Source organism: Lates calcarifer, linkage group LG24 (genome assembly GCF_001640805.2).
Source record: "Lates calcarifer isolate ASB-BC8 linkage group LG24, TLL_Latcal_v3, whole genome shotgun sequence".
Classification (NCBI taxonomy): Eukaryota; Metazoa; Chordata; class Actinopteri; family Centropomidae; genus Lates; species Lates calcarifer.
This window is the reverse complement of record NC_066856.1, coordinates 13735510-13879688: the sequence shown is the minus strand read 5'-3', so window position 1 is coordinate 13879688 and position 144179 is coordinate 13735510. Positions and strand designations below refer to the sequence as shown.

General features: G+C 40.5%; 3 protein-coding genes across 5 annotated transcripts in view; all 3 read left to right on the top strand.

The window, feature by feature from the left end:
• esyt2b (extended synaptotagmin-like protein 2b) overlaps positions 1-12550 on the top strand; it is a 28467-nt gene extending 15917 nt beyond the window's left edge. Inside the window, exons 8-23 of one of the 3 annotated variants that reach the window (XM_018695386.2) lie at positions 120-240; positions 1322-1498; positions 1679-1761; positions 2171-2219; positions 2566-2655; positions 2815-2910; positions 4371-4433; positions 6849-6923; positions 8456-8542; positions 8654-8803; positions 9829-10187; positions 10508-10606; positions 10880-11011; positions 11423-11528; positions 11630-11679; positions 11799-12550. In XM_018695386.2, the coding sequence (XP_018550902.1) occupies positions 120-240; positions 1322-1498; positions 1679-1761; positions 2171-2219; positions 2566-2655; positions 2815-2910; positions 4371-4433; positions 6849-6923; positions 8456-8542; positions 8654-8803; positions 9829-10187; positions 10508-10606; positions 10880-11011; positions 11423-11528; positions 11630-11679; positions 11799-11868 (1807 nt within the window). In that variant the 3' untranslated portion in view covers positions 11869-12550. Of the gene's footprint in view, positions 1-119; positions 241-1321; positions 1499-1678; positions 1762-2170; positions 2220-2565; positions 2656-2814; positions 2911-3628; positions 3731-4370; positions 4434-6848; positions 6924-8455; positions 8543-8653; positions 8804-9828; positions 10188-10507; positions 10607-10879; positions 11012-11422; positions 11529-11629; positions 11680-11798 lie in introns of all 3 variants that reach the window. The other 2 variants (XM_018695385.2, XM_018695387.2) reach the window with 2 other exon arrangements.
• Positions 12551-13437: 887 nt separating this feature from the next.
• On the top strand, positions 13438-23096 carry ncapg2 (non-SMC condensin II complex, subunit G2). Its single transcript, XM_018695373.1, is given in 27 exon segments — positions 13438-13518; positions 13745-13857; positions 14813-14992; positions 15237-15351; positions 15472-15629; positions 15852-15986; positions 16104-16198; positions 16277-16433; positions 16550-16642; positions 16716-16841; positions 16924-17103; positions 17250-17402; positions 17661-17883; positions 18050-18147; positions 18670-18843; positions 18932-19002; positions 19151-19304; positions 19444-19617; positions 19799-19936; positions 20104-20250; positions 21214-21313; positions 21474-21676; positions 21933-22067; positions 22262-22365; positions 22562-22662; positions 22802-22901; positions 23031-23096. Coding segments are annotated over 26 exon segments (3444 nt in total). The 5' UTR covers positions 13438-13518; positions 13745-13779; the 3' UTR covers positions 23083-23096.
• Positions 23097-24508: 1412 nt separating this feature from the next.
• Positions 24509-142809, top strand: ptprn2 (protein tyrosine phosphatase receptor type N2). The gene is made up of 22 exons (XM_018695371.2): positions 24509-24994; positions 38777-38827; positions 45312-45425; positions 53076-53341; positions 56376-56829; positions 56961-57245; positions 57510-57550; positions 58128-58552; positions 61563-61649; positions 67538-67617; positions 94493-94557; positions 116960-117175; positions 119530-119733; positions 124679-124826; positions 125682-125755; positions 129254-129331; positions 132210-132329; positions 133292-133458; positions 135862-135915; positions 136949-137013; positions 139227-139300; positions 141268-142809. The coding sequence occupies exons 1-22, from the start codon at positions 24910-24912 to the stop codon at positions 141337-141339; spliced, it is 3225 nt and encodes a 1074-aa protein (XP_018550887.1). The 5' UTR covers positions 24509-24909; the 3' UTR covers positions 141340-142809.
• The last annotated feature ends 1370 nt before the right edge of the window (positions 142810-144179 follow it).

The following is a 144179-nucleotide window of genomic DNA, read 5'->3' as shown; positions in this document are numbered from 1 at the left end:
ATTAAAAGAGAATATTTATAACCCAAGGGCACCCTTACTGTCTTTTAAATAATTCATTGCTTCATTCTGTTTATCTTCCGCTCCTCACTTCTCTGAACCCCTTCCCCCTCTCCTTGCAGTGGCTTCTCTGACAGTCTGATTCAAGACATTATCTACAGTTATCTGGTTTTACCAAACCGTGTCACCATCCCACTGGTCGGGAACGTGGAACTTGCCCAGCTACGCTTCCCAATGCCAAAGGTACTAATGCAGTTTTAAAATGCTTCCACTTAAAGCAGAGGTTTAGTATTCCTCTTCTGGCCATCTGTGTTCATATGCTCAGCTACTAACCATTGAGGGAACTCAAGGTAAGTAGCTGAAAGTCCTTGATAGTTAAATCTCATAGGTTCTATGTACATTTATTAAAATGGTTTTCTGCAATAAAATAAAATTGTTTTCAGGGTCTTGTAAGTAACTGTCAGCCTTAAAACAAAATGAAACAAAAACTGCAAAAAAAGTATGTCAAGACTTCAAGACTGCTCCCATCTGTATCCGTGGAAACAAGATAAACACTTGAGCATGTTTCAGTGCATTCTGCCACTTTCACTTTAATGTGGAACCACATCAGCTGAATAACTGAATTAATCGACAGCAATTCTGATGGTGAAGTCTGTCAGTGAATCCTTCATGTAATTCATCAAGCAGTAATGGAAAAAAAATAAAGATTTGTTGTATTGTATTTTATGTTATGTTAGAAGTTTATCGAAATCAAATTTAATGTCTTTGTTGGTCTGGACAAAACAAATCTAACTGTTACTATTTCTGACATCTCACAGTTGCTTAATGGAGTAAAGGATCAGATCAACTGAAAAAATGTGTTTATAGTGGCTCTAGACAAATGTATACTTTGTATCTACACAAACTACCTAGCTTTTAGTGGAAGTTCTACAGTTCAGGGAAGTAAAAATAATTACAAGGAAGTTCATAAACTGTGCTGTATTTCAAATTTGCATGCAAACAGATACGATCTGTTATAGTTTATAATGATGCACAACACCTGCTACCATTCAGACTGCATTTGCATTTCTTGTTCAGTGGGTTCCCCTAATTATTAGAGTTAATTTAAATAAGGTCGGTAGAGAATTTAATAAAACATGAATGATAAATAGTTTAACTCTGGTAACAAGCCACAGTTTGCTCTTGCAGTGTCTTATATAGAACTACCCAGTACTGTAGGTAATGTCACATCTTATCAACTCTGACTCCATCATGTCCTCGAAGTGTCAGAGGCTGCTATTTCAGACTTGCTCCCCTTCATGCTGTGCTCTGCATGTCTCCACAGGGTGTCCTGAGGATCCACTTCTTGGAGGCCCAGGATCTGGAAGGGAAGGATAAATTTCTGGGGGGGCTGATCAAGGGCAAGTCTGACCCGTACGGTGTCCTGCAGATTGGCAACCAGCTGTTCCAGAGCAAAACGGTCAAGGAGAGCCTCCATCCCAAGTGGAACGAAGTTTACGAGGTGACAAGTTTGGCTTGTTTGTTGGAGCAGGGGGGTTGGGCATTAACACCATTGCAGTTTGAATTCTACTTGCACTATCATTTGGAGCCTGTTCTTCCAAGTTGCATTAACATAAATCATCTGTCTGTTGGCTCAACATTCCTGTTTGAAGAAACATCAGTATGTTCCTGTGTTTGTCAGGCCCTGGTGTATGAGCACTCAGGTCAACATCTTGAGATTGAGCTGTTTGATGAGGATCCAGACAAGGATGACTTCCTGGGAAGGTGAGTCTCCCTCATTTCCTGCCCTGCTCTCATCTTATCTCACATATTTCACAAGAAACTAGGTCTGACTGATAGTAAGAGCCCGCTTTGTTTGTTTGCCAGATATATATAGACAAGCTAAGGATCTGGTACAGTGTTACATATTACAACTAAAATACAGTGTTGAAACGTGAGGGGGCAGTGTGGAATTTATATGTGCTAGTAGACATCAGTTAAAGTGAAGTAGACATGTTATCCCTCAAGCTCAAGGGCAAAGTCAATGATTTTGCCCCAAGGCTGTAACAATGCACCCTGGCAACACAAGGCAACCAATCGATAACTGGACCCACTCTGTTCAGATTAATAGGTGCATTTTCTCTGTTCACTGTTTGCCATCCCGATTTGAGTAATTATTTGTCATTATTCACAGCCTTATGATCGATATGACTGAGTTGCACAAAGAGCAGAAGGTTGATGAGGTAAGATGCTTCCTATGGCCATTCGTATTGTCTGTTGTACATTACACATATTGGGAAATATGCTTATTCGCTTAGTTAGATGAGAAGATCGTTACCCCTATGCCTATATTTATATGAATATAAAGCCACAGCCAGCACTCAGTTAGCGTAGCATAAAGACTGAAACCAGGGGAAACAGCTAGCCAGGCTCTGTCCAAATAATTGTATTTCCAAAACTGTTAAGTTATTGCCTTATGCACTGTTGTAGCACAGCTCCTAAAGGTTGGTGAAACAGTTTTCAAGCCAGAAATGAATGGTCTGGCTCCCCCAGGAACTTTAACTTTGATGTTTTGTCTCATTATTCCAGTGGTTTGACCTGGAAGAAGCGCCTACTGGGAAACTCCACTTAAAACTGGAGTGGCTATCTCTGCTCTCCATTCCTGAGAAGTTGGACCAGGTACAGAAGTGAAAAAAACTTTTTAAGACCTCTACTACTGGTGCAGGACAGTAGAAGCGTGTCACTGTTAATTCACTTGCTACCGATAATGGTGGTTTGGTACATGTCAGTCACTTTTCTCTGTGGTGACTGCCTGTCCCGTCCTTCCTGTCCAATTAGGTGCTGCGAAGTGTGCGGGCAGACAGAAGCCTGGCTAATGACGGGCTGTCGTCAGCACTGCTGGTGGTCTATCTGGACTCAGCAAAAAACCTGCCAGTAAGATAATACAATGTTCAATTTATTTTGATGTTGGCAATGCTATTATTTTGATGCGGTAGCTTAATGGACATCCTTAGGCACTTGTGCTAAAGTATAGCATCAGGCATGTGTAACTTCTTGCTCTCTTCCCTGAACATACACACCACATTTAGCAACACCCTGAACCAGTTCAGTAAGAAATGCCAGTGTGTTACTCTTATTTAAATAGGGATTGTGGGTCAACGTGCAGCCATGCTCCACTCCCATTTATGTGCCATAATGTTTCACGCTTTGCAACTCTTGGGTGACATCATCAGTTTGCTTTTTATGCTCCATGAACCAAACAACCAGGGCAGGTTGTTACATTTCTGTCCTCATCATCCCTAGCTGCCCTAAACCTGGCCATAAAAGAACAGCTGTGCATTATGGATGTAGCCTATAGTGCCAAATCAACAGGTTTTTTAGCAAGTTATATAATCAAGTCAGAATCTGTCTCATATCAAATTTTTATAGCAGTTGTAACCTTTAAAACCTCTACTTTTCAGTAGCTTAGAGAAACCTTGTGAATTTTTATGTTTGTCTAAAGAAGTTTGAAAAGCTGTCACTGCACCAAAGGTCATAAAACTTACCTATAAAGAATCTGGGGTCCTTCAGTTTAATATCTAAATGGGATTTCAACATTCAGTGCTCTTAACTTTACCATCTTCTCTTTATTCTTTTTTCTTCTTCACCTAAGAGCGTCTTCACAGGCAGTTTAGGCTGTGGAAACTTAAGTGAGAGGAGAGCCTCTGGCCTTGTCTTTTGCGAGACCAATGCCTCAGAGTATAGAACAATATTTGTGAGTCCACGAGAACGTTTGCATCCTGATGGTGTTAGCATTAGTGGTGTGCAGTGGTGTGGATTGGACAGTAATGGGAGTCCTTAAAACACGCATGTGTTAGCTACACGGTTTTACTGCAGTGTCTAACGAAAGTGACTCTGAGTCTCCAATAACCATTAACACGGAGCAGATCCTTCAAAACAGAGGACTCAGCCATGCGAGCAGCGACGTCTGCTTGTTATGCAGATGCACATTCCACTAAATCAGGTGCTTAGTTCAAGGCTGAAATATGAAATACCTACAGTACAAAGAGCTCACCGACAGAGCTCATAATGAGCAGATACAGAAAGCCTGGCACTTGTTAAAGAAGACACCAGTGTGTCAAACTAGCTTCTCTGAGTCTTCCTTGTTGGAAATACCCTCATTATTCTGCCCTCATTATTCTGACCTGTGTTTTCATTGTTAGCGCCCTGCAGTGTCAGTACTGTCATCCCTCACTCTACTTTTTATTTATTGCCCCTTATCATATATGTTTCAGTACATATTTCAACATATTTTCTGGGTTTTTTTTCTTCATGCCTCTTAATCATGCTGAATCACTCCCATCTTATTAACTCTGGGTGTGATTTTCTCCCCCAAATCTCCTTGTGGCTTAAAGAGCAACCTGTCAGATTTCACCTATGACGGGTTGAAGCAAGTCTCAGTCTTTAAGGCCCTGAAGGTAATGTGGGAAAAATGGACTGCATGTACAGATCACGCCCTGTGTTTCATCCGTGTTGGCCCTCAAGTGCACCATCCACCGTCATGTGATTGTGATGATTATGAAAAAAAAAAAACTAAAATGTGCATGAAGATGGATGACTGCATTCTCTTTTATGCCTTGGTTGTGCCGTGCACCTCGTTTGTCTTATTTGTAATGACACATGATTTTCCACACTTCCCAGCTTGTGTGATTGTGCATGCAAAAGTCTAATGTTGAACTCAAATGTTTCTAAAGTGAGAGAACAATTTTCAATCTTCAGTCTTTATGGTTGATTGAAACTGTGGCCACTTTTGCAGCGTTCATATCAAAACAGAGACTGTTCTCCTGACCCGTATCCAACAGTCCTTTACATGTGCTTTCTTTCATTGTTTCATTGTGGTTTTCAACGGCAAACACACAGAGAAACTCAGCTTGTGTTACTAAATGTAGAAGCTGATCATGTCCAACTCATGTGAGAAACTTATGATCAGGAATTCAGGATAAGGAACCCAAACTTGTCAGGCCAGCATTTCTGCATTTTCCAGTGCTTGATAAACTGCCAGATATGTTTGCCCAACAAATATACAGATACAGCAGGCACTGAGTGTGGCATTATGTGAGAAAACTTTACATTAATACAGCTGGGAAGAGGCAGGCAGTAGGAACAATGAATGTTCCTGTATTAGGCCCATTAACCACTATCACAACAACTATGATTGCCTTGTTTAGTAGTCACAACATGAGTAGGTGATATACTGTATTACAAAACAGCTGTTCGTACTAAGCACAGTCTCAGGTTACACAAACTCTTTCTCAGAAATCAACTGCTACATTGTTCTAGTGAGCAGGCAGTCACTTCTTGCTTTTAACACTTCCAGGAAGTTTTAAGCCTCTCATTGTCACACACGGCAGCACTCCCTAAATTCAACATTAAAACTCACTGCAGCATTGTGTGCCAGTTTCGTTTGCCATTACTGGGCAACTGAAGTACAAATACTTCCAGTTTACCCCTAACTAGCTTCATTCTTTTTTATCCCCGGCTGCAGGCTAGGTGACAGACTGAGCTTCTGCCTCTGTTTGTTTCCTCAACAAGAAAATGGAAACCTGCTTTGACTCTGACAACATTTTATAAAATGTGCTGCGGTTTTTCATCAGGGTCTTCTTTTGCCATCACTTCCTATCACAGTAGAGACGTAAGCAACACATGTTAACACATCTCTAAGAAACATTGCATTCTACAGATCTGAATACATCAGTGCACTTGGGATTAGGCAATATTTTCGCGTGTGTGGAAAACAGACAACCTTGCCAGGAAACATTTTCACAGCGTCATTGTTTGCCTTTACACCTTAGTGAAAGGGGCTTCCCTGTTGGTCAGCAGATTCAAAGGTGGATTGGCTGCATTTGACCTATGACCTTTAACCCACAGCTGTGCAAACAATCATGGGTCATGTTTTTCCTATCCTCAGAAATTTGATTTGCTGCTCTAAAATGTAACATACCCCCAACCTGTAACATTCTACAATAATATGACATCTAATACAAACAGAAATAAGAACATGAATACCATATCAGGTTTTTTTGTTTTGTTTTGTTTTGTTTACAAGTCTTTATATATTTTACTCCAAAAGTACAATATTTCACAAAACTCAGACAAGGAAAAACTTAAACAGGGGAACCTCAAACCTCAAGAAGCACCACAGAGCAAGGATTCCTCTTCCTGTACAGACACATGCAAGATAGGTGTCATTTATACCCAGTAGGCATAGGCATCAGTGGTAGAATTACAAGTTAGAGAAACGGAGCACATTAAGTACAAATATATAATATTAATAAAGTGAAACCCAATGCATTTCATTTTTTATGTCAAGTGCCTTATCAGTTCAAGCTGTAGCATATTAAAAAAAGTGTGACTGTGTTAAGCAGCCTGCATATACAATGTGGAGCTTAATTCTAATGTTGGTGAGAAATAGATGTCAAATTTAAGCACTATCCTCAAGTGAAAGGATGAGTTAACAAGAAAGTTAAGACTTTCCCTCCATTGTCATAGCCTCTGGCCTGTAGATATGTAGGGTATTATTATTCTGTAAGGAATACTGAATAATACTTAGCTGTCAGAACTCAGCATGCTAAAATTAGACTGCAGAGGAGACAAAGCTTGGCAGTCTCCTTGGTAGCCTCTCTGCCTGCAGCCCTGCTTGTCAAAACGTATGGTAATGTTCCTTCCCTTTTGAACTACAGACTCTTTCACCATTGTGTATTTGATACAGAGCTCTCAAGAAGCTAATGTTTGAGTTTGGGTGTAATTATGTTGTCCGTTGCTGACGGGTACCCATTGTGTGCCACAGTGAGGGGGGGAATCAGCTAACACGCTTCTCTCTGATTCTTTAACAGTCTGCAAAGAAGAGTAGCAGTGAGCCCAGCCCTTACGTCCAGTTCACTGTTGGACATAAAACACTTGAGAGTAAGGTGGGTCATATAAGTATCCATTAGTATTATTGTATTGTCCCATTTTGTCCTGGCTTTGTACTCCTAAAATGATGTATTGATTCGTGATTTGAGGTTATGACAAGAAGAAGAAGAAAAATTTAACTTGTGCTGGTGATTTTCCCTCCAATGTTACGATATTTTAAGTTGCTAAAAGCATCTAGACAAACAAAGAATGAATACAGTTGTTACTTTTCCCTGACTATATCTCACATTCTTGCACACACTGACATATCGAAGCATAAACAACACATCTCCCTCTTTACCTGTCTCTCTCTGGAGTGTTCTGTTACAGAGTACTTCCCTCTGACTGTGGAATTAAGAGAGAGATGAACTGAAAATTGTTGTACAAGAAAAAAAGATGAGGAATTATAACCACCGACCAATATACCATTAAGTGTTGGCTAAAGCGCTTCTAGGCTGACATTAAGTGTGTTTACCAGTAATTTCTCATGAGAAATTTCCATATAGGGTTCAAGAGGGAAATTATTCAGGAGGAAGAAAGACATAAGTGGACCAAGTTCTTGTTGATGCTAAAGTTTTAGGTCACAGAGAGTAATTGGTAAAGTTTGCATAAACTTAAGCCTTGTGTTTTTCTGACCTCTGCTTTACTTCATCCTTGTTTGGAGTCCACTGCTGTATGTGTAACAATATATTAACAATAACTGCTAAATCAACAAATCAATTATTTCTGTTCTCACCTTACTAAAATCCATTATGTAGAAAAGTAATTCACAGACAGAGATGTAGTTATGTATGGCATGTTTGGGGTCAGTTAATCCCTAGAGAGCTCTATCTTAAAAAATATTATTATATATATAACTATTTGAAAGGTAGTCTTGCATAACAACTACTATCAACACCAATCACTGGTATAGAGCTTATTAAAGTCCATTGTACTAAACCTAATTGTTGTTTAAAACAGTACATAAAGTCATCATATTTAAAAGCTCTGCGCGTCCGCAAAGGTGTTTTCACTTCTCTGGCTGATTAGACCTCTGCACAGGTTTGAGTTGGATGGGGCTAGACTGGTAATTAAATGATGTCATCAAACTTAAAGTCTGTATGTGCCCCCTCACAATCGTGAGAAGAAGTCTAATCAAGCAGAATCAGGTCAACACACCTGTGAATGTGGTTGTAAAGCATTTGGCCATAGTCAACAACTCAAAGACACACTTAAATTAGTAGATTATAAAAATTAACAGCGCTAATTAGAGGTTTTAAACAACATTATTGTATAAAGTAGAACTATAAGAATGAAAATGAATAAAGTGAAAATACAATTTAAAAAAAGAATGAAAATACATGCTCTATGTAAGGCGTGCAGGAATAACAGCGTGGATTTTTTTTTTTAGTTGCATGCCCCCAGTAGAGAGTACTCTCCAAAGTACAGCACTTAATAATGATTGATAGTACCACTGACAGATTTCTCCAGATGAATTGTGTTTTAATTAGCTGCTCTCGAATGTCTTTTAATGATCAACCAACAAATGACAACCTGTCTGCCCATAAAGATCCGATACAAGACCAAGGAGCCTCTGTGGGAAGACTGTTTCTCATTCCTTGTTCACAATCCCAGGAGGCAGGAGCTTGAAGTAGAGGTAATGCTGCACAGTGACACAGGATAACATGTCTTTTTTTATAAGTGCATGGATCCAAATAGTGGGAAGAGCTGACTTGTCTTAAAGCAGATCTTCTTTCTTAATGCACAGGTAAAAGATGACAAGCACAAATGCACTCTGGGGAACTTGACGGTGCCTTTGAGCAGCCTGTTGGTGGAGGAGGAAATGACGCTGACTCAGTGTTTTCCTCTCAAGAACTCTGGGCCCAGCTCCACCATCAAACTTAAAATGGCCCTGAGGGTAAACATCCACTGCTTCACTTCTCACTGGTCCACTGTGCATTAGTGATGTGAGGGTTATCCATTTCAGGCTGTGGAAACCAGAGCAGATGTTCCACTTATTCAATGTTGAAGGCAAAAAAATCAACATCCTCTCATAGTAGTTGTCCTAGTATTATGAATTAGTCAATCAACAGGAACTACTTCGATAATTTTTTAAGTGGAAATGCTGATTCAGGCCTCTAAAACACTATCCTCCAAACTCTTCACAGGCAGAGTATTACTCATATTTCAGCAAGTGGTGAAATCCAGGGCTTGACCTACAGTACCTGTCATACCTAATTCAGTTGCTCAGCCATGATTAGACAATCACTTTTGGATGGTGAGGGGTTCAGCTGACACTTGATTGCTTTGTTGTATTGCTTTGAAAAGGTAAAATTGTTGGCTTTTAAAGCAGATGTATACAGTCCAACTCATTCATAACATTCACTCATTTCATTAAGGTACCTTTGCCATTACATAAAATGATCATGCTACCATTTACTTTCCTTTTTTTAGTTTCAGTTATTGTCAATCTATAAAAGACAAAAACCAGGCTACTGCAGCTGGTGGATTGCATTGCCCCTCATGACACTAGAACTAAGTGCATTATCTTGTATTGAATCACAACTGATCAAATTTAAGAAAACGAATGCAGCTGCATCCCAATATTGTCGTGCTCTGAAATAGCCTTCCTGTATTGGAACACAACCTGTCAGACAGATAAGGATTCATAACACGCATTCTCAAAAGGAAATGGTTTTAAAGACTTGGAGAACCATCTTAGACAGATAGATAGCGCTATAAAGAAAGATCTGGCTGAGGTGCTTTAAAAACGTCCTTGAAAATACCTGACATTTTTTATGCGAGCAGTATTGAGAAGACTTTATGCAAAAGGGTTAGTCTTAAGGATTAGTTTAACAAATCAGAGGATTGTTTGGTTTGCTCTTTTATGTAAAAGGTCTTTGTTATTTTCCAGTAACATCCTCCTGCCTTGTCTTTCTTTAGATCCTGTCTCTCGAGAAGCAGGTATCCTCAGACCAGCCCTCCTCTGTCCAGGTCAGGAAATCCAGCGCGCCGCAGCCGACTGTGGCCCCCTCCTCCCAGAGACGGTCGGCGTCAGACTCTCCGCTGCTTCCTCCGCCCACGCCTCCTCCGCCTATAGACGCTTCCACCCTCACCCTCCAGCACAGGGACGGCGAGCCGTACTCGGCCAGCCCTCTCCGCAGCACCTCCAACCTGAGCACTTGCATGTCCAGCTCTCAGAAACATCTGCCACATAAGGAGTCAACGCCCAGCCTGGCCTCAGATATCTCCCTGCCCTTCGCCACTTTGGAGCTTCAGCAAAGGCTTCGTCAGCTGCAGAAGTAAATGGCAGAAGTGATATATTGTTTTTAGGACACCAGCTGTTCCTGTCCCTGCTGATATATTGCTCCATATTTCTTAATTTCCGACTTTTCCTCCCCTCATTTCAACAATCTTGTTTTTTTCACTTCATTTGAATTCTGCAGTTTCCTCTGATAGACTGTCATCTTGATTTGTTTCGAATATGTATCGTTATGAATATTTAATCTTACCTACCTGTCAAGCTACCTGTCTATCCCTGCACACATTAATGCGCACATGTGCTGTATATAAATTTGGCTACGATGTCTAGAAGCGACACTGACTGACTCTGTGTTTATAGTGGCTCGGCCCCCAGCCAGTACCCCCTGGGTGAGGTCCAGCTGACTGTCCGACACAGCTCCCAGAGGAACAAACTCATTGTGGTGGTGCACGCCTGCCGGTGAGGTCCACAACTGCCATCAGACACTGAATTTAAATGTTCTTACTGTGAATGATACTGGTTTGAAGGACTTTTTTTTAGTTCTGCCCTTGTTTTTTGGCTCAAGTCTCAGTCGTTAATTGCAGTTTATGGGCAGAGACTCTTCAGTATGCAGACCGTCTTGTCTCTATGTGGAAATAAACAATACATATACGAATGAATAGGCACAGTTAACCTGAACAACATGTGCCTGGCAACATGTGAGTGAAACAATTTTGTCCTGTGTGTCCTCAGTAACTTGATCGCCTTCACCAAAGACGGCTCAGATCCCTTCATCCGCCTCTATTTGCTGCCTGACAAGAGTCGGACGGGGAGGAGGAAGACCAGCACAATGAAGAGGACCCTTAACCCTGTTTATGATCAAACGTGGGTTTAGAGACTAACACTAGCTTAATATGCCTGTCAGTTGTGTATTTGCAATTCAAAAATAATTCATTAGCATTACGATCTGTGCTGTTGTTGTTGGACTTGCTGGTGTCTTAAAGACTTTCTTGAACCCTCCAAGTCTTCAGACAGAAAGAGTACAAGCTACATTTACACCAAAAGCACATAAAAGTTTTAATTGTGCAAAATTTTTTGTCATTTCATTTTCCAGCATGACAACTGTTTGCTGAGTAATAAATATTTCATAAAAGTGTGTAATGATTCCAGCAAATTTGGCACAATGACAGTTAATCAAATTACCAATTTTTCTAATTAACAATTTTAATTTGAGTCATTATTTCATGATAGACTGGGGTCATGAAATGTGCGTGTACCTTGTGTGTGTGTCTGTAGGTTTGAGTTTAGTGTATCGATTGTGGAACTCCATAGGAGAACTCTGGATGTAGCGGTGAAGAACGGAGGGAGCATCCTGTCCAAACACAAAGGGCTCTTAGGAAAGGTAAGTCCTGCCTGTTGTTATGAGTATTTTCTAGCAGCAGAGCTGGTCTCAGGTTCTCAGAAAACTAATTTTCCTTCTAACTTGTCTGTTCAAAATTTCAGGTGCTGGTAGATTTAAGTGGGGAGGATATATCAAGAGGATGGACACAGTGGTAAACTTGTATTTTATCTTTGCCCTGCACAACATTGACTGATTTCCTCAGGCAATAAATAGCCTATATTAGTGCCTTAATATATAATTAAAATATAATTTGATTGTTTTCTCCTGCAGGTATGATTTGACTGAAGATGGATTGTCATCTCAAGGCATCACAAGTATTCAAGACCCCCTCCTCACATAGTGAAACCACATCACTGCTGTAATATAGTGATCTTGTTGACCTAAGGGCACATCATTTTGTTGTTTTTGTGAACATTTTTCATATAGTTTACAGAAGTTATTTCAGCATGTATGTAAGTTTTTCAAACATTTCCTATTATTATTTCATTAATGATCATGATCGGAAGATATTTTAACATATTGTAATGACACACACTAACTGCCTTGTCTCTGTTTTCAGTGTTTTATGTAAATATCAAATTGTTAATACGTAGTTAGAAGAATTTGCAGGGGTTTTCATGGCATTATATTTCCTTAAAGGGAATGATGTTGAAATCTGTCAAAACTGTTATTGGTTTCTTTCCAGTTTGTTAAAATGTGACGAATTCTGTTTTTGTCGTGTGAGAAAACTCTTACCAAAGGAACAGATACAATCACAGAAGTAGGCTTAAGTAGCAGTCTTGACTTTGATATTTTTTTGTCATGCAGTGTTATTTGATTGTTTACCTCTTATTGTTCTTTATGCTTGATTACAAACATGGAATGCATATATGCAAAGAAAACAATGATTGCTCTGTGTATTTTAAGAGGATTTTGTGCAATATTGGTTGTTCTGAACATTGTCTCAGATACTGAAAACCTGCAGGCATTTTAGGGCTATGAACAAGTGCTGTATAATATGAATAAAGGATACTTGAATAAGGCTTTGATTGTTGTTCAAACCAAATGTGAGTTGAACAAATTGAAAAATATGAACAGAGACAACAATTATTGCATTTTATGAGCAGGGCTGCCAGAATTAAGATGGCTCAGCTATGTCATAGGCTTGTACATGTTTTGCCATGCAGTTATAACTGTGTGTTGGAGCTTTTAAATATTTTTCTTGTTATCTTTCCTGTGCCTTAAGAAACCCACTATGTAATTTTTTGTTTATTATTTTGAATGATATGATGCCTCATGGCTTTTGAAAAATAAATGGTTTCTCTTCTGAAAATTGTCTTGCTTGTGTCCAGCAATGAACATGAAAAATAATTTCCATTATATATATTAGATGCAAATATGATACAGTTGTGAGCAAGCATACATTAAATTATAAAATAAATCAACAAATAATCTTCAAATGTTAATGCACTGTCACTTTTTCATGAGCTTAAACTGACTTTTAACTGACTTAGTGGGGTGCCCAAACTTTTGCACATGCCACAATTAGTTTATTTTTTTTCTCTATTAACTAACTTTATGAAATACAAAGTAACAGTGCATAAAAGGCTTATTTTTGTGGTAGGAGTTGTATTTGCTGAACTATTGCACATTATGTGTGGGTTGTTGGTGTGGTGCTGAAGTGCCCTTGAGCAAAACACTGAATTCGACCTTACAGCATTATTTCCCTTGAGGACTGGTCCTGTAGAATAAATAAAATCACGTGTACAACTAAAACGCCATTGTAGAGACTAAGGACTCCGGTACAGAATCTTTTCTGTAAAATTACATAGAACATATAAAGTGTTTTGTCGCCATCAAGTGTCAGAAGAAGCGAACTACACCTAAACGTCTGCTTCAAAAAAAATGACGCACGACGTCATGACGTATGGAATCGACTTTATCCAAATTTGCGCGGGTTTAGTGTTGTTATGGGAGGCTGTCGCTGACTCAAGAAACTAGGAATAAAAAGGTAACAAATGAAGTTATCGGCACATATTTTATACGTTCATAATTATAAGTCACACTTGTGCCACTAACAACAGACAGAGAGGGATTAACGTTCACTAATAACACGTTAAACACTAACGACAACCGAACTGCCATATTTGTATTGGTATTGCTGTTACAGTAACGTCAGCTATGTAATCATGAATGGTATAGGTAATAATTAACGTGACTTTGTGTTTTCTTCGCAGGTTTATCGGAAATATTCACGTCGAAACCTGAAAACATGTCGAAGCGAGAGGCATTTTTAGAAGCCGCTCGTAAAGAAAACGTGGAGGACTTCCTTCATTTTGTCCAGCTTCACGTAAGTAAACATAAGATACAGCAAGTTTATATATTAAATAGGTAGCTATATAGTTGATTGCATTTTAGGAGATCTTGCGTTTAAACTTAGTTCTTGAGAAATTCAAGAGCACCACTCGACTTAAGTATTCAGACTCTTTACTATGACTGTTGTCATTTAGCTCAGGTGTCCACCATTTTACTTTGATTGGAGTCCACCTGTAGTAAATTGAGTTGATTGGACATGATTTGGAAAGGCACACACCTGTCTGTATAAGGTCTCACAGCTAACGACGCATATCAGAGTAAAAGGAACCCTCTGCAGAGCTCAGAGACAAGACTGTGTCGAGGCATAGGTCTGTGGAAGGCTACAAAATGTTTTCTGGGGAACTGAATGTTCCCAAGAGCTCAGTGGCCTCCATAGTTCTTAAATGGAAGAAGTTTGGAACAACCATGACTCCTGGAACAACCTAGAGCTGACTGCCCTGCCAAACTAAGCAATCATGGAGAAGGGCCTCGGTAAGAAAGGTGACCAAGGATGGGAGAAACTCCCAGGAGGACAACCTTCACTGCGTCACTCCCCTGATCTGGGCTTAGTGGCACAGTGGCCAGATGGAAATGTCTCCCCAAAGTTTGAAAAAAAAGCACCCAAAGGATTCTGAGAAAGGAGAAACAAGATTCTCTCATTTAATGAAACCAAGTTTGAACTTTTTGACTTCAATTCTAAGTTTAAGGGGTCATGCCTGGTTTCCTTAAGAGTTGGTTGTCATGCTGCAAGGACAATACATTTTCTAACTTTGCAAAAAAAATCTGAACCTCTGTTTTTGCTTTGTCATTAAAAAAAAATGTTTAAGCTGCAACAAAACAATATGTCTAAAGAAAAAAAAGAAGGGGTATGAATACTTCCTAAATGCACTGTGTATGTGCTATATGTCTCACGTTGTTTCTGTCCTCCTCCTGTCTGTATTGTTGAGCAGAGGGACAAAGCTGACCCCTTTGATGTGGAGGAGGTGGTGCAGGAGATGCCCAGAGACCAGAGGGAGGCTCTGTGGGGAAGACTTGCCTTGCTCCTCCAGGACGTCCTGCAGCAGCTACCTCCGGAGCGCTGGGAGGAGGCCAGAGAGGAGGGCATGGAGGTGGAGTCAGCTGCTGACCCTGTGAGTTTAGTCAGTCAGTTCATGTGGTATTGTAGCATAAGCTTTAAGGCATCACACCTACTTCCATGGGTTTCTTTTATTTCCATATTTATTTGGTGTAGCCGGTTTTTTGCACTACCTCATTGATTTTTCTTTTCTGATTGTTTTGTGATTTTGATGCCATAGGATTTGATATGCAGACTATTCATGAACCACAAGTCACATATAACCTCTACTTGCATTTCTGTGAACATTTCTCTATCAGAAACATGTCATGGCTGTTGTGGATGGTGTGACACTGGTGGCTTTAGTGTCTCTAAAGGTTTTACAAGATGGTGACACCTACCATATCCTTCTGGAAATTGCCCACGAGCTTCACGGTGGGTGTTCTTGCTCGTTTTTCTCTCTGCAGCCTGCTGCTCTCCATTTTAAAATGACAGATATGCTTCTGCCCTGCATGAAATTAGTCTCTGATTTTTCTCTGTGTCTTCCCCCGTCAGCTGTTCTGGTGTCGCTGCCTGTCTCAGAGGCACCTCTGCAGCTCCACATCCACACGCTGTGTGAGGCCTGGTGGAAGAAGGGGCTGGACGAGAAAGAAAAGTTTGGGCGCACTGCTTTTCTCATCTCTTTGCAGAAGAGCTTCATTTTGAAGAAACCAGTTAGTATATGAACTCAGTTGTATCTCACATCAATTCAGTTCTATTTTCTAATACAGTACTAAGTGTTTTCCATAACATTAGAAGCAATATCCTCTCATAAATCTTCCACAAGCATCTGGTAAGCACTAATAGCTTAAAAAGAACTTATGGGCACATGGGTATTTGGGGCCTGACATCATTTATGCATAAATAATGATTTCTCATCTTATGTCTGTTGTCAGGGTGTTGAGATCCAAAGACTCTGGAGTCTCCATGATGTGCTTTTGAGTCTGGACTACACATCAGAAGACAACAAGCAGATAATCGACTTGTTGCTTCAGTGTTTTCACCGTCCTATTTACATTAGAAATGATGATGTGAGTAGAGTGATATTTAGCTGCTGTATGTGTTTGCACGAGTCTTTGTCTCTTTTTTTCTCATTATTGCAGCTTTTTCTTTGAGCTGTCAGCCTGATGATGTGTATGTTGTTGCAGGGAAAGCGATTCCTGGTGTTTCTTTTCAGCTGGAACATCAACTTCATCTGGCTTATTCATGGCACCATCAAAAACCAGCTGGAGTTTTATAGCAAGTAAGGAGCCAGTTTTACTCTGTTTGACAGAAGTTAATTTTTTCTTCAGGTTAATACCTGTTAACTTGTTTTGTTCAGGACCATGACAACTCATATTACGGAGGTCTACTTCAGAGCATGGAAGAAGGCTAGTGGAGATTCCCTGGAGCAGATTGAGAGCTCATGCATTCAGGATTTTATGCAGTGTGCCATTTTCCTTCATAGGGCATCTCCTGTCCATGCCAAAGTCCGACAGGTAGACTTATCATCCAGCTAATTTATTTACAGTCATTATTTGCATAATATGATGTGTGTGTGTGTGTGTGTGTGTGTGTGTGTTTTAATTTTTGATCTCCTTGGTCATGTTTGCAGATTGTGAGCTACTTCCACACAAGGAAGGGCTGTCACAAAGTGGACAAGATGCTCTGTAATCTCTACAGGCCCATTCTCTGGAAAGCTTTAAGTGTATGCAAACAGATTTTGAAAATCATTCATAATGGTATTTTATTCTAGTCTAACACGTTTCTGATTTTCTTAGGCTTCTAACTTTGAGGTACGTGCGAATGCCACTTTGCTTTTCACTGATGCCTTTCCAGTCAATGACCCGGATCAGAACAATGAGAATATAGATGCAAGCATTCAAAAGCAGCTGGACACAGCGATGGTGAGAACCATTCAAATCACTCAACTGATTTCTGTTGTCAAGTTTGTGAAGCTAAAACCGCTGCCTGTCATGACATCCTCAGGGCCTTCTCGAAGACCCTCACCCCACCGTGCGCTCCAATGCCACTCTAGGAGTCTGTAAGATCCTGGCTAAGTGCTGGGAGCTTCTCCCTCCCATGATTATCACAGACTTCCTGAAGAAGCTGGTGATGGAGCTGGCGGCCGACACCAGCTCCCCTGATGTCCGCTGTTCAGTCTTCAAGGTAGGAAATACAAGTTCTTGTCCAAATGTTTTGTGATTCCAAATTAAAGGAGATTATTGCCACTACAGACAGAATTAGCACAACTGGTGCTATTGGCAGCAAACAGGATGTTTAATGACTTGTGGTTTGTGTAATGCCTTCCCCAGTGTCTGACTATCGTGCTGGACAACGCTCTCAGCCATCCACTGCTAGAAAAACTGCTGCCCACTCTCAAGTACAGCCTTCACGACAACTCGGAGAAAGTCCGCATAGCTTTCCTTGACATGCTTATCAAGGTCAAAGCAGTACGTGCTGCCAAGGTACGGCATGTGCAGGGTTTCTTTTTGCTTGACACGTCATTTAAAACATCACCAAGCATCACGATGCAACATATGTGCAAAGGTGTTAAAAAAGTATTTTATCTGTAATGAAGATATATTTAAAGGTGTGGAGAAATTCCAGCTGTAATTCAGCAAAATTACAGTGAGACATGATTCAGAGACAAGATGCTTGCTAATGCCAGGTGTAAAAGGAGACTGCTTTTTCCGTTGTTTATTCTCCTTTGTACCACTCTCCAGTTCTGGGACGTGTGCAACATGGACCACCTGCTGGCCCGCCTAGCTATCGATTCCCATTCAGTCTCCAAGCGCATTGTCGATCTGCTCTTCAAGTCCTTCTTCCCTGTCAACGAGTCAGAGAGGGAGTGGTGCTGTCGGTGCATCACCCTCATGCAGATGAATCCTACAGCTGCCAGGAAATTCTATCAGCATGCATACAAACACACAGCCCCAACTAACATAAGTAAGTGCTGTGTGTAGGTCACTGAAACACAACTTGTTTTCTATCCACAGAAATGTCTAAACCCTTATTAAAAACTAGCCAGAATTATTTGACACATTGCATTTGTAAGCACAGATATTGTTTGTCATCTGTAATTAAATCTCTTTTGTCCTTTCTTCTTTTCCAGTAAAGCTGATGTTGGCCATTCGCCGTGTTCTGAACAGCTGTATCCAGACTGACTGCGACCTGACTGAGATTAATGATAGCAACAAGGAGAACAGCGCGGTAAGAGATGCTTATACTAAAAAACAGAAGATAATTCTGAACTCCACAAACTAAACTTTGAGAAGTACACCTGTAAACTCAAAGTCATTCTAATACAACTCTTCTACCTTTACAATGGCAATACACTGACATTGTCAAAAGTATTAATTAACTGCATTTTAATATGACGTAAGATGCAGTCCAGTACAACATCACCATGAACTACAACCTCTCACTGGCCCTTATGAAAATTGATAAGGTGGAATATGTGGCAGAGCTGTTTTATGGTGCACTTAGTGTACCTAATAAAGTGGTCAAGGTCATCTAATTTCAACCAAGTATTTTCATTATTTAGTAATCTGCAGTTATTTTCTAAATTCATCACTTAATCCTCACACTGCTTGTTTTATCAAACCAATACTCCAAAGCCCAAAGATATCCATAAAAATGAGAGAAATGCAGCCTTCATGAGGCAGGATGTTAAAGTATGTGTGTACTGTGTGTCTGAGTTTATGGAAATCCAATCTAGATTTGTCATCTCAGCAGGCTGAACCTGTTATGTTGGGGAAAGATGTGGCTGTTGTGTCCGGTCTGCTGGAGGTCGTGGTCATCCTGTGGAGAAGTGTCGAAAAGGCCCTGAAACAAAACGAAGAGGCCCACAAGTACACTGTCGCCAAGTTTGGAAATGTCATGTCCAAGTATTTCCAAACCTTTGAGGTACATCAGCTGCACTGTGTTGTAGTATTTGTATTTTTCCTATGAACAAGTATTACAATAAGACTTTTTTTTGTTTTTTTTTTTTCAGGATGAGCGATGCACTGTACCTCTCATACAGCTGGCCTCATTTCTACCCCCAGCTGCAGTTCCAACATTCAGGTGAGCAGTAAAGCACCTTCTTGTCTCTCTGTCTCACTGTCACTCGATGTTGACATCTTATGTGATGTTTTACAGCCATTCTGCTTTTCTCTTTTACTGACCTCATCCTGTCTAACATGTCTCTCTCACCCTCCATTCTCATTCCCAGCTGTGGCGTTCTGTCCCGGTTGAGGAGGATGGACCCAGGAGTTGTGCCAACACAGTACAGCCAGCTGTTAGACTGCCTCTGTAGCTGGGGCCAGGCTGCTGACATCCTCGACCTCGTCACCGACTGGCTCACTGAAGCTCTGCCCAAGCAAGGGGTCAGTCAGTTCAACGTCAAATTAAATGCTTGATTAATTTGTTGGGTTTCTGAGATTTTCATGAAAAGAAAGAGAGGCTCAGTTCAGACACGTCTCTTATTTTACTCTTTTGTGAAAGTCATCTTTCTGCCAACTTCAGGACAAGGCTAACTCCAGTCGAAAGGTGCGTATCATGGAGACAGTGGAGGCCAAACCAGACCTGGCACTGGCCTACCTGGACTACCTGTTCAGCCACACCTCAACGCAAGAGAAAGTCCTGGCACTTGGTCAGAGACCTCTGAAGCAGCTCCACACAGTTCTAGGAAACTGGAAGGTATGTTGGATTTCATTCAACATTATTACACTTCAACAGACCTGGAGTCATTTCTTTTTAATAGTGTACCCTTTGAGTCCATGCATTCCTGCTTAAATACCATACATACACACTGTTTCTTAAATAGCTCCTCAATGAAGCTCCTCAGATATGTGATTTAGTGTGGTATTTCTCTCAACAGTCCGTGCTGTACACTCATCTTAGCTCCACTACAGAAGATCCTAACAGTCCCAGTTTGGACACTGCACTCAAAGCCTTTGTGTTCCATGGCTGTCTTGGTGCACATCTGCAACACTAATGTGAGTTTCTGACGTTTCATGCATTACGTTTTCCTTTATTCTTTGGATAGGCATTGGCACATATCCTGAACTGATGTATTGGAATCTGTATCAGGAGAGGAAAAAGTTGTATCAGTTCATCCTTGCCTTGAATTACAAAAGGAAGTTAAAGAGAAAAAGAAAATGAAATCTTGTTCTTCTTTCCAAGGCCTCGGAGGGTCGTGACTACCTGCTCTCCCTGGAGCATATGGCAGCTTGGGTCGCTGAGAGGGTGTTGCCCTTCCTGGTTAAACGCAGCAACGATGGTGGGGAGGATTCAGAGAAGTCGCTGCCACTGGCCGCAGAGATAACTGAGGTGAGCTTTACTGTTACTTATGTAAAAGCCAGCTCATGTGCTGGGATCTCTCTTTTTAAGTAGAGTTTAAACTGGAAAACATCCACCAAGAGTTGATTAAGCCCCAACAAATATATGCTGGGCATATCCTCAGTATCTATTGAGTCTTGCCAGACTACAACTAGCGAGGCTACATTGACAAACACCAGCATTTCATTTGTGCATATAGGGAAAATGTGTGGTTTTTGCAGTTTTCTGGTGCCTGTTCATACGAAACATAACGGTGAAACTGAGCTGAAGCTTGTGAGGGATGTGGATGGCTGGATGGATGGATGGATGGATGGTTGCTTGGTTGTGAGTGTCCTGTTGGAGTGCATCTGTATTTTCCTAAAATATTTTATTATTAATATATTATTTTAAGATCATCTGTGCGAATCGTAAAGTCAATCCAACCAAGATCATTTCTCTGCAGGCAAGTCCAGGCTTTTGGCAAATTACATCTTGTCTCCTTGTTCATAAATTGCCAGTTTAGATTTTTGTCTTACCCGTTTACTTCCCCAATACAGAGCCTGTACTGATGCTATAGATGAAAATACAGGGTTATGTTGTTATCCAGAACATTAAGCTTTGTGGCTTTTTGCCTCCTGCTCCCAGGACTTTCAGTTCTGCTCGGTAAATTTAGACTCCTCTGCTCTAGTCACACACACTCTGTACATGCCTCCTCCTGTGCGTACTGCCATACTAAAATGGGTTTATTTCCTTATTTGCACCATTATTCTCAGCCTGTCAACACAAGGCTGCTGCGCTGAAATATTGAAAATAACCCTGTGAGTGTTTCAGTGCCCTTCTTCTTCATGTAGTGGTGGGGGTTGTAGGCAGCTCCTACAGGCCACCAGCTACCAAAAGAAACAAACATTATACTCAAATATTGCTCCCATAAGTGTGAACGTTTTTCTTCATCGTGACCGTGATGCGTTTTACCAGAGCTTCTTGACAGTGTGCCGAGATGTTTTGCTCGTGGGTTTGGGCGACGAAACGTTCAAGGGTCAAATCCTACACCTGTGCTCGCTCATCCTCCTCTCAGGTGAGTGTTTCAAATGTCTGTTGAAGTGATTTACAAAGCAATGGAGCTGCTATACTGTGTTTATTGAAGAGAATAATAGAAGCTAGAGTTAATTTGCATAATAATTGTTTACACAAATAAACATCTTTTACATAAAGTATTTTCCTTTGTTTTTTTTCAGAGACAGGCTACCTCTGCATTCCTGCAGTGCTGCCAATTTTGAAGGAGGTGGCAGATAGTTATGTACCAGACGACAACAACCAGGTTCAGGAAAATCAGGAGGATGCAACCACTGTCATTCTTGGTGTAGTGGCCAACATCTTTCAAAAGATTATAGAGCTCTTAGCTCGCCGCCTTAGGAAGGAACCAGAGGACGGAAAACGGGTACACTGCGATTTGTTGCTGTGATATTTCTCCATCTTTGTATTTATTAGGTACACTTTTTGTTTTACATGAACCTTGCTTATTCCTTCCTTAATCTCTGATGGCTGTAACACTGGCTATTTTCCTAGTAGTTGTTAGTACAACAGGAACACAGCTCCTAATAACAGACTGTCAGTCTGTGCAGGAGTCAGATTTCCAGCACTGTACAACTTGTTCAATCAAAGTGATTTCCTGTGTGTCTCTGCTCTGTCTGGAGCTGTGTCAGTCAGCTGTGCCTGCTCTGTCAGACTTCCTCCAAGTGGCACAAACCTGGGACAGAGCACCTCTCAGCGGGGTCTTCTCTACTGTTTTTGCTGTCATCATCGTGGAGAATAGACATTTGCTCCAGAAGGTATGAACTGGCAGAGCATGGTAGCAATGAAAAGATGTTGTCATTTTTACTGAAGTCTTAGACGAAGGGCCTGATTTACTGAGTGTATTCCCAAGCAATTTAAGTAAGGGAATGATTTATGAGGACACTCAAGTGGTAACTGTGGATTGGCTTGAAATATTAGTGTGTCAGCTGCTGTGCTTGTATTTTTAAAGATTACCCATCCTGAAGGGGTGATGACCCCAGAGTCAGTGGAAGATATGCCTCCTCTGTCCAACATCCTGCTGTCTGTTGTCCTCAAGTCACCGTCTGTTAGCAGGTAAACATCCTCTGTCCCTTTTCTCCACCTCGGACCTGACTGAACACACCTTCATCTTTTCTGATGTTTTTAACAGGTCAACCTTATTCTTCTGTTTAGTTTGACACATTTATTTTTGTTTTATGAATTCAAGACCTAAACATAATGAATATATAGGAGTTTAAAAGCATTATTTGTTGATTTGGACTTCCCTCAGGGCATTTTTGACAGAGGTCTGCTCATCTCTGGACTCTGAGGCCATCAGCAGTCTGAGTGAACTGGCTGCTGTTCTGCACGTCTTGTCTGTCATCAAACACAGTGAGTATTCATCATGATAGCTTAAGCAGCTTTTATTGATGAGCAGGATAACTCAAATATTCATATCAAGCATTTTTTTCTTTCTGCCGATAAGGATGTATTGCAGTCTGTCAAACGTCAAACATTTTTTGTTCAATAGTGGGGCAATCTAAAGCAGGCTTGAAGAGCGCAGCCACATCTGTACACCAGCAGCTTTACAAACATGCAGTCACATCTGCAGACAGCAGAGACATCCAGAGGTAAGAGGAGGGAAATCAGATGGTTCATATGTTTTCTTTATATAATCTGTTGATAAATAGATAAGACCGTTAATTGATTGTTAGCGTTTGAGCTGTAATAGCTAAGCTTCTTATACTTTTCCCCAACAGGGTTATTTTTGAATCCTCTGTGAAGACCTTGAATGAAATTCTGGATTTATAAGCTCCCTTCTTTTTTCTTTTTCTTTTCTTTTTTTAAAAAAAAAAAGGGGGGGGGGGGGGCAATGTCATAGAAGAGGGAAGGAAGTATAATATCTGCTCTGCTTCTGGCATTAAACTCTTACTGTTGCTGGCAGAAAAAACATGATAAACATGATAAATATTTCAACTTCATTGACTTGGATTTCAAAAAATATGGTTTGGATTGAAATCTAAAGCTGAGAACAAGTGCTGGTCTGTTACCATATTCTCCAGACTGGCTCCATGTCCCTCATCTTTATTTATTTCTTGATGGCACACATTACTCAAGTCTTGTCTCTCAGATGTGCATTGATGGTGTTAACTAACATTGACAAATTTCTACAAGAATAACAAATAACTCTTAGTTTGAGTGGCATGCTTTTTTTTTTCTTTTTTTTTTTTTTAAAAGGTTTGTTCTCCACAGCTCTGTGGTCCACGTATATTTTTAAAACAGTATATAAAATGCGTATATTTTTCTCATGCTTCAGTATCTGTGTTTATATATTTGTTGGTCTGTCTGCATTGTAGGTTGTAGTGTGCAGCTAATAAGAATAAAACAAACTGTATCAATCAACATAAACTTGATGTTTATTTCTCTCTCAGATGTTTTTCTTGCCTGTACAGCAGTTTGCCAAGTAATAACCCCGATGCAAACAAGCTATAAATCATCCTCTCACTTCTCTTCAGTTTTAGAGGAGAGTGGTGCCATTTTAAGAATTCACAGTGTTTTGTTTTGCTTTAGTCAATATGTGTTTGTGCACCCCAGGGTCACAGATTCAAAGGTTTTATCTGATTTCTAGCTTCAAGAAAAAGTATTTCAAGTTCACTTATCTCCCAAACCTGGGATGCAGAAATGACTTTACAAATTAATTCTTCATTCACTTCCTGAAATCTATTTGTAGATTGGCTGATATTCTTTTAAATAGTCCTTTGAGTGAGTATTTCTTCTTCTCTTTCTCCTGTGCTTCAGTAAATGTACTTTGTTACTTTCTACCACTGCATTTAATGTATGTAATATTCCTATAATGCAATTGTATGCTGTGACATGTTCTCTGTCCTTTTTATTTTACACTATTCAGTCAAACTTGACTTTCTTTTTTCTTTGTTTTTTCTTCCATGGCTTTTCCAGGGTTGCCTTCACTACATTTAACCAGTTGATTGTGTAATGTGCAGCCCTTTATGTTTTTGTCTTTGTCAGACATATCACAGCATAAAATTACATGTATACAGTGAAATTTTATTCTATACTTTTTCTATAATGGCAATTTAATCGTGAGATATCGTCATGTGTTCCTCGTAAATCTAAATTTGAACAATATATATATATATATATTTTCCGGTCATGTTAACGAGCTGAATCAATGATGATCTTTCTTTTTATTTATTTATTTTTCTAATTTTCTGTATTGCCTGCGTGGCTTCCGGGCTCTAATCACTCAGTACTCCTGTGCCTTCTTCCTCCTCATGCATCCATCCTTCCATCCATCTTTCATCCATCCATCCGTCCAAGGCGCTGTTGCATGCTGCACGCATCATCCCTCCTTACCATGTGTGTTTGACGTCAGAAACTTAGGAGGGGCTCCTCCGTGGAGCTGGTTGCTGTTTGTGGTGCTGAAACAACGCCTGTATTGTGTTGCCATTTAGCGAGATTTTTTTTTCTGCCTCTGCGTTTCTTCCCGTCTCTTTCTTTCCTCTCAAAGCATGCCTCTTTAGTCCGAGTGTGAGCAGCTCACAGCTGAGTCGGCGTCAAACATGTTGTTTTAGCGGAGGTGTGCGATGGATTAGTAGTACTGTATTAGGCGGGAGCGGTATGGATTCACTGTGGTGTCCCATCCTCTTCGCTGCATTGGCTGTCAGCCTCTGCTCCTCACCTGCCCTCGGTGACAGAAAATTTGGTAAGCAACTGTTCCTCAACTTGTTTTTTATCATGTCTTGTTTGTTAAATCTGTGTTAAATCTTTTTAGTGTCTGTGGTGCTAATTTCTCACCTGCCTGTCTCGGCTCGGTCGGGGCGTTGATGCAAACATTTGCTCTCTTTTTAAAAGTTAAGCAAATGTCCCCGTCGAGCAAGATCTTGTAGTATTTGCAGGTGCATATCACCTTCGTTTTGCAATTGCTAAAACTTGTGTTTGTGCCTTGATGCTGCAGATTGGGGGAAATCTGAAGATCCAGCAGGAAAAGTTACATAATCTGTCAGGCCCAATGCACAAAATGTTTACTGAGTACTGACTAATACTTGTATCGTAACCAATGCTCTTTCTTAACTGCTATTCTCATAAAAAATATACAATTACACTTAACACTGTAGGACAAAAATGTTAAGTTTTGCATCCAATAATGGGTTTTACACTCATTGTCACACAACTACAATAATACACAAAATTTCATATGACTTTAATGCTTTCAGTGCCCATAAAATTACTCATCACATACCCTTAAGGAGCATGCAATTTTAAATCCAGTTAAATATTTAATAATATCCTATGCCTCCCCAGGAAAAGGACATCTTTCATACAGCCCTGTTTCATTTTCAGACTTGGCCAGGCTATATTTTCATTACCCTTGATTCGTTCTTCCAGCCCCAGCCTCAGACACTACACTGCAATTTAAAAAAAAAAAAAAAAAAAAGTATGGCCCATGTCCAAACCCTGACATATTAGAGAGGCCATTGAGGTAATTGTGTCCTTTTGATAGAATAGATAGAGATTAAAGGATTCATTTTACCGCTTCAGTCGTGTGCTAGTTGTGAGAAGAACCTCCTCGGTTACCACCTCCAATTTACACTTCTAATCGCACTTGCTTATCCAGGATCAGCAGTCAGAACACATGACAGCATAAACTTTATAATGAGCGAGAGGCAAATATAGGTCTCAGGCTGGCACTCAAGCTCTGTGATGATTCATACAGGCACCAAGCTGCATCATATTCTTTATATTTAGAAGAAGAGGGTGTCCGTTCTTTTTGCATCATGCGTAATATGCACTCGCACACCATCCAGCATACAGTTTCTTTTAATATATGTACAAATAACCTTTGCTCATGTAGGGTATTCACAATATAATAAGCCTAGAACTTGTCATTTTTCTTCATGGGGTTTTTCTTCCTGCAAGTTGGCTAATTTATGTCTAGAATACTTGTGAATGAGGCAGTACTTATTCCCCAAGTGCATTTCTCTCATTGAATTCTCAGCATGTTTTTCTGTGTGTGTGGAAGAGGTCTCCGTTGTCAGAGTGTGGCTGGGAGTTAGAGATGGTTATTGTTTTTAATGAGTCCCGCTGAGGATTACGCTGTGTTACTGGAAAGCTTTGGATCAAGGTGTGCTGGAGTGATGTAGCGGATATATATAATAAACACAGCGCATATATAGTGTGTGGGTGGGTTGGAGTGTTTTGTGTGGGAGAGACGGAGATAGCGTGCCGTGTGTGGGTGTGTACGTTCTGTGTGTCTGAGAGCACATGAAAGCCAGACTGGGGAAAAATAAGTCTGCAGCTGCATGCTCTAATTATGAAATTAAGTGTTGTAAAATTTAAACAGTGGTGTGAATTTGGCCTCATGCATAAGAATAAGAACATCTGAACTTTTTGAATGCATAGTGCCTGAAAAAATTATCTCTGTAGATATTTTTGAAGTGCTTAATGCACTTCAACAGTGGCCCAAACCTAGTATGAGTTCACAAAATTTGACTTGTTATGCATAACCTCTTGCGTAAGTGTAAATCAGTGGTAATATGCATGCAGAGAGCAAAAATAGAGATAATATATGTATGAAGGATTCATGTAGCCTTCTAGAGGCAGTTCAACATCTGTTACTCTCTTACAAAGCCAAACATACTTACAGTTGTACATATGTGATCAAAATTGTGTTAATACCTGAATCTGACTTTGGCATTAGTTTTACTATATTAAAATGGCATTTAATTTTGCCATATAAAGGTCTGTTTTTTGTTAAACTTGTATAAACAGTCCGACAACTAGGCAGCTAATGTTAAAAAAGGGGAGATATACTGTGTCAAAAGTAAGCTATCAGGGGAGAGACTAGCATTAGCTAAAACTAAAAGTTAACCATCTTATTTTTGTCTGGCTGTAATCTGTAACCAAAATCTTTGTAATTCTGTTTGTCATTCTGGTAAATGAGTAAGTTTTTTTTATGAGAGCTGAGAGACATATTTTACAGGTAGATAATTCATCTTCCTTCTGCATGTTTTGAAAATTATAAGGCAGCATGTGGTATCTGCATTTTAGGTATTTATGCCAATGACTACTTACTTATGTACATTTAAATCACATTTACATTTAAATGTATTATAATATGGATTCAGTTATTATTGATTGTAATATACTGTGCATGTTGTTAGAAGGCATAGAGAAACTAGCAAACCAGAGATACATTTAATCTCTGTAACTGTGAACTATAAATAATCAAAATAAGTTTATTCTCTTTAAAAAAATGTTCACATGGACAAGAAAGGTGAAGGAGAACATTTGATATGTTTTCCCTTGAAGATGGTGCACAGGCAGAGTTCAATAGCTGCATCTTTTACATCTTAATCAGCCTGAACAGACTGAAAATGACACATTACAAGTTTTTATCTGTTGCACACTGAGCTACCAGCCTGAACAAACTACAAACAATTTCTCTCAATTTTACTGCTTCTATACCTGTAATACTTTCTGTCTTTATAGAGCAGTATAGTATAGGTCCATATCTGCCTCACATGGTTGAGATTCACTCTAACTCTTAGAGGATGACATAAACAGCAGTAAAATATTAAAACATGCTGTTTGCTCACCTTGGTCCTACCCTGACGTCTGTGCAGTCTAAGAGGATGCTCTGGTCTTCCAAAGAACAGCAGAGGTCATGGACAGGTTAATGTACTTTTCCAGTGCTTTCCTGCTGTGGTGACTCACTATAACCAGTCCAGTGCCTTCAAGTGAAGCGTAATTCAAAAGCATGCCTGAGAATTAGCCAAAGGGTAGTATTTCTGCTGGTTTGACAAACTGTACAACAGTTACACATTAATTATGTCATGAAGTACACCCTGGAAGGCTGTGTAGTGTTTCTCGACTTATAAAAGACAAAAAAAAGGATGTAATTAAATTGAGAATTGGCTTCTATTTCTCCACATGAAATTCAGACATCTTAGTTAAGCTTTGTTGTTAGAGTGCAGGGAGGTTAATGCCCTGTTTACACAAAGTTAGAAACAGCACCATTTGAATAATGAATTTACTGACTACTGAGGAAAGTGTTGCCAATGGAAAATTTGCAGAAATTGATTTTGCTGCGCATTAACACTCTAGCGCTTTGCAATCAGTGTTTCTATCAGACCTGTTGTTAAAATTCAGTTCAGCGTCTCTATTCTGTTTGCAGAGGTTTGGTTGTGTGCTGAATCCCAATAACAACCAGTGAAAATCCCATAGTTTGCTAACTAGACTGGCAGCCATTCTCCCTCTGCAAGGTCATGTTTTGTTAGCAAGATAAATGTACTTTCAGCAAGTTTGTTAAAGTGATACTGAATCAATTAAAACAGAAATCCCAGTGAAGTAAAATGCACGTTATGAAAAGCTTTAAAGATTTAATAAATAACGATTCCAGTTCTTACCAAGGTGTTGGCGTGATTCTAATAATTAATTCACAAATCTAGTGGAAACACAGAGATCAGACTGCATGAAAAAAATTCAGGCATCACACCATATTGATTGTTTTTATCACAAAAGCCTTGTGTATTATTTGTAACAGGCTTTAAGGGATTCTGCCTTAGCTCCCCTAAACCCACTTTATCAAAACCTCTCTCTTTTACATCCAAATTAAGGAGAGTTACAGCATGTATCGATGGATTGAGATATGTGACAGGGTCGCTTATCTCCAATACGTACAGTACATGTAAACATTGCCCTCTAAGGCTGTGCTGCTCGGTCTTTTCATTATGGCTGGCTATCAGCAGCCATCGCCTAATATACCCAGACAAGCTAGATTTGATTCATAGGCTGCTGAGCTCTATCTATTTTGCCACAGGCCTCTGTCATACCATAGATATCAGGACTGAGTGGTGATATCAGATATCTTATAGTGGTTATAAATCATCTGAGAGGATTGAAATGTGTGGCGATATGAGGATAGATATTTTACAACCGTGTGGATTAAGAACTTGGTATAAATCCACGTGAGAATAGACATGCTGTAGCGGTGGAAGAGGTTTGTTTTCATCCTATATGTTTGTGTTGTCTTACTATTTCCTCAGTTGCTAGGACACTCTCTGCTTCTCTCAGGGGACCAGTTATTTCTATGTGGTTTATGCTGGGACAAAGCTTCCTATAGGTACTTACTCACAGAAAACAATGTCCTACATGGTGCTAAAAAGATTTTTTGTAAACTACAAGAAGTTTAAACTAATGTATGTGAAAGAATGGAAACCTAAGAGGTAACAGCAACTCTAATATTTAAAATCCAAGCTATATAAATAAAGACAAATCATAAGTAGTCTTTTGATCAGTGCCATAATAACAGCATAGTGTTTGGAGAATAAAAGTGGACTACAGCCATGCCAGAAGCCCTGTCTAAACACATAATATGCCCATTCAAACCCCACATCAATATGCTTTAATACCAACACAAGTAACTAATTCTTCATTTTATAAAGGTGCAAACATTTCTGAATAATGAAAACTTCATTTCTAAAACTCTGCCTGAATGCCCTCTGAAACCAAATCATAATTAATGTAAAAACTGATCCTTGTATAAAAACTAATAGGACCGCCAAAACGAATATTAACCCTGCCATGATGTGTCTCACGGTCTCAGTAAAGGTCGCAGTGTGTTTTTCTTATCTCTCAGGACGTCTGAGTCATCTTGACTAAACTGGTAAAGGGTCAGTTTGAAGCAGCTAGCATCGGCCTTCAGCCCAGATTTAATTGACACTTTGGATTTGAAGCCTTTCTAGAATTCACTAAAGGCTCTGACTCATCCAATAAACGGGAAAGTATTTATTGGATGAGATTTTATTGTGCAGTGTATCCCCTCTGAGCACATGGCTGCACAGGATGGTTAGATGAGCATTTGGTGTGTTATTTGCAAAGCCTGCTTTTTCCAAATTAATAATCTCAACAGCTGCAGCATTCAGTGTTAGGGTAATTGATCTAACATTAAGATTTTCAGCTATCATCTGTTGTTGAATGTAATATATGCCTATTGATTCTTTCTGATAAACAGCATACAGAGTAATAAACAACCTCCTCTCAGCTGCATTGAGCCAACATACAGCTGCTACAGCGTTGTTTATTGTCGACTGATAAGCTATTCAAGTGTTGCTGTATTTCCTAGCGCTTGAGAAAAATTGGATTTTTGAGTTTTTAGTTAATTTCTAAGTTGCAGCCTTCAAAGTTTAAGCGCTGATTTTGTGCAAAGACGACACAAAGCAGGCTGTATATTCCTGGCTTGGGATGTCGCCACGGCTGGTGTGTGATAACAGACAAAGTGCAATGTTTCTTTGTGACTCAACAGATGCTCGGAGGAGTGTGTTGGCTTCGAGTGGTTATTGAGACAAGGGAGTGGGGAATGAAGGGGGCGGGCTGCGCTTCTGTGTCTTTCCCCGACAAATGTCAGTGGCTCTTGAGAGGAAGGAAGTCAGAATTGTGTCAAACAGACGTGTTGAGGCAATCCATCTCGTTAAGTCTCTCGTTCTGCTTCAGTTCAAGGTGAACCTCAGATATTCTGGGTCAAGGAGGAAGGGTGCCACCAGAGATGCGAGGAAGGTTATGATACATTTTTCTGGGGGAGGACTTGCTTTGGGCTGCTTTTACACTCTAATGTAGAATTAAATTACATTTCAAGAGGCTTTTTACCCCTTAGAGACATGTCAGCAGTGAACAGTTTTCCCACTTGCACATCTTACACATAACAGAATGTGCTCCTTATGCTTTCTCACCTCGCCATATACCTGAGCCTCACGCCCTTGTGACACAGAGTGTGAAAACATCCTTGGGTATTAAAAGGATTGAACAGCCCTGTTATACCTTTTCGCAACTGTTTCATTCAGTTCAGATTAAATGGTGTTGGTAAAGGGGTCAGTGTGAAGGTCACCTCTGTGTTGTAGAGCCAAGATTTATAATGAGGACAATAACACTGTAATGAGGATTCTGAAGGCTGCAAGTTCAGCACAGGAATTAATCTATACCATCTCAGCTGTGATTAAAGCAGTAATGTGTCTGCTTCGTCTTAGGGTGATGCTGATTAATACTCCAGACCATTTCTCAGTGCAGCAAGGAAACAAAATGACTGCTGGGGGAGAGGAGGTGAGGCAAAAGAGAGATGCTGAAAATCTCACGGGGGAGGTGTTTTCCTATTTTTGTGACTAATTGATATGACTGCTGTCATCTGTGAAGTGCATTAGTGACACTTTTTCACCAAATTTGGCTCAGATCCACCAAAAGCTGTTCAGTGTACAGCACTCCACATCCTGCTCTAATGAAACAGGACATTTTGAGCATAATTCAAAAACTACCGGTGTGATTGGCCGGCAATAGTGCTGCACCCCTGCTCCGTCCAGTATTATTGTTTCTGTTGCAACATTGCTTTTGGGAAACCGCTTAGAATGACTTATGGCTTTATGAAACGATGGGTTAATGAAACTCCAAATGAATATTTTGTTGCTCTGTGTCTGCTGGATGAATAAATAGGCAACTGTATGCTAACACAGTGCTGTGCTTACTGCTAGCTCCACTGCCCCTGAAGTGGCCAGCAAATTAATTGATGCATTGATAAAGTGAAATCTCTAACAAATGAGGTACTGTATCTAAAGATTAACGTGGTACCAGTTAGTGTGAGGACAGAGATTTAATCAGCTGGGAGGGAAGGTGTTCACACATAAAATTGTGGATGACATGATTGGTAGTAGTCACCCATTAATTCAAAAATCTGTACTATATAAAAAAACAGCTGTGACAGTGAAAAAGCCAAAACTGACAGGCTTGTTATGGAAAGACCTGTGGATTCTCCTCAAGCCACAAAAGGTGCTTTTCCTTTAGCAATGAGAAGTGGTCTGAGTACAGCTCAGTTAAAGTGGGTCTCCGAATGTCCCTCTGTCTGCATTAACGCAACCAGTTTTGCTCTGAGCTCTAAAATTACCAAACACGCTCAAGAATGACAACAAGAATGTTATTTCACCTGCATTTGCGTGTCCACTGGCGTTACATCTGCATGAGAGTGTAGCCCGAACACTGCAGTGTTGTCATGACCTGCACTTTAAATGAGGTTCAACCGGCACTCATAAGAGTTAAACCTTTTACTGCATCTGGAGGACTAGAGATTTCCCTTGGGGCCAGATTGTGTTGGTTCACTTTGAGCTCCTCAGCACATGAGAAGGAGGACGCTTAGCTGTTTGACTTGCTCTGGTTCTGCACTTCAACACCCAATCACACCTCAGAAGAGGGGAGAAAATCAAATGTCTGAATCATTCAGCGCAGGTCAGGGAAAAGGTCAAGCCGGCCTATTTCTGGGTCCTCTGTTGCCGCAGTGACGCTGCCATCTTTAATTCATGGCCGTTGTCTGGGCTGTCGCCTGGAGCTGGCAGCTGAGTGACTGAGAGTGACCTGCCTACCTAGGAATTCTGAGAGAAATTCTCTGGAAAGCTAGTGAAAAATGTGTTTGGTTACACTCCTCTGCATGTCAGGTGGTTTCACATCAGGTTCCCTCTTCAATCAAAGTGACCTCAAAGCACCCTGACTTCCTGCCTCTAGCTCCTACTAATTATTCATGTTGTTAAGTAACTTTAGATTTATTCATTGATGCATTACTTTTGCTTCAAAGGAAAAGTTTAGCATATAATTGCCGCCGTATAACTGAGAAAATCCTCAAGAAATGTAATAAAAAATGATAACATTAAATGAAAACATATCTGTACATTAGCCTAGCTTAGCACAAATGCTGAAAACAGATGGAAACCGTTAGCCTGGTTATTATTAAGATGCAAAATCTCTCTACCAGCACCTCTAAAGTTTACTCCGTACTAAAAACCTACAACATTTTATTATTCATACAAAAACGTAAGTGTAAAATTGACAATTTGTGCTTTTGTTACGTTTGGACAGAGCCAGGCTAGCTGTTTCCCCCTTTTCCAGTCTTTATGCTAAGCTAAGCTAAGCAGCTGCTAACCATAGCTTCATATTTTACAGACAAATGTAAGAGTGGTATCTTCTCTCACCTAACTCTTGGCAAGAAAGAGAGTAAGCATATTTCTCAAAATGACTAACTTTTCCTGTAGGCACAAATTTGACATTTTTCCATAAATAATAATAAAATAGAAGCCTCCGCAGTAGTGTCGCCCATGGTATTTTTGTGGAAATTAATCACTCGCAGTGTGATTCACCCCAGGAAAATTGGTTTCCTCATGAAATGTAGGCGCACAAAATGCCACAGTCTTATTTAAACATCTGTTATAACAGTGTCCTGTCATGTTAAGATGAAAAGTGCATGGGGAACGTATGAAAATGTCGAGGATAATGATAAACTAACCATAGCTGAACTACTGACATGTGACGTGCAGCTTTTGACAAGAACAGACCTTTTGGAGCAGTGAAAAGCTTGGAGCCGTCTTTAATTTTAGCAGGAGAGCGCCTTAATGACACAAGCTGTTTGAGTCTGTGGACATGGTGTCAAGCTGATGCTAATTTGCTTGCAGGTGATGTTCTTCTCTGCTGTCCCTGCTCCAGCCACGCTCCCTTTTCAATTCACTTGCACTTTTATTGCTGTTGTCACCCCCTGCACTGTTATAAAATGGGTTTTTTGGCTGGCAGTACAGGTGTGTGTGTGTGTGTGAGTGAGCGAGAGAGTAAAAATGAGTCAGGTGTCCTTGGTTGCAGCTTATAATTATAATAAAAGATATGTTGGTGGCCCCAGAGAGTGAATGAAATATGTCCTAAACTGCAGCAGGCTCTGGGAGTGGCTGTCCTCGCTGCCAGACTCCCAGCATCCTCCTTGGCCCCTCAGACATCACAGATGGTATCCCGGCACTGGCCAACCACCTGTGAGGGAAAGCAAACGATCAAGTCTCTGACTTGTTCAGCCTTGGGTTTAGCCTCATCAGGACATTTTTAATGTTCCAGGCAAGGTCAGCCAATCACGGCCAAATGTTTCAGACAGTCTTAAGCAGTTCCTACACTCCTAAATCTCCTCTGAGATGTGTAATGAAAGGCTTGATAATGTACAGGTGGAGATTATCTGAGAGATTATGGTTATATTATTTTCTAATGAGACACTCTCAGTCATTCTTATGTAATTGCTTTCCCTTAAATGACCTTAAATGAGCATTTCCCCTTAAAAACACTCCTCTCTGATTTCACGCCCCCGAGGGGAGACACCCATGCTGTTATGTCCCTGACACGCTGCTTAGTTGAGGTTTTAGCTGAAGGTGAATTGTTTTTGGGTGTGCGTGTGCCTGTGTATGTGCTGCCCCTTGCTTACTTATCCAGTGGGTGCACTTGCTGCCCTCAATAGCCATTAGTTGTAATAAGGCATGCAGGGGGCATCATGGGAAAGTGTTTCTCTGCTACAGAGGTGTGGATTGTGGCTTCAGAGAGGTTTAGGCCACAGGTAATTGACCAAGGTTCATTTCTCTGCATGCTAACATTAGCTTGTGTAGGAGGTTTCAGGCAAAACCTGCATAGTGCCCTGCATGTAATTAGTACAGACTGATGAGACTAAATTCTCTAAGATCTATAGGACAGTATTACACTGTAATCTCCTACAGTATTATTACTATTATGTAGTCTCCTGAGAATACAGGCCGCTAACTACCACTGTATCATGTTAAAAACTGTGAACTGACTCACAGCATTCACTGACCTTCTGGATTCTCCCTGCATACTGTATTTGTGAATTAGGTCACACAGTGCCTATTTTGGGAGGGAAAGCTACTGCATATTCAGAGCACCTGTAGTTCACTCACACCTAGTGCTGCTGCTAATGACTATTTTCATTATTGGTTAATCTGACATTTATTTTTATGACAATCATAATTACCCAGAACCCAGTTTGACATCTCAAAAGCTCTTGTTTTGTTTGACCAGTTTTTAAAATATTATATTACATATTCCAAATTTCACAAATCAATCTGACAATTTGTACACCGGGCAAAAATACACAGCATTTATTATTATTTCAATACATCCCACAGAGACTTGACTGACAGATCCATTGATGAGCCACTGTAATTGATCTGTGGTGAGGTTGGCATGGCAACAGAGCGTCGTCACTCAAAAGCAAGTGTAGCACTTTTTTGGAAAGGTCATTTTGTTTGTAAAATTATCTTGTATGCCTAGAATTACAAGAGACAGTGGCTATTCTTTGTCAGGGTGCTTCATTAAGATATAGCCTAGACACTTTTTTTCCTCAGCCACAACGAGTCTAGCATCGTTTTTTTTTTTTTTTTTTCCTGCCTGAGGTAATCAGCAGCATCCACTGTGATTGCATTTTAATTAAAAGGCGCCATTTTAATCATCTCTGGCATGATGTCGGAGAAAGGGGATGTGGCGTTATCAATCCTATGTTCCTGCCTATCACACGTGCACATGCACACAGTCACACACACACACACCCATACACACACACACACACACATACACACGGTGTCTGACTAACTATGCTTGTGTGGATGCTTCATTAAATGGAAGGTCGTAATTAATATTGAGAGCTGACAAGGCCTCCCAGAGAACTCAATGAATTAAGCAGGGAAGTGATGAAGAGGTAAATTTAAATGGACTGACACTAATTGTGGAGCGATGAGATGCATGGTCAAGAGGGACTTCTAACTTCAAGTGACTACTCTGTATAAGTTTGGTCTAATATATATATATATTTAGCCTTCTTCAAGCTGTACGTGAAATAAGCATGGATTTAATACAGAACAGGCTTAACAGGCACAGGTACCTAAGCTGGAGACAGATAGATGAATGCGACATTCACTCTAGTCATAACTCTGTTTTGAAGGAAATATCTGGCTCTTTAACTGCTAAATGCTCCACTATGTTCATCAGTTTTTTTGCACTGGTGAGAGTCACAAAACCAAACCAAACCAAAACAATGAGCTTAAAGATGCTAAAATAATCCATAGAGCTGAAGGGCACTGCAGAGTTGAGTGATAATTCTGTGGGTTTGTGGCAATGATTGACCCCTATTATGTTAAACTCATAAACTCATTTCATCCATTGTTAAAATAAAAATATTCATTAGAGCAACTTTAAGGTTTCGTAAAGCAGCTTAAATGTGTGCTATAAGAGTTGATGGAGTGTCCTATAGTATTTTCTGTTACATCTGTAGAGAGTGTGAGTGTGGAGCTGCCGTGGAGGGAAACTCAGGAAAAGTTTTAGATGCAGAATTATGAAGTCTGAAGGTGCAGATACTTGCAGATGTAGCTGAAAAAGACAAAAAATGGAATATGGTGCGTAGATAGGTGTAGCCCATAATATGTCCATTAAAATGAGGGATGAACAGCTATACAACGAGTTGTTAGAAAAGCCATTTGTGGTCTTGGTTTTTGAGCAGTAAGTTGTTTCAGTTCAGTTCAGGACATTCTGCCTTTTAGTTTTGTTCTAGAGAGCTGAACGACCTTCCAGCTCAGTGATGATGCCTCACTCTACATCATTAGACAGCCATTTCGCTGACATATTGTAGCCATTACCTCCAAAAGGTGTAATTTCATGAAAAGTGCCCTGTACTTCTAAACAAAATGGCTGCATATTGTGTCTGTATAATCAGGGTCCAATGCAGATTAGCCTTTAATAATTGCAACAGAATAATGATGCAAATGTCAAACTTGAAAAGAAACTTGAGACAAGTGATGCCTGAGAAGTTTCTGTCTCGTTCACACTTGTCCTGATTATCTGTCCTTTCTGTGTGAATTGATTAACAGACTTCTAACACCTATCTCTCCTCATTATTAAAGAAGCCTGACAGAGGCCTCTCCTCCTACTCAGCCTGTTCTTTATTCACGGTCACGAGCTGCTCATTGCTGTCCATCGAGGCCAGTGGGCCAAGAGGGTGCATCCAATTCCGTCACTGCTTCTGATGAGCAAAGGGAGGGAAATAACAAAGATAAAAGACTTGAAGAAAGAGGGCTGAGGCTTGGCCTAGTTGTTTACAGATTGTCTCTGTGTTGCCAGCACTGCAAACGCCACAAACTCCCTAGTATGAAACTGTCAAGAACTTACTGCGCAAACCCAAATGGTATGTTCTAAGTGGCTTATATCTTGGCTGAAGGTCTTTGTTATTGTGTGGGCTCGTTTTGACCCTGAATGTGCCGTTACATTCAGCTAACAAGACAGGAGGAGTTTTTACCCCACAGACTGTTTTTTTTTTTTTTTCTCAACTCTGTCTTTTCCTGGAAATGTGTAAATGTGGAGGATCACCTGCGCAGATCGGCATTGAGAACAATCGGTTCTCTACTCCCACGTGTGAAATATGAACACAGGGAACAGCTACCCATAATGCTCCTGCCATCTGTTCATTTATTAGTCTGGAACACCCAGCCCTAGTCCAAGCGTTAAAGTTCATTAATATTCATACAACATTCATTTATGGAAACGTTGCCCATGGAGTTGGGCTATTAGTGTCAGAGACAGGATAGGAGAAGTCACACTAATTGATGATTGATGGCTCTGCCATTAGCAGCAAGGCCCACAGCCAGAGTTAATGCAGTACTAAGCTGTACTTTTATAGAGCTGTGACATATTTAGAAATTGTGACACTGGGTTAATTTTGTAATGTAGTTTAGTACATTTTCTGTACATTCAAACGTGTATGCTTATAGTCTCCATTTATATCCAATAATGGCTTTCTTTACTGCCATTGTATCCCGTGGTGATTTAAGGCTGCAGCTAATTTCATTATCGATTAGAAGAGCAGTTTGATATTTTGGGAAATACCCTCATTTGTTTTCTTGCTAAGAGTTACATAAGAAGATCAATCCCACTCTCATAGCTGTCTGTTAATAATGAAGCCACAGCCAGCAGAAAGACAGCTTAGTTTAGCATGAAGAAGGGGAAACAGCTAACCTGGCTCTGTCAGAGGGTAACACAACCACAAAGCCATTTTCACTCATAAGTTTTTGTACAGCTAAAACAAACAAGTTCTAATGTGTTAATAAAGCCAGGCTAGCTAACAGCAACTAGCAGATTACCACCGAACTGTAGTGCCACATTTACTGCACAGAATGGTATCAGTCATCTCATTTCACTGCCGTCAAGGAAGCAAATAAACAGACTTATTATTTATTCAATCAATGTATTGTTTAGACCAGAAAATGTCCAGAAATGGTGAAAAATGCCCATTGCCATCTTCCAGCGCCCAGGGTAACATATTGAAAATGCTTGTTTTCAACCAACAATCAAACTCAAAGATTTTCGTCTATAATGATATAAAATGAAGAAAAGCAGCAAATTCTCACATTTGAAAACATGGACGAGAGAAGTTCTTTCATTTTTGCTCAATAAATGACTTAAATGTTCAACTGACTAATTTTCAGTTGAATTGATTTATTGTTTCAGCTCTATATGAAATAATACAAAACAGATTTATTTGCAGAACAGTCAGGGTACTTAAATGACTTCTGTGTTTTTTTTTTCTTCATTTAAAACCATTGTTAAACTTCTATGTGAAGAGGTGTTTATTACTTTTTCTCTTCTATTGTAGGTTGTCTGTTTGAAGACGAGCTCTGTACTCCGTATGAGTTCTGCGTCAATGGTAAGTCAGACTCAGAGGGTCATATACGCCCACCACACCTCATTATATTTTACTGTACGTCATCTCTGTGGTATCAACCATCCTCAACCCAACGCAGGTCTAAAGCTGTCCTGGCTATTTTTAATCATTCATAGATAGATAGTGACTTGAGAGCTTGTTGTTTCAGCTCAGTTTAGACATATGAGTCATGTTGAAGCAAAGTTATAAAACATCTGGGAGTCAGGCTGCAAAAGTGAAACACAGAACTGTATAAACAAACAATAGTGGCCTCATTTTATCCATCTAACCAACTACAGCGCTTTTGATGAATACCAAGAGGATGTTTTCCTTGTTTATGCCAAGATTTCCCCAAACCGCAAATGGTCACAACCTAATCTAAAAACCATCTTAGTTACGGGAGATGGATGTGTCTGTGTCAGTGGTTGCCATGACAACGTGTCACCTGATGAATGGAGGGGGAAATGTCGAGGCTTTTCACAGCGTGGCATTCAGCCGAATCACATGACGGGCTTTAATTTTGAAGAGGACTGATAGCATGTCGATATCGAGGATCATCTTCGCGACACAAGCCATCGTGAAAGGTTAACGTATTCTTCCATAGCAGAGGGTTCTGACACAGAAAGCAGTGGTTCGGGATACACTCTTATATGTGTGCAGGGGATCTACATCTATCCCAGTGCGTGTTTGCTTTTGTCCTCATGGGGATAATGATTAAATACCTGCGCTTTGAGGTTGTTTGTTTTATTTGACTCAGTTTTGCTCTCTTTATTTATTTTCTGCAGATTCATCTTAAAATCAATTTCATAAACACAATGAAGCCGACAAAGAGAACACTCACTCGTTGGCAGACAAAAGTATTCCATGCAAAACACGATGTGACCTATAGGAGACAGCACAGACTAACACACAGAACAAGCATTGAAAAAAACAAAGACAGGTGCCACTTTGAATATTGATATGGTGAAAAGAGGAGCACTAGCTTTTGTGTCTGTGTTGCCTGGTCCCTTATTGTATGGATACATATTTATTCTTATGTTAACCTGTTTATTAATCTAAATTCCTGTCTTACAACTTTTTTCATACAGTGCTAAAGCCAATTGATCAGGGACGCAGCTAACAATTATTTTCATTATTGAGTAATCTGGTAATTGCTGTCTCAACTTGTTGACTAATTGTCTGTCTATAAGATGACAGAAAATGCTGAGTAATTATTACAGTTTCCCGTGGTGCAATCTGACACCCACAGATTTAGATTTTGTTTATTTTTTCTAAACCAATATCCAAACTGGAGAAGGCAGTGCAGAAGACAAATATAAAAAAAACTGACTTTAATTACACAGACTGCATTTATATTGAGGGGAGCTGTGTGTAGCCTAATAGAAAGATACTGCTGACGCCTCGACAGAAAAATACCCAGAGGCAGAGGGTCGTGGTGGAGGGTTCATATTACGTTACATTATACTATCGCACAGATTTGAGATGCCTCTTCTCCCATAGCTTTTCATCTTTTCATTGTCTCTCTTATTATTTTTTTTTATCACTCTTTGGCCCAAGGAGCAGCACTCATAATGTCCCCTTTAACTGAAATGTAATTACAGGCACTATGCTCACTGAAGACAAATATATACAGGCAAAAAAGACTTATGTTGGTTTAATGTTGTACCTAATATGCAAGTAATGAGACATTATTTAGCTGCTTTATAACCCTCTGCCCACACTCAGTCTTCACTCCGTCACTCTCCATTGGCCTCTCGATGAGCAGCAGCCACCACACAGACGGGGGATGAGTGGGAGTAACTAGGTCTGCCACTTCAACCCTTCTCGTGGTCCCCGAAGGTGTAACCTGGTTTATTCTGGGCTGGGCCAACTGTGCTCCTCTTCACCCTGCTGCTGTTGCCATGCAAAGTGGCTGAGGGGAGGGAAGGGTTGTGAGAAGGAGCTGCTCTCTCTCTGTGGTGTCAATCAACACCCTTTTATATACGGTTACAGTGGATATGAGAAGTGTTGACCTCCCTTGGCTTTTTGATGCTTAAGCTTTCTCATACACAGTTGGTGGATTTTCGATGTCACACAGAAGTACGCTTCTTATTTTTAAATGATGACTGGCGATTTTGTTTGCAGAAACAGAGAAGACATGGAAATAAAGCAGCATTGTTAGTATATTGCAGAGAAGAGCTAGTTTAATAGTACAGTGTGTAAACAAAATATAGGTTAAATGTTTTTTGTTGTAACATAATGCTTGGATACCAAGCAACACCATGGTTATATTTTTATACTCTAATGTTTGTATTTCATACAGTATGCTCAGAGAAAAGGATCCAACACATATTTGGCTGGAGATGGTTGAGTGTAAACTTCCCCAAACCAAATAAAGAGCACAATGGAGGTGCTAACGTTACCCTGAACGTCTAATATACTAGATTTTGAATGGATGTCCCAAGTAATTCAACCCATAAATTAATATAGTTAGCTAAAGACGTGCTTGCTCGTACTATAGCCCCATGCACATCACTTTGGCATGACAAACCTGCTGCAACTGATTGTATTATAAATACACCTGTGATGTCCAAGTTTTTTTTAGTCAGTTTTGTGGCATAGCTGACCTTGAAAGAAAAATGAGGTCACTGACCATCCCTTTATGTACAGTTAAGTCAGTCATTAAGAAATGACAATTAAAAGTGGAAACTTCCAAGAGGTGAAAATTCTTTACAGGGTAAAAGCAGCAGCTGATTAGAGTCTATCTTTAGAAAATGTTCCTTCAATATGTTGCAGTTCTTCTCAGATGTCATTGTGTCATTGATTAAGTAGGTCAATTACTATCCTCCGTATATCATTTGATCTTATGCTGTCATGCTTCATTTTGGAACCAACCCTTCAAATCTTTACTTCCATCTTCAGGGGAATACTTTCCCTGAAGTTGTTCTAAAAGGATATGTGATTAACCTGAGACTGGAAATGCATTTTAATTTGATGCAATTCTCTAGAGTCTGTGGCTTACTGGTATGATAAGCTAAGCTAAAGTACAGCAGATGAGTGCTACATGTTTCCCTGAGGGCACCGGTCGGCTCCTATTAAACACTTAACCAATGGTGTTTCATCGATTGGTGGTTATCTTGCCTCCACTTGGGCCAATATTGTCTGAAACGTCTGCACTGTATTTTAGATTTAAACGATTTAGGTGATGCTTCTATTGATTGCAACCTGCAATGAGTGCAACTGCAGCATAAACACTAAGTAACCACTATAAAATCTTTAATCCTAAACAATCTGCATGGGCCAGAAAGAGAGCATTAAGGCTATAGGTGCAAGTCTCAGAATAATCAAGATCAGAAACAGTTTTAAGGCTAAAGAATTGTACAAAAAGTTTAACAAAAGACTCAAGCTCTTTGGGGACAAATATGTGGAAATGTAATGGGAGAAGTAAACAGATATGTTAATAAAAATAAAAATAAAAATGTAATAATAGAACTAATTTATATTCTGCAGCTAAATTCAATTGGCAATATGTTTGATGTAGCTCTGAGAGTCTTGTTTATCTTTATTAATATTTGTATTTACATGTCGTGTGCAGTGTGCGTACGAATGTAATTATCATTTCAAAGCCACAATTGTCAAATAAAATAGCTCTGAATAATTTGTAAACACTTCATTAAACATATCCTGATCACTTTAGCTTTTGTTTTCTACTCTTCTCTTTATTAGCAGTCTACATCTGGCCAGTCTCAGTGCATTGAATTGGGCCCATTCATTTTCATGAATTGAGTTGCGCAGCTAATACACCTGTTCCAATACGTCTTAATTTGTCTCCTGGGTCCATCCTCCCCTCCTCCTGACATACAGTCTTTTCAACATGCTTTGCTGACTGCCAGCTTTAGTGTTTGCTCCTGTTATCCCAGAGCATTAGCTTTCACAGTTTAAATAGCTTTAGCAGCAGCTGGGTGTCGCTCTGTCTGTCACAGTGGGAGGAGAGACGGTGTTGGGGTTTCAGAGCTCTTTACCTTTTTTTTTTTTTTTTTTTTCCTTTGGCTGAAAATCTTCCTCTTTATTTCTGTCAACATGCATCTTATCCAGACATGGCTGCTCTTTTGTGAGAATGCCACAGACTTTGTTTATGGTTGTGCATCTGAGAACTGATTGATTGATTCTGTGGCCATTTTTCTGTGTTGTGGATTACATTGATCAAGGTTCATTTGCATTGCAGTTGCCTTTTGTTCATCACAGTGACAACATTAGTCTTGTCTTGCAGGGAGGCACAAATTGATGTATTGTCAGCTTAATATTCCCTTAAACCTGACAGATGATCAGTAGAAAATCATTACTCTGCTTGACAGACTTTGCTTCATTCCTGAATAGCCTTGAAGGTATTAGACCTACATAGATCTCTAACACTAATGCTGTCTGTTAACACCTGACATATTTCTGGAAAAGCTCCTAGGTATTTTGACTGCATTGCATCTCTCTCTTATTTTCAGATTTGGACAACCCTCTGTGCACCAAACACACGCTGCGCTCCTCCAAGCCTGAAATTAAAATATTGTTTCTAGCTGTCAAAAACAGGGGGAAAAAAATAGTGTTTCATAAAAACTGTCGACTACAATGAACCATCATTGCTTGTTTTGATAACCTCAATATTGCAAATACACAGTATAAAATGACAGAACAGTACTTTGTGATTCATCATGCATGTGGCCCTGAATGGTTCAGCATCACCTCGATAAATCACTCAACTGTTGTGTTCGCCAAACAAGGATTTCTTTGTTGTAAAATACCTCTGACTTCTATTTTTAATGCACTAAATCCCTCTGTGTGTGTCTGTGTGTCTGGTTGCTATCGGGAATGTCCCTGACAACGGGGAAGGAAGTAACATGTTTAATAGTGGCGATTGCCATGGAAACCAATGAGGGATGCAGCACATCAAACATTTAACAGTTTCCAGTCACTTGTTATGTCACCAGCCTCCCTTCGTTTCTTACATAATATCTGTTGTTAGCGCCTAACTGGGAAAAATAAATGATACCAGAGGTCCTTCTAGAAAATGAAACCTTATTTTGTCATCTTATTAACCATGTCACCTGTTATAATATCATTAGAAAAGATGAGGCGTTGGCGAGGAGTAACTAGACAGCTGACATCTTGTGATTCAGAAATGTCTGTGATGATCTGTGCGTCTGTAGGTGGGAAGCTTTACTCCGCGCTGCTTGAGATCTCAAAATAACTCCCTAGTGTTGTGCTGTGTCGTCTATGCTAATTTGCCACCTCCCATGGGTTTTTTCCCGTACAGAGCTGTCATTTAACGGGTCACAGGCAAAAAGGGGGAGGGAGCCAGGAAAACACCCGCTTCTCGTTTAGAATAAGAATTCAATTTAGATCCCCGTCTGACATCACATTATTATCTTTGTAATTATCAGTCACTGAATTTTACACCCAACATGGCACTGTAATTATAATTTTTTTACTCAAAGATGAAAAATGACTCTCAGTGATGTTTAAATGGATGAAATTATAAAAGTGAAGATTTCCCTTTTTCACCTTTTGATATAGAGGTCAGGCTTGACTCCTCTCTGAGACATGAGCGGACATAAATCTTTGGATTTGCACTCATCTATTCTTCTGTCCTCTGTGTAAAAATGGCATTGGAGGAGAAAACTGAAAATTGCAGCATATAATGGACATCGGTGTTTGTGTGCTCTGCATTGTCCGTCATGTCAGCGAGCATCAATCGGACCATTGATGTTTGCTGTCATTGTCCGACATCTTGGGGCTAATTAATGGGATGCTGTGGCGTATGACAAAGTGTTGATTCGCATCATTAGATCCCATCTAATCGCAGTGGCATTCTCACACATACGCTCGCACAGTGGTATGCATGGCTGCACACGCACAGAGGAAATAGCTCCGATCAGATCTGCGGGACTCATCCCCAGAGATCATCTCTGAGGTGGACTCTCATTTTGTGAGTTTAGCCAACAAGATGCATGGATTTATCTCTCCAGCTGAGAGAAGGTGACAACACAGGTCATTTATATTCCAGGCGTTACATCTGCACACTGCTTTCTGACCCCTGAGCCTCAGCATCCTTCAGAGGTCTAGACCAGCCACTGAATTATGGGGCTGATGGGGACTCTGTGGCGTGGGTTGCCTAGCAACCTGTATTGAGTGAGGCGGGAGGCCTGCTGATAGGGAGATTACCAGGGTCCCTGATAAAGTCCTTCCTGCCATGAACGGCTGCTTATCGTGGTGCTGTCAGAGGAAAAATGTCAGCTATTAGCTCCCCCAAAACAGGAAGTTCGAGGTAAAGAGACACTGCAGGTGCCACACACAATTACAGCATTTCATCTGGATAGGTAGACCTCATTTTTCATCACCAGGACAACAGAAATGTGCTGGAAAAAAAATGTTTTGTGCCTGTTTCTCACTTTAAGCTATCAACAACACATCCCCTGCGAACCTGTTTTCACCATTCTCCTCTTTTCTTTTTCTGTAGATGGAGTGTTTGGAAGGTGCCAGGAGTTGGCCGGCGCAGACCTGCACACATACGATATTTCTTCCTCTGCTCTGCAACGCCTCAGGATCCTCCTACAGAAACTGGCTCACAGAGGTACATACTGCCTGTTTGCCCGTCCGTCTTTGTCCGAGTGTCTTTCTCTTTCTGTTCGGCAGCCTTTATCAGTCATGTACAGGGCTTACAGCAAATGCTTGTCGACTGCCATTGTGTGAAGCAAGCCAAATAAGCCAAGCTGTCTCTTTGGCTAGCATAGCACAACGCCACCGAGCTAGAGAACAGGTCATTTGACTCATATTGGGCCATTGTTTTGCCATCATCGCCTAACTCCAGCAGCCAATCTAATTGGCTTGTATGCCGGTTGGACATTTAGAGCTAATTTTGTGGATGAGCAACTGTGAGGTGTGCAGCATAATCATATCAGACAGTCAGACAGTCTCTCCTACTCAATCAATGGCAGCAGTTAATGTGCATGTTATAATGGGTTACACCTTTAAGGGGGTGGTGCATCTACAAAAAACATGTTGTTATAACAGATGAACAGAACTATGCAGCTATATAGTCTCATCAGTTTATTTCATCAATTATGTCGTGACTTGTACTGTCTGTGGTGAATAGAGCCTTCTCATGCTGATGGTTGCTACAGTGTGAACAACAGATAGAAATGACTAGAGCCTCCAGGCAGCCTGCTGTTATGGACTCATTAGCTGTAACTGCTAAACAAATGGCTCTGTCTTGCCTGTTGTCTAAACCAGAATTTTAGGCACTTTTGGGGAGGTATCTTCCATCCAACAACAACAGTTCAGTAAAGAAAGTAGCTTGAATATCATGCATGTTGGACTATATAACACAGGCGGTAGCACTTTTTTATGGGCTGGTAATTTCTGAATAATTTTCTTCCTGGAAAGAAATATATAATTTGGTACTAAGTATGGGTGAAATAATGCAGACAGAGCATGTAGTTTTCTAATTAATTCATTCCAATTAATTGCTTGTGTAACCCTAGAAAGTATGTGCACATAAGGTGAGCTGAAGATGCAGAAATGGGAAACATGTCTGCAACTGAACATATATTGAAAGCTTCTAATGAAAAATAAATAATGGATGGATGTTTACTTGGGATTAAATGAAGCAGTTCTTTCAAGGGAATTCTCCTCAGTCAACCATGTCTTGTAAACTCAATGAAGTAAATCCTAACTGAAAGAACAGTCTATACAGTGTTTTCCTTAATTAGCACCAATTACATACAGTAGTTATTTCCAGTCGTCCTAGGAAATTATTAGGAAATGTGTAGGGACTTATGGACTGGAAAAATGTGTTACCAAGTAAATGTAAGAAAATTATGTTTGGTTTCTTTTTCCCTGTCTATTTTTACTCCATTTATTTAGCAGCATGTAACTGCAGTTATGACCCACCAGGGGGCAGTAGACACCTTTAACACAGACCGTGACCACAAACATCAGCCCTCCAAACATAATTGGCTTTGCAGGCCACTCTGAGCTTAATATCTTTTAACAAGCGTGAACCAGTGTTGAAAATCATTAAGAGTAAGCAGTCGGCCAGAGGAAATCAAAAAAAAAGAGGGGAAAAAAATGCGGTGATGAATATTAAGCCAGGCGAGACCACACATTTATTCTAATTACTGCTTAGAAATAAACAAATGAGAGTGAGGAGGATGAGAAGAGATCCGGTGTGTAATTTTTTTCCTGCTACATTTTAAGAGGTATTAAATCCTTTAGATGCTTCTCATCATGAGACTTGTTCCCTGACCTTGTGTTTTTAGACACCCGTTTACAGACACCGCAGACATGACATCATCACTTTGAATCATTTCCCCATTTTCTGTCTTGTAGAATCACATCCACAGACACAGAGCGTTATCTTCGGGTGATTCCACAGTGCGGTGTTAATGCTTGGTGGCACGTTATTCTTATCAGCTCAACAGCTATTGAAGTGTCATCTTTGAGACATGGGAGACCCTTCTTTTTTTTGAGGCCAGACAGGGTTATTGAGACCATTGTACTGTAACCTAAATTGAAGAGATGAAGGGGAGGAAAAAACGGGGAGGAACATCAATGGAATCGATTTACAATCCTCTTTATCTTGCATCAGAGACGCAGGTAGAAATCACACAATCTCTGCTCACTGCACAACACCAATGTCATTCAGATCAATAGAAATTGACCCTTGTACAAAAGGGCTTGGGTTGTCTGGACGTGTCCCCATTGGCAGAGCACATTGTCTGGTATTAAGTTTTCACCACAATACCTTTTGAATGCAAGGCACTGTCATCCAGCTATAAATGACTTTTATATTACACAGCACCCAAAGCCAAGCAACTTTAGTATTCACTGTGTGCAGCCACAGTGTGTCTGCACATTTCATAGCCAGGCTGCTGTCATATTGCTTTGGAATCATTATGGCTCTGCTAAATGTGTGTGACTGTTTGTGCAGACTGTAACTGTATGGAGGTACACACAGGAGCGAACTCGGTAACTGCAGTGAATTAATTTAATGTACAATGTATTAAAATGATGGAGCATTTAATTGACCGCTCTCTAAACCCCTCCCCCAAACACTGATTGTCCAATGACAGCTTAGCAACTGTAACTAGGCACATTAGGTCTGTCAATCTTACTCCACATGTTGAAGCAGTGTGCACTGGGTTTTGGTACAAGCAATACTTTACAGAGTTTGGAGGGTGTTTTTTTTTTTTTTTTTAACCATCTGCAGTAACTAAGAACACACCTGCAAAACAGCAAGGAATGACTTTAACTGGGTCTTTATTTGCTGTAATATAGCTATAATATAATACTACCTACAATAGTAACCTAGCTTTATTGTTTCCAAAGGCAAGGTACATGTCTTTAACTTAGCTAGCTACAATATTTTGTGGCGTTACATCAATGGTTGATGTTACCTGTTCAAGACCAGGACATCCATCCTGTAGGAGTTAAGATGCTACTATATCACAGTTTTAAAGTAACAAGCGACTCTGTCTGGCTCTTTACTTGATCTCAGGAAGTTAACACTCAAGCAGCTTCAGCCAAACATGCGTTAGAAAGCGCTACGTATGCCCAACTCATCAATTATTTCTGATCCTAAAATCCTTTTCTCTTGTAAAAGTGGAACATGCTGTTTGAACATAAGAACATTCAGCATGAATCCAACCACTGTGTTGCCTGTACCAAGCATTTTTCTACAGTAGTTTCAATCCAAGGGTTTTGTCAGAATGAACAGTATTAAAGTCAGTGTTGCCACATTGGGAAGTCTTACACCCAGTTGGGCTACTTTTTATTTAATTTGGTGGGCAAAAATTGTTGCACTGGGCTCCTTTTTGTAATATTTAGGTGAGTTCCACCAAGGAAAAGTTAGGCTATATTCCAATAACTTGGCATCTCTATTTCAACTTTTTTGATTGAGACTGAGAGGGCACGGAGTCCTGAAGGTTCAGCTCGACACACAATACCTTATAACTAATGACCATCAACACCAAATGCAATTTTAGTATTACAACTAAGCTGACACTTTTTTTTGCTTATTTCAATTATTATTTTGTCATAGCTCTGGGAAAAAGCCGTGACTATCTTCATGTTAGTGGACAAAATCGATATTTGCCAGCTAGAAATGAGGAGCCTGCTTTTGTTAACATATGTGTGAAAATGCAAGAAAGATGAACATTAATTCCTGTTGTTCGAGCTGGTTTATGTCATGTATGTACTGTATGCTGTCAAGCTTGTAACATCAGAAAGAATCATGTCAAACTGCAACAATGGCGTTGTTGATACACCACGTTAAACTACAGTAACCTGCAGTCGATTGACCTCCTGACCCTGCGCAGAGCAGCAGATACTCTCATGGTACAGACAAGTCAAGTAAGATGATGCATTGTGACATTTGCATTAGCTCCATTGACAGGAATTGTCGGTCCATAAATCGTCAGTGACCATAAACTGACATCATGTCACTCCAGTGCTACTGAAACCACATGTTACTCATGGTCGTATTCACTTCCTGCACACATGTTTTCTTTGACAGACAAGCAGCATAAACTATTGTTGTTGTTCCTCATATCCTGCTCTGTCTGTTCCTTGACAACCTTGCTAGATGGTACAGGAGAGAACAGATATACTGACACACGAACATGCCGTGTGAAAGCCTGAGTTGGTATGAGGAAAACAAGAGCTTTTATTGAATTGTACAGTTTGAGTCCAGGTCTGTGAAGGGAGCATTTAAAAAAAAAAAAAAAAAAAAAAAAAAAAACCTGCTGTGTATTTCCTCCAGTAAACACACAGACAGATAATCCTTTGTGTCCTCGTAGATTGTTTTGCAGTAATAGCAATATGAAAATACTCCAGTAGAGGTGGTCACTGACATGGTAATGCATAGTAGCCTGGCCCTGGACGACCTTCACGGCACTCAACAGAGAAAATAATAACATCCCCTTAAACCTCACTGACCCGCTGGGTGGGGTCAGTCATTACAAACTCATGCTGTGCAGCTGCACATTACACATAACTTTATTTCAACTTCTGGTGGAGCTCAGAAAGTTTCCAAAGATGCTGCATATGTTTAGCTGAATTTTGATAATGCACAAACTATCTAGAATATTTCCATTTTAAGAAATGGCGCAGCCATAAAAACATGGAGGTTTTTTTGGTTTAACGTTTTTGGTTTTAGGTTTTAAAGTTTAATCATTGTATAGCCAGAACATGATTATTCAAGGAGGTGGAATAGAAGGATTCTTCTTACCATAAAGCTACTTAAAGGCTAAAAAAAACTGTTTGTTAAAAGGATACCAACTCTGCTTACAGAAAAAGAAATGGCACTTAAAAAAATGTATTCATATTTTTGGTTATTTCACACTATTCCACTGTTGATTTAATTTATGTGTCATATTCGGATTGACACATTTCATTTTGACTAATTAGACAGAACTTGCTGCTAAATTATTCACGCTCTCTCCCACTAATGCCTTTAAAATCAGTTGGTGGACAGAAGTAAAGGAAAGGGGAAAATCTGCATTTCAAAAACACCAGATGAAACAACAAGACATGTAGACAGGATCCCATCTAATAGGCTTTGAATATTTAGGAGGCCCCCTCTCTCTCTGCCTCTCTCTGTGTAACACAGAAAACAGACAGCAGGCCAACAGAAATATCTTGCTTGTTTGAAAGCTGTTGCGTTAATGGCAAGGCGTTAATTAACTGAGGCATTTGCCTGAGACGGCATGTTATCCTTAACTGGCAAAAAAGAGCGGCAGCACTTGGTGATGGAACCTGCTCTTTCTCTGGACTTACAGATGAATTTGCATGACATTTAGCTCCTCAGTGCCAGGATAATCAGCTGAGAGGTTGATTGAGAGGAATCCGACCGTAAAGGCCCCGCCACTTTTCTTCCTGACTTTTTCCTTCACAAAATGGGCTCATTTTGATTCTGTAATTTGCGCCGGCATACCTTTTCCCTCAAGTGTCCCCGTCACAGACTCACAAAACATGGTATGTATGGAAATGAGTGCATCCCCCAGGAGACAGAGGGGATAGAGGTGTCACAGTCATTGAAGCTGCCCTCATCCTGTTGTGGCGCCATCACATGTTTACGCTGAACCCATTTAACCAGATGCAGTTAACCACAGGTGCACATATGGATCCTTCAGGTCTGAGTCCTGACCTGCTTTCCCCCATCACGACTGATGATAGCGTAAATGATCATTGCCACACTAATATATAGCAAATATTCACCACATCGGGTAAGCTATGGGTAGTTAACTGTCATTGTTGTACGGATGGATGGCTGAGCTGCGTTCCAGAACAGTGACAACATACGCTGCTTTGTGCTCCATTCAGCGCTGCCAAGATTGACTGGAGGCATCTGTAGTAGCTGCTCTGCATTGCTCAGATCCTCATCTGGTGCTTATGAATATCTATGAGAATACCCAGTGTCTATGGGTGAGAAACCAGGCTAATGAAGACATTCTGTGGTGTTGATACTCTCATTTTTTCGTATATTCCTACACAGGCTGTTAGTTTATTGTTATTAAATATGTCCACATCATTAAGAGTAGCATTGTTTCTTAAGATGTGTTTGGTAAGAGGTTAGGTATGTGGCAGCTAAGATTCTGAGCCTTCGCCACAACATAATTACTTCTTTCTCATTAAAAAATGCTTCTGCAGAATGGAAGTGTCATCAGTGAACATCTTGGCTCCTTAAAAAAAAAAAAAAAAGTATAATATCTTTGGTATTTCTATGCTCTTTGCCGATGGAATGTTGTGCCTCTTGGCTCACTGGGAATGGGGCCATGTTTTGGGTATCTTTTTTGCTTGGGTAGCTCCATCTGGTCCTGGCACCATCGCGCTTTGCCCCTGCCCAGGAGTTCTGCATCCCAACTATGTGTTGGCAATTAGCAGAGATGTTGGCAAGGCGTCAGGCTGCAGTGTGACATTCTCCCCGGGCTTGTTGACTGGCTGTGCTGTGTGTGTGTGTGTGTGTGTGTGTGCGCGGGCGTGCGTGCGTACATGTCTCTGTATACATGTGTCTGTACATGTGTGCATGTGTAGTCATGGCTTCCTTTTTGTGTGTCGCAATTGAAGACCTCCTCTACTCTACCATTCTGATTCATCCTTGCTGTTTTATTTTGTACTGTTCGTTTCCCTTTTAATGCTGAGAGAACTACAGCATAAACAATTACCTCAAAGAAGAGAAAACAAATACATTCTCCATTTCCAGCCTTACTGCACCCAAGAATCATTTCTAGCAGTGTTTTCAATCTGGTAGATGAGAAATTGCTTGCCATTTCTTCTTTTCCCACTTAATTTTTTATCAATATTTTTAAGATAAACCAGTGTTTCGACATGGACAGCCTATATTTTTGCAGGAACAGGGTATTTCAGTGATGTATGTTACATTTTATGAGAAGATATACAATACATAATACATTTCCCCCAGTATTTTACATGCCTACATTATAGTTTTAAGTAAAGGTCAATATCTCCTTAGGTCTTATCTGTACACATTTGGCTTAAGGACTGAATCAATTCAAAGGTGATTATCAATTAGTGGATCAGCAGAAAAATAATTGTCACAACTTTGATAATTGAATAATCATATGAATCATTTTAAGAAGGAAAAATGCTGAACATTCTCTGGCTGCATCAGCATGGACACTGAGAGCATATACTGGGCATTTTTCACAATTTTCTTCATCATGTGCTGTTTATCCAGGATTTTGCCCAGATCATATAACACAGGAGCAATCAGGTTCTATTCCATATATTTATATATATCCCTTATTGCTTTAGCAGTCTTTTGCCAAAATAAAAAATTTAAGGGAAAAGCCCAGAAAATATGACAATGGTTAGCCATTTTTAACTGCTTTGCCTCCAGCAGAACTCCTCTATATAAATTTCAATTTTAGTCACAAAATATTGTATTATTTTTTGCCAGGACCATGAGATGGTAGTCTTATTCTGGCTTTCTCCTATATTATTCAAATTATCCTCACTTATCTCCAGGCTCTGTTCTCTCTCCCATTTCCTTTTGACATGGACAGTGGAATAGTTTTTGGAGTTTTGTAGTCTATTGTATGTCTTCAATCTTATGTGCATCAGCGGATATGTAAACTAAATGAAGTTCACTATCCTCTGCTTGTTTCATGTCTTCACTAAAATAATTTCTAACCTCTACATATCTGAAGAAATCTTTTCTTAAAGGTCATGTAGAGTTTTAATCTGACCACTTTCTTTCCAGGTTTGACATGGCAGGACGACATCACTCAGCAGGTCATCTCTAGAGAGCTCTCCAAACTGAAGAATGTCCCCCTCCGCCATCAAGCCACACCTCCAAGCCCCCCTGACCACCTCACCGCCTTCACCAGCTCCAGAGACAGGAAGCTAAGGCCTGCGCAGGCAGAACTGAGCAGAAACCTTCAGCAGTACCTGACAGGGCTGGGCTTCCTGACGCATGCTGAGGTAGATGGACAACCAGGAGTCCAACGAGAGGGAGCCAGAGTTCAGGTAAGAGTCCTGCACGATGTAGACTTGTAGCAGCTGCTGACATTGGACAGGTGTGAGAAGTATATAAAAAAATCATGCAGAGTATTCAGTGAAGAATTTTAAAGAGAGTGAATCAACTCTTCACAAGGAACACTACTCAGCCTGTGAAAACAGTTGTATGAGGTCTTAGGCTCTGGAAGAAGTCCTCTAAAGTTTAATAAAATAACCCTGTTGATATTATCAGACGTATCTAAACCTAGGCATGAGATTTTTTATCAAAGAGCCTTCTACAAACTATGTAGTTTAAAAGACACGGCAGTCTGTACTAGAGAGACGATGAAGTCAAGATATCTCAGCCTCTGCTGCTTCAGTTTTGACCATTTCAAAAATCTCTCTCTGTCAGGGCGAAACACATTAAATTGTTGGAATATCCTCTAAAGAAACTCACTGTATTTTCTTGTCATAATCTAACTGCTAAGCTAGAGTTACACAGTAGCATCTACAGCATAAGTAAACAAACAATAAAAAAACACATTTTCCTCAGCTAAATTATGGAAGGGCCTCTTCCTATTCCTTTTGAAAAAGGGTCAGTATCTGTCTTTTGCTGGAGTTGCCCTCTCATCCCTGCTTTGCTTTTGTTTCTCGCTTTCTGTCTTTCCCCCCTCTCCCACTGAGCAGGGACCCTTTTACACAAAGATCTTCCATCACCTCTTTACATTATTCAATCCTCATATTTAGGGTGGAACCCCAGCTTTGTGTGAAATGTGCTCGGCATCCTTCATAGACGAGCTGTGTCCTGCTGTTGTGTCAGTGCAGCCATAATGCAAAGTTGAAGAGTTCAGGACCTTCTTTATTGATGAGATGAGGTCCTTTGTTGTGTAGTGTGATGGAAAAAGGCAAAGATGGTTAGCATGAATGGCAGAGCACCCCCGTCTCGCTGTGCTAATGCCATTATGGCCTCTCAGTATGCCGGGCTTGGAAAGACTGACATTTTCTCTATATACATTTGAAGGACAGAAAATGGCACCAAGGGTGATAGCTAGTATTAGTGCAGCAGTGACATGGATAATAATGCTGCTCAGTGGATCAGATACACTGTATGCTCAATTGAAGCGTGGGTTCTTATGATTCTGAGAGGAAGATTTCTCTTCTACAGATAGAAGAAAGGACAAAATCACATATTTTGGTGCCAACTACAACGCCAAATGGTTAAAAGGCCTCTAAATACCTGTGTACCAGTGCATTGTATTGTGAATACATAATTCATGGTGTGTCAAATAGAAACTCATACGGCTAACTTTGAAATCAGATGACTCATAATTTTTTCTTTTTAGATAAGGGATTGCTGCTACTTTTCTGACAGAGTGGATATGCTTTTAAAGTTTGTTGTGTGTTGTGGAAATGCATGAAATTACTCTTTTGAGTGACACTATCTCATCTATGATTTCCATAATGCAATTTCCAAGGGCAGTTGTCTTTGATCTAGAATCCCTATTCATATCCTGTCCTGTCTAGTCGAGCCCAGGTTGCTTCTCTTTTTATACTAAAGCCTGTCACAACAATGCTGACCCAGTACAACCCGTTTAATGTTCTCACGGGTGGAAAAAAAAACCTCTTGCAGAGCTGAAGTGAGGTTGAATATTTATCATATGAATGTTGTCACTTCAGCTTTGCTGAAATGAACAAAACAAAACTAAAAGTCTATAGCCGTACTAGCTGCTCTGTGAGGCCGTACTTAGTAGCACACCAGTGCTTTGAGCTAAATGCTAATGTCAGAAGGCTAACATTTTCAGAGTGACAATGTAACATACTAATGTTTAGAAGGTACTCTATAATGTTTACCATATTTGCTATTTAGCATTCATCATGAAATGCAGCAGAGGCTGACAGGAATGTCATTAGATTTGCAGGTATATTTACAACATGAGTGTCCCTTTATGGCACGGTGGTGCAGTGCTTAGCACTGTCGCCTCACAGCAAGATGGTTCTGGGTTCAAGCCCCGCTTTGGGCCCGGGGCTTTTCTGTGTGGAGTTCGCATGTTCTCCCTGTGCCTGCATGGGTTCTCTCCGATTACTCCGGCTTCTTCCCACAGTCCAAAGACACGCAGCTTAGGTTAACCCGTACAGGGTGTACCCTGCCTCTCACCCAGTGACAGCTGGGATAGGTTCCAGCCCCCTGCAACCCTTAACGGATAAGCGGTATAGATAATGGATGAATGTCCCTTAGTGTCCCTGACACTAGGGCTGCTGATTATTTTCATCTATTAAGGTTGGGGTTAGAAAATAAATAAGCCTGATACAATTTCCTAAAGCCTAAAATTATGTCATGAAATTGCTTATTTTGTCTGACTACACCTCCAGAATTGAAAAACATTCAGTTTGCTATGACATAAGACAAAGTAAAACAGCAACAGATTTGCCCAGTATTTTTCTGTCAACTCAATAATCAATCAACTAGTCATAGATTGTGTCAATCCATTTAGGTGCTTAGGTGTTTCACTAGATAAGTGAAATATTGACCAGAGGAATAGTCAGGGGATCACCAAAGTCAATAGGGTACATCTTCAGATGGCCATAAATGTCGCTACAAAATTTCTGGACTCTGCTTTGTGATTGGACTCTCACTGTCCAATCACATTCAGGTGCAAAAACAGGATCAAAATGGGAACTTTTAGTGTTAGTTTCGTTTAGTTTAGTTTTTACTGCTTTCTGCTTTGTATCTCTACACAGATGTGCACAAAAGCACTTATTTTTTCACAGTGTCTTTGTGTGACCTCAGCACTGATATCAGATTTTAGTCACACAGTCTCTTTTTTTCTACAAGTGCAAATCTTTTCCGCACATGTACAGACTTGAATTTCTCATGTGGATTTATTTTACATAGGTTCACCTAAAAAAAAAAGAAAAAAAAAAAAAAAAAAAGAAAGAAATCTTTTTGGCCCTCAGTTGAACCCAGACCATTGCTATCTGTAGCGTGGCTGCTAGCATGGCTAAAAAATAATGTTGGCATATTAACAATGCTCTAACTATGCTAAATGGGTGTGTTTTGTTACAGAATGAAGACATCAAGTCTGATGGTCATTCAGAGCCCAGTCGGCCAAAACCCCAGCAGGGCTGGAAGGAAACCACTATCTACAGCCTTCAGAAAGGAGCTGGCCAACCTCCTGTTACCAAAGTCTTTACCAAGAGTGGAGAGGGCAGGCACCCCAAGCTCAGTACAACATACTCCAACCGAGACCCAGGAAGGAGCAAGCTGCTTTCCAGCCATCTGGAGCAGCTTCTTGCTGAGGCACCAGGCACTCAGCAGGGCGTCCCAGGTGGAGAGGCTTCCTGGCCCAAAGGGAAGCTCCACTACCTTAGCTACGTCCGGCCAGCTCCAAGCGAACATGCAAAGCTCCAGTCTCAGGTGGCTTTTGGCTCCAAATCTCAGAGGCCTAATCTAGACAGACTGCTGTTCAAGGCCGGTTCAAACCGACTGACTGCCAAAGAACCTCTCAGTGTCATGGATGGTAAGATTAACTTCAATAGCTTGTTACAAATATTTTGCACTTTGGCTTTTATATTTATTGTGTTTTTCTTTCAGCACATTTAAATGCATGTTTTCATCATGGGTTGTCATTCTTCTTTGTTCCCTGTCTAGAGCGATTCATCCAAAATGTGGTGAACCAGCTGGGGAGCCACAGCATCAACATGGACGCTTTAATGGGCAAAGACCTAGACCACCTGGCTCAGGTCATAACAGGAGCTCTGCAGGAGGTGGATGAGGAGCAGCCCGTGGCTGGGCCCCAGCCGCTGCTAGAAGCTGCTGACCCCAAGGGGGACAGGGAGCCACTGGCAGCCACACAACTGAATCAAGACCAGGACCTGAAATCAGACAAAGGGCAGGAGCCAAACCAGAAAGACACACTGAGTATGAAACAGCAAGGTGGGTGTGTGAAAGAGGAAAAAACGCTGGCAACACTGAAATTAGTGTTAATGTGTTTATTTTCTGTCCTAGATATAAGACTATGAGGCATTGTAATTTATAAATGTCTTCGTAATGCTTTGTTTATATAATCCTCATAGATAATGCTGCCAAATGTATTTTTGAGTCTTTCATTTTGAGTCATAAATGTTTTTTCTTTGCTAAATACAAAAGAGAACTTCAGTTTTCACACAATCTGCTCACATACGTTGTGTTTGTTTCCAGGCCAACAAATAGACGGTGCAGACAAAGAGCCTGTTGACAAGGTGAATTTAAAATTACTCTGTTCAACCAACAAATTGGTTTCTCAGGGAGTGAGACATGTCCAAACTTACACTTTATTCACTTTTGAATGATACTTCAAATAAGGATGATTTCAAAGTTGTGCAGACGAGCATTTACTTTTAAATTCTTAAAACTTGATAGCAAAGTCACACCTGGAGAATTCCTTGATGGTTATCTAACCTCAATATTTTCATTAAATGGTACTTAAAACATGAGATGAATTAAAACAATTTAGTTTGATGCCATGAATTTTTGTTGAACTTTTAGGAAAAGTTAAACAATAAATTAAAAAAATAAAGCTACTTAATGCACCCTTCAATAATTTGTAAGGAATAAGGATGTCATTAGACCTTGAACCACCACTCAGTGAATGCAACACAAACTCATACTTTTTTAATCATTGACATTTCTAATAGAATTCTAGTCTCTATTCACGGCATCAATTCATTATCCTCAGAATTTAATAAACTCCTTCAAGAGGGAACTAAAGGTGATGTAGGTAAAATGAAATTGAAAATTTCTTAAGTATTCTAAAGAGAAATCTTTGATTCAACACAGCATGCAGCCTTCTTCTCCAAGCTGCTGGACTACCTCAACCTGGAACCCTTCGGTGACGCCCCAGAGGTCAACAGCGGGCAACCGGCTCCCCTCCAGAAAATGGTCGGACTGGAGAGTGTCCAGAGCCGGACCACGCAGGGCCAAGCTCCCGTACCCCACCGCTGGGAGGAGAAGGTCGGGGCCGAGCCCGTGAAGGAGGGCTCCACTCTGCGGTTAATTGGCGGTGCCGAGGGCCCCGACACACAGGTGGACTCTGAGATTGAGAAGTGGATGCAGGGGATTCAGGCCCCAGCGGGGAAGAAGCAGCTGGAGGAGCCAGAGAAGAAGGACATGAGAGTCAAAACTCAGCTGGTCCATGTGGGGGTGAAGGAGTTCTCCAGCAGAGGGAAGGACAGACACTTTGGCTACATTATCACCGGCTCAGAGTGAGTATGATTCACATTATGACTATCATTCTATTATTCTATATTGATATTACATTATAAAATTGTGATATTGAGAATCAGTGTCATTTTTTAACACCAAGAAAGTTCACACATAGTATCTCTTGCAATGATTCAGATTGTAGTATCATTTCTAAATCCTAATATTCAGAATCAATATCAAGAAAGTTCACATGCATGGGAACATAATTACAAACTGTAGTTTATGAAAAATTAGATTAGAAATTAAGGAATTAGACAATTCACATCCCATTATTTATCTACTACAAACAATACATCTAAAATAATATTGTCATCTGTTACATATGGGGTGGTTAGCAGTTTGAACTGACTATTTGCATTTGAATTCATTTAATTTAGATGAATTAAGAGGGGTTACACTATTAGTCTTGAATTTTCTGATGCCTTTTATTCTGATGTTTATGCATTTTATTCTATTATTGTTTGTGTTTTGTGTCGTTTTGTCTGTGTTTTCCGTTGAGCTGTGTGTATTTGTATAGATGCTGATCTAGGGATGTTGCAGAGTAGCTTAGGCTATAGATGCTATGTGTTTAAAGCTATAAATATTTATAGAAAAATAGAGAGAGACATTATAGATGAGACTCTTACATCTGTGAACTGTATTCATGTTAAGTGTAGTTCTGTTCTATACTGTTGTGGTTTTCAGTACATTAGTCTACTGTATGTCAACTACCTTGGTTACCTTAGTCATTGTACTCAAAAACCTACAGTATATGCAAAAAGCATCACCAACAACCTTGTAAAAGCCACTCATTCTTAAGTGCTTATTATCAACTGACTTCATAGTGTAGTTCATAGCTGTTTCATATTGTAGTTTATTGCTCCTCTCACCAGTTCTGAGCCACACTGTTGGCCCTGTTTCAGTGCGCTCATTTTACATACCTTAATACCAAGCGTATGTCTGCTTTGTTCAGTTACTTAACTGCCTTTAAGAGACGCAATTTCTGTCAAAACCTCCCACATATTCACATCTTTATGGAAAAGGATACAGTAGTTTGAAATCCTTAGCGTGTGCTGTACCTGATTACAATAGCAGGGATGATAAATCCCTCAGTGTGTGGGTATTACTGCGCTGTATTACAGCTTTAATGATGGTACTTTGTCAGGAAGGGTAGCCAAGTTCTCTCTCTCTCTTTCTCTTTCTCTTTCTCTTTCTCTCCTTCTCACTAACCTCTCACTCAGCTCGGGCTCAGCAAAGATAAGTTCCTATCGACTGTGTCTTCGCCCCTGGCCCTCTCTCAAATCCCTTTATGGCGTTATCAAGTCCGGTGTCAGTAGGTTGTCCTTCACCTGTTCAAGAGACGTAGTCTCATAAAGCCCTGATGGGTACAATCTTCGTAACTTTATTGCCACACATATAGGAACGCAGATTAAGACGTAAACACACAATATAGGCGGGTATGTGCCAGGGGAAAGAAACAGGTCACCTTCTGAGTGAAATATCTTCACGTCCTCCTCTACGTCTATCCCCAGCCCACCTAGCAGACACCTATAGTTGGCCTATAGAGCAGCAGACCTCATGATTGCACGGTTGTTATCCCCAGCTGCTTCGCACCCTGCAGTGAGGCTACGCAAACCTGCTTATCTGACAGCTCCTGACATTGTGGTGGTGGTAGTGGTGGTGGTGGTGAGGGGGAGTTTGGGGAATAGGGGGGAAGGTGGGATGGTGTGTGTATCTGTGTGTGTGTGTGTGTGGAGAGAGGAAGTCGAAAAGGTATGGATAGAAGAGAAAGAGACAGAGAGAAACCCAAGGGGAAAAGTGCTAGCATCAACAACCAAGTCACTCCTGGTGCTCTCCAGTTGCTAGAATTACCGCAGAGGGATGCAAACGTGTCTGGAATTGCTTCGGTGAATCTTTAACTTTCAAAACCCCTCAAAAAGTGGAGGAAAAAAAAGAACCACCCACTCTCTCAAAGGTGGAGTGAATCAGCCACTCATGCACAGCACACTGTTATGTGTTCTGTTAGAGGAAAGCAATTGTGATGTGGTGTCAACTGCAAGATATCTCAGCAAAATGTTTTACATGAATATGTCTAATAATTGTAAAAAGATGTCTCTCTTTTTAAATCAAGAGGATGCTGAGTCCCAGTTCGTCTCACATTTCCCTGCCATGGAGTGGCAACAATGCTCGAACAATGTCTCATTATGATCCATGACTTTTTGGTACATGTCACCTTGCAGTCACTTGGTAGTCTCAGTGGTTTCAGGTTAAGCTGTCAGCAATAAAGTAGCTTTCTGTGTGTGTTTGTGTGTATGCCCTTCTCATTTCCTCCATCCAGCGCGTTGGCCTGCAGATTGCCTTTGTTTGGTCTATTTCCTTGGCGATTTACTCTCTGAGTGAGAGAGCAGCCGCGGACTGAGCTGAGATGAGGCATGGCTTTATCAGACCACCATTACACTTCACCTCCATTCCATTTGCACCTTATTATTCTCATCTCACCGTGAGGGCGCGTGCGTCGCCGTTGTGTTTGTGCACCCGGTGTTATCATGTTTTACTTTGAGCGTGCGCGTGCAAGGGAGAAAGAAAGTGAATGTAGGTGAAGAAAAAGAAAGATGAGAGAAGGAAAGGGGGAGAAAGGCGCGTCCATATGATACAGCCATTACACCTCATGCAGGTTCCATTTGCACCTTATTGTTTGTCTCATTGCTGGAAAAAAGCAGGTGATTTACCAAGCCTGAAGAGGCAGCTGATCCCTTTTCCCTTGGCACGGCGCTTTGTGTGTTTGTTTGTGTTTGTGCGTGCCTGTGTGTCTGTCTGCGGGTGTGTACATGTGTGCAGTGCAGTACATCCATTCAGACAACCGTAGCTTTTGCTTGTGTGCAATGACCCATTTGTGGGTATGAATTGTGGCAGTATCTCCCTAAAAAAAAAAAAAAAAAAATCATTTTAACGCCTGAATGACTGCATGTATCTTGAATGGGTACGTACCTCCAAACGTGATGCCCAGCTGTCTGTGTGTTTCTCCCCCAGCTCCCTTACCACTGACCAAGGCCTGGACCTCATGGAGCGACTGACGCAGAAGCTGAACCTCCACGCCGCAGACCTCACCCAGCTCTCGTATGTACAAACAAACATCCTGTACACACCCGCACTGTCACAAATAATGATCTGCCTTGCAGTTTACAACCTATGCATTGTATATACAATAATTGGCCACATGTAAAGCATTTGAAACAGTTTTGTTTTGCACTTTTGAGCTCAGGGAAACAGAGTGAAGGTTGTCCAGACACTGCAAGGACTGTTTGTGTGAAAATGCTGTGCCACACTGCCAGAGACTGTAGGCGTTTGTTGTTTTTCTGACCTTTTGGAGTGTTTGACTTCTTGCAGGGAGAGAAATCAGGCCTAATTACCTCCAGACACAGACTGATGTCTCCATTGTATTCAAAACACTCCCTCACCACTATTGTCACTGTACGCCTTCTCAAAAAGAGAGCAGTCAAGCCATCAAACGACTCTCAGTTAAAGGCGAAGAGAAGAGAGGAAGAGAGAGAGGAGGAAGCGGCAGTGGATAGCAAGCTGGAAATAGAGAAAGCAGTCCAGCAGGAGGCGGTTAATATATTAATGAGCGGACGAACTGTCCTTGAACCCAGACTGGTTTGTGCTTGTACCATGGTTCTGCTGTACATTTGGTGTCAGACCATGTAGGAGGCAGAGGAGATATGTTCGCCTAAGATCTGACAAGCCTTTCAAGATGCTGCTGCAGGAGAAGTGAAGTCTGGGTGGTTCAGAAACACCCGCAGCATATGAACACCAAAGCCGGTGCACTGCAGTCTGCGGCTGCACTGCAACTGTAGATACAGACTGTTCTGGCTTGGATAATAGCTACTGAGAGGGAAAACTGTCAGACAGTGTTCTGTAGCCACTGTTCAACATTAGAAAATACGCTCACTGACCTCAAAATAAATGCAGCCAAGGAGACGTTCTGATCTCCATCTTTAAATACAACCTCCACATTTAGTTTTGATGAGCAAGAACACCAGGATATGTCATCACGCTGGCTCTGATTGAGTTAATCTTGTTATTACACCTGTCATTTCATATCGCTCAGACTCAACTGATGCACATAATGATTAATCTCACTATTTGGATGCTGATGAATAGCCAGTGACATTATTGCACTGTACAGTGATGTGGTGGTAGTAGTATTCAGATCCTGTACTCGTACTAGTAAAAGTAGAAACAGTGTGTAGTGTGCAGTGTAATATTACTTAATTACAAGTGCAATTAATACAAGTCCAACAAATACTTACTCGCAAAATATAGTAAGAGTTCTATCTGATGTAATGCATAACAGTGGGACACAGTTCATTATATTGTGATCACAAAACACTCCAGATCAACCATGTTGCCCAGCCTTATTAATACAGTTTTGCATAGACAATTTGTGTCAAAATTAGTCCAACTGGGAGTCACAGCTCAGTTAAATGTTAACACACAGATGTGATGTGTGTTTTTAATTTAAGTGAGACTCACGCTTCTCAAAGATGTCTTTATCTCAGATGTCCTTGATGAATGAACATCAATAAATCTGCAAAAAGATCAAAGAATATGATTCTCTCTCTAACACCAGAACTTGCCTGAGAATCATCAAGTTTTAAAGTTTTCCGCAGTGTCAAAGTATTCTAGTGACAGTTGTGTGTACATTCATGGATACAATACAAACAGGACCTGCTAATAGCTACTTTTAATGGTGCCAATTTGCCAGAAGGTGGGGTCCACACTGTCAGACTTTGAAAACCCCTGCATTAATCTGTTAGCAGCATTTGAATGTTGTAGCTGGTTAAGGTGCAGTAATTTATTTCTATATTGCTGTGTATCATATTTTAGAAGCAGATGCATTTGTCTGTAAAATCTGAATCTGGCCACTATAGAGATCAAATAAATGTGGTTTATATGTACTTAGTGTTTTTTCCCACTGCCGTATGTATGCTTGTCACAGTGCATTAAAGCTGTTAAGCCAGTGTAAAAGCCACAGACAGATGCCTCAAATAAAGCTTCCACACTGTATTACACCTCATATTGATAACAGTATTCTATACAGAAGACAAATACAGAAAATGTCCTCTTTGTCAGGCTTGTTTATCCCCGTTCTCTTTCCTTTTACAAAGTAATGAAAGTGCATTCATGTAGAAATAGCCCAGACGGAGAATGTGACGCAAGCCCATTGTGCCTCTTGCTGTGCGGCCACGGCAGGTGAGTGTTTGAAAGCCTCTGTCTGAATATGAGTCGGCTTGAGTACGAGAGCTGGGTCAGAGCACACCGCCCTGCTTCGGGGGCCGCTCTGTCTCTCACTCGCTCTGATGGGCCCTGATAGGAAGACGGGGGAAGAGATACTGAAATATGACAACAGACAGACAGAAGAATTTCAGACGGAGGGTATGAGAGGAGGAGGCTGAGGGTTTCGATGCTGTTGAGATTTTCAGATGCTGAGAACAATTATGTTCGAGCTTGCATCTACAGTAATCAGCACAAAATATTCCCTTTTCAAAAAAGATCTGAAATTGTAGTTCTGGATGATGATGGGCTGGGGGATAATATGCGCCTTTTTCAGATGACGTAAGTGTTTTACTTGTCAGAAGCACTAGGGGGAGTGGGACACACACTCACAAGTCTGTCCTCACACATAGTCTGTGCAGGCGCACACACACACGCACACACGCCCCCTGCCAATATCCCGCCAACCAGACTCCACATACACACTCATCATGTCCCACCAGCAGAGCTAATATGAAGTCCAAGCTTACACATCCGATAACACAGGAGGCAGTGTGAAGTCCTCCAGATAACTTATCTATCTTAACTTCATCTCCCAACTGTGACAGTGTTTTTCCCCCCTCGTATATATTAATAGGGTTTGTGTAGCTTGGAAAAAAAAAGAAAAAAATCACGTCAGTTCAATTTGAGATGCATCAAGATCTCTGGCAGAGCACCTTCGGCCAGGGAGAATGGAGGCAGGGGTAAAGATTGTGGAAATATTGACATTTACGAGAGCAAACAGAGCCCAGGTGAAGGCATTAGAGAAGGACATATTTCTTTCAGAGCCGTGTGCGTGTGTGTGTGTATTTCTGTGTGATCATGTTCACAAATGCACCGGTGCATGGTCGGGTCCGTCTGTCTGGTAGTATTGGCTCATATATTGCTCCTGGCCGAGCGAGTGTCACCGCCTCTGTAGCAGACTGACTGATGGCAAGTGGGTCTGGGTCACGGCATTCTGGCAGTCTGATGAATCTCTGTCTTCGTCATACAGTGTGGCAGGAAGTACACTAAAAATGTATGTACACTTTCCAGGACATAACAGTCAGACATGATGATGTACTGAAATGGTTTGATGATTTACAGCTGGTGGAGAGTCGGAGCAAGTAGACATCTCAACTCAATGTCATATGTTCAGAGTCACCTTTACTGCGCACCATGAAGAAATTATTGACTGGTATTACCCCTTGTCCAAACATATCTTTGTCACTGTGTCCATCGTATACAAGTATGAAATTTTCATACTGTCTAGCAGCCTTTGGTTTCCATTCATTTTCCATACTGTGTGAAAATCAAGAATCATCAATCAATCTATGCTTAAAGGAATACTCTGACATTTTGGGAATGTGCTACTTTATTGCTGAGAGTCAAAAGAAAAGATTGACACCACTCTCACGTCTCAAAACACATGCTAATTATTAAGCAACAGCCAGCAGATGGTTAGCTTAGCTTACCATAAAGACTGGAAACAAAGGGAAATGGCTGTCTACCTGCACAGGCTTTTGTATCTAAATGAATGGAAATCAGTGGCTGTTCAGAATAGCTGGAAAATCATGTCTGCCAGTTAAGTAAGATTATGTCAACCTGTTTCAAATTTGTTTGAAGAATTCCCTGCAAATGAATGTCAGCATTTTTGACAAAGGAATCAAGAAAAATGACACTTGATTCTACAAATTGTTCTGACAAGCGGATTTGTTAGAGACATGTTGAACTGTTCCCACCTCAATAAGAGATTTTTCACATGTTTTCAGAAAATGAGACATTTGGGACTGAATAAAAAGACTAAAAGTACTTGATGAAATGCAGATTTTCACAGTGTGGATCTCACTGCTCAGTTCTGGCATTTTAAAATTCTCACCGGATTTGTATTTCCCCAGAACTTGGAGGAGTGATGTATCTCACTCCAGCATTGATCATTTGTTCGCTCGTGCCATGTGTTCATCATCAGTGTTTCATTACATCTCTGATTTCTTTTTAGTTTTGACAGAATTTGAGGAAAGTGATCTCACTGCTGCATTCCAGTGTTAGGAATTACCCTGATTGGCCCATTGGGGAACTATAATTACAGCTCAAAACAAGGTGCCATATTTGTTACTGATTGGCCCAGACGGGGTCTTCATCACTCATGGGGGATGACATGCTTATTGTTGCCCTGATCACTGAACCACATTGCTCCCCAGACTATGAAGACACTCTTAGTTATTAAAAATTCTCTCTTTTGAGGTTCTTATAGATTTTGTTTTCATTTGTGATTACAAGAGGTAACAGTAGACATGAGTAACTTCAGTATACCCTGTTTTTTCCTGACCACTGCTGGGAGTTCTTAGAGAGTCTGCTGGGGTTGTCTGATTTTATTTCATGGCCAACCTCGGGGACCTTAAACATTTATCCTGCTCCAGGGAGAGAAGTCTGATGCTGACTCCTGACCAGACACAGGAGAGTATAGGCACAGAGAGTACAGGCAGGTTACTGTAGGTGAAAAGAAAATAAGGTTCTCAGCTGATGGTTGTACTTTACTCTTTGGTCAAAATCAGAATCCCTAATCATTCACATCTCTGTCAGAAAAGTGACATCTGACACTTAACTGTGTCTCTTCTCATTATTCACACATTTTATTTAAGCTTTGTGTCAAGCTCCTCATTTAGTGTAGAGTTAACCTTAATACACCTTAAAGCAGTATTTTAACATTTTTTAGACGATCTGCTTTCTTGCTGAGGGTTGGATGTGAAGATGGATAACAGTCCTATATCTGTTGATAAATATAAGGATACAGCTAGCAGCCTATTAGCTGTTAGCTAAAACTGGGAACAGGGGGAAACACCTAGCCCATAGCTTCCTATTTTCCATACATGCGTGCAAGTGGAATTAATCTTCTTATCTAACCCTTGGGCATTAACAGATGAGCGTATCTCTAAATAATTCTTTTATTTACTTTTTTTTAAAAACTTTTTTTTATTTACTCTAACCCTGTCTCCTAGAAATTATGTTTATATACTACTAATTTGCAACAGCAATAATGCAACCAGAATATATTTTCTACTACAATAGTGAGATAATGTTATTTTGCAGGTTGCAGAAATGTTGATACTAAACTCAGTAAAATGTTTGTTTTCCGCCAAAACATCGAAACTTGCAGAATAATATCCACTTGTAGTGACTATAGCATTATAAACATTTGTATGGTTATGTTTATAAAGTCGCAACACTTGGTTAAGGTTCAGAAAAGATAAAGAGGAGGTTCACAGTGATTTAACCAAAACCATAATCTTTCCCTAACCTTAAACAAAAGTGCTTTTGTCGTCTACCATCCACTGCAGCCTCTTCCTTCCAACTCCACTGCTATTAATAAATGTAGAGCTTCATTCATTCAAAAGGAGACATTGCCTCTGAACGTAACCCAGCCAGCAATTACGTTGCCACCACAAAGTAACTGGGGAATCATGAGTTACATGCAACTTTAGTGACTGCACTACTTATTTTGCTTATGATTTTTATTTTTACCTTATTACATTTGGAAAAATACAACAGTTTGTTATTTTGCTCATCGTCACATCAGCACATTCTTGCTTCTGCTGATTTGATGCACAGCAGGACTGTAAAGCTAAAACCTAAAAGGAGCTATAAAATGCTGATAACTAGACAGTTAAATGCAACTGCTCATTTTGTTTCCTCTTTGCTGTTTTTTCCTACAGTGTCCTGGGGCCTGCGTTGACTTTCAGAGTCGGCACCAACTCCAGGAACGTGACCACTGCGGATCTGGTTCAAGCTGCAGGTAAGAGCTCTGTGTATTTTTTTCTTATCACACACAATGATCGTGTTGACAACCTTCATCGTGATTCATCTCATTTTTACAAGCCAGACCATTCTGTCACTGTCTGTGCTTCGGTAAATGAGAACACAGATTAGTCTCTCCAGATACAGTAGATAGGCTGGTGTTCATCTTGTTCAGACAAACCCCTGTCCCAAAGAAGATTATCAACACTGTGCGATGACAGACGACCATCAATTACTGAGATGATGAGCCTAGTGTGCACACTTCTCCTGTACACACACACACTTATATACAGTACACAGGACGGTTTATTTGGTCCTCTATTATGTCCAACAGGCTGACAGGTTGAAACAGGTTTGCACCAGCCAGTCCGTTAGAGTGTATGCTCCTCAGTGTGTGTGTATGTGTGTGTGCCTGCATGTATGCACTTGTTTGATGTAGACTGATGGAGAGCTGTCACCCACAGAAAGGAGGTTGTCAGTATGCACTGCCTCAGCTCTCCTGTTCATTGTCTGCGCTCGGATCAGCCAGACGTTGGCGTCAGTGTGTGTTGGATGTGTGTCGCTGTCCTTGCTTTGGTCGGAAATGACTTTGAGAAGCACAGCAATACTCCCAACAGTCAATATCATCCAATATCACCCCACTGGAATCAACATGGTGGTGTTGTTATTGGCTGAAATGTGTCGCCACATTTTTCTTTTTTTTTTTTTTGCCACCAACTCGTTTCCTATTAGGGATGTGCCGGATGATGGCTGATGATACAGATTTGCCGCAAGAAAAGGTTGGGCCCGGGGTTGCGCTTTGGTCTGGTGGTTTTGAAGTTGAGTTTGTGCTGGTGTGTGAGTTTTTGGGCATGTGTGTATTCGCTGGATTACTGTGTGTATCTATACTTATCCCTCACTGTCATGACACTTCAAAATAATCAAATCAGCAAAACTGCAGCCACTTTATACATGAGGTGTAATAATTACACTGTATCATATCTGTTCTTTTCCATCCCCTTTTCTACTTCTTCATCCTCTTTTTTTCCTCCTCCTCTGTTGTATGACTGACTTTGATGAGGTGGCGTGTGGCGAGAGCTAATGACAGGCGTGAGAAGGGCTGAAATGTCAGACCAAATGTTAAGTCAACATGATCATCGGCCTGACCCGTGTTGATGAATTATGAATACAGCCCACCTGAATAGTGATTTGCGAAAGCAGACAGAAGGAGCTTATCAAACTACTTAAGTCTTGGCTAAATCATTGGTTTATCCCAACTCAGCTCTGCGATGTGTAAAAAATGTCAAAATGGCGCTTGGAGATAGCGAGAGTGGTTAAATCCTCCGTCTTTAGTGCTTCATGTGTGCCCCCACTGACCTTAGATCAAATCCTGCCAGAGCTTTATCCCCTGTGACCCCCTCCTACCTTGTTGCTCCCCTCTATTTCCACCACAGTGTGAAGGGAAGTGGACTTCCCACTCGCCTCCTGATATTAAAAATAATAGGAAGTGAATGTAGAAACTGTCCTTTTTAGTGTATCAAATCCTTTTCTAGCTCTATTCCAGCTCCAAAATATGCATGCTTGACATTGAATTCAATACGATAAGGCAATGGTATGGTGATTTCAAAGTGGTTACCAGGTTGTGGAGCAACAGCATGCTTTAAGTGGAATCTGAAAATCAAACTGACACCCACATGCAGTGGCCACCTGGGTAATCCTGGCTGACCTTTGCCTTATGTGTGACTGTGCATAAATGACGTGGCCTCCTAATGAACTCATCAAAACCCCTGCTGTATTCTGTGCTCAGCCTGCTGCTGAGAGCCTGCACAGCATGCTTTATGGCAGTCATGAAAGTAGGAGACCAAAAAGTGTAGAACGCCATGGAAAATTTAGTAAACGTATTATTCTTTCTAACTGATGAATAACCATTAAAACAGATATAATCAGTCATTTATCATCAACGTGCAAATGCACAGTGAACCACGTTCTAAATATACTCATGTTCTGCTTCATACATTCATCATTCATATAAGTTAGGGTTGCGACTAATAATTATATTCTTTTTAGAATATTTTATTCAAAATATCAAAAAATAGTAAAAGCGTCAGTCACAGTTTTCCAGAGCCCAAGATGACATTTCAAATGAATTTTTTGTCCAACCAGTAGTCCAAAACCCGAAGATATTCATTTTACAGTCATATAAAACAGATGGAATAATAAATCCTAACATTTGAGAAGCTGAAAGTAATAAATGTTCCCAACGTTTGCTTTATAAAGTGGCTGAAATGGTTAATTGATCCCCAAAATCATATGTTTACTGTTAGGGCTGTACTTAATGACTACTGAATTTTCATAATGGCATAAGCTATCAATTATGTTTTTGATTAAACGATAAAGTGTAAAAAACAAAAAGTGAAAAATTCCTTTTGCAACTTCTGTGAGATGGAGACATTTTCACATCTTGTTTTATCCGACCAACAGCCAGAAACCCCCAAATATTCAATTTAAAGTCATTAAAAACCACAGACAAACAGCAAAGCTTCACATTTGAGAAGCTGGTAGTAACAAATGCTAAGAATTTTTGCTTAAATGACTGGAACAGTTAAATCAATAATCAAAACAGGAGTCTTAATTTTCCTGTTGTGCTGAAACTGTTGTTGTGGTTTGGGATGTTGTATAATTTCTGTTAGGGCTGCAACTAACAATTACAATATTTTCATTACCGACTAATCTGCCAGTCAATTATCATGTTAAATGATAAGATTTTTAGTTTGCAAAAGTACTATCCCACACAAAATTTCAAAATGTAGTGATTAAGGTGAGAGAGCCTAAGTCTTCAGATGTTTTGTCTGAACAACAGCTCAAAACTGAAAAGTTTAACTTGATATAAAACATAGCAAAGCCACAAATCTTTGCATTTGAGAAGTAGGAAATGTTTAGTAATTATGCGTAACACGTGTCTCAAACAATTAATCAGTTGCCAGAAATGTAGTGGAGAAATGCTCTTGTCGGCCAATCACCACTTGGAATATGGTACATTTACTGTAAATAGTTGTGGTTAGTTTTTATATTTTATGCTACATGTGCTGTACATACAGATCTAACAATATATGAAGCCTTTACTGGTGTTACCTTGACTGTACTCTGCAGAGTCTGAACAAGGTTAATATGGCTCTGCTACATTCTGCTGTCCATCTATCTGCCCATCAGTTCTATTTGATGTGTTCAATGCTCCATTGAAAAGAATAGACAAAGAGACTCGGTTGAAAGGCATGGACAGTATAGAGGAGATTTGATAACTCCTTGAAAAGCATCTTTTGGGCAGCAGGTTCTTAGCGGCTGTGCGGTGAAAGGCCTGCTGGGAGGTCTGACTGTATTAGTGGAGGTAGAAGCTCTTGTGTTCTGCTCAACTGGAAAACGGCAGGACAAAGACCCACACTGCCTAATCCCTGCTCGGCTGCAAAACAAAAGGGAAAGCTGCTGCTTTATCAAAACTACAAGGCATTCTGTGTGTCCATGTTTGTGCGTGCGTGTGTGGATGTGTGCGTGCGTGTGATTTTTTTTCTTTTTTTTTTCTTTTTATTCTTTTTTTTTTTTTTTTTTTTTTTTTTTTTGCAGCTGTGGTGTTCATACTGTGCCAAGAAAATGATTTATTCAATATTTGATGAAGTGGCAGCCAAGCTGTTAAAACCAATGTTGAAATGTGTTGTTTAGAACTCTACTTTTTTTGCCTTCTTGCTTCCTCTCCATCTCAATGTGATTTCTAAACATGTAAATCACCTTCAGTTGGGGGAAATTGGATCTGCCAGAATTGCTTTTGCTCACTGTAAAGCAGCATTTTGTAGCCGATGATGGATTTGATCCACTCCCTGCTTGCACTTACATGTTTGTGCACTTCACAGCGAGTGGGTGGATTTATGTGTAGGAAGGGTGTTTTTCTATAATTATGTCCTGTCATTATATTTTCAGTTGATGCTATAGATGTGTTTTGATGGATTATCTTACAGATTAGTGGCACATTTGTGTTCTTCTCCTTATTTTTGAACTCCATCTTAAATGTATTTCATTGGTGAAAAGGTGACACCTGGTGACTCGGCCACTGTCTACCAACTGTGGTCAAGGATGTCCAGGTCAAACACCAGGGTGCATGAGTGGATATATGTGTGTTAAGAGAGGCTGGTAGGTGGTGGGTGGGAGCTGGATGAGGACACTCCTATTGTCTTGGCTGTCACGGCTGGGTGACCCCGGAGCCCCTCGGAGGCCCCAAAGGCCCCAGAGGCCAGGACACAGCAATGAGTCCGCGGGCCCCCAGGCCGTGAGAACCCCAGCTCTGGTCAATGAACGCTGGGAGCCTGGGGACCCTGGGAGCAACTGGCTGGGCCATCTGGAGCAGAGAGCAGAGACCCTGACACACGGCTGTCACCCGAGGGAGACACGCAGAGACATGGACGTAGACAATGTCTGCCCCCATGTTTCTGCCTCTGCCCCTGTCTATCTGTCTCTCTCTCTCCCTCTCTCTCTCTCTCTCTCACACACACACACACACACATACACATACACTTTCACCCACATGTAAGTGACAGCAGAAAGGAGATCAGGGGAGAGAGAGGAGGAGTATTTTGGAGAGAGAGAGACAACAAGTGTGTTTACATCCACTAATAATGTTTTTATTAACTGCAAAACTGCAGAAATTCAAATTCAATTCAAAATACAGCAAAAAAGTTTTAAATGTGGCCAAGATGGGGTATTGATAAAACCAACGCCTGCCTTAGCCACTAATCACAAGGTTGGCAGTCTGATCCCCGAGCTCCTTGTCCACATGTCAAAATGTCCTTGGGCAAGACATTGAATCCAAATTGCTCCCGATAGTCAAGCTAGCACCTTGCATGGTAGCTCGCTGCCATTAAATGGGTGAATGAACGGCAAATTCTCTGTGGATAAAGTCATTGGCTTTTTCTTACGACTTGTTGCAGCCTCTTCTTCTGTGATGGTTTAAGGGCTTCCGACTGGAGAATTAGCGCCACCAACTGTTTATCTAAATGCACCCACCTCCTAATACTCACAGTATTGGAGGATTAAATCTTTTGCGTATTTTCTAGAAATTAAGTTAAAATTAGTGGAATATTTGGATTGAAACAGAAGAGTTTTGCCTTAAAGCCAAGAAGAGAGACTTTTATACTTTGTGGGCAGATGTGAAATGTACTCCACCCACACAATGTCTATTGTTTTGTTCTAAAAGCATAAGAGAGCCAGCCTAAATATAACTGGGTTGCTTTTCTCTTACTTCCATCTTTCTCTGTCTGCCTGATTCTTTCTGTCTGTCTATTCTCTTCTCTGTGGGAAGGCCTGGTACTCTGTCTGATCTGCTTGCAGGCGCACACAAACACACACACACTCTCTCTCTTTCACACACACCCTTGCAGACAACTCTAAAGTGAAAACACGGTAGCTGTGGCTGCATAATGGTGCTAGCTACCATTTGAGTGGTGAGTGGTAGTCTTTTCCAGCTGAGCAGATTAGCATAGATCTCCCACGCAGACAGAGTTGACCTTCACTCTGGCAAACACTTGTCAAAATGCCAACGATAATTACCTGTTCTCTTTGCAAACAGCACAATGGTTTATCCACCTGCATCTCAGGCATGGAGGACGAATCTGTAGTGCTATAGCTGCCTGTTTTCGGACATACGCTGTTTGTAAAGGTAATGTAAGCCGTGGGGATTCCTACGCGACACAGGTGTGTGTCTGCTTTCTGCTTGATATTGTAATATTTACTGTTCAGAAGTTAGCAAGCCGCCAGAGGCTAAAGAAATAAGTGTGAATTAAATTTTCTGAATGTTGCCACTGCTTTCAGCACACTCGTGTCCAGACACAACGTTCATATGCCTGAAATGAAATTTGTTTTGTCAGCATGGGTTTTGAATGATCAAGAAATATGTCAAGAAAACTTGTTTTTTTTTTTTTTCTTTTTTCTTTTCTTTTTTAATACAACAGAGCTTGGTGGCGTCTGTGTCAGATGCCCGATTGTCTGTGTGTCCATGCCTTAACATCTGTATCAATGAGCGTAGAGGTCAGAAAACAACCCAATTCCTCTCTCCCTCTCCCCCTCGTCCTCCCTCTTTCCCTCTCTCCCTGGGCACTCTCCTCTCTCCTCCTCATCACTGACTGCCCTCTCTGGTTGAGTGCTTGAATGTGCTCAGTTCGGTGATCAAAGTCTTCCTCAGTCTCTTCTCCTCCATTGCCCCTGGCTCTGTGTATGTGTGTAAGTGTGTGAGAAAGTGTGTGTGTGTGTGTGTGCGCCATCCAGCTACAAGCCCAGCTCTCAGTCATCTAAACAGTCAGTCTCACTATCTTCTTTCAGTCTCAGTAGTACCCTGCCAGGGTCTCTTGCATCATCTTCCCGTCTGCTAGAGGGCACACACACCCCCATATATGTATATATGTATGTGTGCATGCACACACAACATAAACGCACAGTGATGCTTATTGGATATGACACATCTCACTTTTCTGTCTTCCTTAACGTTTATGCATTGTTGAGCTCAGAAACTTCCTCTGTCTGTAGCAATAGGTAAATTTATTTGTGCAGACACGCACACATGCGTGCATTTGTGTGTGTGCATGTGTGTTTGCTTGCTGCAGGCTGCTAGATAACCAGAGCTGCATGAGTCACACACTAAACTGCTAAATATTTTGCTTTTGTTTTGGTGGAAACTTTTCATCTCCACCAGGGTGTCAGATGTCTTTTCAATTCCAAGGTCACAATGCTTCGTCCTCATTTTTTGTAAACTTGTCCTGTCTCCTCTGCTGCCTCCAGGAGGAGAAAATATCTCAAATTGTCAAAGACAGCCATTAAAAATGCTCTAACAGAGCATTCTGTCTGGAAATCAGTCTAAAACATCTAGTTTTATCCTTGTCCCTGGCCCTGGAGTGTGAGCTTTCATCAGCCACTGACTCTTTGTGCTCATCTCACAGAAGAGAGGTGTCATGTGGAAACGTTTTCTATTGTGTTGAGGAGCCAAGAATGTTCCAACCGATGAATTGGGCTGTGTCTTACGCTCCTCTTTATCCTGTTTATCCTTGTCAGTTCGTGCTCTTTCCCCGCTCTTGCTCTCTCTCCATGCTCTCCTGCTCTTCGTTATTCCTCTCTCCTTTGCTTCAGTATTATGCCTGCACCTCAGTGCAGGGTCAGGGCTGCACTGCTCCTGTAAACATATTTACTGTGTCAACATTGCTGTTGCAAAGCAGCTGAATACAGTAACAGGTGCCTGTCAACAGCCGGCCAGATCTCTAGTGCATTAAAGGATCTTTGCTGTAGACGAGGATTAGTGTCGCCTGGCATTGTTTGTTTGCTAATTCCATCTCCAAGGTATTTGCGGAAAATAGGCATGAATAATTGAAAGCGATTTCTAGTGGACGAAACGAAGCTATCAGCGAATGGAGGGAGATTAATGAGTAGGGGGTGAAACACAACGCAAATTGGAACAACGGAGCAACCTTTCTCAGACACCCGGAGAGACCCTGAGTTCGTAAACAAAAATTGAATATGCATTGTTTCGTTGGAGGAAGAAAAAACATTGAAATGAGAAAGACATGGATCAAGAAAGGAATGCAGCAATATGTTTAAATGTGAAGAGTGTCAAAGCATGATGTTGAGGTATTATGGTACTTTCTCAGTCGTGAGCATTTTTAAATTGAATCAACATATTGTTTGTCCTGAAATGTGTTTTGATAAAAATCCAACTCTCTGACAAGATTATGAATTCACTCATGTGGGTGTCTAAACTCCTGGTCCAAACCCATAAGTAGCACTTTGCATCTGTAAGAGCTTGTGCTTGTTCTTAAAGGAAAATGACAGCAAAACTAAATGTAAAAGCTTGCTTTTATAAGTTTTTAACAACCTGACACCATCATACTTCTACGACATCATCAGTCCATATACACCTATACTCAGTGTGTGATATCTAGATAAAGGCTGTTAACCTGTCCCCGTAGTTACAAAAATGTGATATGGTGGCAAAGATTTTTCTCATCAAGGACTTTGTTGCCACTTTTCCATTTTTCTTTCTGTTATGGCATTCTTTAATCATCTTGGGTGATCCGATGAGAACCATCACTAAGTAGTATAACCTATATTAGCATCATCCTCAGCTGAAGTAGTTCAAATGTTAACAGTGTTAGCATACAAACACAGTAAATTGAGGTGGTTGCTGTGGTAAACATACATTCATGCCTGCTAAACATTGGCATCTTAGCATGCTAATGTTAGCATTTAGCACCAAGTACAACTAACTAGAATTACTTCATCACAATAGATATAGATATTGATATATAAATTGATTTATGGATATCATATAAATTACATGTGCCCTAATAGAGGATTTTATCCATATTATATGTACTTCCCCGCTTAGAGTTTATTTTGCCTTGATTCCTGAGAGGATAATTTTCGGCCCAGTAGTTTCTCTGCAGATTTGAAGTCATGAGTGAACATGAAAAGATAATGAGTATATTTGTATTTCTTTTGATACAAACAGTTACTGTTTTCAGAAAATTATCATTATGCGATACCAAATTTCATAATTGATCCTCTCTGGATTTGTGCCAGAGGGTTGGTGATGCAATTTTTATCTGACCGAGGACTTTGCTATGATCTAATTTCCAGCTGAGCCTGGCAGGACGGCTGGCGACGACACATTTTCTCACACATGGTGGTGAACTTAATAACACAATGGCTCACTAGCTTCATGGTTTATGAACTGACAAAACGGCACATTTAGCCACAGAGTTGTAATGATGATTAGCTATCTCTGAGACAGTCACACATCAGAGTTTTCTCTGTACTGAATCCCAGAGCCCTGTTTTTGCAGGCCCTGTTTTTTGTGACTTTTGTGTTTTGTATTCTCTTAGAGTTTTTGTTGCTATTCCACAAGCTGCAGGAGCTGAAGGAACGCAATCTCTTGTATACTTGTTCAATGCTGTGGGTTTAAGCACTATGTTGGGCAGAAAATCCCACTTCCTCTTCAGTCCTACCACTACCAGCTCTCTCTCTCTTTCCCCTTTTGCTTCATCCTGACCCCTCATCTCTATATTCCCCCGTCCCTTCATCTTCCATCCATGTACCCACAGTCAACACTACTCCAAGTGAGAGACCACGTGCTGATGGTCCTCATGGTGCGAATAGCAGGTACTCGTACACCATGTTTGTTGTCTGCAAACAGCCACTGTATGTAAATGAGCTTCTCCTCATCTCCTCCTATGAGTCAAAACCCAATAACAATTTGAAGCATTTCCCATAAAATGTGTTAAGGTTTTTGTCTTACAGAGAAGTTTATAACTTCCTGTTTGTTAAGGAATGATGTTGCCCAAAGCAGTAGGAGGCATGATGATGCTGAATTGATGCTGACGCTTTATACTGCCAAAAGTAGTCATCTTAAGTCATTCAGTCTGATAGTCAGCCTTCAAACTAACATAGTAATACATTTTATTGACCATTGGCAGACCATTTGCTGAAGAAAACCACATTTTTCCAATATTGTAATAGTGCAATATAAGGGTAAATAACATGCTTTTAAGTCTTCACAGGCATTCCCTCTTAGTTTTCTATATGTGCAACATTTCATGGGCCATTAAAGGCTGTAACTGTAGAATTTGAAACACTTTTAATTTAATTTCAGGTAACTTTGGTGCATTTTCACTTAGATTGTCTCATTTTTATACCAACAAAACCTTATGCCATCAGAATAATTTGAAAGATGCTGTAATCAAGTACAAAGTCTGAAGTCACAATCACTTCAGGTGCTTTTGTAGTGCTTTAATTAAACTATCACAACCAGGAAAATGCACCTTTCAACTCTCTGACCTCAGCCTGCAGCAGCCTGAATGTGACACAATAAATAATGAAATTAAATGAATAAAAGAAAAGAGTGAGCTGGCTAGTGACCACACAGAACCAAAAGAAAAATATACCAAAGAGGTAACTGGTATTGATCAATAACCTTGCAAAACACTAGAGATGCATTGTAGTCATTCTGTGCAACTAGGCAATAGAATACTTGTTTATCAAGGCATTATGATGGCATTACACTACAAATAAAGATTATTTTCATTAGCAATTAAAAATGAATTCAGTTTAGGTTGTTTGACACAATGATAGAGATAAAGTCCAGGACACTGATACAGGAGTCCATGTGTATATAGATGACATTTTAACACCACCAAATAATAAAATCAACAATAAAATCCCTCCAAATCAAAATCTCATGGAAAGTATATATGTAAAACAACTGCATACAAGTTGAATAAAATTATTTGCTGATTGCCTTGATTAATCATTCAGGCCTTAAAATGTGCCCATCACAGTTTCCTAAAGCCTACCACTGAATTGCTGGTTTTCCTTGAACACAACTTCAGAACCTGAAGAAATTCAGTTTACTATCATACAATACAAAGAAGAGCTGCAAAGCCTGACAGCGGAGAAGCTTGGCTTGAAAAATGACTCGATAGTTACAATAGTTATTTTTGTGTTAATCAACTAACTGATGACTCAACTCATCATTTCAGCCCCACAATGCACATCCTATCCTGACTTTACTGTGTTTGAATCACAACCTCTCTTAGTCTACTAAGTGATGAGCCAGCTGTAAAACATTAAGAACTAAATCAAGAGTGACTAATCTACAGTTGCAAAAACTCTCTATATAGAGGTTAAAAACATAGACTGAAGAGAGATGTTGTTTTGGTTGCATATGGCTGTTAATGGACTAACAGAACTGCGTGTGTGTATCAAAGAGGCAGCAGATGACACTTAAACTGCTTGGATCCACAAAGACCTGGTAGAAAACAAACAGGGATGGCCATACATTAGCGGCGCGATGTAGCCTTTCCTGGTGTGTGTGTATATGTGTGTGTTCCTGTTTGTATTTCCACAGTATATCTCTGTCTGAGCTCATGAGCATGTGTTTGTATGTGTGTGTTTTTTCTCTTAATGGTACATCTGCACTAAATTGGCCCCTGAATACAGTGCGCTCTGCCAGTGGTTTTGTGAGCTACAAGTGTAGAGAAACAAAGGGAGCCAGGGAGCTTCAAAGCGGGTGGGTGACATTTCGGGCTTTCCATCTTCAAAGCACTATTTGCTTTTGTAGTTCCTCTTTGAATATAATTATATATTTTTTTCTAAAGGATTACAGCTGTCTGAAAACATAGTGTAGAATTTGAGGGCCATTTCATAACATTTTCAATAAAGGATGCACAATGAGCCGACTGTTTTTTATGTCATTATTTTAAATATATTTATTCCACTATTATTTGCTATTATGCATAATGTAATACACATTTTGTGCAGCATATAGAACACTGTATCATAGTGTTATCCTTATTGGCAGCTATTGGCAGTGAATTGATCGTTGACCCAATAGAGCCCCTCGGTGAGTGTCTCCAGATGGGAGAGACGTCAAATCCACCCTGTCCCTTCATTTTCATTCACCTCTCTTCCTCTTCTCTTTTTCTTCCACCCCCCTCATCCAAGTGCCTCTCTATAATTCATGTCCAGGTGTAGCACCAGCTTTCTTTGGCACAGGGCTTGAAAGAGAAAAAAAAGACAGATGTTCAATTTTCACTTCCTTTGTGCATCTCTCTATATCTGTTTGTGTGCTCGCAGGCCACTTTTGCCCCCCTTTTACCTGTGATGCAGACTGTGGTGTCCCTGCAGTTCAGCATAAGCAGTAATTAAGGCGAGTCATGGCCGTGACTAACTGCTGGCTCTTGCTTCATGTGGATCTGGATGTTATGGTTTGCATATGGTGTTGTTGTCTTTGAATTTGTGCAGCAACTCACGTGCACAACATTTATTCAGAATTTACTTTAAAAAAAAAAAAAAAACATAACACATAAATAATGTCCAATTTGGTTGTTTTTCTCCCTTGATGTTGGTTTCGAAAAGCCCATTTTTTTCAGTCACGCGGTCATCATGAGAGGCGTGAGAAGCATGAATGCCAAGATGTGCCCACGGCACAGCTGTATTTACATGCAGCTTCTGTGCATCTTGTCATACAAAACTCATGAACCCCCCACTGACTGCAAAGCTGTGGGAGTGAGTGAACTCTGCAGGTGGATATCTATATTGCAAAGACATGTACAGTCTAATGCACAGTTGTGGCCTGGAGAGATCCTGCACTGAACTGAAGATAATGACTTATTTCAGGATGAATGTACAAAGTATTTAGTTGTTATTTTTATCTTTATCAGATGGGACATGTTGCACAATTGTTTTCTAATTTTCTTTCCTCCATTTAATTTTGAAGCACCTATTTAGCATTCATAAGCAGCATGCTGTGTATATATATATATATATAGTATACTAGCTATATACTGATATGATATATGATATATAGCTATATATATATATGGTTACAGCAAGGACTGAATGATTTGATTTGGCTAAAATATCTAAATCAGCGTGACAACAGAGAAAGAGTCACCACTCTCTTCGTCTTTTTGAAAAGCAGAATCATACAGTCTGTTTTTGCCCTGTTGAAACATCTAAATGAAATGATAGTAGTGGCTCTTCTTTCAGTCTTTGGCCTAGTGTTAATAGTACGAACACCTGTCTGCAAAGAGCTTCATTTTAACGTTTGACCAACTCACCCACAAAATTAACGCAAATTAGCTAAAGCTGAGTAAATATGAGGCCATGCTTGTCATATCAGCCCATTTAATACTAACACGCATTCACTAACTAAAGTTCCAACTGCATGCACCTTGTTGAGCCTTTAATTATGTAATTTAAATCATAACTAATGATTTGAAAATTCATACTCATTCATTCAAATTTTAACCTTGATGTGAAAATTATTAATCATTCAACCCTCATTACAACTGTTTATACACCAGTTATGAATGAAGTTATTTTAGAAAAAGAAATCCTTATATCTGCATCCGACTACACTATAATCTGTTAACAATTTATCAGTTGTTGATAAGCTGCTCACAAATGCTAAACCAGGGAGGTTAAAATTAGGTATTTAAATGGCAAAGTACAGTTTACACTGATGATCAAACTGTAGCTCTTCATTTGGAACACCTACTCTGTTGCCAGACAAGAATGTCAATATTAGACTATTCTGTAAAACTACTAATTATATTCAATGACAAAATTCATTTTGTTTTTAAAGTCCCAGCTTTATAAAACACCTAGGTAAGGGCAAAGGCAACTAAAACACTCAGTTGAGCTCAGACCTTGCCACATAAAGAATATCATCCAATATGGATGTAGTTCCTATGCAAAACGTTAATTATTTTATTGAATAAAGGAGAAAATCTTTTTTGTGATTTTCTACCATGATCTCACTCATCACACTGTCTGTCTCTGTGTTTAGATGAGTAGAAGGAAGAGATGAGTGAACAAGCCTGAGGGAACTTCCATCACTTTTAAAAGGAAATCATTAGTAGATGTTGCCATGTAATAGATCTGTATTTTCACAGGAGCTTACTGGATTCAACATGTTATTTTTTTCTGGTTTTTAAACCACTTCCACTTTATCTGCTTCATTTTCAAGGGAATGTCCACAGTGATTTACTTTTGGCAATAAAATACCTGTATTATGCCTGATCTTTTTTTTTTTAAATTTCAAATAGAAAGAAACAGGGAATAATAATTTCTCTATTACCCAAATGTTTCCTATTGGGCACATTTATGTTCGTCTTTCCCATTGTAGGACCCTGGCTGTATCAGCCTGTTCGTGTGTGTATATCTGTGTGTGTGTGTGTGTGTGTGTGTGTGTGTGTGTGAGTGAAACAAGTACCAGAGGGATGCATTTCAAAATAGGTCGTTGCTAATCCCCCTTAAAAATGAACATTCCGTTGCCGTGCACTCAACTGAAAGAAAAAGAAAGTATAGAAGGAAGAAAGAAAGAAAAGACAATGAATTATGGATAAGTTTTAAGAGGGATATTGCTCCCTGGCCTCCTCATGGTTTTTCATTTTTGTTCCTCCTCCCCTCCCTCCCCCTGTCTCTCTCTTTTTCGCGGTGTCCTCTGCCTCCTCTTAAATCGATACGGGCTGACTGTCATGGGTCAGTGGCCTGTATGCATCAGGCTGGACCGCTACACAGGAGCGCTGTGTCTCCCAGGGCTCTCTGTGGAGGTGATAACTCGTTCCTATCTCAAACCTCTCTTTAAGGGACACCCGCTTTCAATTTAACTTCAATATCCACCTCAGATTGACTTGGGATGACACAAAGGAAAGGCATATATATGTATGATCACAATTTCTCTGGGAAGCAAGTGGGCATGCCTAAATACCTGCTGCTATATCTTTGCAAAGATATTGTGGATTATTTTGTATAAAGTCTGCCCTACGAGGATACATTTTAATTGTGCTTCTGCTAACCACCCACCCCCTCAATTAGTTATTGCTATGCCTGTCAAGTTTTTTGTTCTTGCACAGTAGTGTTAAATAATACAGTTTACAAAAATAATAATAATGACAGTTTCATCGTTTGAATCTAGTTAATGTCAGTGGAAATAATCGTAGCTAGCAGATATAGTCACCTGTAGCTAGCCAGCTAGTTAAGCTAACATTATCTTCCTGAGCTGCTTGTAAAAGGCCATTTCTGTCTTACTTTTCAGTGTTTCCAGCTGACTCATTTTAAAACAAGAATCTTGTAAAAGGGGTCTGTGCTATCTTGAATAATGAATTTGATTGGGGTTGCTTAAGCAGGGGTTTTAACATTAACGTGCAAAATGTGGAATTACATACTCCCTGACCTTGGAAGTAACATCCAGTTACTTAGGCCCTAAGCTAGTTTGCTGGACATGCTAATGGCTACAGCTCACATTTGAAATCTGTTCCGTAGTCTACATTTTTGCTCTTGTATTTTTGGTTTTGAATTGGGTAAAATTAAGAAACCGCTATCCTAGCTCTATGGCGACTATTGCTCTTACAAAGTGTGGAGAAATTCAAAGCTTAGCAAAAATCAGTGTAAAATCAGAGACAAAGCAGCAATATATCATGAACAAATTAAGTTAAGGTGGTATTTCTTCTTATCTTTTTAGAGAATATGAACAGTTCTGTTCTTATTTCATATCAGACTGCAGTCTTTTTGTGTATCACAGTGGTGTGTGTGTGTCTAGCCACAGGCTTCCTCACACTCTAAGTCCAATTACCTGTGTTAAGGCCACATCTGAGACGGGGGATTACAGCATATTATTCTAGCACAAACAACAGTCTCTCTGCCCACCAACCTGCAGGCAGCCAGACGCAGGCAACCGAGGAAGGTGTGAGAGGTGTTACATTAGCACCTGGATGTGCGAACAGCAGACTAGTGACCTTTTACCGGTGACTGATACACTACCTGGAAAACTTGTTCGCCTCCTGTAGTTTCTTCCTCTGTCCTCAACTCTTTTCGATATCTTTCCGCCCCTGCGTCTCACTTTTTTTCCCCCTTTTTTAGTCCTCTTTCTTTGTCTGATGTTGATGCTTTTTTTCTGTCTTAAATTGTGTTTTTATTTCATCCTCCGTTTTCTCTCCTGTATCTATTAAAGCACTCTCCACAGAACCATAGCCTGTCTAAATTTTTCTCTCATTTTTTGACAGTTGATACTTTTACCAGAGGATGTTAGTCAAGATGTCGCCTCTTTCCCTTGACTTGTTGTCACCACTTGAAATTTTCTTTGAAAATGATTGTGATGCAAAATACTATATTAAACCTCCTCAAGGCACCTCCTGTTCCCCAGAAAGGCCCTGAAAATATGTCCCCCACTTCGAAACACCTTTACAAAGAGTGATCTGTCACCACAATTCTCAAGCCAGAATTTCATATCCGTCTATCTTTTTTTTTTTTTTTACTATTAGGTTTTTGTCTTCTCTATCATGTAACAGCTACCATGCCTGTACAAATCGCTGTGCCTGAACATCCGCGAGACACACGACTTCCTTCAAGTCACCTGCCAGGGGCTCTAATTAGACTGATAAGCAGTGCAAGTGGAATCAGCTCTTCCTGGTAATCAGCCCCACGGAGCCCAGACAGACGGCTAAATGAGGAGGAGATGAGCCATGCAGCCCAACAGGTGTCCTTAAAAAGACAGGGAGGTGTGCTTATACAGTCTTTTCTTTCCCCTCTCTAACTACTTGAGAGTTCGGTCACAGGAGAGTTTGGTACATATAGAGAAATTCTGCGGTTATTTTGGAAATTAATACTGGGAAAAAAAAGCAGTATGTTGGCACTTCTGCGGTGTATAGATTTAATCATCATGCTGTGAGTCTGAGCGGCTGCCTCACTTTTAAAAGGAATTGTTTGAGAAACTGCAGTAAGATGATTGATTCAGAGTGGGGGGACTTATACAATGGCAAACACACTAGTCAAACTGTGTATTTTGATTTTTGGATTGTATCCCATCCTGAATACATTTCTTGCTTCTCTCTTTGCAGTCGCAGCTGCTCTGCTTTAGACATATAATAATGATTATCACATTTTGTCCTGAAGCTAAATAGTAATAAAAAAGCGCCCAGTGACACATCAGGCAGGCTGAATGCAAAATGATATCAGAACTAATAAAATCTCAGAAGGGAAATGTCATATTTCTCATTTTGACACCTGCGTGAGGCTGTTGTGTTACACTTTCATTTTACACCCACCACTCCCAGCTGTACACAGGAAAGCAACACGGCGAGATTAACACTGCGATCTGAGGAGCAGCCAGGATGCTTCACAGAGACGAGGAGAGGCAGGCAGATAGGACGCGGATCTGGGTTACTTTATCCACTCTCTGAGGGAAGATGTCCTCTGCACTAACTGGTTGGAGGGATTGACTTAAAGGCCAGTGACAGCAAATGTGTTCGCTTTGACATTAACCTCCTCCAGCTGAAAGCATCTTGAAAACCTCAGTAAAAAAAAGAGCCTTGGAAATTTAATCTAGATGCTCAGACAGTACATTAGATGGAACAGGGAGGCTGATAAGGGACAAATCAGAAGCTTTGCAATCAATGCATCTTTCAAGTGGATTTTTATACCGTTGTTCTGATGAATTTATACTCTGTCAGGACCACATTAGCAGCTCAGCATATTGCAGGAATGATTTAGGATCCATTTTGGTTTGTTGTTTTAGATTGTGTTAGAAAATGGTGGCATCCCTCTCTGATTCATACTGACACATCTATTCATTGAGAGTGCACTCTTGTATCTTGAAAAAATAAAGGAGAAAACACACAATCAATTAGCTGACAAAAAGAAAATTAATCAACAACAATCAAGTCATTTCTCAAGCAGAAATGCCAAAACATATTCTGGTTCCAGCTTCTCAGTTGTGAGGATTTGCTGTTTCTCTGTGGCTTTTGTCAAATTTGTTCAGGTTTTGAACATTTTTGGCTTTGTGCTTGGCAGTTATCACTACTATGATATGCTATAGACAAAATGATTTGATGCACCAAGAAAATAATTGGCAAATTTATTGATAATCCATTAGTTGCAATCTGAATTTCAAATATCAACACATTAATGACAGTGGTAGAAATGTAAGAGTTGGTAACACTTTATTTTATGGATCCCTTTTCTTTCCCCATAAAATTCCTTAAAAGTATCATGAATGTAATTGTATAGCTGTAGAGTTACCTAAGAGTTTGCTAATTAAAAAAACAATGATCTGGCATTGCTATGGTTAAAGTTTGGCAAGGTTTATTAATAAAAACATTAAAACAATGCTACTATCATAATTGCTACGGCCACTAGAGGTGAATTGTAACTATAGATCGTAATTGGCTGCTCACACAAACGACCTATGGTCTTGTTTCTTCCAGGACAGCCTTGAACATACTGTATCTGTACATGCTCTCTTTGTTTACTATAGACTGTTTGATGATGATCCTGTTCATATATCAAATCCTGTTGATGACTGTCAGAGTCCAATCCACCCCCCACCCCTGCTTACTCCACCTCGTCTCTCATCCTCTCCCTCATACTCCTGACTTGAGTGATGGCGTTTGTGATTCCTAATGACAGTCGGAACAAATCTACGTTAATGAGGTCACATTGGGTTGCTTCGTCTTTCTGTTTTTTTTTTTTTTTCCCCCATTCTCTGAAATCACCCTTCACAGCTCTGTACAATCACCCCGTTTCTGAGTCTCAGACTCGGACCTGGATCCAAGCTCCAGCGAACCACCATGAAACAGATCAATTCCTTCGTCGGGAAGACCTCCCTGCAGCCAAAATGGACACCCTGTCCTTCTGAGCATGTCTGTTTTTTCCAATATCCAAGGCTTATTATCTCTTGACTCACTGGAGCTCATATCCTGGCCTCATTCTAATGCTGCCTGCTACGTTTCCAAACTCTGCCTTATGGCGGCTTTAGCATATTTATTGATTTATTTGGGTTTTCCAGTGTGTGTATTTGTGGACTTCTTAGCTGTCTCGTCTATGATAATGCATTTATCTATAACAGAAGAGGTATGTGTGCATGCATGCATGAGCACTCACATCCACGTAATGATGTGTGTTTCTCCTGGCTTGAGCAGGATGTCTGCACCAACACATCATTACGATTCGTTCGAGCCATTAGCTTGCAGAGAGTGAATTGTGGATGAAAAGCACAACTGCGTGCGCAGCCTTGTGTGTGTATGTGTGTGTGTGTCTGTGTCTGTGAATATGTACAGTATGTGTACTTGTGAGGTGTGCCCTCCTGTGCGTCAGTGTGCATACTCAGTATGTGTGTGCTCAGCGATGTGGTTAGTAATGTGGAGACCTGCAGGAGACGGTCCTTGGAGAGAGCCTGCAGGATAATTGCTGCCACAGTGACAGGTAGGGCTGCCTCTGTCAAAGTTCCCTCAGTGGGGAAGCAGAGGAAGAGTGTGTGTGTGTGTGCGAAGCTCCGTGTGTCAGCCTCACCATCCCCTCCTCCAATAAGCATTTCCCCAGTAGGCTCCCTTCAGACAGTGGCAGACTTCCAGATGTTTTCATCTTGTATCACACACATATCCAGGGAAAGAAATGCATCTCTTACAGAGAGCAACAATTTTTAATCAATTGGATATAAATTTACCCAAGAAAAGACCTCTGAGTATCATTTAGTATTACACATTGAGTACATTTTAGTTACAAAGTGCTGTAGACTGTGAAGGACCCTGGATGTGTAAAGACTTTTCACTTGTTGGAGTTTCCCTGAAGACTGCAGTAAATGTTTTTTATGCAATGTCTCTCTGACAACAAGGCTGCTGGCTTGTGTTATTGGAAAAGGTTGTCCAAAGACCCAGCAGCATGGCTCTGCAGCATGCTGGACTCCTGATGACCATGATTGTTTCAGATGTGCATTGTTCAACTCATCACTCACGGTAATCTGCAGACCTATCCGTTCTTTCAGAGCGATTGTCACATGTGATTTACATCGCATATGTCACACATCTGCAGATTGTCATCTCTGGAAGGGACCGTAAATGATGTAAACGTGTCCCAGTGAGAACGCAGCGTGACATCAGTGGGGTTTCTCCCACATCTGGAGGTGCCTGCCATCCAAGTCATTTGCCAGCGCTGCTTCTGTTCCCCCCCGATCTCCTGCAGTCCGTGAAGAATTGGTGTCAGCACCTATCAAAGGCAAAATGCCTATTCTACACAGAGTGTCAGAGCAGCCACAATCTATTAATCAACCAGCCAGCAAAGAAACAGATATTATGTGTGTGTCTGTGGCTGTGTTTCTATGCGTTTGTGTGCACATTTGCATCTCCACACGTGCAGCAGAGGCAAAGACTCGTCCAGGTGTATTATTCCGCCATCTTTGAAAAGGGTCTCTAATAAGGCAGGATGCAATTATAAATGTGTCATGTGGGTTCTGTTTGAAAGAGGAAGGGGCCTGTATCATGTTTGATACCAAAGGCCGGGGTAGGGTCTGCAGCGGACACAGGGCGCATGCTGATTGCATGACTACAGCCATTACAGGAGCTGAAACCAGGCAACAGACTTCATTTCCTATCCCCTTATTCCACAGTGTTGTCTTTTAACAGCACCTGTAATGTATCGACAGAAAAACACACATTGACTTCTTAAAGGAAACATTTTACATTTCTGATATTTAGTATTTTGCAGCAGAGTTTAGAGGCTATATTCAGTTAGATAGCAAAGGTTTGTGGTGTGTTGATTTAGGCTGAATAACAGCAGTTGGTTTGTTGGGGAGCACTGTTGGCTTATCCACAGGAAGCGATCGATCAGGGTGAATAAACAGTGAGCCAGCCAGGAGCCCCCGCTGTTAACAGCATGGTCCTACCATGTGACAGACGTGGTGGTATATGATTGGCACTGCTGATTGGACATTAGAGCGTAATGCTGCCATGGGCATCGTCATGTTGGGTTTAGTAGAAAAAAGAAGGCGACTTGTTTCCTGTTCAGTCGAATTATTTGGCTTAATTCAACTCCCTATTTATGTTTTAGGGGTCGAAATGAACTATACTATTATATTAAATTGTGTCTAATCATGTAAGATTTCCAGATAGGCATTATTATGAGCGACCAGTATTAAAGAATGAGTGGATAGGCAGCCATAGTGCCATTGTAGGATATATTAATCAGCGCAGACACGATTATTCAATTGACAGAAAATTAATTAGCCACAATTTTGCTAAGTGATTAATCTTGTTAAGGTCTTTCTTCAAGCAAAAACGTGAGGAATTGTTGCTTTATCCTGTTTTCTATAATTGTGAATTGAATTATGGCTCCGACTAAGAATTATTTTCATTGTTGATTAATGTCAGTTACTTTCTTGATTAATCAATTAATTATTTGGTCTATAAGATATAATAAAATTGTGAAAAATGCCTTTCACAGTTTTCTGAAAACAGAGTTGACATATTTAGACAGCTTCTTTTACTCAACTAACACTCAAAACCTTAAAATTTACTGTTATTATTAATTATTTGTTGTTGTTGTGTACTCTGATAGAGGACTAAGAAAACACAATATTCACATTTTAGAAGGCACAACCTAAAGGCATTTCGCCTTTAAAAATAACTAAAACACATAATCAGTTATCTAACTAATTGCCAGTTGATTAATCATCTAATTGTTTCAGCGTAAACGTGGTGTTTTCGACTATTTGTCAAAAAAACAAGCAATTTGCAGCTTCAGGAAATGTTGAAGGCCATTCTTTTGCTTTTTTTTAAATAAAATTTATATACTGAACAATTAATCAGTTAGATCAAGAAATTGATTTAATTGAAACATAATCCAAAGATTAATCACAAATGAAATTAATTGTTAGTCCAATTCTGCTTCGGCTCTCCTCCACCTTGTCCCTCTGTTTCATCTGTGGGTTTTCTCAGAGATGCAGGTCCTTTGATTTGGTGTCTTGATTTCTACAAGTCAAGGAGCAGAATAACAATTGATGCGCATGAACAAGAAGAGACAGAGGAGAGAGTCAGGTTGTGGGATTGTCTGAGGGGGAAAATGTGTGTGTGTTCAAATATATATTAAGTTATTTACAGGATGTTTATTCTTACAGTAAAAATAAGAGCTCATGTGAAAGTCATTCTATATTAGTGTGTCTGTGTCTCTTGTAGAATATCCTTCCTATGATGAATTTCCTAGAATCTATACTGGAAGTGGAAAAACAAGAAGATGAAAAAATAATCCTCATAAAAGCACAAACAATATCGGTGGGCTGATTTACATTTTGATAAGTATCAGTGAGCAGAAGTCAGATGTAAAGGGTCACATACATGTTATATATCATACATATAATGAATATGCTGCCACTCTGAAGTCAGCGCTGTGGCTCTTTGCACACGGAGCTATGAGGGAATATTATTGTTTTTGTTTCCCACCTAGGATTTTGACTGAAAAATGAGTTGCTGTGCATCTTATCTGTCTGGAGGATCAGGTGCATCTCCCTCTCTTTTCCTCCCCCTCTTTCCCTCTCTCCCTCCTCCTCCCTCCACTCTGATAGGTAGAGACAGCCATCATATGTGCGAGGGGAAAGTGATGGGCGGAATGGCAGCTTTAATATCAGAGCGATTGCCAGCTGATAAGGCTAACGGCTGTGGAGAGGCGTGAGCGTCAACCCTCCTCCGCAATAAACACTTTCATTTTGTTTGGTTGGAGTGACGGATGGAGAGATGGAAGTGGTGAATAGACGACTTGAGGAGCAGGGGAGGGAGGGGGGAGATAGATGGAATGGATGTGGATGTTATTCAATATTAACAGATCAATCAGAGGGTGGTGAAATATGTATTTTGTCAACTATATACCCCTGTTAGGCCAAAGAGGAAACATTACGATCATGTGACTGCAGTGGCTGCTGTGCCGTGTTGAAATACAAAATACTTACAGCCTACAGTGGGTGATTTGTCTCCCGACACTGAATTTATATTGCTTCTAACAATAACAACCCTGTCGTATATCAGAAAAATGAATATATATATTCATGACTTTAAGCTCTGATGACTTTATGATAATCATTTCTGAATTGCTATTAGAATCTATGATGAGGAGTGCACAATTGCTTCAGTTTGCAGCATATGGCGGAGAAAAGCAACATTTTAATCAAATTATATCTCGCCACAAGATAATTTGTGTTCAGCGCATATGCTACAGAGCAATTTAAAGGTCACATAAAATCAAGCTTAAATGTGTGTTTTCCTCTATATTTTCACTCATTAGCGTGCGTGTCAATGATGTTTTGAATCACTCTGTAGATTGATGATTGAAATGGCCTTTTCCTCCTCCTCAGTAAGTCCTTGATGAGTTTTTGAAGTGTTCCTCAGTTCTTCCTGTTCACTTGCTTGAATTTTCTGATACTAGACAGAGACAAGGTGATCACGGTTTAAATCAAAGCACATTCATTTGTGCACAAGTTTGGCAACCTTTGGCAACAGACAGTAGTCTAGCTGAAAAACTACAAGTGGAGGCTGAAATTTTATTTTATCCTTAAGATTTCAGTCCCAATTGATTTGGACACACCTGTGGTTACTGGTGGTTGTAATAAGTGCAGTTCAATAATACAGCAAACATCAATTTGTGCATCTTTTTACAGTGCAGCCAAACAAATTCACATATTTGTAACAAACATGAGTAGCTGAGTGAGTAGGGCACATCATCATCATAGACCCATTTTTGATGAAAGGTCATGGTCAGTGTGGCATTTCCTGTGACTGTTTCACAATAAAGGCCACCCCATGTTAGTTGGATGCTTTTAATGTAAAGTAGCTGCAGTAGGAAATGTTTTAATCATCAGTAGTACAGGGCTGATGCTGTATTTGGAGAGTGAATGGTAAATGCTGAAGCTGATATCCATGACAAACAAAAACACCGGATCGCTTGCATTCATCGTTTCCTATGAATCCCCTAAGTGTAGATAGGAATTTTGAATCAAGTGTGGGAATAATGGACTTCTCCACTTACATCAAAAGCTACTATACAATGATAAATATTGAATGGATGAATGAATACATTGGCTACTGCTATAGAATTCAGTGGTCTCAAAAATGGGATTTTCTTTCATGAAAATCTTAAGGATTATAATTACTAATACTTTACTGAGGCTATTGTTTTCAATAATGATGTTTCTGGTCTAATTGTAATTGTATTGTAAACGAGTGACATTATTGTCCAGCTTAAGACCTTTATTCAGAAAGTACTGGTGATCCACATTCATGAAATATGTACTGAATAGTCCCAGATCAGGCAGTTCTCATTTTTATATTCATCAATAAAACTGTTGGACGTGTATGTAATTTCAATAGAAAGCACATGAAAATGGAGCACTTGTGAGCACATGAAAAAGCATTTTGGCTTTACTGTGCCTTTTTTCTCTCTCTGAACATCAAATGATTTGGCTCAATATGACTCGGAAACCGAAAAGATCAAATGAGCAGCAGGGATCAGATCTCGATATTAGAGATCAGACTAGATAGACTCAGACAATGCCTATTAAAATGGCTGGAGGAGCCTCTCTGAAATGAGACCTGACATCTCTTTTCCACAGTCTGTCAGGAGTATTTGGTGGCTAATTTGAAGCTTACAAAATCTGTGTGTGTCTATGAGAAAAAGAGAAAGAGAGTGAGCTCCAGTGGGAGGTTAATATGAGGGGTGACCAAAAAGAGATGCTGTAGGCTGTTATCTGTACAGTCAGTGACAGAACAAGCAATCCATTGGCTAGATCCTCTCTGCAACCCAGATCTATCCAGTTGCCAGCTAATGAGCTCGGCAAGTACATTGTATTTACATTTAAAGTGGCTGTTGTGGGACTGTCCTGTCCCTCACGCTGATTGGAGAGTCCTCAGCTTTGATTCACAAGTAAACACTGACCTTCAGGCTACTTTGGTTTCACTATAAGATGGTTAATGTCAGCTTGTCTGTCAAACCCAGAGCTCCAGCCACACTGACATGCATGTGTGTTGATTCCAGGCTAATCTTTCGTAGTTTGACTCATGATGTGTTGTGACCCCAGAGGGGTCCTCATTAGGACCAAAACGTTGTGTGACCTTTTAGCAGCTTTGCATCCCCCCACCACCTACGCCCTCACCCAGCTGGGCCCAATTACCTCGCTCATTACCCCCCTCCTAAATAGCACCAGGACTGAGCAGGTACTGTAGCTATCTATGGAGAGGCAATATGTCTGACTAAATACAGGGGTGGCAACATGAAATGAAAATGAGTTTCATCTTGGAGACATGCCAGTTGAAGACTTTTCTCCTCTCACTAATGGCAGAAGATTTTCTTTTTTTCCCCTCTGTCTACATCTTTTATGCAGCACTCTACTTTAGAGACTTTGAATGTATATTTGACCTTTCCAGCCCTCTCGCTGCCTCCCTTATCCTCCTTTTAGCCATCCTTCAGGAACCCCTAACCGACACCTAAAATATAAGATGTCCCCTTTACTGCCATGTTGATGAGATGATAGGATGATCAATGTTTGCAGGATCTTTAATAACCAGAAAGAGAAAAGGCGACAGAAGAAGAGCAAGGGAGATGGATGATTATCCTAAAAGTAGCGTGCTTAATTAGATGGAATGCTGCATACATTGTGGACTGAGTGGAATCATTGGGATAGATTAAAATACTAATTAAACAGGCCCTTGCCGAATTTGGAGTGTGAGGTGGGGTTCAGCTCTTCAGGGTCATTTGCATAGCCTTCATCTGGGGAAATGGGATTTAAAGGACCTGCTCTCTTTCTCTTCTCTCTCTTTAACTCTCACTCTTTTTCCTTTTCCCCATTACCAATCACATTCACATGCTAACAAACTCAATTAAAATTATGCTTCATTTTTTCCTTTCTCTCCATAATTTGGCATAATCTATTAAGGCCCCTTTGATTTTGTTTTTCAATATAAATGTTTCCATCAAAGTGAGGAAGGGGCGTTGAGCACAGAAGGGGAAAAAAGTCGGCAAAATGTGTGATCTTGAACGATGGATATTTAACATTGCCTCACTTTGGTTTGATTTGCATGAGAATATCTTTCGTGAACAAAGCTTTGGAAATAGCATGCCATATTTGATTAGATCAATAGATCTGAGGATCAAACTCTGGTGGTGTATTAATTACTGCAAGAACAAAGGCAGGAGCTCAAGTTATTGTGTGCTGCGAATCTACAAGCACTTCATCTGCTTTCTTGTAATCTTCAGTGGGCCTGTGTCAATGTATGTAAGGATAGCAGTGAATTTTACATTTTGGATTTTATGTTTTTAACCATGGTAGCAGTGAAGCTCTTGAATGGTAGTGCCTGTTCGCTACAGTCCAGACTGATGTGTCTCAACAACAATTAGACAGATAGGAAATTAAATTTTGAACAGAAACTAATGGTTTCTAGAGGAGGAAGCCCTGACTGATGAGTTTTGTATGAAATGTCTTGACAGCTATTGAAATGATTGCTGTGAAATTAGAAACCAAACATTCATTTCCCTCTTAGGATGAACATCAATAACTTTGGTGATCCCCTGACATCATTAGGTCTGTAGTTTGGTATGACCAAATACCTGCAAAGCCGACAGCATCCCATTAGCCGTAGGTGTACTTTGTGATAGTGCTAATTAGCACAATGGCATGCTAACACTGTAAACTAAGTTGGTGAACATTACATCTGCTGAGGCTTCTTTTTTACGTACCTACAGTGGCCACAAAATTAGGTGACACTGTATACGATGTGCACATACATGTCATGACTACAACAGTTGTCGTCCCCTGCAGCACTCACCTAGCAACATCATTTCTGTTGTAGACTCACTGCTCACCACAACCTCCACAGCTGCCATATTTATATTGAGGTAAATATGGCAGCAGCATGGCGTAGTCCCATATTCAGTGAAGGTGGTCAAGGTGGTCCTTCCCACTGTCACTTGTATCAGAAAGTGAATGAAAGAATGTAAACACAGTGGTAGGTATATACTGAAAGCTTGATACAACCTGATTGTGTATAATACACCTGTCTTTACTAGTCTTACAGTGGTGCTGTCAGTCACACTGAACAATACATCAAACCTCCTGTGAAGCACTTGTGTTAAGCATAAATCCAGCTTAAACATCACTGTGTAAACACTGTCATTATGAGCATGTTAACATGCTTAAGTTAGCATTTAGCTCAAAGCACTGCTGTGCCTAAGTACAGACTCACAGAGCGGCTAGCATGGCTGTAGACTCTTACCTATTATAGGCCTGTGACTGCTGTCAGCTAGTAAACTGCTGTCTTTCCCTAAAGATTGTTTTCCTTCTCCTCTTAATGAAGATTTTCTGTCTGTGTGTGTGTGTGTGTGTGTGGGTTGGTCATTTTCTATGACCAGTTTGACATCTGACTCATGCTGTTAAATCCATTGCATCATTCTCAGTTTCACTGACCACTTGTTCTGCCTCAGGAACTGAAAAATCTGCTACCTTGTCATCTGCTGCTCATACTCAACACCTCCTCTGCTTTTGTCTCCCCGTGCAGTCCAACAGAAGCAGCAGCTGGAGAAGGAGACAGGCCTGAAGATAGTGGAGGCTGGAGTTAGTGATGTAAGTTATACTCACTAAAAATATCTGTTATTCAGCTGTGTGTGTAAAAAAAAAAAATAGAGTGAGAGTGGGTGTGCTTGTGATTGTGTGCCTCTTCTGTGTTTGGGCTCATGGGACAGGAATCACTTGGTGATTTCAACTTGTCTCGGCATCCGTATCGCACCTGCAGCTTCAGTTGTGCAGCCAAACACTAATCTTTAACAGCAATGAATTCCAAACACACATCCTTTTAAGTGTGTTGCTTTGATTACCATTCGCCGTATTTGTTTCCTTTACGTCTCTAAGAGCTGTTGTCACCATGGCAAATAAAACACAACAAGACAAAAGCGTGATGCATTTTGTGAAACTTAAAGTAAGTGTTGATCATTGCGGCAGAACAACAATCACCAGATTATCTTGAGTGCAGTCACTTTGTAGGGAGCCCTGATGCTCCTGTGACATATTCATTGGAAAAAATTAAGAGGAGAACAGGAGGACACTCGGGATGATCTAGATGAAAGGAGAGTAAATGTGTATTCATTCAACACTGATAAATATTCATATGTATCAGAGGTAAGGATCTAATCAAGCACCCATTGAGGCGTCATAGCCCTCCATGCTTGCCTGGTAAATTAGTTTCTCTATGGAAATGAGACAGACAGACTTAGACCCCTGAGCTGCCCTGATCATGAGGCATGCTGGGAGCTAAATGGATGTGGCCTGTGCATTGCAGGACAGTTGCTATTGGCAACAAACGTCACCACACTGTATAGACAAGATCATTTTCCCGTGTTAGTCCCTTCTATGCTGTCTTCTTTTTGGTGTCACTGTCTTTCTTCGCCCATCTGCCTCCCACTTATATCTTTTTTAGCACCACATTTTCTCTCATCTTATTCCACACTGTGTCTTTATCACGTTCTTCTCAATTATCTCTGATTCACGTTTTTTCTTTCTTCTTCACTGTGACTTTTGTCCTGTTCTTTGTCTGCCTCTCCTCGCCTCCTTTTCATTCTTTTATTCCCACTCAGACTGATTCCTGCGCTTAGCCAGCACTGGTACAGGGCTGTGTTTGTCATATTGGGCCTATTTGTAGATAATTAGCTGCAATAATAGCCTCTCTGCAGGAGCCAGGGTGAGGGAGGGATGGATGGAAAGAGGGAGGGAGGAAAGGAAGAATCTGTCTTCCACCTCATGGGGAGAAAATCTGCGCCAGACTGTGTTTGTAGCATTGCATGTTAAGGAAGCGCAGCATTTACTGTATTACAAATAAAGAGTTGGCAAAGTATAAACCCTGAAAACTCACTCAGAGGGCGTTTTATTAGCAACAGCTCTGCTGTGGATGTGTTGATCTCACCAGTTTAAATCCAAGAAGTGGAGAGTTGAGGGTAAGTTGGGGAAAATAGTAGCTTTTGACAGAAGAGCCTGTGGAGTGGGCTCTTCAAATACATTAGTTTAAAAGGTGTTAAACCAAAAGCCTGCTTTCAGTAAATTTGCAGTAAATTGACCACAGTTATGAGTGAATGCATGCTAGAGGTTGCAGAATGGATCTTCTTTAGCCTGCTTATTAGTGGTAAAAATAGAAATATGCTGGGTAAAATTGCTCAGTGGATCCATAAGAGGGATAGAGTGAGAAAAAAAAATCAAAACACAGTACTTTACTTTCCACTGACAGTGTTCTCTCTCTGAGCTTGTATAAAACCATCACTGTGGTTGGTATCATTAAGTCTGATCACTGACAACTCCCCCCCTCCTCTGTTTTTATTTAAGAGGTGACAAATGACAAAACAGCTTAGGAAGATGTCCAGATAGAGCGAACGTCAATAGCAGTAGATGTGGACGAGGATAAGCAAATGTCAAAGTGGGGGGAAGGAGACATCAATCAATAGGCCGAGCAATATCTACTCCATTATAGATCGCAGGGAAGTCAGCTTCCTCAAGAGAAAAAAAAAAACAACAGAAAAATGACTACCTTGTTTTTCTTAAATAATGTATGTATGTGTGGGGGATAAGTAATGTATTTTCTGAGTATCAGTCTTATTAACAGCTGTTTGTCAAGTACGAGCTGCACTCTTGCGGAAGGCAAATGGAGGACCTCTCGCAGCAGCTCATGAGTAAATGTAAATGTGTGAAAAACTGTGAGGAGGAAAAGAAGTGAAGTGGAAAGAGATTCAGGATTGACGTGGCCTTGTTGCAGCTTTAGCAATAACTGGTTACACTGCCTGTATTCATGCAACATTTAAACCATATATATAAATACATATATCCATGCTATTATCAGCCACTTAGTACTCCAAGTGTGGAAAATAACCCCTGGCAAATCATAACACACGTTGGCTCCTCGACTAGCATGGTTCCTAAAAGGCACAAAGCTCTGTGACTGTGCATCCCTTACCACAGCTCCCCCACCCCTGCCTCTTCCTATTCTCTTTCGTGCAGGAGGGGGGTCAGTGAGTCACCCTCACCAACCCCCCCCACCCCCCACGCTGGAGACAGCAACCAGGCACCAAGCAAAAGGGTTGTTTTCGCTGGCAGCCATACACGCAGCATGGCTGGTACCAGTGGGGAGCGTAGAGAGGAAGAAGCGAGGGAATAAAAGAGAGGCTCAGAAAAATATGTTTTGAAAGGGAAGGGCATGTTGGTCAGATATTTTTTAGAAGCGATTGCTATGATTAGTCAGAAAAAAAACCCACACAGAATAACCTACAATCCTCATTCTGTATGTAAGGCCAAAAGATAGAGGTATAACAAATCTAAAGCTTGGAAAGAGTAGCGTCTAGTGTACTGAAATAACAAGTTAATGACCTTTCTTCTTACGTAATCCCTTGTGAGGTGTTTAATCTCTAAAAATATTTTCTCAGGTTAAATATCTTTTAGCCAATATTGCCCCAATCAAGGACCAATAGCTTGGTTTGCTGATAAAGATTCACTTTAGGAGGGTGTGCAGAAGCTTTCCTCTAGATTAAGAATTAAATATTTGAAAAAAAGAGAAAGTATATAACAGTTCTGACAGCTGAGACGACAAAACTTCACTCAGATGGAAGCTGAGAAAATACTGTCTCATGTATCACAGGCTCCATATTAACATCTTAATTTCCAGAATGAAATATTCTCCAATATACCTGCTTAATTAGAAATTGTTTTCAACAGTTACATTTAATGACTATAAAATATTTCAACATGCAAATTTGTAAAGAAGCAGCTGTGTTTTCTCAGTTTGCCCATTTTCTTCTTACCAATATTTCCAAATAAAGTGCAAGAAGAATGCATCTCCATATTTGGCCTCAATGTATGAGATGGTCCCCATGTGATTAAGTTGGTAGTTAAATTGAGATTCAGTGACATTTTGACAGCAGTCTCATGTTCGAGATAACTCCGGCAAACTGCTTATGTGAAGAGGCTCTCATTAAGCACAGAATTCCCTGAGCCACATGTCAACTGATTATTCAACCACTAAATGTAAATCATATATGGCAGGCGGGGAGTCTCTGCACTGTGCATGTGTGTATTGTTTGTATGTGCTGCATGCACAAATGTACAGTAAATGTGTAGTATTTGTGTGGCCGTAGTGTCTGCTCTTAACATGTATTGTAATTGGTATTTATAGGGCTTAAGTATGCATTTTTCTTGCTTTTTTCATGCTCATGATGTAGCTGACTACTTATGTGAACATAGGTCTCTGGTTTTCCATTTGATTTCTACTGTAGCTACATAAAAGAAGTGGGTGGAGATGGATTCAACATTAGTTATAATCCTGTCATAGGTCAGTCTAGAGGAATTGTAGGCGAATGCCATCATCTTATGATGGTCAAAAGCTTGCAGTATATTTCTAATCAAAGGACTATGTGCAGAGGCACAGAGGCAAAACTCATCTCAGAGAAAGGTCATATGTAATGATGACCTCTCACAATGGATTTGAAGGCTTTCTTTCCAATATCCTGTACCATAATTAATGCAAGGGCACATCTATTTTAAAATGTTCTGAGAGGCTATTGTAAGAAAAATACTGTAGTGTATCAGGTTTTGAGTATTATGGTATAACACTGTTTTACACTGTGTATTTTTAAAATTTGGACAGTTGAATACATAGTTTTGAGTTCATATTAGTCTAGTCCTATCATCTTTATCAAGTCCACAGTTGCAGTGCAGCAACAAAAACTACATTTGTACAATCAACCATAATATACTCAATGGGATCCAGTAACTCCTTTAAATTTGCATTTTGTGTTGATGGAAACATTTTTCACATGAATATTTATTTCTATATTTTTGATATGATGCACTTGTTTATCAGGCAGTATCAGTGCATTTTCCTTTCCTTTAATCTAACAAAGCCTGAATATTGTAGCATATACCACTTACAAAATACCATGTGCAACCATCAGCGAATGCAATTCCTCCGAGCAAATGGGACAAATCATTTCAGTAGGGACTTCAAAGGAAAACTATACTGACCATTTCCTAGCAGAGAGAAGAGACAGACACTCAGACTGAAATAAATAAATAACTGTGATAAGAGCTGTACAAATTGATCTTGTACCAGCACATGTATATGCTTTACTTCAAAACATATTTCCCCATGTTGGTTTTCAAGCTGATTTTAAGAATCACGAGATGAGAAAAATACATTTTTATGTTAATTTTTGGATCTCTTATTCTCATTTTAGCGTAGTTCCTCAGAGGAAATGAGAGTGGCTTGATTCCACTGCGAGGTATATGCTCTACGCATCCTTGCGTTGTGTAGTGTGCCTTATGCGCTTGTGTATCAGCCAATCAATTCCACATTGGTCCTCAATTGCCTTTTCCACATTGACAACCTATCCCATCTCCTTCAGACACTGTAATAAATCCAAACAATGAAAAAATTGCTGCCTATAAAAATTTCAGCAGTGCAGGAAGGCCAATCTGGCTGTTTTAAAAGTGGCTAAAATGCCATTACTGTGGCAGATCTGGATGTGAAATGTCATATTGGAGCAGCCCCACTGTGCCTGCAGCCCTGAGTAACACTGCCTCTTTGGAGACTGCAGCTGCCTCCCACAGATGAAAGACCATCCAGCAGCTCCGTTTCTCAGCAACCTTTTACCATCACCTGACCTTTGGACTGCAGAAATGCCTTTGATACCATGCCATGCAGTTTGGTATTTGCCTCTCTCTATATCATGACGTGTGCTCTCCCCTGGGTAAGGGTGGACTTGTCTGTTTTTAATGAGTGTCAGAATGTAAAGTGTTTACTCTCCTACCTTTTGCTGCTTTTATGTTCTTCTGCCTTTGTTAAAGAGAGGTACGGTTACTGTGTATAGTTGACAGTGGTATTTTTACTCAGCTTGTTGAAGGGCAATTCTTCCGCCTTTTGTAAGGCATTTAATAAGATTTTTTTTTCTCAGTGTACTCATCTCTTCTTGGAAAAAACAAAAAACTCAAGGCCAAGCTGGCTTTGGAGGTGTTATGGGGGTTTAGATAAAATTAAAACTCTTACACTGTAATTACTCATGAATCTGTAACATTCACTGCTTTCAAACATCTATTTTTCAGATTTAAATTATTTTTTCATAATTTTTGACTTTATGTGATAATTAATAGTGAAAAGGCAGACAGGAAATATGGGGAAAGGGAGAAGTAGCGTATGACATGCCAGAAAGGTCCCTTGCCAGATTTGCAGTTGCTCAGGAGGTCCTGGGATTTCATTCTGGTTTCTTTCTGTAAGGAGCAGGACTACAGCTAATGATTTTTTTCATAATCGATGAATCTGCAGGCTATTTTATTTATTACCTGCATAATAATTTTGTGTATAAAATGTAAAAAATAGTTTTTAAAAAAAGCCTGTTATAATTTTCCTAAAATGAATCATTGATATAGCTTGTTTTTTTCAACCAGCAGTCCATAACCTAACATAAGGATATTAAGTTTACTAAGATGTATTTCTGAAAAACAAAGTGGAAAATCCTTAGATTGGAGAAGCCAAAACCAGCAAATCTTTTTAGCTTAAACAGCTAATCAATTATCAAGCTAATAACTACCCCTCCATTTTGTTTACATGTGAAATAAGATGCCCATTAACCAAAACTATGGATTGTACAACTGTGGGTCTATTATGTGGACATATTAACACAGAGTGCACCATGTGTAAATCAAAGGACATTCAAAGACACTAATTAAATTGACATATGTAAGATCAGATGGAAATAGGTCCAAAACTGCCTCTGCAGAAAGGGGTTAATTGGCTGACTGTAGCTCTACTGTGGAGTTTTATATGAAAGTATAGTCGTAGCAAGAGATGAGAGAGTTTTTACAGCTTGAGTTGTGTCATGTTTGCATTTTGGGTGGTTGAAACTCCTGTCAGTGGAGGAATTTTAAATTCAGCCTCATCTACAGTGGATTTCTCCCTATATGTTTGTTAAATGTCAGTGGTAGATAGGGAGTCTAGAGGGAGAGAGTAGCCTTCGTCTTCGTCTAAAACTTATGTTTACTGTTGATGGTTTAAATTTTTGGGAAAAATCTGTTGTTTCTGCTTTAGTCATAGTAGCTGTGCAGCAGTTATCCACAGAAGCTGAATAAGAGAAATATACCATTAAAAAACAAACTGATCCTGACATTAAATGTAGAATCTTTTGCTTCAAGTCTATATAATATACTGTACATATACAGCATTTGCATGATTAAAATCTCATGTAACTAGTTGACTAACATTTTCCTGTTAGCACAGCCATCCTCACCTAAGCTGCAGGGTTTGGGGTGTAGAGAGACCTCTGGGAGTGCAACAAAATTTAGCTGTTGGATACTTCCATGACTCACACTCGAAGCAGACTTAATAGCTCCTATGACATCCTTGTGGGTGCAGTGTGACCTGCTCGGTGTATTTTTAAGAGGAAATAGGGACTGACTGGATACCCTGCTGCTTCCCCTCCATGTTCACTGCAGTGAATTCCCTACGTGGTGATTATTGAACTCAGCTACCCCAGTTGTCAGACAGACTTATGATTTCTGTGCTACTCTGAGATGCTTTCATTTCTTAGACTGCCACTGGAGCTGTGTACATCTTAGAATTAAAACTACATTGAAAATAAAGTCTATAAAGTAAGAGTAAAAATGTCATCGCAGTGACCCAGACATGGTTTTCTATTTGGGGTTGGACGTCTTCTCTTAATTATTCTACTAGAAATAATGTTGTGATACAAAATTGCACATAATGCTGTCAAAGATTATTTGGTTAGTTACTGATCAGTCATTTTAATGGCTATTTTCTGTGTTTTCTAAGCTACCATTTCTCCACCAAGTTTTCTCTCTCTCATGGCAGATTTGCCAGATTTATGACTTTTTTTATTTTTTTCCAAACAATGGCTTCTTGATTTTGAACAGAGCCAGGCATCAGGCTTATCATTCCTTATCTCTTCCCAGAGACAGCTGATTTTTCAAGCTGAAATGACAACTTTCAGTGATAGACGTTAGCAGCTATAACCAGCTAGCGAGGACTAACCAGTGTGTTTGGCAAATGTGACATTGTCTTTGCTAATGGGTTTGGCTGGGGTTGTTGGAGTGAAATCTCTGAATCCAGCAAAGCAGGACGGAGATGCTAATGTTAGCCTACGCTCTGATATAGTCCAGGTTTATCACAAGTCAGTTGGTGGCTGAGATTATCACCCCATATGTGATTTGAGGGTTTTGACTGTGTCTGTAATGTGCACTTTTTGAAACATAGTGTAACTCAGATCTATAGGTATATTGTCCACCATGAGCACATCCTGCACTTTCATTGTAAATAATGCCACACTTGTTTTAACAAAAGCTTTCCCTGTTTATGGTAATTTGTTGACTGTTGTCTGGCAGCAGCAGTAGCGGGGTTGAGGGCTGGGCGCCTGGGGGAGGCTGAGGGTAGGGGGGGACCTGCGGTGTCCACAGCTGGATAGCATGGCAGAGGTTTTAAATGTCAGTGTTGAAGGGGGATGCGGCTGCCATTTGGCCTGACAAGCTGCATGCCAAGAGACCGGCCGCAGAGCTCTCACCTTCTGCCATTTATCATGCGGCTACTTGCCTAGCGCATCTGGCACGTTAGCATTGACAGCAGCAGGAAAAGCCCTTGCTGCGGGCTAACCAGTGGCCCATGGTAATCTTTTTAACATCACGGCAAAATTAGGCCAATAGTATTTGACCACTATTAGTATGGTGTATCTTATAGTTTCTTTGTCAGAAAAGCAGTAACATTTTGAAGACAGAGCTGTTTTAAGTTTAGACGAGAGGAGAGTTGGGCAGATTTTGCTGCTGAAATCAACACTGTTATTTCCCAAAATGATATGTTAAAGGTACTGCCACAGCAGTAAGAGAGTGAGTGTACCTAAGCATTAAACATTTATTATCTGTTCATAGGTATAATATTCAGTAAAAAAGTACACATTTAAGAATATTGAATATGTTCATCTTGATCCTATAAATTTGTAACTGTCTTTTTAAATACCACATTTTAAGTCAGGTGGTTGATTGAAGCAATAGATTAATTATTGCTCAGTAGGCACACAATATGGAAACCACTTTGCTCTCAGTAAATTAAATGTAATCAACTGTCATATCATCTTTTATTGACTTTAATTGACTGTAATTGTGAATCCTGCTGTAACTGCTAGTTACTTTCTGCATGGCAAGGTCAACTAAATTGCTTGATGAGCTGTTATGGTCTTTTATATGATGACCTTGACTTGGGAGGATGTATGAATATCTTCCATCTGTGGTGATAAAGCATGAAATGAAACTAGACTACTCTGCTGCAAAGTGGCATTACATCTACTGGTTCACTGTTGCGGCCTGGCAGTATTTACATGTGGCATTAAATATTTAAGCAACAAATATTCAATATATTATATATGTTAAAATAACATATAGCTGCAAGATTTAAGCTGAGACAACTACTCACCTATCACATATTTTTCCTCAAAATAGGTGTTTACACTGTGTTGAAAGAAATCACCCGGTTTAGAGCTAAATGGTTTTACTGGATAGCCACAATATGTTGAATTTAAATCACAACTATTGAAGGCACTTGCTGAAATTTTAACAGTTTTTTCCTTTACTCAGTACCTGCTATTTAATTTTGTCTAATATCCATTACTTTGAACAGCATTCAATAACTAAGACTAATTAGGCCCTTTAGCTATGAACTGAAGATATTTCTTTAATGCGTGTGCTGTAATATATGTTGTCTTTCATCCTAATATATGATGCAATCATTGCAAATGTGGCCCACATGTGAAAATAAGAAGAGGTGGCAAAGATCAGTCGCCGATGTTGTGCTATGAACTGGAGACAGGTCTTGCTGTGATGGGATTTTCACTTTACATATCACAGTCATGTCCATGTATACATGGTTGCTAATATGCCTATTTACATTCACAAGCATGCTTGTCATGTTGGGCGTTAGCGGCAAATGCACAGATGCATCTAACATCCGGCACGGTGCAGGTGGATACCTGAAAAAAAAAATAGGATTATCTGCTCATAAACAGAAGCTGCTACAAGTCCACCAAGCCTGGTTCATACACACTTAAAGCCCAGACAGACAGAGCATGGTTACATGTGTGCAGCTTAAAAGCACATGCAATTACAGTACTGTATAGACACGCAGACAAAAGAATCAACAAAATAAATATCTCCCACTTTGGAGCCAATCTGTATAATTTTAAGGAAAAATAATACATAGAATCTGTCATTATTCATAGATCCATCAACATCAAGAACTAATAGAAGGAATTACATTTCATTGTTGGAAACAACAAAAGGCAAAAAGATCTTGGCAAGCCACGTCCATAAACACATGCAATCACATGTCAGTCACTGTTCATTACATTATTCACTTTGAATAAGGAGGGAAAAAAACATCATCACAGCTTCTGAAAAAGCCATACAGTGTAATTATGTTTGTGGGTGAAAATAGGCTAGATTGATTATATGCATTTACAATAATGAGCCGTCCAAGTATTATTACGTTACGGAGCCATCAAAATCTTGACATAAATCATAATTAATTGTGCCTTCAGAATTTCTGATCAGCCTATACTTTGTATTGTTGCCAGAGGTTGTGGTGTGAAGCGACTGGACATGTGAGTGGCAAACAGGCGGCTGATACCATGCTACAGCTGTGGCAGCAGTCTCATTAGGGATTCACTGAGGTTTCTTTCGACGAGCAGCGCTGCTTGGTTTGGCTCGGGGGCAGACTACTCTTACAAAACTGCTGGAGCTGTGAGACAGACAGACAGTGAGACATGCAGGGAAGCTGCGGCGCTGGGCAGGCAGAGTGTCAGATCTGTTCGTGCAGAGGATTGTTTTGCAGCGCGAGGCCCCTGACTCTCCCCCAGCTGATTGGTGTGGCTTCATTAGCAGGGGCTGCAGCTCCTCCGATTAGCAGTAATTAAAGAGAGAAATCAGAGCGCTTGCCTCCAGTCCAGACACAGCCAGTGCCTGTCAAGTGAGATCGCTGTGGAACAGATCTAGCGTTCCTGGCCGCCTGCCACTCCACATTCGCCCCCCTCTCCCCACCATCCCTATAGTAAGAGTGAGTCTGGAGGAGAGGTATGGGGTGTTGGCGTCTGTGCCAAGTTACCCCCTCAGTAACCCCCGGGGTTACACAGGCACACACGCCTCTCCCCGCGGGCGCATGCTGGACCGGCGTTGTCATGGTGATGAACAGGGGAAAATGTTTAATGAAGACACTGATGAGAATTTATGAGGCTGTGGCTGTGTGCATTTACAGGGATACGACCCTTAGCCTATCACGCACTGCCTCCTGTGGTTCTACATCTATATCTTCACTTACACAAGCTGTAGTTGATCACTGGGGCATATGCTCAGGCAGGCGGCCTCAATATGCCGCGAGTCCACCAGCACCAAAGTACAGTTGGAGACACATGGCGTTGGTTGTCCAATCAAGTTAATCCAGTGTGATCAGAAATGTATATTGTTTTCATTTGGTCTAAACTAGAAGAATCAGTATCTACTGATGTCTTGAGGGGCATTCTCACGGGGGCAATTTAAATACAAATTGTATTAGGGAGGCTGTACCCTCAAAACAAAACTGAATTATGTGTTTTCACACCGGTAAAATGGTGGAAATGTGACCATAAAAAGTGTTGATTGCCACATTGTGCACAGGTTGGCTTGCCAAACCAGTACACAACCCATTAATACACTCTTCATTGCAACAATTAGTGTCTGCTGATTGGTGGTTTTCACTTTGGGATGCTTGTTTGTGGTTTACTTCTTGTTTTGTGTGCTCCCATCATGACTTGTAAGCTGTTGTACCTGGGCATGGGCACTATTAAACAAACAGGCCATGGGTCTCATTGAATCTGCTACTAGTTTAATAGGCTTTGAGAACAAGCGGAAGTACATTTTTCACAAATGTATTGCAGCAGACACAACATAAATGACTGCAGATGCATAGCTTTTCATATTGGATTATTCACTAACTACTAAAATTCAGTCTAAACTAAAGGTATAGTTATGCAGGGATCAGACAGCTCAACACTGACCTGATTCACAATGGTCATTATGTCAGACTACAGATTGAACCCTGATCGGTCATCTATAACCTGCATTACCTGCAAATATGAACAAGTTGTAGGGGTTGGACTGACTTCCTGAGTTAGGAATGTCAACAACTATGGCCTCCATACATCACGTCATAAATCCCAATTGCACAACAGCAGAAGTGCAAAGATAGACTTGGAAGCGAAGGGTACTATAATGTGCTTGTATTATATTCTGCCCTGTTGAAGCTTTAGCACTAAAAATACAATTCCCCTCTACCTTGTTCTAAGATTATGGTGGAATTTTAACTCTTTCCACAATTAAATACAGCACTACTGTACTCAGTTCATGCAGCTCTAGAAAAATAGTGTTTCAGAGGCTTTCAGATGGTATGTGGACCCAGGTGTGGAGAGGACACATCCTATTGAACTCATGAAGTCACTCAGTGCTCTCCTCTGAACACTACTCTTTGTTCCTTTACTGTCAGTCTCAGTATCAGAGTCTCCCAGCCCACTAAGTCTCTTGTGACTGGGGTTTCAATTATGAATGCTACCTTTGACTACCTCTGTTATTCCGCAGCAGCCCACATATCCCTGCCTGCCACCACTCATGTGTGACTTGATGTATTGTCTCACTGTTTTCCCCCCTTTCAAAATTAATTGCAGTTTTATCTCTCCCCAAGATAAAAAGGCCTGCCGAGAACATAATAGTCTAAAAGTAGTGTGGATTCTATTCAAACAAAACAATTAAAACCATGGTGTTTTCCTCACTGTTTTTGACTGTGGATGTGTTGGATGAGATTTTTTTGTGGCAGTTCTTCTTTTATCTCTTCACACAATAGAATGAAGTATTGCCTTCAATTACCTTTCCTGATTGGGTTGTGTTTTAGCAAACTCAGATCACATTCTGGACCTGGCCATTTTATTTGGTATCTTTTCTTGACTTTTCACCTACAGTAGCACTATCCTTCATCAAAAACTAATTACATCTTGAAAATAATTCTTGTCACTGATGAATGCAAATCTGAGTGTAATTTGCTCTGTCTCAGACCACAGTGCAAACATCCTCACTGATACTGAGTTGATTTTTGTTTAATTTTTAGGTTTGAGCACCATTTGCTAACTTAGTTTAATTAATTTTGGCTGACATTTTAGCAAACATGAACATTATCCTTGTCAGACATATTTATATTGTCAACACAGCTGCAGGTAGAGAGGCTTATTACTGTCAACTAAAACCATTTGGGAATTAAAACTGCATCTTAAACAAATTAAGAAAAAAGTTTAACTTAACACAGCTTTCACAAACATAGTTTCTGGAATTAACTAATCCAGTACAGAAAGGGAAGATCAGGGTGTAGATTTAAAGCAGCGCTTCAGCTTAAGTAGCCACTCAAAGGGGCTTTAGTGAGTGTTATTGACAGGAGAGAAAAAGGCCTTGGCAACATTTGATTGCAAGTTTTATTAATTGAGTGTTTGCTAAACCCCTCCCCCAAACAGTGATTGTGCAATCATAGCTTTGCTAACGTAACTAGGCACAGCAGGTCTGTCAAGTTTTGAATTTCACCTTGTTAAAGTGATGTGCCTGAGGCTGAGAGTCAGTATTAAAAACGTTTGGAGGGTGGTATCTTTTTTGTGTTTGTCTGCTCTAACATAAGCATTTGCATGTTGGGCTAACTAACTTAACCTTTAGTAGTAACCAAGTGTTACATCCAAGGCCAAGGAGCTCATCATTAACTAATGTCACATTTAAAAAAATAAATAAATAAAGCCCTGCTCATGACTATCACAACCACTTACTGTGTGGTAGCTGGTCCTGGATGCTATCAGAGTTTAGTGCAACATTAACAGCTCTGTCCTGCTTTTTATTGAATTTGTTTTTACACTCCAGCAGCCCCAACCATATACTTGAGATTGCGTAGTGTGTTTGCCAAACACACTGCTTAGTCCTCATACTAAAAGCCTTCTCTCTTGTTTTGTTAAAAGTGAAAACATACCATTTGGAAAAACAAGTATGTAAGCTGAGCTGCCACACTGGCTAGAAAAAATATCTGATCTTACATTTTTTCTTATGATACATTTTATACAAGAACTAACCAGCTCTACACTGCAATATAAGGAAAATGCTGTTTATTTTCTTCCACATAGATGATTAGTTGCTGGCTTTTTGCCCAGGACATGTAGCTCAAGCCTCAGTCCTGTAGTAACATACAACATATCTAGCCATCAAGTGCATGTTTAAGAGTCCTTTCACAGGCGTCTTGTTATAAAATTTGTCAGTCGCAAAGATTAAAAAGTCATGGAGTTAACTTTCCTCAGCTGATAAACTCTGCTGACAGAGTTGTCATTTCAAATCAACGGGTGCAGGCTAGAACTGAGAAGCTGCTTTTGTCTACCTCTGTCTGTTATCAAGGACCCATTGTTTAAAAAATTGCTAAGAATTTTGAGTGGTAAATCTGACACACTTATTATAAACTGAATATGTGCTTTTGGAGAATGAAAAGCTTGCAACAGGGGAGCAAACTATCAGTTGAATTGAAATGTACCAGAAAGAGGCAATGGCTGTGATGGCCATTTAGCACTATCTAGTGCAGATTACTCCATAATTATCATAAATGATAAGTAAAACTACAGCTCACACTGTGCATGCAAAGCAATTTCAAAGAGCACTAAATATGTATCACTTGTTGTCATCCTCATAGATTACAACAACATTTTCTATCACTTTACAGATATGGTGTGATTTCCTACTCCAGGCTATGACGCCACAGCACTGCTTCTTTTTGAAGTGCACATTGTTGTGCATGTGTGTGGGTTTGCCTCTCCGCTTTAAATATAGTCAAGATGACAGGCATAGCATTTACCTTGATGTTTACTGCTTTGAACTACTTGGCATGGGCAATGCCTGGGCTGGGATTCACATAAGAAAGAGGCCTATTTGAACAAGCTCATCTGGGGAAAATACCAGAATGACATGGCTGACACACACAGGGGCTTTGAATGGTTCCTCTCTGAAAAAGTGATGAGCATGAGACACAGCAATTCAAATGTTTCAAGTAAAACCCAGAAATGGGACCTTTTTTGTATCTTTGAACATCCTCCATTAGGAAACATGGTGTCTCTCTCTCGCACACACACCAAGACACAATGCATTTAAGACATTCACCTCACTGTCAGGTTTCTGCACCTTAAGTGAGGTTAAAAAGGGAGTTTAGACAAGAGAGCAAAGTGTCACCTTTTATATTTTCTTTCAGTATAAGTGCTATTTTGTGACTGGTGGGCAAAATCAAACTGCAATGTGCCAACTAGCAGTAAACCAAAATGCCATCATTGTGCTGTGAATTCAAACAGACTGACTTTCAAACCAAACTTCAAATCACTGCTTTCACAGATACAAGAGCTTTGTTTCATTATAAATGTTAAAGGATGAGAGTGGAAATAGAACACTTAAGAAGAAAAGAGTAAAAAGCCCCAGATGAGGCTGTTCCTACCACATATATCTTGTAATATCACTTCAGCAATAACAATAACAGCTGGTGTATCTGATAAAAAAAAAAAAAAAAAAATCTGAACACCCAAATGTGTTTTGTTTTGCATACATTTCTCTCTGCATTACAGTTGGAAGCTAATCCTCCAACACCTTCCCAAATGGAGCCACAGCAACAGTCTTGCTCAGATATTATTATGAATAATTTATTGCACCCCATTTCAAAGAGCTGAGCAGAAATCCCAACTATTTTTGGTGTATCTGTATCACACGTTAGTTAAGTCTGCAGGTACACACTGCAGCTGTTGGGTTTCTTGTGCAGCACTGTAAATGGCATTAGCCTCTCACTTGATATCATTTCAGTGTGATTGGTATGTGGACCAGTGGCTCGGTGTGCTACAGATAAGCATCCCTCCCTGACCTCTGCAGGTCTCCTCTGTTTGCTTAAATATATTACATGCTCCAACTTCTGTGTGTCCAGGTGAAGATGTCCAGCTAGTGAGCATGCAGGCGTGCACGCTCAGATGCATTGTGGTTGTGTGTTTTTGCAGAAACGATCTGCGAGTACCTGTGCATGTATATTCAGATTGCATTCACAGAGGGACAGACATGTAAATAAACTCAAAATCGTGCAGCCTGTAGGTGCAAGCAAATATCCAAGCAAGATATTGTCTCCTCGCATCTTTCCTCGGCTCACATGCACGGGAATCAGCCGGTGTCTCTGCTCTGCCATCTCAGGTGCTGCACTTGATCCTGACATTTGTTTAACATTCCTCGCCACCACCCCCTCCTCTCTCTCAGTGACACGGTGAAGTACCGCATACCTCCTTCTCTCGCTGTTTAAACACACTCGCCCGCTTTTCCATCTTTTTTTTTTATTAGAAATGTGAAATGTGTCATGGAGGCAAACACCGGAGCGGTGCAGGAAAGAGGACAGATAAGCCTTGCAGGACTTGTGGCGACTGTTCGAACACGTGTCACCCCGAGGAAGTACTTACTGGGGAAACACACAGGCGTGAAAGCATCTACGAATATCGCCAATGACCATAAGAGTGACTCCAGTATTTGACTGTTCATAGGTTTTTTTTGTTTTTGTTTTTTGTGAAGATGAATCGATGCACGTCAAAACCTCCCTGGTGTGATAACCATTAGCACCAGCCTCAATGGAGGATGTGACATCAGTTGTGAAATTGTGCTGTGCAGTGCGTAGTAGTGGCTGAAAAGTGTGAAAACGTGTCCATTTACGCAGAGTTCAAGTGAAGGAAAACAACAGGTGCCAAAGTCAGGCTTTTTTTCAAAGAGCAGGTAAAGATGGTGTCTGCTTCTTGACAGACGTTTTCTTTCTTCTCCTCCTCCTTTTTCGCCCACTGTGGCATCAGGGGAATACCCTTGTTTGGGATGAGTGTGGATTGAGATAGGGCTGACAGGTGGGTGACCAGGGTATCTCATATGTAAAAGAGTGAACAGGGCTCTCTTCCAGTTCACCAGAGAATGGGATAGATATGATCGTATGGTTGACTTAATGCAGGGACTGATTTTCTGGGGATTAACTTCAGGGGCCACTATTTTTTTTCCTTTCTGAGTAATAAAAACCACTCACTGGCAGTCGTGATAAAAGTCTCCCACCATGCTTAACTCCTGCATCCAACCTGCATTAGTGCAACAGCGGGTACTGCAGCCCGGTTCGAATGCTGCAAGATAAAACATTTTGCTTCTTGGACGACGGGTGGCTGGGACCAAATTTGATGCCCTCTGGCAGGCGAAAAACTGAATTTGGATTCTGAATAATTCCTGATAAATAGTATGCAAGTGTGCAGAAAGCGTGACCTGGAAAGTGTCACTCCTACGGTGGCTAAATGATGAATAAGGAAGGATCAAAGTTTAAGAAAACAGAAAAATTCACAACGTAAAATAGCAAAATGCACTGGAGATTTCAGTTGTGCAGCAGCATTATAAATTAGGCCTGGTAACAGTTTTGGGGATGCTATATTAAAAAAAATTGTTGAGTCAGTTTGAGTGTGTTCTGCTTCAGATTTCTGTCCCTGTGGGACCGCCTGTGTTGGCTCTGCTTTTTTAAATTTTTTTTTTTTGAAGGTGGGGTGGCGTCCGATGCGGCCGCGGACCCAGGCTGGACAGCGAGCTCGTTTTTGTTCTCCCCTTCACATTGCCAACTCCAGCTGTCACACAGAGGGACAATAGAGAAGAGGAGGGGGTGCTCTCTGAATGGGAAAAAATAAACTGGAGAGCCCCCCTCCCACCCCCCGTCACACAGCCACCCCCTCACCCCCACCCACCGCACCCCTCCTCCTCCCCAAGACTCGTCATCTGCATTTGACAGGACCCCCGTTCTCCTCTCTTCACCGCCCCTTTTCTTTTTCTTTCTCCTTTTCTCACCCTGTGCTCTCCATAATCCCCCTTTCTCTCTCTCTCTCCCTGCTAACTGCAGCTGTTGCTCTCCATTGGATCTTTTTTTTTCAGACTGATTGCTAATTAGGATAGCATTTTAGTGAGTTTTATCTTTAAAACTTGTTAAACTTGCAATTTTCCTCTCCTTTTTTCTTTATTCTGGCAGATCTTAGGGGGGGACCAGAGAAAAGACTTAGCCAATTATACACAATTTAGCTTTAGGCTGAGCATTTTTCAGACTGCACCCAATCTCCCATGCAGCATTCATATACTTTACAACTACTGTACTGTGTGGTAGCCTCTTATTATAGTGCTCACTTCAGCTTTGAATGCAGAAGCCTACTTTGAAGAATAGACTGCCCCATCTCCCTTATTCTGCTCACATAACTGAATCCCTGGGAGAGGGAGCAGAGGAAAAGGAGAGCCTGAGAAAACAGCAATTCACACACCAAACACAGAGACCCCTAGTAGCTCAACAAATGAGTGACTAGCCCTATGTCCATTCATATCGCCCCTCAGCCCGCAAGCCTATTAGCCAGGCATCGCTCCTTGAACATTCACTGTCGACAACATGTGGAGGCATCGCTATAGCAACCAGTGGATATGACATGTGCAATGGACGGGGACTCCTGAGCTGCTGAATATAAGGAGGGGCTCAGCCTTAACTAAATGATCGCAAAAAACCCAACCCCACCACCTCCCCATCTCTTTTCATTGGCACAGAGGCGCTGAAAGGACTCACTAGTGGGGCTTCTGCACATTCTTCCGAGGCTCGGAAAATCAGGCGGGCATATCCCACATTCTTCTCCCTTTTCTTATTCTCTCCGACTCTCTCCTCTTTTTTTCTTCCTCCTTCTTCTTTTTCTTCATCTTCGTGTTGAAGCCGCGGTCTTTTGTTGGCGCCGGGGGGACGCATGGGACCCTCGCAGGGGAACTTTTTTTGGAGAAGCGGACTGAGTGGGCGGCCGGTGGAGAGAGGGGGGAGAGACGCACAAACGCTTCTTGGAGCTGCGTCGAGGCGTCAGTGGTTAACCATGCTCTCTGGAATACAAGACGCAGCATCCTCCGTTTACTGCGAAATGTGCGCTCTGCCCCGCGACATGGATTTGGGTAATTATCTCCTGGCTTTGAGCGTGTGTCCGTCCTGTTTTTTTTTTTTTGTGCCATGTTCAGTGTGCAAGTTTTAATGCGACAAATGCGTTTTAAAAAAAAGGCGCCGCTAGGGATCGGCCTTGAAAACTTATGAACAATCACTGGGTTTGTTTCAGATGTGAATGAAAATGATTTTTAGTGCGGTGCAGAATATTGTGAGAGCTGTGGTTTCATTATGATTCTGCTGCAGATCGAAGCTCCCAAACCTTATGGGATAAAATGTGATTGAGCATCGAGGAAAATATGCATGCGGGTGTAGTTAATTTAAGCTTAGTTAAGCTTATCGACAGAATTTCACTGGATCTTGAAGCCGATGGTTTGCTGTGAGCACATCTGGCTACAGGGGACAAAGTTTGTGCGCAGGTTCATCCTGCTGGAGCCCGGCAGCAGCTTCAACTCATAAACCCTGAGAACTGAGCAGCTAAATCCGCTCTGTGTCTGCATAATTTATACTATTTTAATCATGCATTTAGTGGAAAAATATATCTGATTCTCGTTTTCTAATTTCAGACATTTTGCAGTTGGTTTTCTTATTTTATTCTGTTTTGTTTCATTCTATTTCTGGTATTTATTTTCACAGATGTAGACTAAGACATTTTATGTTGCACTTTTTATAATTATGCAGTTTAGTTACTTCATTTCTCAAATTAATAATTATTTCCATGTGTTTTTAGAGTTTTAAAATTTGTCTAAATAATAAGACAAACAATTTCTACCAGTATTGTAATTTTTTTTTGTAAATGTAGGGCACATGATGAAGCCAGCACTATTCCTCCATCTAAGAAAAATGCTTGGAAAACGTTGTGGCAGGGTTAAATATGGCATTTCATGTGTGATCTTTTTTGTCCTCACTCTCATTTTATTCCATGCAAACTGCTTTAACTGTAGCTGATTTTTATCCCTTTCAGATCTGCAGTTGTAGCATTTAAAAAAAAAACCTTGATGTAAGGTTGGTTGAGGTTTGGCAGTTGTGTGTTTAGGAGGATTTTCCTCTTGTACTTTTCAAAGGTATTGTGGTGCGAGTGAATGGACGGCCAGCCGCCCCCAACAACACCTCTCTGCCTGACCTTTCCTCTTATCATTTGAATAATCCAGAGCACCGAAATCCATCTGCCCCTTGTCTCCTCTTAGATTGGCTAATTCGCCAGACAGGGGCCAATATGAATAGAGGAGAGAAGAAGAAGGAGAAAGTCTGTTAGAGGCAGAGAGTAATAACTTCACTGAGTTTGGATCCTACACATATGAGACACAAATATCAGTCTTGAACATGCTGTTAAAGAGATCAAAAAAAAGTGCATTTAATTAAGTTTAAAGAGTGGATTTTGACTGGAGGGAGAATTCATAAGAGGGGTGGAAATTTGGTTCTGAAATTTCACTAAAAATTCCTGCCATAATATTTTGACATCAGATTAAAATCACATGTAAGTAGGAAAATATTTGATGGATGTTTTGATAGTAAAAATTAGTCTGCTTTATTTCAGTTTAGATTTTTATTTATTTTAAGCTGCTCTTATTCAAAATGGTTTAATTTAGCTGAAAGTGTTTGTGAATCCCAGAAATGTTTTATTTAATCTAGTTAAATCATATTTTTTAAAAGACAGACTCCAATTATTGAAAAATAAAATTATTACAGAAATAATAACCGAGGGGGGAAAAAGCTAATAGACAGAACTCTGCAGGCCCATGAACATAATCCTTAGCCTCACATCTCCTCCCCTTTTCTCCCTCTTTCTGTATCTCCTCTGGTTTCTATCTAACACGATTACCGCCTTCAAACACTCTTTTATGCTTGCAGTACATTTCAAGCCCGTTTGCTCCCACAGTGGAAATGCTTTTTATTCATTCCAAGGTGTTTACCTGAATATTTTTCAAAAGGATCCACAGATCATAGAAGGCCATGTCTTTAATTAACTTTGATTAACATTGATTTTTTTCTTTCTTTCTTTTTGGAATAAAGAAAAGATTGTATCTAAAGAGTATAGCTTGGGTTTGTCAGTTCTTGAAATAGGTTAAAGCAGGTTTGAACCGATAGGTCTATAGGGGGCACTTTGGTTTCAGAGTATTGAGCTGCTACACCGCTGTGACATGCTGTGTCTACAGTGTTAAATATGTTGAATCCTAAGTGAAAAGAGAGTTTTTCAGGCACCATATTTTCAGTTTTTTACTGTGCAATTATGTCAGAGATGCTGACAAGAGAAGATTTGCATTCTCAACAAGTACTCCAGCAAATGAAAATTGTGTTAATTTGTAAATGTCATTCCTGCTCATCTGTATGTTTATTTGATCACTGAACAGCACAGATGAGTCATTGGATCGAGGCCATTTCCCCCCTCTGTACTTGTATATGAGCCTCTTCAAACCTCTCAGTTGTTGTCTAACCTCTTAATGCTTGATTGAAACTACATCCTCGAGCCACAGCAATTACAATCAACAGCAAACTGTCGTCAGGCCCAGCAGAGTAATCGAAAAGACCTGGGCATCCACACCACTGCTAAAAACATTGGCAATTACGAACCACAAGGTCAAACCGCGTTGTTGCTGGTCTGAGGTGAAGTGTCTTGTTTTGAAAATGGTATAACAAGATGTAGCCATCCTTCAGCTAGCCCATTAGACCCCTCAGGCTAAATGTCAGAGCTTAGTTTTTTTTTCTCCCCCCTAAGTCATAGATTTGATTCACTTCACCCATCAATCTTTCAATATTGCAAGCAGACAATTAGGAGCCCGCTGATGTATTTGTGCACTGTTATTGATATTGCCCTTTTGCAGATGTATAGCTATTGGCATGTATGCAGCTGATAAAATTAGATCCAAAACTGTTGGAGAACTGGCTATTGCAGAACCACCTTGTTTTTCTGTCAGTCACACAGAGCAGTAAGAATTATTTATTTAGTAAAGTAAAGTGTACTGGGCAAATAGTATCTGTCTGTCTTTGAGAGTTAAATACAAAACTAACTTGGCAAGGTGTCTATATTTTATGCAATCAGCAAAGAAAATCTTTAACGGTAGCTACATTTGAGGTATCATTAATTATCCTTCCCAATTATTGCTCCTAATTATTGCTGTTATGCTTTCAAAATTCTCTGTATCAGTGAGGCCCAGGGGGAATTTATCATTACAGTAAATGGCCGTGAGTGGACCAGTTATCAACACGCAGGCCAATTCTTTAACCTGCACTGATAAAAATCTTTCAGATGATATTACAGCAAATTATAAACAGGTCTGCCATAGTGAGGCAAACACTATACCCTCCTGTTTGAATTAACATGCAGCATGGGTGTGATTATTTGAAAAGGCTTTTCTATTCAACTGGTGGTGGATGTATGAAGGTCCAGTCCTGGGCCACTTGTGTCTCTCCAGTCCTGGTAGCCATTAGCTGCACGGCTTGGGCCAGGGCCTAATCCAGCCAAACGCAGGACCAGAGGAGCTAATTAAGCACAAGCTTTTAGTATCCCAACCTCCTGTAGCTGCACAGTGCCAGCCCGCCCCATGCCAGCACTAAATGGGGTTGTAAATATCTATAGTGGGGCACAGTGTGGAGACAGCACTGGACAGAGGCTGGTAATAGGGGTTGACTGAGTTTGAATGCGTATTATAAGGCCAGTATTAGAGCTGGCTAATGAGTGGGGCCGGTCAGACGGTGGTGGTGGTGGGTGGTGGGTGGAAGGGAAAAGCGGGGAGGAAGTGGAGGTAGCTGTTGCATCCTCATTTTTTTCACTGGAAAGTCAAGACAGGTGAAAACTGATGCTCTGTAGACTTGATATGGCAGTTGCTGTAAATCAAAAATGACTTCATCAATCAGGGAAAAAAGACAAAGTGGCATCCTTTACTGCCCTGACGGTGTGTTCTCTCTCTGTTTGTGTGTGTCCTCCAGAGGGGCAGCCTGACCCAGATCCCCGTGGTGAAGGAGACCAGGGTGGAGTCAGGCCAGTTCCTACTGCTCTCCGTCCTCTGCATGCTCTTCATCCTGGTGGCACTGGCGGTGTCCGCCACTTTCTTCTGCGTGCGCCAGCGCTCGCACCTCCACATGAAGGAGAAGCTGGCCAGCCTGGGGACTGACACCAGTACTGATGCTACCGCAACCTATCAGGTTAGACCAGCCCCCGTCACTATGAGCCAATGAGAGGCCAGGACACTCAGCCAGCACTCTGCTATTGGCAGAGCTCATACCCTGTTCAGATACAGTTGATTATGTGATTGGTTTGTGAGAGTATATTTGTTGAAGTGTGTACATGTTTGAGTGATTCTCTTCTACCTGCTCTTATAATGGTTGTTAACTATTATGATGATGGTGATGTGCTTTTTTGATTAAATTAACTGTTTTTTTAATAGTGCAGTGCAAACATTGAAATGAGAAATCACTTGTTTTTGTTTATTCAGATCATTTTTTTCTTCATTATTTCTTGTATTTTTGACTTATTGCTCCACTAGATATTCACTGCATCCAATTATTCAGTGCTCACCCTCGCTTGAGAAGTGTGTGTGTGTCTGTGTGTGTGTGTGAAAGAGAGCGAGACAGGGGAACAGGCCGGCCGCTGTGACCTATTCCCACTGTTTCTCCAGGGCCACGGGCAGCCTGGGCTGTATTGATTTTCAGCGTTGGGGCTCAGCTGTGCCCAGCGTGGCACTCAGAACACATTTATCTGCATGTCGCGTTAACATTTTCAATATTTAATCAGGTTTTCACAGGGCTGCTCTCCTATTACAAGCTGGAGGTGTTACAGTGTTATAACAGTGGCCACAGAGAAGCAAAAATACAAAAGGAAAATGCCCCTTTCCCTTTAGAAATTAATATCATATCCAGTAGCATTGATATTATTTGATTATAATACATTTCTGTTTAAAGTGGCCATCATGTTGTGATACAGTGCAGATTTTAGGTTATGTGTGGCACCTGTTCTTTCTCAGTATATCGTTAGGGATGGGATAACTGCTCTGTCAGGCAGTCATGTGGGTGTGTTCTCCATGTCTGACAGATACAGTTGTTCTGGGAGAGCTGTTTGCAGTGGGAGAGAGATATTGTTAGATGGCAGAACAGACTGTAGACATTGTTTCCTCTTGGCCTGTTTTCATTCTTATTAGCAGTCTGAAGGGGGGGGACTGTAACTCCCATGACCTGTGCTCATCTCTGGGCTCCACGTGTCTCTCCTCTGGCCCTCTTTGTTGCTAACCGCATCCCCCCCCTTCCGGCTGCTTCTGGGACCGTTTCTCGGCTCCAGTACAGCACAGCGCTTTTGCAGAGATGTTGAGAAGAAGGATGAATTATGAGGTGGACCTGGATATTGCCCCGAGGCCAAGGCCCAGGGCACCGCTTCATGGCTCTAATCATTAAAGTCTGACGGCGGGAAAGCTGATCCAAGACCAGGGCTTAGAGAGGCCTGTGCTCCAGAGGGAAATATCACTATGATAGATCATGAGATAGCATGTGCTTCCACAAGGCATTTTCTCTGCCCTGCCCTGCCCTCGCTGTTATTAATTGAGTATGGATATGAATTCTGTGGAGATGACTGGCTTTGCCTTTCCAAATCCAAACATGGTGGTTACAGATTATGAATTTAACATAGAAATACTAAGTGTAACCACACTTTATGGAGGGAATCAGGCAAAGTGTGTGACTGTTAATCTGTTGGTGTGTTTATACATGTATATGTAAATGTGTAAGATTGCACATTTTTTACTCTCTTTTTCATTTTGTATATACCAGAGTAGATAATGCCTAGTCTTCGAATTTTTGACGCCCTGTCTCTGCACTGAGACATGATGGGAGAAAAGCTGAGTCATTGTCTTCGTAGGAGTGTTTTTTTAATTTTTTTTTTTTTTTAAGCAAATCTCAGACACCTGGATATATCAATCAAAACAGAGAATTATACTTTACAATTGTGCCAATGCATTTTTTATCTCCTTTGGTTCTGTGTGGTTATATACACTGATACTGGAAATCATATTTGATTGATAGATAGCGATGTTTCATCTTTGGATCCAAATTCATTTTCCCCCAAAATATATATGTGTGGTGATTTATTGCAGGATTTTGCTGTGAAAGAGCATGGGGTTTTTTTTCCACGACTAAAAGATCCATTCTTAAACAATGACGATGGTTGCTGTGTGGCAGCCAGGTGCGACGTGCTGAATTTATTCTATAAATCGTGCAGGGTTCCTGAACCATGTATTTTTGACATAATTAGTATAAGCTCCATAATCCACAAGGATAAGCCATTAATCTACAGACAAGTGAGGACAGATCAAGTCAGCCTAGATACAGGATTTTACAAGGTGCATTTACAGAACTCAGCCCTCTAAGAGCAAGGATAAGCACATAACATACATAAAACTATTGTCATGTGCATGAAAAGAAGATAAATACATGAAACCTTGCAAGAAGCCTGGGAAAAAACACATTTTTGATGATCCAGTGCTTCACCATCGTCTCCTCTAATCCCCCAGGAGCTGTGTCGCCAGCGAATGGCGATCAGGACGTCAGAGCGCGTTGAACGACCAGAGACTCTGCGCCACTCGAGGCTCAACAGTGTGTCATCCCAGTTCAGCGATGGCCCCGCGGCTAGCCCATCAACCCGCAGCAGCACCTCCTCCTGGTGTGAAGAGCCAGTGCCATCCAACATGGATATCTCCACTGGTCACATGATACTGGTAAGGAGCTTCCTTTGACTTTTGAAACAATGTAGTGATCCATGTGGTATAAAAAGTGGCAAGAGAAGAGAGAAGGTTGAATAGATGGAAGGTGGTTGAGGTTGGTTTGTTGTCGGGCCCTCGGAGAGTATTTGTGGTTCTTAGCATCTGATTATTACAACTAAACAACCACAACATCTCATCGTGTCTGACTGACTGTGACCTTAACCTGCCATGGTGGGTTTAGTGTAGTTTGGGAAACTCAAACTCTTGTTTTTGATAAGAATTACATTAGGTCAGGCTTGTGTACAAAGGCATCGATTTACATCAGTGATCCCCCAACAGGTATACTTGTACCCCAAAGGGTACTTCTGCACTTCCTAGGGGATGCGTGGGCTGTGGAGTTGCCAAATTAATTTGGAAAAAATAGATATTAGGATTTGATTTCAAAAACATATATCCACATATTCAGTCAGCTGATGATACACCATGTGTGGAAGTCAAGGATATCTGAAAACTAAGTAGTTAGAGATGTTGAAATAGCTAAAAGTAATGGATTAACAGTGTACAACGTCTGCAACTCCAAGAGGTATGTTTATATAGGTAATAGTATTAAACAGCATCCATGTTAAAATTAATTCATATGAACACATTTGGAACATTGGTTGGAGTTGATGAGGGGGTACTTCAGTTCATATCTAATGGTCTGTAGGTATACGTCAGATAGAAAAGGTTGGGTATCACTGATCCACATAGGAATAGGCTTTTCAGATATCTAGTGAGCTTACATTACAGTGTATGCTTTAAAAACTCCCTGTGTTTATGAGTACACTAGGCTCTGTGCTGAAAACCAACAGCTTGATTTCTCTCTGTTTATCTGTTTGGATGTGTCTCTTTTTCATCCCTCTCTCACCTCATTCCCTTCAGAACCCTGTTATCTTTGGGGGTTTTTTTCATCACTCTTCCTGCTGTTTTTCTCCCTCTTGCTTTATCTTTCCTCTGTTGTCTTCATTTTTTTTCCTCCAACTTTTTCCTCCCTCTACTGTGTCATTTTCTCTCTTTATCATTCCGTCCCGCTTCTCTCCCCTCTGTCATTTTCATCTTTTACCCCCTCCATCTCTCGCACTGCTGCAGCAAAATGAGGCAGACATTGTTTTGCGTGATGAGACCTGCTCAAAAGTGAAATATCATTACACCATCTGATTGTCATTTGGATGTTTTAGAAATTTTGCAAGGTGTTTTTTTTTCTGAGGGGGGGGAAGGGGTGGTGGGCTGGAGTGGAAAAAGCTTTTGGTTGCCAACGTGTCCACAAACACACAATGGATTGTTTTAATTTTGCACAAGTTTCGCTTCATTCATTTGAGACAAGCTTGATAAAAGAGATGGATAGATGCCTTGCAGTGTTTCCATTAATGGAGAGAGCATTCATCACACTGCAAGTCTAGCTTTTATATTGGGAGGCTATAATGAATGAGAGTGAATCTGAGTAATGCCTTGTATTGGTGGTAATAGATGGGTTTTGTTGCACTCGTCAAGGCTTGTTTGTGAAACCCCTTTTGAAAACATCGACAATAGAAGAGCATTTAGCCCTGCAATAACAAAAGAGCCACTGTGAATCATTTCTAGGAGCTGTTATTATTAGCCCCAATTTCTTCACAGCACAAACGCAGTCATTACAATGTAGAAAGGTAAAACACACAGGGACCTTTACTTCTCTTTCATGCCATGATTGACATGGAGATGTCCTATAGGGGTTCTTCTTTAAAATTCCAGCGCCATCTCACATGAAGCCATGTGTGAGATTGCCTTGTTATCACTGATCTCAGACCTATATTTTCCCATCTCTGCTCTCCTCTCCTCTCATCTCCCCTCTCTTGCTCTTTGGAGCACACACCGTGTGGAGAAGGATGATGAATACCCAGCTTTCCAAAGCACACATGCTGGGGGTCCTTTTTTTTTTTTTGGAGGTGATCACCCCTCACACACACACACATACACACACACACACACACACACACACACACACACACACACACACAACCTACTATGCTACAGCGAGAGTTTGGTGCCATCAGGATAAATGAACTACGATGTTGCGCCCCACTGTGCGGCCCACCTCAAGCCTTAAAAAGTCTTGCATAACGACTTCCAACTTCAAAACTGAAATTGGATGCCTCTGTGTGCTGAGTCATCTGCTGTGTTTTTTCAGAGCTTTGACACACCTCTGCTGTCTTACATTTTCTCTCTTCTCTCTTGCCTTTTTCAGCTGCAGTGTGGTGCTAAAACGGTGCAAACATTACCGACTAAATGATTAAAACGCCAAAAACTGTTACCACATGTAACATGGAAGCATGTGTTTCCATGTGGCTGCATGTATGTGCTTATTGCTGCAGTACTGGGTGCTTTCAGCACCATGGACAGCACTTCACATTCACCAAACTTGCTTTTTCCTCTAAAATGCAGCAAAACACATCTGTCCTTATTCCCCTGCTTTCCAAAAACAGGGTCAAAATGTTGATACCGATTGTTCTTGTAGTGTTCCTTTGGCTTAATCACATCTCCCTTGAAAAAAGAAAAAAAGAAAAAACAATAATTATGTAGCTTGAGGCTCTTTTTCATTATGTTGAGTAGTTATTGTTCTTTTTTTAAAAATGATAAATTATTTGTTCAAAAAGAAAATAGACTCATGCAAAGGAAAATAGCCACTGACTCATGCAACATGTTCTGCCCTCAGTGACTTTTACTGGCAATTTTAAATTCAGTTTATGACTAAAAAATACAATTTTCTGTTCCATTTAACGCAAAACAATGTGTTCTTTTCATCTAGCTATCATTAGTCACATAAATACATACATATTAATACCTTTTTTCAACTCTCGCTGCTGTTTATCATATCATAAAGCTCCCTGTACAAACTGTTACCAGTATTGTTCGGTTTAATTTGACTGCGGAGCTTGACAGTAATGTGTTACCTGTTGTGTCTGGCTCCCCTGGTCCTCCCTTCATCCTGATTTCACCCATCACCCTCTGCTGCCGAGGAGACTGCTTAGGAAGGATTAGACATTGTTTCCCTGACACCCAGGCCTCCCATCCCAAGCCTCTGATTGGCAGACATAATCCCCCCATTCACTAAACCTTCGTTACCCTGTCTCTGGAATACGCCATGGTCCACTGCCTCCCCCTAGAAACGGGAGGGCTTGATAAGGGCCTGCTGGCTGCATTGCATTAAGCTGCAAAAATATGAATTTGGAATGCAATCGATTCAGGGCATCGTTTGAATAGGAGGGGATGCAATTCAGAGTGGATGTATCAAGTACATGGAGATGTAATATTTGTATGGGAGGTGGAATGCTGTCAGGCTGGCAAGCAGAGAGTACTTGTACAGGGTGACAAGAGCATAGTGGTGACAGGCTCTGTCAAGTGGCCATAATGGCATGCTGTCATTTTCCCGGGTAGACAGCACTGTGTATTTGCGTAGGCGATGCACAACAACACACATGCAAATATACGTGTGCAGCCTGCCATTAGAATTGACATTAACTAGATTTTTTTTTTCCATAATTGAGTTTTTTGCATGCATAAAATTAAAAGTTCAAACAGGGATGGTTCAAAGTATAACAGCAGAAATCTACTGTACTATTTCAGAAACATTCCTTTATGTCAGTAATGGGTTCAGATAGAACACACTGTGCTGTCGTGTTCTCTCATTATGCAGCTGCATTAATCACAAGAGTTGCTTTTTCTGTTCTCTGTGTGGCTTTTAAGACCTGAGTGGCACCTTTGGTACCATATCTAACAATAAACTTTGATTTCCATTGTCTGTAGGATTCGTAATGTTCTTATAAGCCATCTAATATCCTTTGCATGCATGCAGGAGACGTCTGAATTCATGAGCCATCAAAGGGTAATTGCCTATTATGTGTTGGACAAGCTTATTTGTGATTATCATCTAGGTAGGAATTATATATATTCTGCAAAGACTTGGATTTCCCTTTTGACAGACAGGAGTGAATAAGTCGGATGTAACAATGGAGTGTCACCTCTCTGCTCAGCCTACCTATACTGCCTTTAATATGGGATAAAAACCGGGCACATCTGGGTATCACTTTCATTGTATTAGCCAGCTGATCCCTGACATCAGTTTATGAGTCTGTAATCTTCTGCCTCACACAATAGCGGACTAAACCATTTAACCCCATCGGGAGGGGAGCCATGATACAGGAGAGAAAGCGAAACACGGCACCACGCTAAAAAAGAATCATCTTGCCAGCTACAGCCTCTAAGCTCCATAAGACTTGCCCTGGTTTGGGAGAATACACACACACACACACACACACACACATATACACACACAGGCCTATACCCCTCCCCCTTCTCTTTTTCCATCTTTGTCTCTCTAGCGAATTCAATTTTGTCTTCTCCAAGCGAGGGCTTAAATGCAGACAATCTTATCAGTGGCTGTGCAAGCAGTGAGGGACGTGATTGAAACACCCCTGAAGTATTTCCAATGCAGACAAACCTTTCAGGAGTCTTAATTGTGTGTGATTTTTTTTTTCTTTTACTCAGTCAAACACACACGCACAAACACACAAAAACGCAAACATTAGCGCACCTTCCCCACCTAGATCCTCCGCAACCTCCTCCTCACCCAGTTGTTATGCTATACAGCAGCTTAAGACAATAATGCACCATGACACCTGATCACAGCTTTAAAGGAGAGGTGCTGTTGTCAGGGGTTTAGTGTTTTGCTCCAGTTTATTTATTGGTTAGCTCATATTGAGAAAACACAATGGAAAAAAATAACAACAGCCTATCTCCTGCCAGCTCTGATAAAATAATGGTGAATTATTTCAGGTTTCCATTAATCAAATGCAAAAACAGCCATATTTAGAGATTCAGTCCTCTTTCACACGATTTTGGCTTGTCCTTTGAAATGGCGGCTAAGGTGCTCCCTGTTGTCCCATAGTCATACATGGAGGACCACTTGAAGAACAAGAACCGTCTGGAGCGCGAGTGGGAGGCCTTGTGCTCCTACCAGGCAGAGCCCAGCGCCTGCAGCGTGGGGCAGGGAGAGCAGAACTCCAAGAGGAACCGCTCTGATGCCGTGGTCGTATGTGAGTCCATTCAGAAGTCCATTTAATTTTTGGGTTTTTTTGGGGCTGTGAGAATGCTCCCAGGTTACAGCAATATCCATCAGTGTTGTTGATATGCTTCAAAGAAATACATAAAACCAGTTGGATAAAGAAGCCAAAACACTGTAGAACATATGTTACCAAAAAATTATCAATACAACAAGTTTTTCTTGAAAACCAGTAGAGGTCTCGTCTGTTGCATTAGGGAGTGTTACTCATCAGTTATTCAAATCATTTCTCTTGTAAAAGTGGACCAACAACAGGGCATAAATATAAGCACTGTGTTGCCTTAATATATGTTTCTGTTATAGGTATGCGAACCATTCAAAGGTTAGGATAAAATGGAAAAACATTACATACACTAACTCTACCTCTTTGTTGTTTAACTCTTAAATAATACCTTCTTTTTCTTACTTTGATGTCTGCTCAGTTATATGAATATGAGAACTACAGAAGATTTAAAGTCAGGTTTTCATTGACTTTAATTTGAAGCAAATGTGTTTAGGCAGACTGGAAACAGATTATATGAATCTTGCAATAGTTTCACTTGTTTAAAAAAAGGTGTGTGGGGGGGGGATTTTAAGGCTCACAACTTCCAGACTTCTTAAGATAAAATATTTTATCATTATTTCACAAGGAACATTCCTTATTGAAGGTGAAGCAATTCAGGACTTCAGAATAGTGAGTGTGTGTATGATGAAAGCCTGGTGAAATTGCAATCCCTGCAGCCTTTGCACTTTCATTTTCCTCTGTTGCTGCTCAAAATTCTGTTGTTATTGTGCAGGGAGGAAAAAACTGTGGAAATATGTGTTGATGAATTATGCATCTCCATTACAGATGATCATTCCAGGATCACCTTGAAAGCAGAGAACAACCACGGCAACTCAGATTACATCAATGCCAGTCCAATAGTGAGTATTGTTTATTCATTATGGCTCTGCGTTGTGGCTAATATCTGTTGTCTCTGAAGCCTTTTTTGTACCAGGAGCACCTGTTGTGGCTGGGTTTTACTTTGAGATAAAAGAAGTTTCAAAGGACTTGTCATTGATCCAAGTGCATTGATCCTTTTTTTCTAAACTTTGTTCTCAATGCAGAGAGACTTGGTGAATTCAGTTTGTCTTGATGAATCACGCTGCTGCTTTTCACTGCTTTCAAAATGTCCGCTCCCTGGAGATACCCCTTTTTTTATCTGCACTAAAAAGTATAAGACATCATTTTTAACTAAACAAATGCATTCTCTGTATATCCAGAAAGACCCCAGTTTTGGAGAGGGCTAAGGTTTTTTTTTTTTTTGGTTTTTTTCCCCAAAATATTGCCAGTCATGATTTCCCCTGTGGCTGCTGAAAAGGAATTCCATCAAAGGGGAACAGGAAGCTATGCATTTCAAATACAGTGCCAAAATTTCTGAGGAGATAGATGAGGGAAATACACGCAGCTGCACTAAAAGCCTATTACTCTTCAGGAACAAACAATGGAGACTTTTAGATGCTCAATTTATTCCTCCATTTTCTCTAATGGCATATTCATAGGAGTTTTTAGCTTATTTAAACAGTGCTGTAGTGCGACATTTGGCATCTTATAGAATAATATTATAATAAAGTTCATCAATCAGGGAAAGAAGAGAGCAAAAAATCTGATTGGTACCAGAGAAAGGGTGTAAAGTTGAGTTATCAAATACAGTTTTGGTGCAGTTTTTTTTTTTTTTAAAACCACACAAACGGATGTTGAAGATGGGTGAAGTAATGGCGGATGCAGTGGTGTGCAGATGAAAGGACAGTAATTACACCACAAAAGGGACCCCTGGCTGAGCCGAGCAAAACTGTGATAATTATGTCTGTCAATGCAGCTTCTTCCTCCTCATTAGCTTCAGGGGCAGTGGCCTACGAGTAAATAATCTGTCGCTTCTTTCTGGGAATGCGGGGTCAGAGAGGCAAAGCAAAGGGGTGATCTGAGCTCCCTGCAAAGCACGGGGGTGACGCACACACACAGAGGGAAAGGCTTAGATAATGGTTAATGCTTGACCACAAATGATACAAGCGCTCCCAGATGTACAGCATCATTAGTGTGAGGGATGGTTTGAAGGAATGCGCAGTGACACAAAATGTGGTCAAACCCTGGCTTCCTTTGCCTTGTCTGGCCTTTTTTTTTCTTTAAACAAAGTCAAACGCTGTGTGGCTTTTCCATTTCCCACCTGTTCTCCATGCTTTTGTTTCCAAACTATCTGGGATGAGCTCAAGCCGGCATTTAGCTCCCAAGCTCTCTATCCTTATATAAACAAAGGATCAAGGCACTACAGCAAGGTGTTCAAAGTTGAGACTCTTCTCCGGGAACAGGTTTTTGTGCAAGCTATTTTAGTACAAGCTATTTTACCTCAAACCAAAGAGTACTTCTTTGCCTTTCTTGTTGCAGTCTATCTTCTTCCCACAATGGCAAGGGGAGGACAGCTGAAACGCAGGACTACTCTTTCATGTTTGCGCTTTAGTATTCATGCAGGGATGTCAGCACACAGCTACAGCATGTCTGTGTCCTTGAGATTGGCCAAACGGAGTGGCAACACTAGCATTCGGCACCACCCTTTCATTTCTGTGGGGGAAATTTTTTTTCCTCTTTTTTTTTTTTTTTTTTTTTTTTTTTACAAATTCTCATTAGGATTTTCTACCCGAGAAGATGAAGAGAACGTCGAACAACATGGTTATGGCTAATTGAAGTGTAACGCTGGGTTATGAACACAATGTTTCCTACACTTATGAGTGCTTTGTGAAATTTCCTCAACAGAGAGGCAGTCAAATTTAAAAATTTCAGCCAGCTTTTGTATAGGTGTGTTGAGAGGGCGTTTTCAATCACTCATGCTTCACCACTGCTGTTTTCCAGTAATCATTTAGTTACAACTACAACACCCAGAATTAACACTGACGTCCTGATACCCGACATTGCCTGACATCCAACAGACACCTGATTCAAATACAGCACCAAGCATAATGTTCAACAGCGTCGCTTTAAAATGAACACTTTCAGAACAAAACAGTCTGTTTCTACTGAGCTTGACTTGTAATTACATCACTGTTTTTAAGTGGAGTTAAATGAGAAAACAATTGAATGCTTTTAATCCACCACAATGAAAATAAATTACAAACAGACATAAGATAAATAATAAAGAAATTGATTTTTTATTTTAAAAATTTGGACTAAAGTTATATGTTTGGTTTTATCGTCTGCTAAGAGCATTAAGAATTAATCCTGTTGTTGAGGTTATTAAACATTAAACATGAGGAGAGAAAAGCATTATGGTAATATCAAAGCCATGAAGAAATGCTCCATAATTATTTTCCTTTTAAGGTCAAGTGTCAAGGTCTCAAATGAGCCTACAAAACATACGAAGAGATGAAAAACAAAACCAGATCTTAACAAACAAAACTTTTTGCTCGTTATGTGTCCTTGATGAGATGTTAAAAAAAAAAACAAGTAAAAAAACAAAGTTCATAAAGAAAGGAAAAAGTCATCAAGTATGACCCTGTGATGCACTGTAGTGGTGTTTCATGATATTATGCTCAAGAGATCTCTCTCTTTCTCTGAATGGCTTTTATTATGACATTGATTGTAGATGTCACCCAATAACAAGAAATGAGTCAGTTGCACTTTAATTTTATAAATAAACTACTGCATTTTCCTCAAATAAGACTACCTTTTGTAGATGTACAATAAATAATATTAAAATGAATCCCTACACTAACAAAAACAAAGCACTGTTTGGGTGTGTCGTCTATCATTATAATGCCAAATATACCTCAAGAATACATTGTTACATACCCACCCATTTCTCTTCCTGCAAAATATGTCAACATCTCTCCACTGATGCATCTCACACTCGAGGGTGTGCATAAAAATTCATTCGATAAAATGTGATCATTGATTTTGGGGGGAGAGGGGGCGACCCAGCCAACACCTACTCAATCAAGTCTCAATCACATCCCTCAAATCAAGTCCCCCGTGTCATTATGTCCCACCTCAACATTCATCTCCCTCATGTCAAACACCTCCAGGCTTTTAAAGTCCCACCACAATATCATGTTTCATGCAGAAACATGTCAAAGCAGGAAAAAAAAAGAGACCGGAAACCCATTTCATGAGGTCTTTGAGGAAGTATATTGGTATGAAGACATTGTAAATAAGACTGTACTGTTCTGTGAGAACAGAAGGGACAACAAGGAAAGTTACAAGTAGAGGCTGAATCAAAGAATGGATGACAGAGAATATGATACAGCAGAGTTTTCTTCAAAAGATGCTGATCTCCTCTCATTCCTCCATCCATATGGAGGCTTTAATGCAAGTCTTTTATCCAGACAGTATGTTTTCATCCACCAGTCCCCACCAAAATACCATCTCACACTCCCTCTTTCCCTCTCTCCCAGATGGACCATGACCCTCGCAACCCTACTTACATCGCCTCGCAGGGCCCACTTCCTTCCACAGTGGCGGACTTCTGGCAGGTAAAATTCATTCCCATTCACTGTCTGGCTTTCATTTTATTACCATTTTGTTTCTACAGCAGGGTACAGAGGGTTTGGAAGAACCACAACAGAGCTACACTATGTCTGACCAAATGATTTTATGTGGTTTACCAGTTGGTGTATGTTTTTGATGTCTTCTTCTCGGTCCAAGAGTGTCTAGATTTCTGTCTTCTCTGTGTTTTAGCAATGGAGAGATCAATGAACTAATGCAGCCCTAGTTGTTTACTTCTCATGTACTATCATTACATTTTTTTCCTGGCGATCATGGAAGAAAGAAAACAGGTCATTTAAAACCACTCACCGCTGTTTTGAAGGTATTTCCAGAATCCTCAAAGGTTATTTTTCTCTTAGAAATAAGAGAAAACAAGACACTCCTTGTAACTCCAGAACTTGCCTGAGAGTCATCCCATTTTAAAGTATTGCTCAGTATCAAAGTAATCCAGTGATAGCTGTCAGTACATGCTTGAATTCTGCATACTTCAGTGATGATAATTTGCAGAAATGTAAACACATAGAGACTATAAATCAAGGCTCAAGTTGTAGCCCATAGTGAAATTCAGTTAATCCATGGACAAATTATACTTCCTGTTTACAGCCGTGAAAGCACTATGGGAAGTGTAGTTCCAAAATTTAGAGCATGATTATCCCTCAAATAGCTAAAGGACAAAACTCCATTCTAGTGCTTTGACACAAATGTAATAGTAATACATGAGAGGCACAAACTGGGGCTAGAAATTACAGTGCTACTGTTACATCAATAATACAGTGTCACCAGCAGAATATGTACTACAAAAACTGCAGCCTTTAGTTGTATATAGCTACACACACCCTCAGGAAGTGTCATTTTATTTATAATAACGCTGATGTTTGCTCATATTTGCAATTTTCTTAATGTTATTTAATATTTCCTCCCTTGTCCATAAATGTCAGAGGAGCTTGCCATCAATCACCAGCTATAGGCTATTGTAAAACTTGTGTGGAGGTATGCCTTAAATGATGCATAGTCGCCAAATGGCGTTCTTATGTGTTAATAGGACAGCACTGTAGTAATTAGTGGGCCCATCACCTCCATATGGTGAAGTAACTCAGCTCGCCGTGACCAGGATGTAGAAGTGTGAAGCATAAATCCTGGCAGACCAGCTGGCCCCACACTCTGCACTCTGCATCTCGCACTGAACTGATACTCATTTCGTATCATTATGATAGTGCTGACTTTGTGTTAGCACAGACGTTGGAGGCTGTTTGTGAGCGGGGGAAGAGCGGTACAGCCAAGTGTAGTCTGGAGTTGGTTTGGTTCTGCACACCAAAAGCTATATAGTTTAAATCACTTTAAAAAAAAAAAAAAAAAAACAACGTGCTTACAAGCGCTGCCCTCACACAGTGTCCAGATTAATTAAAAAGAGAAACACTCAGTACCTATAATCTAAAAAAATATACCTTAATTTGCTACATCAGCTCAAATAGGAATGAAAGGTGCCCTGTTTCCTGTGTTTAATTTGTGAATTTGAAAGTGCCTCAAATGAAACAGTTGATAATTATCTCTTAGTCAATTTGGTTATTTGTTTGTTTGTCTGCCAAATTCTTTGTGTGCCAGGTGAATAAATGCATATCCATTATCTAATGAAATGGGCTGTTTAGCCATGAACTCAACTCCAAATCTTTCCCAATTAAGCCTGGAAATAATGGAAAATTAGACACAGATTGACTGACACACTGAACATCACTTTTGTGTCTGGGAATAAGGAGTAACCATTCATTATTCAATATGGTTAACCTTGGAGGAGGAAAACAAAAAAAACAACACTCTTTCCCTCCATTAAAAGTAAACAAACAGGGGAAACACTGGCACTCTCATGCAAATGGACTGTGCAGGAGGCAAATCTTTTTGCTCTGTCCTATCTAATCCACACTGGCCCCAGGCAGCGCTCTGAAAGGCGGCTCTGCTCTAATCCTCCACTCCTCATTCCTCCATGCCTTCATCCTTCACTCCTCAAGCCGTCTCCCCTCCTTCCCTGGCTATTACCTTAGCTCTGCTAGGCCTTGCTTTCCTGCTCACTTCTCCTCAGAATTCAATGCAAAAAACCCAATCAGCATGAGTTCACAGAGCAGCAATTTTGGTCATTTTCAGGCTTTTTGTGTACAAATGATGTATAGTTTTTTTTTTAAACACACACACACACACACACACACACACACACACACACACACACACACACACACAAATGATGGCTGAAAATGGAAAATAAGAATGCAGTTTTTCCTCACTACCTGCAAATATTTGCCAAACCTTACAAGACTAAATGTGTAATATTCCCTCACATTATCACCTTGCCTAATCTCATCACATCCTGGCACAGTTGGCACAGTTGGCGTGTAATGTGTCCACTGGGCTGGATCACAGAAGCTTGTGATTAGTGTATAGTCAGGGCCATTGTGTTTTTATAGCAATCATAAAACCTGTGTTTCCTCCTCATTTTCCTAATGGCTGCCGTGGGCTTGTATTTTTTCCCAAGGACACATTAGATTGTGATAAGATGAAATGGAGCAGCAGCACAGTAGATGTTGTGATCTCGCTCCGGCGACTGAGAGAGGGCGACACATGACGCGCCCTCCTGCTGCTCGACCCAACATTTATCATTTGTCACACGTGGAGAGGTGACATTTATTCATACTTCCTGGACCAAGATTAAGAAATCAATTTCACTCTAATACAAGGCTGCCATGTAATGCTAATGTGCAATATGCTGCTCCTAGTGGCACAGTTCTGCTACACATTAGTGCTATTGTAATTCCATACAGATGCTTGTGAAAGGGGGCATGTTAGATGGATGACTGACATCTCTCCTCTGATGTGTAGATGGTGTGGGAGAGCGGTTGCGTCGTCATCGTCATGCTAACCCCACTCTCTGAAAATGGAGTGAAACAGTGTCACCACTACTGGCCTGATGAGGGATCTGACGTCTACCACATATACGAGGTACGTCAGTGAGAGGTTGAGCTTTTCAGTGGTGTCCAGCCATGAAGAAAGTTTTAGATTTATGTGCTACAAGTTTTTGAGATAATGTATCTGTCTCCAGAAGATGAATTTAATTTGATTTGTGGTCCTTGCAGCTTTGCAAAATGACATTTTAAAAAATTTTACAGGAATGTGTCTTTGCAGAAACAATGTATATAATTTACAGAGCCAGTCCCTGTCACAGTCCCTATGAAGCCGTTGTGTAACAAGAACGCTGTTCTTGCAAGTGCACTTTGCTGTTGAGTTTTCAGTTTAGGGCACTGCAAACCAAATTCATTCAGTGCAAATTTTATTGCCGTGGTGGTAGAAATCTCAGAACCTGCGGTGTTGGTGTGAAAGGTGACGAGGACAAAACATAACACTGACATCGAGGCGTGAGAGGAAGGTAACAGGCAACTATTTCTTTGTAGTTTTTAAAAATAACGAAGAAAAGAGAAACATAGAAGGAAAATCCATCAATATGACAAACAAATTAAACACTATTGATGCTCACATCAATTGTATGCATACTCCATGAGAGCCTGCTCTCTCACTTTATAGTGGCCTATCAGATGAAGACTCTAGACCCCCAGAAATCATATATATTATAGGGTAGAGGTATATTTATCTCTTAACAAAAAAAAAAAAACCTTCCTGTGTTTCTGAACAAAAAGGCTTAATATGTGGACAGAAACTGAGTGAAACAAAGATTTATGGTTAGTTAGGGAGTGGGTGCTTCCTAACAGCTGGACGCATAAAACCATAACTATCTGCATGGCTAGAAACCACCAGAGGTAAGTCAGAAAATATGTTTTCTAACTCTTTAAATTATCAGCATCATCTGCACAAAGTTTCTTTTCCCCAGGTTGCAGCACGGTATGCAAGTTATGTTTGCTGGTATGAAGATGAAACTAATTATCTTGTGTATATTTTTCCATCTTCAGGTCAACTTAGTGTCCGAGCACATCTGGTGTGAGGACTTCCTGGTGCGTAGCTTCTACCTGAAGAATCTGCAGACCAACGAGACACGCACTGTCACCCAGTTCCACTTCCTGTCCTGGATGGACCGTGGGATCCCTAGCTCGGCAAGGACGCTGTTAGACTTCCGCAGGTAGAGTGGAGATCCTGCTGGCTGGCCTCAGACACTGGAGCTCGGCTGATCTCAGACAGATTTCCACCTTTACAACCGGCCTTTATCCTGAGCTTGTTCTTAATCACCTTCCCTTTATATTCTGTATTCTGTTGGCGCCTCTCTGGTCCATCTCCCTTTTGCCCCTCTGCCTTTTGGTGTCCTAGAGAATGGTTGTTCTAATAAGGACTGTGTTTCTGTACTATCCCTTTCATCCTGGGCCTATTTCCCTCACCTCCCTCCAGCACATGTGATGCAGCAAATTAACAGCCCTGCACTGCCTGGCTTGGCTTGGGAAGAAAAGAAAAGAAAAAAACACCTAATTCAAACACCCAATTAAATGAGAGCTGTCTCACTAAAAACATGGGAGAGGGGGAAAGCTAGTGACTGAATAACCTCACTCTGTTCTCCATATAATGTGTTCTGGCAGAAGAGAAGCAATAGCTCCTCTGGGAAAACCCAGGAGGGATAGGAAAAGCCCTCCAAATGAGAATAGATGCATCTGATTTGTGGATGGAAGTCTGTCCCTCCGGTTTGTAATGCAGATGAGAGAAAAAAAAGAGGATGTGCAGTGTTATCATGTCATCCTTTCCTGACAGAGCTGGAGCTGTTTTTTCAAATTAAACTGGGTGTAGCTTGCAGGCAGTTATATTTATTTATGATATTGGTGTGCAGGTTTGAGCTGTGTTATGATTACATACATAAGTTTTCCTTTGCTGTTGAGATCTCCCTAATGACTAGATTGCCTTGATGTAACTCCATTAATGCTGCTGTAGGTTATTGGGAATCTAAAGCTCTCTGATTATGTGACTCAGAGATCCACGCGAAGTACTGTACACATTTTTTTTCACCGTTTCGGCCAACTCTGGTATTTTGCGGTTGCCAGTGTCATTTTTGTGATGTTGCAGCTAGTAATATGAGCCCAGTTGCATAGTCACAAAAGTGATCATTGGAAACTGTGTCTCCTCAGCCAGGCCTGTGCACAAACTGTCTTTCTCTCACTCCTGACTCTCTGTCTCCCCCCTCCTCCTCCTCTCACTGCTCCTTACTCTGGCTTGCATGGGAACTCCAACCATCTCTGTATGCTCTGACGTATTTTGATTTTAGTGATATATTTCCAATTAAAATATCTTAAGATGTAAAAAAAAATTAAAAACAAAAAACAAACTCAAAATACATTAAAAAAAATAAGCAGTATATTACTTGAAATATAATTTAGCAATGTATAATTTAAATGATAAAGCCAGGCTTTTGGTCACTAAAGACCTTCATCCTTGCAAAAAGAAATCTCAAACCTCATTATTACATCAAATAGAGCACACCTGTGCTTTGAAATTTAAGTACACGGGAGAAACACAGTTATAGTTCTAAAGGTCCAAACACATAGGAAACTGCACAAATACAACATACAGCAGTAAAAGTCAGTACAGGAAACTAGAAATATGTTCCACAAGTAATGAAAATGAAGAAAATATTGCACAAAGTAACAACAATTAATATAAAATATGTATACAAATATAATATCTTTCAGTATTTTTAGCAATATAGAATATAATTATATGCAGCAACACATTATTATCACAAGTAGTCATGGCATTACAGTTGAAGAAAGAAGTTGACAAATACCTTTATTTTATGGTATATTTATTCATTGTTTTATTTACATGTTGCTAATAGTAATAACATATGACAGGTATAATTGATTTAAAAAAAAACACTATACAGTCTAGATAAAATACATATATGATGAAAAGTACAAACATTTATTTTTCATTTTGTCGTTGAAAGGTCAGGAAAAAAACGAGGGAAACAGAGAGACGCGGAAGCTCTCGGTGTAGTCAGTTTCCATGGCAACAGTGGGGTGTGAAAAAGGCTTGTTGGCCTTCACCGTGCCTGTGGTGTATAACATTCATAATTGGCCAGGGTTAATGCGTCAGCGGTCGGCAATCACAACATCACACCGCCACATCCATCACCCCACATGTCACAATAATGCTGTTTGAAATGATGCTCAATTTATTTACGTGGTGCGACACGGATCTCTCTCTCTCTCTCTCTCTCTCTCTCTCTCTCTCTCTCTCTCTCTCTCTCTCTCTCTCTCTCTGTGTTTCTCTCTCTTTCTCTCTCCTCAAATTAAAGTGATTGATTGACAGGAGGGAGCATCTCTCAGGATTCTGTTTGTTCCTTTGATTATTGCAGCCATTAATTTCATCCAGACCACGGCGCAGAAGTCCCTCATGAGTCACATTTGCTTTAATTGTCACTGTTATTACTCAGCAAAAAAAATCTATCCTGTTTCCAGAGTATGATTTAAAAGCCTGTGCATTTAAGACGACTTGCTGTTAAGCAAACAATAACATCCAATTTTCTCTTTTTTTATTCCAGAAAGGTTAACAAGTGCTACCGGGGTCGATCTTGCCCGATAATTGTCCACTGCAGGCAAGTATAACTATTTGAACCTCGTGACAGTGGCTGACCTGCTGAATTGGGATAGAGAGTGTGTTGTTGGAGGGGGGAGGCTGTTTATTTAAACCCGCTCAGTCCATTTACTCTATCTGGGTCCACTGGAGCTGCTGTTTATACCACTGGCTGTGTCTGTATGGAAATAGTGTGGTACAAAGACACGCCAAAGACTCTTCCATTTCCCATTTGGTTGAGTTAGTTAACTGGCCTTGATTGGTTTGTATTAAACACCAGGTATCTGTCTGACCAGTTTTAATAGTCACATCCTGTTAAGTCATGCATGGGGCCAGGCAGCCCGCTCTCCCTCTGAGGGAAGCTGTACAGACTGAGTGTCTAGCACTGGATTAATGAAGCGGTGGTGCTCAGGCCGCTCTCCTGTTTTATTGGCCTTGCCTTTATTAGAGAGATGTGCACGCCTTGTTTGCAATTAACATGCAGAGCCGTTGAATGGCCGGCGGGCACAAAGGGAGGCTTTTCATAAGACTATCTCTGGAGTAATGGAAAAGCAAGGCTCTCCAAAAGCTGTTCTCGAACCGCCCCTGGCCTCTCAACCTCTCCTCTGCTCCTGAGGTGCATGCATTTAAAAGCCTTTGTCCCCAGTGTGCTTCAGAAACCATTCCCCTCTCCCCAATAGCCAAGCAAGTCTCAAGACCACACATGCTCTCGTGTGCAAAGGCTTAACATAATCACATTTATTGGAACATCAAATATTCAGATCTGCTCAGGTATTTTCATAAGAATATTAAGGATTTTTATCGATTTTTGCCATGTAAGTGTTTTATTCAATCTGAAATGTCAGGTTTTAAGCAGATGGAGCAGTGTGTATCTGTGTGCATAGTCTAATTTGTGTTTAAATATACTCCACAGTCTCTCAGCAGATGCAGATGTAAATGAGCAATTTGTTTCCTTATAAGAAAAACACTCTGAGATTAAAGCATCCAGAGCTTCACTCTGCCACCTTAATGATCTCTGTCTCTCTCTCTCTCTCTCTCTCTCTGACTCTCTGCAGTGATGGAGCTGGCAGGAGTGGGACTTACATTCTGATTGACATGGTCCTCAATAGGATGGCTAAAGGTAACGATCAATGGCTTCCCTTTCACTCTTTCTGCTTGCGTTCAAGTGTTGCCCTGGCAACGCTAAAGCCTCTCATTTTCCACAGAGGGTCTTGGGGATGCATTAGAGGGTGACTTTTTCTGAGGCCTGGAGAGGCAGCGAAGACAGAGGCAGAAATGGAGGGAGCTGCTAGGAGTGGAGAGAGGGGAACAAAGAGAAAACAGAGAAAAGGAACATGAAAAAGAAACCTATACCCTCACTAGTAATTATCTATTTAAGCCACCGTCACACCATATTGACCTGCATCACAATTGCTACATGAATTTAGATAGGACATGCATGGAAATGAAATGTTTAAAGGAAAAATACATTCAAATGTTGCTCCAATGGTTTGAATCAATATTTAATATTTAATGGGAAAAATGTGCTTATTTTATTATTGATTTATTCTTAACAAATCATATAGTTTGTACCCTATATATGAGTATTGCCTACATTTTCTCCTATTTAACACAAATCTAACTGTGCCTGACGTCACTAGGATGGTAAAATGTGGATTTCCAGGTAGTTTTACACTAAAATTTCTGAAACTTTGACTTAACTTGGTCTCTTGTTAGCATTGTATTATCAAAGAATATACCCTATATTCACTACAAATCACAATAACTTGCCGTCATCATGGACATCTCCTGAAGAAGCTATTATCCACAAGTCTAAATAAATTGAAAACAACTGGGCAAGAGAAGCTACCTGAAAAGAATTTTCATAGCGTGGGTGTATCATTACATGTAAAACAAGGATGGTTTGAAAATAGAAAACTACTATTTGTAGTGGAATCTTACCACCAACAAAGCAGGTGTTGTGGCTTGAGAAGAATAAGCACAATTGAATAGACAGGTATGTCATTTTGTTTGCTGGCTTATGAAATTAAAACAGAAGAAGTTTGTCTGTCACATTCTTAGATGTCCAAGCTATCCGTGGCTATTGTTGCACAGAAGCTGTGTTCTTCCAAGGGCTGCCTTAAGTCACTTTAAAACCCTCCATAGCTTAGCCTGCCCCCTGCCCTTTACCCTTTGACCTCTGCCCTTTACCCTCACTCTCTGCATGCCCCCCTCCTGCGATCCGACCCCCTTCAGAACAGGTTAGTAGGCCAGCCGCGTCTGATGCAGACCTTCCCTTCACTGTCTGTACAGCAGTAATAAGACTGACCCATCCTGGATGGACGGTTCATGTAGTTCAGTGACGAGCACACCGTTGTCCCCGGCGATGAAAGGTGCCACCCAGTCTCTTTATAACCTTTTGTTTCCTGCTTCAGAACCGAATGTATAAAATGAACATAATCTCACTCTCCAAAGCTTTTTTCTTTTGGTCGGAGAGCCTCTCTTCAGCTTAACTTTGGAATCCAGCCCTTCTGAGACATGAAAGTCTTGTCGGAGCACTGGAGTACTTTGAGTACTAAGTCCAGCTGCATTAAATCCCTCTTTTTCTCTCTCTCTCACCCACACGCATACATACATCTTTACTCTTGCTCTATCTCTCTTGCTTCCTTTCTCTGCTTCATTTTCAAAAACATCTTGAGAGTTCAGGGGTTTTCTCTCTCTCTCTCTCTCTCTCTCTCTCTCTCTCTCTCTCTCTCTCTCTCTCTCTCTCTCTCTCTCTCTACTTCTCCGTGTCGGTTTTCTCAAATCACCTCTGGTGTGCTCCTGGAAATCCATAAATCTGAAAGTAGAGTAAGAGTTCCTGATTAACATCAGCCCAAACTGACTCAACAGCAACTGATCACTATTGAAGGCAAGCAACTGTTGCATGGGTTAATCATCAGCATGGCTGCTGCTAAGGCTATAAATCATTTTAATTAGAGTTTGATGATTCTCAGATATACACATAACATGCATGCACGCACACACGCTCAGATATTGTTGTATCAAAAAGCTCTCAGCAGACTTTATACTTGGACAAAATCTAAACCAATTTTTGAACAAGATTCTCACAGAGAAGCCAGCGCTTAGCGTTTTTTGAATGCATTATTGCACATTTCCCAGACCCCAAAAATATCCTCTTGCATATTTTATCGAGAAACAGTCTGGCTTACGTCCAACTCTTTCGAGGGATGAATGTAATAATTTTCAATCGCTGCGCTGTTCCAAAGGGAGCCCAGTATAAAGAGAGATTGACAGATGTGAGCTGGATTACTCCGCTGCTTTGAACTCAGTCCAATTTTCGGTCTGTTGCAGGTGCTAAAGAGATTGATATTGCCGCTACCCTGGAGCACTTGAGAGACCAGAGAGCTGGCATGGTCCAGACAAAGGTAAGGTCCCCGGCTTTGAGTTAGAGAGGTGGGGGAGATGGGGGTGGAGGACAGGAGGGAGGGAGGGAAGAAGGGAGGGAGGAGGGGTTGCAGTCATTCAAACAGACGATTGTCTACTTCACGTGCACAGGATCAGGGGAAATGATGTGGTAATTGATAACTGCTTCAGGAATAGAAAAACATTGTCTTAGAAGATAAAAACTCACTGTTCCGCACTTATTTATAATACAGAGACATGAAAACTGACCATGATCCTCTGTCACAGAAATATTTTGTGTATGAAACTGCAGCATTTTAAGATGTTCTCTTGGTTTCTATCACAGGATAAACACACAAAGAGAGAGAAATATATTCAATTAACTGATATAAAACAGAAAAAGCATCAAATCCTCGTGTGTAAGAAGCTGAAACCATCAACTTTTGGGTTTTATTCTAGAAAAATGACTTGATTTAATTATAACTCCCAGCTCATAGACCTTATGTGTTTATTACTGTAGATTTCATACTGCTGCTGAAACTCTTTAATCTTAACAGTTTATATCACAGAGGGCCCTGCACCTCACACCATTTTGGAAAATAGTTTAGGGTGTGTACAAAGCATTTTCTCTCACCCACTAATGCAAATAATAGGCAGGAAGTCAAGTTTTGTTTCGCTCTTGTAATTTAGAGGAACAATAATAATAATAATAAAGGCGAACCTCATGCAGCGGTGGGTGATAATATTTATGGAAGCTGCTTGCTAACAGACTCCAGTGTTCCTGGATGGTTCATTAATGCTGCTTTTACAGCCCTGCTCTGTTCAGTGCAGAAAAGCTTTCTCTCTTTTTCTCTCTTTTTTTCATTTTCTGACAAGTCTAAGTGAAATTATATTGGAATATTGTTGATTCCACTTTGTGGCTTCATGCTGGGTCTACACAGAAATTAGATTGTAATGAGGTATGAAATTTAGAGTTAGGTTTCAAGGATTGGACAACCAATTATCTTTTTTTCCCTCTTCATGATGTTGCCACTTTATTTTTGGAGCTTGCAAAAAAAAGAGAGAGCAAGCATTCATTTCTCTTCTTTTTCTGGTTACTCCTTTTGACAGACATCACCATGCACTAATTACAGCATGTCTGACCATTTTTTCCTCCTTACTAGCCATCTATCTCTGATCAGTCAAGCAGAGATTGATCTCCCCCCAGTGGCCTGATTGTGAACAGCACAAACCTTGGTTTTAAAAGTAGCTTTTTTTAATACACAGAAACCCAACCCAACTTGGGATTGGATATAGGCACATATAGATATAGATGGATATACTTACATATTTTCTGGCTGCATCACAACATCAGAAGGCACATAAAAATAGTAAACATGAACACTCCAGATAATCTGCACTGTATAGTGAAAGGCACGGCCACCAGTGGCTCTTTCGTATTGATTTAGCCTATCCTCAGGCCAGACTATGGCAGGCTGTGTGTTGACACATCTAAAGACCGTTCCCTCCAAACTCCTCCGTACATTTTCTCTGTGAAAGGACCCCGTGGCCTGCAGCCTGGGGAGAGGAGCGGAATATAAAAACACCAGGTCCATGGGGCAAACATCAATCAGCCCCTTTTGGGCTCCTCAGGGAAAAACCGTGAGTCAGATTCAAAAACAAAATGCACGTACACACAGAGAGAGCTGAGAGACAGCTTGACTCAAAAGCTCCATTTTAAGACACACCTGGCTGGATCGATGGCGGGAGCAGGGGTGTGCACACGCTCCCGAGTTGAAAGCTCAGAGAGTGCCTCACATTCACCTCGAGTCTGTGGTCACATGTATCCTCAGCAGGGTCAGGAGAGATGGAGGAAGAGCAGGAGGCGGCAGTTGCCAGTCATTCTGCAATAGCATTCTTGAGCCATTACACACTTGTACACACTAAAACTTTTTTCCTTCCTTCCCTTCCTTCCCACCCTTTATCCTATCCTCCTCCTCCTCCTCTTCAGGAGCAGTTTGAGTTTGCGCTGACAGCCGTGGCAGAGGAGGTGAATGCCATCCTGAAAGCACTTCCTCAGTGAAGGCATCATACCCCCCCCCTCCACCGTCTTCTCGCTCGCTGAGCACCGGTTTCCTCTGCCCACTCAAGACTGACAACTCTCTCTGCCCTTCCTTCTCCTCGCTCTGTTTCTCTCTCTTCTGTCTCTGCCTCCTCTTCACCTCTATATATACTGTATACTTATGAATGTCGTGCCAGATATCTCACCTGGATCCATATTCGCAAATTTTGCCTCAGAGTACGACTGTCGATCTATGATCTGTGTCGCTCTAGTGATTCGGCAAGTGGGGCCTGATCTAATCTGATGGAGCTTAGATCCTCACTCCTACTGTGAGACTTTCTGTCAATATGATCCCTGGTCCTCTATAACTGTGATGTTGTTCCTGAACATACCGTTCTAGTGCCACTGACGAGATGTTTACGTGATGTCAAGTGAAGATTTTTGTTCCAAAATGAGCTATCTCCTATCAAAAAACTGATACCAATGCTTAGAAAATGACTATTCGCACATTTAAAACAGACTACAGTCGAGCTGCAAATAACAAATATTAATCATTTAGTCCATGAAATGTTAAAAAAATTGTGAAAATATGGTATCTACAATTTCTTAGAGGTCACAGTAATGTTTCGCTTATTTTGTCTAACAAGTCTAGAATAGTAAAATATCCAATTTACTGTCATATAAGACAAGGAAAAACAACAAATACTCATATTTGAGGAGCATAAATCAAAGAATATTTGACATCATTGCTCGAAAAATAAACACTAATCGATAAATCAACTAATCATTGCAGCTCACAACTATAGTACTTTTAGAATAACAAAGTAAATGAAGTTCATTCCTGAAAAAATCTGAATATTGTACAGAATATATGCCCCTAAACAAATTGATGTATTGGACACATATTGCATTTTGGAAATAAATTCCTCACATGTTTCTCCTCCTCTGTGATCTGAATCAACTACTATATACTCAGCATCACATGTATAGATGTTGAAGTGTGTGTGTATTGTTGTATTTTGGGTCCGGACATTGAACCACAGATGCTCTGGCTCTCAAGAAAAAAAAAGCCTCACAGATCATGATTATCACAACATATCAGGTGTTTTTTATTCCTCATTTCATTGATGTTACATTTTACACCACAAATTGTTTGTTACATGAACATCTCTGTTAATATTAAATGTGAAATTACCAACTAAGATAGTTATTGCTTCTATTTAGAAATACTGTCATCCTATATCAATAATAACAATATGATATATTTAAGCAGAACTTGTTGCTAAATTTGTTTGTCCCTCCATCACTGGTATATTGTGATATTTTGTGCGACATTACGGATTATTCCCTTAATGTATAGATGATGAATGACTTACTAAATCCCTATATAGTGTTATCTGAAATATATACTGAGAGCCTCAATGAGAACTATATATTTTGTGTGAAAAGTAACATTCAGATTGATAATAAATCCAAACAGACTATACTGCTCTTCTGTCTGGTGGTGGATGTTATTTCTGATACTGTGGCTCACACACAAACAGGAGGGAGAAGGCCACTTTTTACAATGAAAGGCCTTTGATTGAATGGTAGCCGTAGTAAAGTCACAAAGAAAAGCTGTATCATGCTCCCTGAGGGTTTGTATCTGGGAGAGACTCGCAGGTTTGTACAGATGAAATGTTTGGTTCAGCAGCTCTGTCAGTGGAGAGAGTGGCTGGGATTTTAAATGAAATCAGTCATGTATTTCAGCCACTGAGGTTTTCTCGCAATATTAGAGGAGGAGGAGGCTCAGTCGCTGTGAAAGTTCAGAGTCCAATTTGATCAGTACTTAGTGGAGGATGTGGTGGTCAGCGGTGGTAGGCAATAATTCCATAAAAATGTTGACCTTCCTCTGCAGATGGAGATTCTCACTCGTCTAATTGCCTGAATGTACTTTATTTCACCATGATAATCCATATATATATGTGTGTGTGTGTGTGTGTATGTTACCTTTTTTTTCTTGTTTACATTGTATCATTTACCAGCGCTCTATAAATTAGTTATAGGGCATTGAAACTTTTGTGTTGCCATGTTGAGAACACTACCTTTGACTTCATCCAGTATGACAACTGCTTTTACAAACGTGCAGTTACATATATTAGTAAGTCATTATTAAAGACTTCTAACAATAATCTGCAACATTTTACTATAAGTTTCCTTTTTTAGTAGTATACAAACATTGAATAGACATTTTTTTGCTTACCAAAATGTAGTTGTACACAGATGCAAGGACACTTTGAAATGTTTATTACTGTACAGTATCTGTTTATACACCAGCTTCCATTTATGTCCACAGGAGGAGTTATACTTACTGATAAATACATTAATATGCACTTCTATGTGCTTACAACTACATAATAGTGTGTTATAAATGATTTATTAAACTGCAATTTACTGTTGTATGTATGTATGTATGAGTGCTACATAGAGGTGTTGCACATTAAGCCAAAAAGCAGGTGTGCTGCCGGAGAAGGATTAACACCAGTCAAAATGGTTCTTCACGACCTGGCAACCCCAATTTTTCTCCTATTAATGGCTAATCTATAAAAGATTGATGAATGTTTTATTGATTATTACTAAAGCCTTGCCTGCTTTATTAGAAACAAATGCCAAAATGAATATTTGAATTAAACTTAAGTATCTGTATTGGCATCCCAATCAGACATATATTAGCCAATACAGTGTATTCGCCCCATCCATGAATATCATTGGTCATCAGCAAAATGTTTTAATATGGTGTATCTCTAACAGAAGGTGAAATAAACTGAGTTTGACAGAAGGTGTAATAAGAGTCCTACACGTGGTACGTATAGAGAATATAT

What these genes read in the sequence shown, in the direction of transcription:
- ptprn2 (XM_018695371.2), top strand. Translation starts at nt 24,910, where the DNA reads ATGGATTCACTGTGGTGTCCCATCCTCTTCGCTGCATTGGCTGTCAGC. An exon ending in ACGCTGTTAGACTTCCGCAG is followed by an intron (nt 133,459 to 135,861) that starts GTAGAGTGGAGA and finishes TTTTTATTCCAG; the next exon opens with AAAGGTTAACAAGTGCTACC. An exon ending in CCGATAATTGTCCACTGCAG is followed by an intron (nt 135,916 to 136,948) that starts GCAAGTATAACT and finishes GACTCTCTGCAG; the next exon opens with TGATGGAGCTGGCAGGAGTG.